The 113992-nt window shown below is 31.9% G+C and overlaps 8 protein-coding genes, 2 long non-coding RNA genes and 1 pseudogene across 15 annotated transcripts; 3 read left to right on the top strand and 8 right to left on the bottom strand.

Annotated features, from left to right (window-relative positions):
* Positions 1-11324: 11324 nt before the first annotated feature.
* On the bottom strand, positions 11325-12503 carry LOC107960380 (uncharacterized). Its single transcript, XM_016896717.2, has one exon. It carries the CDS (start codon positions 12480-12482, stop codon positions 11526-11528), a length of 957 nt encoding a protein of 318 aa, XP_016752206.2. The 5' UTR covers positions 12483-12503; the 3' UTR covers positions 11325-11525.
* Positions 12504-39294: 26791 nt separating this feature from the next.
* On the bottom strand, positions 39295-40268 carry LOC107960382 (uncharacterized). The gene is made up of 2 exons (XR_001701153.2): positions 40138-40268; positions 39295-40052 (listed from the first exon to the last, which is right to left on the bottom strand). It is a non-coding gene; the product is annotated as an uncharacterized lncRNA (long non-coding RNA).
* A 418-nt stretch (positions 40269-40686) lies between these two features.
* Positions 40687-43308, top strand: LOC107960381 (tetratricopeptide repeat protein 33). Of its 2 annotated transcripts, XM_016896718.2 has the most exons (5): positions 40694-41006; positions 41461-41599; positions 41917-41948; positions 42456-42542; positions 42771-43308. In XM_016896718.2, exons 1-5 carry the CDS (start codon positions 40770-40772, stop codon positions 42903-42905), a joined length of 630 nt encoding a protein of 209 aa, XP_016752207.1. In that variant the 5' UTR covers positions 40694-40769; the 3' UTR covers positions 42906-43308. The 2 variants fall into 2 exon arrangements, with proteins under 2 accessions (XP_040970027.1, XP_016752207.1); XM_041114093.1 differs by lacking the exon at positions 42456-42542 and having other exon boundaries at positions 40687-41006.
* Positions 43309-46077: 2769 nt separating this feature from the next.
* On the bottom strand, positions 46078-52343 carry LOC107960383 (PHD finger protein EHD3). 3 transcript variants are annotated; one of them, XM_016896719.2, is made up of 7 exons: positions 52173-52343; positions 51493-51751; positions 50705-50893; positions 50262-50594; positions 48329-48418; positions 48173-48214; positions 46078-47467 (listed from the first exon to the last, which is right to left on the bottom strand). In XM_016896719.2, the coding sequence occupies exons 2-7, from the start codon at positions 51721-51723 to the stop codon at positions 46550-46552; spliced, it is 1803 nt and encodes a 600-aa protein (XP_016752208.1). In that variant the 5' UTR covers positions 51724-51751; positions 52173-52343; the 3' UTR covers positions 46078-46549. The 3 variants fall into 3 exon arrangements, with proteins under 3 accessions (XP_016752208.1, XP_016752210.1, XP_016752209.1); XM_016896721.2 differs by lacking the exon at positions 52173-52343 and adding an exon at positions 51151-51282 and having other exon boundaries at positions 51493-51706; XM_016896720.2 differs by lacking the exon at positions 52173-52343 and having other exon boundaries at positions 51493-52131.
* Positions 52344-54235: 1892 nt separating this feature from the next.
* Positions 54236-61301, bottom strand: LOC107960385 (PHD finger protein EHD3). 3 transcript variants are annotated; one of them, XM_041114090.1, is made up of 8 exons: positions 61163-61301; positions 60447-60705; positions 60192-60236; positions 58542-58730; positions 58098-58430; positions 56126-56215; positions 55959-56000; positions 54236-55617 (listed from the first exon to the last, which is right to left on the bottom strand). In XM_041114090.1, the coding sequence occupies exons 2-8, from the start codon at positions 60675-60677 to the stop codon at positions 54700-54702; spliced, it is 1848 nt and encodes a 615-aa protein (XP_040970024.1). In that variant the 5' UTR covers positions 60678-60705; positions 61163-61301; the 3' UTR covers positions 54236-54699. The 3 variants fall into 3 exon arrangements, with proteins under 3 accessions (XP_040970024.1, XP_016752211.1, XP_040970025.1); XM_016896722.2 differs by lacking the exon at positions 60192-60236; XM_041114091.1 differs by lacking the exon at positions 61163-61301 and having other exon boundaries at positions 60447-61154.
* A 2496-nt stretch (positions 61302-63797) lies between these two features.
* On the bottom strand, positions 63798-68835 carry LOC107961114 (probable methyltransferase PMT10). The gene is made up of 9 exons (XM_041114089.1): positions 68168-68835; positions 66831-66980; positions 66481-66751; positions 66076-66186; positions 65541-65700; positions 64619-64876; positions 64402-64524; positions 64222-64299; positions 63798-64127 (listed from the first exon to the last, which is right to left on the bottom strand). The coding sequence occupies exons 1-9, from the start codon at positions 68804-68806 to the stop codon at positions 63929-63931; spliced, it is 1989 nt and encodes a 662-aa protein (XP_040970023.1). The 5' UTR covers positions 68807-68835; the 3' UTR covers positions 63798-63928.
* A 6268-nt stretch (positions 68836-75103) lies between these two features.
* LOC121229519 (probable calcium-binding protein CML44) lies at positions 75104-75966 on the bottom strand. The gene has a single exon (XM_041114088.1). It carries the CDS (start codon positions 75775-75777, stop codon positions 75280-75282), a length of 498 nt encoding a protein of 165 aa, XP_040970022.1. The 5' UTR covers positions 75778-75966; the 3' UTR covers positions 75104-75279.
* Positions 75967-78118: 2152 nt separating this feature from the next.
* LOC107961115 (uncharacterized) lies at positions 78119-78873 on the top strand. Its single transcript, XM_016897353.2, has 2 exons — positions 78119-78183; positions 78429-78873. The coding sequence occupies exons 1-2, from the start codon at positions 78119-78121 to the stop codon at positions 78871-78873; spliced, it is 510 nt and encodes a 169-aa protein (XP_016752842.1).
* Positions 78874-88527: 9654 nt separating this feature from the next.
* LOC121229517 (uncharacterized) lies at positions 88528-89510 on the bottom strand. Its single transcript, XM_041114087.1, has 2 exons — positions 89065-89510; positions 88528-88938 (listed from the first exon to the last, which is right to left on the bottom strand). Exons 1-2 carry the CDS (start codon positions 89353-89355, stop codon positions 88837-88839), a joined length of 393 nt encoding a protein of 130 aa, XP_040970021.1. The 5' UTR covers positions 89356-89510; the 3' UTR covers positions 88528-88836.
* Positions 89511-89586: 76 nt separating this feature from the next.
* On the top strand, positions 89587-90908 carry LOC121229518 (uncharacterized). The gene is made up of 2 exons (XR_005927293.1): positions 89587-90509; positions 90661-90908. It is a non-coding gene; the product is annotated as an uncharacterized lncRNA (long non-coding RNA).
* Positions 90909-96411: 5503 nt separating this feature from the next.
* Positions 96412-108608, bottom strand: LOC107960387 (UDP-sugar pyrophosphorylase-like; annotated as a pseudogene).
* Between the last annotated feature and the right edge of the window lie 5384 nt (positions 108609-113992).

Raw genomic sequence — 113992 nt, 5'->3', positions numbered from 1 at the left:
GGTAAGTCAATTTGATCCCTTTTCTTGCAATTTTAGTTGTTGATTAAGTTGAATAAATGGAAGAATTAAGTATTAATTTGATGGAAATTCAAGTTAGAAGTGGGAGAAGGATTAAATTGTAAAAGAAAATATAGGTCTTGCAATAATAGGGATTGAATTGAGAAGATGTTATAATTAATATTTTATGTTGTAAATTTAAAAGTTGGAATAGTTTAAAATGATAATTAGATGAAAATATAGGATTTGTTTTGAAGAAAAAGAATGGTTATGGTGGAAGGACTAAATTGGAATTTAAGTAAAAGATACATGGAAATACAAAAGTGTGTTCTTAAATAATATATATTGATAATTTTAAATGTTAAATTTTATGTAGCCAACGTAGCACCGGAAACATCATCGAAAAAGGGAAAGGAAAAAGTGAACGAGGATATCGAGTCATCTCGAGAAATTTAGTTTGTATTTCTATAAACTATGCTTAATGATTTAATACAATGTAATTGCTATTCTTAGTAGTTAGAATGTATAATGAATGATATGATAGAAATTATTGCTGCTTTTGTATTGAAATGTAACGATTTGTACACCCTATTAACAAGTATCGGACTAGTCGGATATAATTGGCATGCCATAGGATTGGAAGTGTTCAGGGATATTCCAATTGTGTGTTGATGAGACACTATATGTGTCGACTACTGTGACTGTTCCGGATTTGTTCCGAAGAGGTACTCTGTACCTGACTATGACTGTTACTGCTACTGTTAGTGTTACCCTATGGTGTATTCTGGTTTCGGCCGATGAAACACTATACATTATCCCCAGTGTGTGGGTTGGATCCGTGTATCCGTCCAGGTCCGAGTTATGTTAATAGGGGTAATTGAAAGTACTAAAGACAAAGACTGACTGCTATTGATTATGTGACTGTGACAGTTATACAAGTATTGAAAACTATTGAATGATATGAAAAGTATAAAAAGAATTGTTTAAACACATTTAAGAGCTATAAGTTAAAGGTAAGTGATGAAGCTAATAAGATTATGAAATAAAAAGTTATTTTACAATGTATATGCATAGCTTATTATTGTTTTAAGTATTAGTTTATAGAAATACCACTGAGTGCATACTCAGCGTACGGTTTGTTTCTGTACGCAGGACAAGGTACAAAAGAAAGTTAAGGACTCAGCATCCAAGCCAATCCCGAACTCAAAGTGGTGAAGTACTTTTCTTCTGGTAAGATAGCATGTACCTAGGCTGAATATGATTTTATTTTGTAATGAGCATGAAAGTTGTTGAAACATGGTATGAAATATGCATATTTTGGAAGTTAAACTTACATGAGTTTGACTAGTATGATAATGTTGTATAATTTTGATATGAATTGTGGTACATAATTCTTAAGAGGTATTGAAGTGAATGAATAAATATTTGCTAAGTTTGAATGGCATAATGAATGATATTTGATTTAAGAACCATTAGTAAATGTTTAGGCATGAAATAGATGTGTTTAGCATGTGAAAATAGCTTTAAAATGGTCAAAAATCATGTTTTGACAAGGCCAAGTCATATGGGCGTGTGCCTAGGCCGTGTGAATAAGTCAGAATCTGCCTATGGCCTAGCCTCATGGCCATGTCCCAGGCCACACGGGCATGTCCCAGACTACACGGGTGTGTGCCCCTATCTTCAAGGAAAAATTTCCATAGTTACCAGTTTAGTCCCGAATCACTTCTAAAACATATATTGGGCCCCGTAGGCCCATATTAGGGACTTTATGATGAAGTTTGATGAATATTGGTCTGGAATGTAAAGTTTATGACTCGGTTTTGTATAAATGTTAGTGTATAAGTCCGATAATACCTCGTAGTCCTATTCCGATGACGGCTTAGGGTTAGGGGGTGTTACAAAGTCTACCACATGCTGGCTGCCTAGACCACATTCAACCTGATACTTGTCCCCACTAGCATGTGATGGAACACACCTAAAAAACAATCAGCATGCTTGTTTAAAACATAATCACTAAAACAACATTGTGAACAACCTCACCAACAATGACACACACACACCCCTAAAAAAACAACCCCACAACATGCATATTATAAAAAAATAGTCACTGCATACATATTAAAAAAATAGGCAACACATCAACAATCACTGCATGCATATTAAAAAATAGGCAACACACCAACAATCACTGCATGCATATTAAAAAATAGTCAACACGCCAACAATCAGTGCATGCATATTAAAAAACATTTACTAAAATAGCATGTGATTAGCAACATGAAGTTAGAATATAGACATCAGAAAGAATATTTACCTTAATGAGCCTTTTATATTTATATCCACATTTTTCTTGATCTTTGGATACAACATTCCTTTCCATTTGTCAACTTCTTCTTTCTTCTTGACAATAAGCAACATAATCTTGGTCCTTATTGTTTCCATCATAGTCAGAATAAGTTTCCTTCTTGCTTCCAGTATCATCTGTTAGTAAACAACATAAATGATTAGTGAATTGCTAATGATTATTAAGAAACATAAAACATAAGGGTTTACCTTGTTAAATGATTCAGAAAGATTATTCATCAACATGTCAGAATGGCTCTTAATTGAGAAGTGAGACATTGACTAGTGAGTAGGGTTTTTTTCCTTCAACCAATCATAAGTATGCTGATTGTTTTTCCTCAGTTCATCCATGGCATCCTCAAACTCCCTTGTAGTGCTTGCTCTGGCAGCTTTCCAAAGAAAATATTTCAATTCCTTTATTTGGAAACCAACCTTTGAAATTGGCATACAGGTACCTAACACAGTGTCTTGTTTCTGCATTAGGAAACAACATACATATTGCTTCACAAGTCCCTACAATTAGAAAAAAAACAGTTTAATTCTTTGAAAAACCTTAATAGAAACAACATAAAAGAATAAATAAATGGAGTTTTACCTTTTGTTTGTCAGACAAGAAAGATATCTGGTACGAGCTCACAATTTCCAAGTCTATTGCAAGCAACTTTAAGAACCAAAGCCATGATGCTTGGTTTTCACTTTTGACAGTATGCAAGATGATAAATGCCATTATTTGCATCTATCCCAATAGCTGTAAGCAAGTAGCCACCATAGTAGCCCTTCAAGAAACATCCATCTAAACCTATTATCCTCCTACAACCAGCCATATAGCCATTTTTGCATGCCTACAGACAGACATACATCCTTTGAAACAACCTGTTATCCAAATAACAAATTGTTGTTGTTCCCTCATTTTGGGTCTTAACCTCCAACAAATACTTATAAATCTTTTCATATTTAGCCTTATGAGCTCCTTCAATTAATTCAAATGCCCTAAGTTTAGCCCTCCTACATTTGGTTAGTGAGATTAAGCAACAAAAATCTCTTTTCACATCTTGTTGTAATGATTTTAGAGAGTAATCAGGATCAATAATGAATTTTTCTTTATAATGTTCACCTATCCAAGCTGAGGTTACATTCCTATTTTTATAGACTTTAGAACAAGTATGGTAGGGTTTGAACTCTTAATTTGCCAAGTTTGACCATAGGGTTATTAAGGTTTAGCCTAGAAACCCATATGAACTAAGAACATTTTTCACTGTAGACTGCCTTTAACCTTTTTAAATCATTTTTGGGAAACTTAATAAAATAACTATTCAACCTACCATACTGTTTGGCAGGTTCTTTTAGACCGTCTTTAGACTTAAATAACATTCCAACCTTAAGTCTAGGATTACTCATGTCATTCTCTAGGTTGAACTCAGGCCAATTTTGGCCATCTGAGTCAAATTCATGTGCACTATCTAACCTCTCAGAATCATCACTATCACACAGTTCATCTACTTCTATACCATCTATGTTTAAACCATCTAAATTAACCCTTTCATATGCATCACTATCACTACTAGACATATCACTACCAGACACATCACTACTAGACATGTTTTCTTCATTCTCATTAAAATTGTCATCAATTAAACCTGCCAAACAAAGTATTCATCAATAAAGGCAAACAATATAGGCAAACACTTTAAGCATTTCTGTCAGACAATAACCAATACAAAATACCCAATAATTTAATACAAACACTTCTGTCATGCACATGACAGACAACAACAAATACAAAAATTAATTTAATCAAACACAACCATTTTTCTCATGCACATGGCAGACAATAATAGGCAATAACCAATACAATAAAGAAGGTAAATAACAATGGGAGTGATAGTGGCAGATATACACAATAAACAATAGGAGCTTGGATACAAACAATGGCAGATATACACAATAAACATCAGTTTGATAATGGCATTCAACAATGGCATATACAAACAATAAACATCATGCACATGGCATACTATACACATTATATGTCATACACTTTAAACACCAAACCCTAATCTGTCATGCACATTAATAACAAATAAAATCGAAATCAAAATAACCCTAAATCGAAATCCAAATCAAAATAAAAAACAAATTCTAATTCTAAATCGAGATCGAAATTGAAATTAAAATCAAAATCTAAATCAGAATTAGTGAGTGTTTCAAAATTGTAATCAAAATCGAAATCAAAATCAAAATCAAAATCAAAATCAAAATTAAAATTGAAACCGAAATAACCTTAATTAACCCTAAATCAAAATAACAGCATTGAAATCTAAAAAAGTTACAACTAAATGCAACAACTTACTTGTTAAAGTGGATGTAACAATACTGGTAGCTTCTCTTCTATTGGCCATTGTTGTTGACAATCAAAAACACTGAATGGTTTCTGGTTCATCTTCTTTTCTCCCCAAACAAAATAGACAATCATACCCTAAACCTTATACCTTTTTAATCGATTATTGAACGAATTTCTAACCCTAAACCCTTCTTAATTGATTCCCAATTCAGTTTAAACCCTAAAAAACCCCAAATCATGATCAAATTTTCCCAAATCAATTTTCCTTTTCCCCCCAAATCTCTTTAATCCTAATCTATTTCTAACTCTAAAACATTAACTCATAACCCTTCAATTTTTTCCCTAAACCCACCCCAAACCAAGCAATTATCTGCCGTTGCCAACGTGGCAAGTTAACTTGCTACATCAACTGGTTAACTTGCCATGTCAGCAATCCCGTTAACACCCTAACGGTAACAGTTAACTTTTTTTATAACATTGGTGACTGTTTTGTAACTTTTTGAAATGAAACCTAGGTGACTATTTTGTCAGCTACCCCAAAGTTGGGTAATTGTTGGTGTAATTTACCCTAAATCATATTCTGAAGATGAAATTGCATCTGTTCGTTGGAAGAGGGTGATGAGTGTCGAGGGCAGGGATTTGATGATGATGTCGACTCAGGGGATAACAAATCTGAGGGGGGTGAACTGAGTATGAGTATGAATATGAAGAGTAAAAAGAAAAGAAGAGAAAGAAAAGTTAAATCTCTCTTTGAGATTGAGGAGAGCTGACTTGCAAGTATGGGCACTAAGAAATTGGAAAAAAAGGGAGAAGAAGAAAGCATAAAAACAAATTCCCAAGATCTAAGTCAGTAGCAAATGTATCTGTATCCGACTCCGATTTACAAAATCGTAAAAGAATTAGAAGGCTTGGGAGCTTGGAAAGAGGTTAGGACTCCGGATTATTGGTAATGAGGATAAAGTAATTCATTGAAGCAAGAAGACTAAATATCGATCTTTAGAAAGTTGGGTTTTTGGTGTTCTTGTTACCAGGTTTTCTCTCATTGACCTGAATGTCGAATTTTTTAGCCTGGGTTCTTGTTTCTTTGCCTTTAGTAATGCTCTTCTTTTATGTGTGCGAGTTTTTGTTAATCGTTGAAATTGAGGTGTCACAAATGGCTGCGTTTTCGTTTTGATGGTAGACTCAAAGTGGCTTGTTTTTAAAGGCTCGTTTTAGGTGCTAGGAAAGGGGCTGCACTGTTGTTCTGTCTGATTGGTTTTAATCTCCTTATTGTTTTTGGATATCATTGTTTTTGAGGGATTCCATCGGAAAGGTCTTTGGGCTTTTCTCTATTAACACGTACGACTATATTACTTCTTTATATATATATATATTATAAAAAATAGTTAGAGAACTTCAATTTCTTACATAAATTAGTTTCTGTTATAATTACTTCAACTAGTTAGTATAATTAATTTTTCTATTAAAATGGTACATTAGAAGGTCTTAAAGAGCGCCACGTTGCGCTTTTTATTTTTTATATTATAAGATATTGGTCAAATTTTAATTTAGTCCTTAAACAATATTGAAACTTGAGATTTTATCTATATACTTTAATTTTTTTTTACATAATTTGGTCTCACTACTTTGTATAATGTTATTAATTGATCTAAATAGTTAAAATTGTTAATTATTTCAATAAGAATATTGACATAACTTTTTCTTAGAAACACTATTTCAACAAAAAAAATTATTTTACCATAAAAAGTAAGAATGTGTGTTTTTCTATTGTCACATTATTACCAAGCGATTTTTTTTTAAATTTTGAAAATGTCACATAAATAAATTTAATAGAAGAATTTTAATAGTGGTGAAAACTAGACTAAAATTATAAATCCAAAAAGCAGAAAGATTAAATTCTTAAAGATAAAGTAGAGAGACTAAATTCAAAATATAAAAAGTGTATAGGACTTAAAACATATTTTAACCTTCAAATTTTTACTTTATGATTTAACACAAACAAATAATCAATTCAAGGTGAAACCTAAAACTATACTAGTAATATATAAATTTTAAGATATATATGTTATGCTCAAAACCAAAATCAATTCATCTTAAAAATTGAAGTATCAAATATATATATATGTTTTAATTGAACTCGAGAGTTAGTTGATTTTGCCTTTCAATTCCACATAGTTGCAATTGATTTTATTAATAGAGTAGAAAAAGGAGATGATTACAGAAGTTTGGTTACAAAATTCTATAATTTTTTTATATTTAAAAGGTCTTGCCTAAAGGGTAATTCATTATCGGTCTATCTGTATAAGATATGATTTAAATTCAATATTACCAAGTTGAAACCTTACTCTTATATATAAGCTAGATCACTCTTTCTACCAAGACTTTCTACTTGAAAGCTTAGTTACAAACTGAACAATGAGGATAATTTATTTACAACAATAATGCATTGAAATAAATTCCTCGCAATAACAATATAAGTGCTCTCAATCTCATACATGAATAATAAGTAAGCCTTCTTTTAAATAGGCATGAATTGGCTTGTCTAAATATTATAATTAATTTGAATCACTCTCTCTTCAAAATTCACTTCAATCAAGTCTTCAATTTGAAAAAAAAAAAGAAAAGTAGAAGAGATCTTCTCAGTGTAGTCTCTTTTAGAAATCAAATCTCTTCAAATAATGAAACTTGATCACATTGAAAGTCTCCATAAAACCCTTAATAATTGACTTGATTTTTTCACATTGTAATTTGATAAAGTGTTGAAAACACCTCAAAGATGTACTTATAAAGAGTCCAAAGTTTTTCGATAAGAAGATATGAACTAAATATGGCAAATTATATAATGTGTCAAATGCAAGCTGAGTTGTAATTGTACAACGTAACGGATATTAACAATCTCTCATTTTAGTAATTTATATATATATATATAGGGAAAATAACATATTCAAGCAAGATAAATACGCCTTTTCAACAAAATACTTCTCTTTATTGATCTATCATAGGATTATGAACTACAATTATGGAATCAATCATTAAAGAAAAGAAAACATACAGTATTAAAAATCAAACACATAGTATGATAGCAGTAACAAGAAGACGCCCAAAAATAAAATGCAAAAACTAAAGTACGCGAATCATCAGCAGATCATCAACTAAACAAATTCAAACAATAAAATCTGTCATGCTCCTCCCCCGAAGGCCTAACTCCCACGACTTATTCTCCCCTGTTTTTGCTAAAAATGCAAAGTCATCAAAAATCCTGAGCAAGCAAATCTGACTTGTAACAGAGAAAGCTAGTCTTTTGCTTGCTGGGGAGCTTCATTTGGCTCTCTAAGTGGTATGGTTATTTGTCAATATAGACCAAGCCATAAGTATGGGTTTATCAGTACTGGGTCGCATATCAAATGATGAACTAGTAGTAATTGAGGTAGCAACTAGTTTAGGATTCCTTCTTTTGTTTAAGCAGAATTTGATAGATGAGAGGAGGGAAAGACAACATATGGCCAGAGTTCTTGGTCTTTGCATTCTTAACAATTTAATTGAAGGTTAGTTAAGCAAGATCCAAAGTGATGAATGAAACTACCTTATACAATGTCATTCTTTTGTTAACCAACAACTTTAAAATATTTATATTAAAAATTATACATTATCCAAAATTCATTTAGTGTTTTCTTTAAGCTAAAAAGCAAATAATAATAATAATAATAATAATAATAATAATAAAATAGAAGATTAGTTAAGCTTTTATAAGAAAAAAAGTGTACCAAATAAACGGTTAGTGATCCAAAAATTTTTTTTTGGCTCTTTCCATTAATGGAATATAATCTTCAACCGATTTGATAGTCAACAATCGCTACATGGTGTATGAAAGTCATAACAAGTTAACAAGCGTTATCACATTAACAAAATTTTTTTAAAAAATTAATAAAATATCCTAATATTTTATTTTAAAAATTACAAAAAAATATACGTCAATGATGATTATGAGACCTATGGATGTCCATGCTCATTTAAATTGAATATTCATTTGTCCAAGTTAATTAAAAATACAAAATAAAAAAATAAAAAAAAATATTATTAGCAATTATTTAAAAATATTAAATATAATATAATAATATTAAATATTTCTAAAAACCATAAAGTTACAAAATTTAATAGAAATTATTAAAATATAAATAATTATTAAAAATTCAAAAAAAATATAAATAAAAAATTTATCTAAAATTATTCAAAAATTATAATTATTAAAAATGTAAGTAATTGAGCATTCAACAAAATGTCTCAAAAAAATATTTAAAAAAATATTTATATTAATTTTCGACATAAAAATAAATTTAGTCCTTAATATTTACTCATTTTAGCCCTCAATTTTTAAAATTTTGTCAAATTGCATGTATTTTTTTTACGAACAACCGCTCCCTTTTTAATGAAATAAGTGATTGAACTATTAAAATTTTAACAGTATTGATGTAAACACTAGTAAGACAGTCCACGTATAATTCATAAAAATTAAAAAATAAATAATTATTTAAAAATCAACAAATTAAAAAAAATCATAAAAAAATTTAAAAAATTTATTCATGTTAACAGTGAGGTATACGTAAAATTTCACGTGAGTTGTTATGTCAATGCAATTAAAATTTGGCTTAATGCTCAATTTGGTCCCTGAATTATGTTTGTTTTCCCACTTTGGTACCTAAATATTTTTTTTTATCTCAAATTAGTACTTAAACTATCATTTCGTTACTCAATTTAACCTTTTTTTTTTGTAATAGTGTTAAAAAAAACTGGTTGCCACAGGAAGTCAATCAAAATGTGCCACGTGGCACTTAGGGTTATTTAAAATAAAAACATTGACCCACCATTGATTGAATGTTGATTGACATTGACCATTATTGACAGAGTGCTAATCGGCATTGATCGACTGTTGACCATTATTGATCATCCATATGGTACTATTAGAACGTGCCATGTCACCTTTCTTTTTAAAAAAATATATATAATATATTATTTTAAAATGTAAAAAAATCATATATAATATATAAATAATTCATTTTTTTAAAAAGTTTAAAAAATTATTAAATTCTAAAATATATAATTATAAATTTAAAAAATAAAATCAAAATATTATATAAAAATTGAAAAATTGAAAAAATATAAATATAAATTTTTAAAAAATCAAAATATTTTGTAAAAATTGAAAATTTGTCATTAACTTTTAGATATTTAGATATATATTTTTTAATTTTTAGAATTTAGAATTTCTTTTTTAAAAAATAAAATTTGACAAATATTTAACTTTTATATAATAATTTTATTCTTTAAAATTTATATTTATATTTTTTAGAATTTTATATTTTATATTTTATATTTTTAAACTCTTTTAATTTTTTTGAATTATTTGTATATTATATATGATTTTTTTTACATTTTTAAACAACATATTATGTGTAATATTTAAAAAAACTGAAGGGTGATGTGGCTCATTCTAATAGTGCCATGTAGATGGTCAACGACTGGTCAACAACAATCAATGTCGGCCAATGGTGGATTAATAGTTTCATTTTAAATAACCCAAATGTCACGTGGCATATTTAGATTGGTTGAAAGGTGCCACATGGCATATTTTGATTGGTGGCATATGGCGATCAAGTTTTTTTCTAACACTGTTACAAAAAAGTTAAACAAGATAACGGAAGGATAGTTTAAAAAAAAAGTTAAACCGGATAACGGAAGGATAGTTTAAGTATAAATTTGAGATAAAAAATAATTTAGGTATAAATGTGAGAAAATAAACATAGAACCAAATTGAGTATTAAACCTTAAAATTTTAATAATTGAATTAATTTTTTCCTTAAAAAAAATAAGTAATTTAACTAAATTTTAAAGATGAGGTAAAATCACAAAATAAATAAAAATGAAGAGGTAAATTTATCTTAATCTTTCATATGAATTATAAGCACAAGGAAATGATTAGTACAGCTGCGATGACATAATTGAAGTAATGAATTGCTTGTGAATTCTTTTGATTTGTGAAATAATTTGTAATGGGTAAAGAATGTTTTTATGCAACAGACTATAAATCAACCTTCCAATTAGACTAATGTCTGATATCATCCAACTGGGGGGAAGAAATGTGTATCATCTTTGCTGCAAATTTGTAGGGTTATACTGTTGCATTATGATTAATTATAAATCAATCAAAATTTGTAGGATGTTTAAGTTTAATTTAAAATTTTAAATGTTTTTAAAAAAGTTGATATTAATCCAATAATAATTTGATTTCGTCACCACTTTCTTGCCTTGTATCCATTATACTATTCTACATTCGCTGCCTGTCCATGCCTTCTTAAAAAATAAAACTAAGTTTATCATTTGTAGTAATTTTATTACAAGACTTCCATATTTGTTGGATTATTGAAAAAAGAAGAATTTAACCAGTTAGCTTTACTATTTTAATTAGGAAAGATTTGAAGAAATATTATAAGTTATTATTTTATCTAATATGGATAAAATAAAATAAAACAAAATACTTTTCCTAATTTCTTATTAGTGGCAGTATAGCTTATTAATTCAATAACATATTAATTTCTGCCACTTCAAATTTAATACAAGACCTTGTGGATATTGGATTTCCAGCAGATAAAAAAAACAATCTTCACGCTTCCATCTTATATAACAAGAAATTTCAACATATCAATTCTAGGTATGATCTTGTTGATCCTTGTTTGTGGAGAAACAAACCGAAAAAGCAATGAACCAACATCAAAACCAAAAAAGAATACGAGTAAATGTATGAATGAACATGAAAGATGTTCTGTATGCATGCATGCCAAATATTTATCTACAGAAAAATGAAGCAATCCAGGGATATAAGAGGATTGTCCATGTCCTCCATGCTAATGGACTCATTTTCTTGCTGCGGTGACGAGAAGGCTGCTCGCAGCGCAGTTTCGTCAATTTTGGAACTAATTCGATGAACAAAAGTCTCCCGATTTCTCAAACAAGACTTCAATGGACTATTTCGATCATAGCTGTTCAGCGTCGGACTCGAAACCCTCAAATTTTCCCTTCTTTGAGAGGGAGACACTGAGTTGAGTGCATTCACCTTGGGACCAACAATTCGCTTTGATGAACACATATCCTTGGACGTACTTGCCAATAATCCTCGATAGTTACTACTATTATTATTATCTCTGTTAAATCTCCTGCTTGGTGATGGCGACCTCAAACCCCTACTTGGTAAATAATTATTATATGGAGAGTTAAGCCTAAGATCAGGGTCCTTTCGAAAGCTCTTTTGTCTCGTTAACGTCGACGGTGAACTTGACCGTCCTCTTTTCTGCGGTGTAGAGCCTTTCTCCCTCGCCGGGATCGCCTGTTTCCCTGGCGCTGGTTTAACCGGGGAGTACTCGGGTATGTGAGAAGGAGATCTAGTTGCAGCTAACGTACGAGAAGCTTCCTTGATTGAATTAATACGAACAATATGAGGGTTTTCCTTAACACATGCCCACAAAAACTCATTGGAAAAAGACCGATCCTTGGAGCTCAACACCGAAGCCGAGCTTGAAACTGAAGAACACGAACTAGTTGCAGTGTTGACGGTGGAACAAGTAAAGGAAGAAATTGAAGAAGAAGATGAAATGGTGGGGGAAAGAGGTAATGGGGAGATTTTCTTTGAGACGGCAGGAATGGGAGTTTTGGGAGGTTGTGATGATGAGATCACAATCTTGTCTTGAACATGACCGAAATCTTCAATGTAACATTTCTTGGGTTTGCATTTGCTAATGCAAGAACCCATTTTAGTTTTGTTGGTTTGTGAGTTCATAGATAACATCAAATAACTTGTTTTTATATACAGTGGAAGGTTGTTGGATTTGGACAAAAGGTAAATTGTGTAGCTTTTGCTTTTGCGCTCACTTTTTTAGATTATGCTGTGGATTTTTTGAATTTTGTTACCGGGTTTGAAATTGAAGTCCGTTGGGTAACGGTCACACATAAAAAGGGAATGAATATGATGAATGTGTGCTTTTTCCACCACTCAAGAATCTTCCATAGTGCTTCAACTTGTAGTGTTTTTACGGTTCCATTTCTCATTTTCTTAATATAACTTATTAATATCATCTTGTTAATTTCATTTGTTTATAATATGAATACAAATTATATATATATATTTAAAATTACATAAAATTAAAAGTGGTTTCAGTGCTGATTGAGTCTTAACTCGATTGGTATTGACATTATTGTTAGTGCAATAGGATGAGGATTCGAATGCGCTGAAATGCATTATCCTCCTATTTAAGCGTTGAGGATAAACTATAAATAGTTCTAAGTATTATATAAAAAAAACAGCTATAATAAATAAAATTTTCTTAATTAAAATCAAATCAACCATACATATTATAATAATGAAAGAATCAATTATCTACCATAGTACATAACCATTACTGTGAGAGATGGACAGAAAAAAAGGCTATGCCCATAATTCTGCTTCTCAAAGTTAATACGTAAATAGTTGTTTTGGAAATAAAAGCATATTTTTTCAAAAATTTAAAACTTAAAATTTCATAATAACAGAAGTCATTCATTAACTTTTTTGACTGATCTTCTACTTATATATACAGCTAATTTATTAATATTCCCTGTCTCATTGTATCAAATTCTGAAGAAGCATTAAACACAATAAATAATTATTCTAATTGAAACCTAATTTCTTTTAATCTTTCAACTGCTTCTTTTCATAAAATTTATTTATATTTGACATAAAAAAGAATCTATGGATACAGCTTCCTCAATGTTAAACATTTATATTGTGATAATACATGAAATTACGTGCTCTATCTTTTTGTTTCATCAAGGACAGCCCAAAACATTTTCGAACAAGCCAGGTCAAGCATCTCAGCTAGCTTCTCTCCTAGCCCATTGGTTAAAACTTTATATGCTTACCCCCAGGGCGAAGCCAGAACAAATTGTTAAGAGAGCCGGATAAAATTTTAATTTTTTATAGTTTATATCTTTATAATTTGTAAATGATTCAATCGAATTTTTATAATTTTAAGAGGGTCAAAGTGTAATTTTACCTTTACTAATTTAAAATTTTTAAAAAAATTTAAGGGCTAAAAGAGTAAATTTACATTTTAGGGGGACCAGGGCCCATGCCAGCCCCCTAGCTTCGCCCCTGCTTACCCCAACTCCAACATATCTCACTTCATAGTTTGTGTTTGATGAAAATTATATATATAAAGGAGGAATGAATTTGTTTTTTTTTGTATTTCTTTCTTTTGTAGGTTAAAAGATAATAATAGAAAAGAGTGAATGAATACAAGATTATTAAAAATATTATATTAGATATGTTTTTTCTTTTGAAAATAGATATGTTCCATCTTGGTTTTAATATCCATGAATAAAAAAAAATTAATTACATAATTGTGGCACCCCAAACCCGGCTAGGAGGGACCGACCGGAATCTTAAATGTCACATTAACCACTTACATGATTCTCCTTACTGACCACCAAAACACGCTATAGAAACCACCATTCACACCACATAGTACATGCATAATATTCAATTAGCTATTAAAAAATATACATACAACCCTAAGTCATGCTTCGTCTACAACAAAATAATAATAGGGGTAAAAACATTATTTTACAATTACCGTGCAAAACAATCATAATTTATCCAATCAAACCTACCTATATTCAAGGCACCTTATTTAAGACTATATTTGAAAATTCAATTCAAAATGATGGGTAAAACTCATTTAATTTTAAAACGAATTTTAAAGGATTAAATTGTAAGATTTGCCAAATATTTGGGTAAGCCATTTTGTAAAATCAAGAATAAAATTATGAAATTTACCATATATGACTTAATCATGCGATTTTCAAGACATTTTAACATGTTTAAGGACACCAATTGCATAGTACAAAAATCAGGACTAAATTGCAAATATAACAAAACATACCCAAGACACATAGCTTGCCACATCGTGACGACACGATTATTCACATCATGACGTCACCTGGAAGGGTCCTTTCGTCCCAACGATGTGATAAACGACATCTCGATGACAATCCCTCGTCGTAACATCGTTTATGGCTCGTCATGGTGTTTATTGCAATTTGTGCCGAAAAATCAAAGCAACTTGCATATGACACTTTGACACCAAACTAGAAAAATAATTCAGTGTTTTCATGTCTATTTCCCTGTTCTAAAATGTCATATAACATACATAGATCATATAAATCATGCTCAATTACACAAGATCATACATTAACAAACTTTGGCATTCAATCCAATTGTTTATACTAGCATGCATTTCTAAAGTCCGAATCAATCTACTCAACATACCAAATTTGCATATAAAGAAATTTTAAGAGCATCATAGGTCCATATCTTGCCTTTTGGTCATTTTGCATTTGTCCAAGCATTCATCCAGTCGTTTAAGCATCTATAACCACAAATCACTAAGGCACATGCATGCAAATAAACATATAACCTAACCATTCATCTAGCATCATTCATGCAAAAATCCAAGCAATAAAAGTCCTTAAATAGTCCATGGAATGTCCATTTACAAACCAAAACAAAAATTAAAGTCTAATCCCACATTGCCATCATTTATTTTTCAATAAACTATCTCACATACACAATCAAGTAGCTTTGCCTTGGGATCACAAGCTTGCTCACTTCACCACTCCACACAAGCAATTTCTCTACAAAAATAAACACAAGAGAGTGTGAGCTTAAACAAGCTCAGTGAGTGCTCAAGATGCTACAATAAACCATTATATCAAGGGTTAAAAGTAAGACTAGAAAGCACATAACACTTATCACCATTAATCATTTAATCAAGTTGATACATTGGCTTCTTGTGATTATGAAATATGTATAGAAATACAACGCATCGGATAATTGGATCTCCATCACACCAATGACTCATAGAGTCTAACATGTCCCAAGTAAGTATAGCATTAAGTTAACACTCTCCAACACATCATACATGTCCCTTAGAATGGAGCTTAGATCATATTCCCTTATCCCTCCAACATGTTTCAATATCAATACACATATATGAGTACTCAAATCTTATGGCATGCCAACTATATTCAATGATTTCAAGAGATCACAAGGCTAATATATTCATATTACACATTCATTTTCTGGTTTATGTACACTTGTACACTTACACTTATCATGTTTATCATGATCAAAAACACTTATCACATGTTCATGTAATGCACTTTCAAGTGCAATCACTTTGCTCATCGAGCCACATACACTTTTATATCAAATGTGTGCATTAAACCAATAGATCAATAGGCATATTCTGACAAATTCACATCCATTTCTTTAACATATCACAAACATATATTATCACAATTCATCATCATTTGCAAAATATTATAGCTTAAGGAAGAAACACTTACTCTTGGAACTTAAGATAGGTGTTTAGGCTACCTAGGCTCTCATTTAACACACTGATTTGTGCATTAATTACAACACACCAGATCACTCACCCTAACCAAACTTTGCTTCAAAACCAAAGCTCAAATAACTTCTGCTTGCCCTTATCCTTACTTGTAGAGGCTTCTGATTGATTTGGCACTTTGTATACACATTAAAGAAATTGGAAAAAATATGATGAACAACCACAAATTCATAAAAATAGCACAAATCTAAGCTTCTCATTCACAATATTGAAAACTAACTAGATTTATCGAAATAAGAGGTTTCATCACTTAATTTTCGTTTCTAAACCTTATATAAGTTTCTAAACATCCTAAATATCATTTAATTATAGATTTAAACCATCAATTTTATCTAGTTACACGGATCTAACTTTTCCAAAAAAGTCAGGTTTATAATAACACATAAAAGGGGAAAACATCCAATTCCTTAAAATTCTTTCAGGATTTGTTAAATTAAGTTTAAAAACCTTTTAATTGCATCAAAATAAGTTGAAAACCACTTTAAAACAACAACTTAGCTTAGTATTACGATATCTACCATTTTCAAGCCAAAGATTGGTTTAAAATCATTAGATTTATTGAAATATTGATTAAATCAATTAAAACTTAAATTTAATTAACAACATACTTAGTTTACTTTAAAAAAGTCAAAATGTTACCTTAATTTGAAGTAATTGATAAGTTTAGGATCAAATTCGACCAAAAACATGTTGAAGAGCAATGGTGATATTGAAGGAGAAAAGATGAATTTCTTTAAGATTGAAGGAGGAATTCGTGTTCGGAAGATTAGAAATTCTAAAAGGATGAATCAATTTTAAGAGAGAAGTTTTCATTTGGTGTTTGGAAAATTTTTGAATGAGATAAAAATGAGAGGGAAGGGACGATGGGATTGTTAAATAGGCCATTAATTTTTAAAAATTAGGCAATTGCCCTTTTAACCACTTCCAATTTCTTCCCTTTTCAAATTAGTCATTTTTTCAATTAAAACTTATTTTCTAAATTATTTTCAAATTTGATCTCGTTTTTAAAGATCGTTTTAAGCAAATTAATTCTTGGGCACCTAATTTAATTTCTTAATCTAATTTTTTAATTCTAATTATTTTAATATTTTATTTTATTTATTCCTATTTGCTTTAACAATCTAACCTAATTTCAATTATCGGTTTACTAAACCTCAATTTACTAATTCAATTTTACTAACCCAATTTTTAGGATGTGAACTATTTTCCCTAATTATTCTTAAAACGACTCAACTTTTTAACTGTTATTTTATTGAATCCACCCAATATTATGAGGCATATTGTTACGTGTACATATTTGGCTGTAAATAGATAGAACAGAAGCATGGAGGTGAAGGGCAATTATTGATGTTAGAGGAAAGGAGAATCCGGCAAGCCATAAACTGGAGTAGTTAAAAATATTGGTTATTTATTTGATTTTGGAGTTTGAAAATGAGGAGTTATTATGGGCAGATTGAAAGAAAGAGTTGTGAACAGCCACAGCCACAGCCACAGCCACAGCCACAGCCACATATCCCTCCACAATCTCTGACTGAAGCCAAAGATTAACATCAATTTTTTCGGAGCTGTCATACGTAGGAAGGCTTATTAATTTGTACGTGCAGCGTTGTGGTCCTTTCTGCGCCACAAAGATTTCGTTATCTTATTCCTCAAATAGATGCTACGTCCCTCTCCTGCATTTACTTTTAATTTTTTTGAGAAAAAAGGAATTTTATATATTAAATTGGTGGCAAGAGAAGAGAAGCTTCCAAATTCCAACACACAAATATTTTAAAATAACACTCTAAATTAACATTATAAACTTTTAATTTCTTTAAATTAGGGACATAAACATCATTCCTCAAGTCTTCTATAATTGTCGTTATATCTCATATCTTACGAAGATCCTCAAGGTCAGCTTTTCATATTACTTTTAATTTCATTGCTTGAAAGTTGAAATATTCCTCCAACCCCACCTTCTATTAACACTCTTGTTCAATTAAATCTAAAATACTTTCATCATCTTATTAAATACGTCTTACTTTATGGTTTTTTTTTCACAACACTTACAAGTTGGATTCATGGTCGTACAAAAATAATCAAATCAACTTCAAAATTAAACTCAACTCTGCGATTCTTCTCCTCAAGTGGAAGGATACAATTGAGATTTTATACTTTTAAGGATTCAACTGTAATATATAATTAAAAACATCAACAGCACTGCAGTTGGCATTAAGGTGACAATGACAGCAACAGCGTACAACATACTTCCCTAGTAAAGACGGATGAGATCAGAAACCAAATTATTTAATTAAAAACAAACTACTATACAACACAAGGACTTGGTGCAAACAATAAAAACAAGATCAAAATTTCCCAAGTGACTTAAACATAACCATACCTTTTATGAACCAAAGCTACCATTTATATTAGTGATGAATATTGCATTGAAGAATCAAGGGTCTGGGGATATTTTCAAAGTAGTGATCTTGTTGCTTTTGGAGGACTTTGATGGAGTAGTGTTAGTAACAATCATGTCGGAGGATGCACCCAGTTTACTGGATAAAGAATTAGAAATGCACTCAGCCATCATTGTCTTGACAAGCTTTTTCTTCACTGGAAACACGCTCCCTTTCTTCTCTTGAAACCGATATGCCCCTTTTTGAACACCCTCTTTTATGGCTGGATCTGCTTCTGCCCGGCCGCCTTCTCCACCTTGGTTTTGCCTAAACTCCATGATTGTTGTGAAGTTTTGAGTATCTTTGGAATTGATTGAAGAGAACTGAGAGAAAGGGTTTAAAGTTAAACGCATGAGCATGAGCATGAGCAAGAGCAAGGGGAGAGAGTAAAAAGTGGGGAAACTTATTGGGTAAGATAAATTTGCTGACACAATAAACCCCAAAAGTTGAGGACCTTACTTTCGTAAATATTTCTCTAATAATAAAGACGATGTTTGCTATTATTACGCCTAGGAAGCAAAACGAATCTTTGTTTGGGGATCTTTCCACCGCCTATTGCTTTCACATTTAATCTCCAATTCCACCTCAAAAATGCATAATTAACATATACATATATATAAATATATATACAACCAAATACATGATTATTAATGAAAGAATGTTCAAATACAATGCCTTGGGACATGGATGTCTGCTTAATTAATACACATCAGGCTAGGCTCAACTTTGGACTTTGTATACTCATCGAAACTACATCTTTTAATTAAGTCTATTTTTACGAAATTTAAACTTTTGTTTTCACCTTTATAGATACGTGGTTGATACCACCTCAACTGATAATTAAAATTATTTTTACGTGCTGCAAATGGTGTTAAATGGTTTGTAGAGGACACAACATTTGCCACATGGATAATTTGGACATCATCAAAAATGGATTAAGTATCCACCATCTGTTTTCGGTCTTTACATTAATTAAATTAACTTGATTTCATCAAATCAACTCATGAGGAACCACTTCAGGTAATTATGGACTTTGCAATTCATGCAAATGGTTATGGGGATTTGGGAGGAATATTGATAGATGGTATTGAACAAGCTGAGTATTGGTTATTTATGATAGGTTATAATTTGTATGGAGCTTCAAATGGAAAAATATTATAGTAGAGACTAATTGTAATACAGTTGTTAAAGATATTTTTGGTGGCCTTAAGAGACATACAAATAGAGATTTGGTCTTAAGAATTTAAAAATTTTGTAAGCGTGACTGGCGTGTGGTCATCATACAGACTTGAAGAAATGAAAATTTTGCACTGCACATATTGACAAACTTGATGAAGGATTTCCCCCATGATCCACGAGTATTTCAAGTCTCCAATTAAAGTTGCTGATCATATTCATTTAGATATAACATTTTTATCTTCAACTTCAAATGTTACTTCTATTAATTTGTAATTGATTCCCTTCTTTTATTACGCAAAAATATATAATAGTAACCCTCCCCTAATTTAGAAGAATCTGTTTTTTTTGTTTTTATTCAGTTTAAACGTGGTTGTGCCCCACAAGTTAATCAGTACATATACGAAGAACCCACCAAGAAAATATATCCAGTCTAGCAAGAAATTATGTGGGCATTAAAGTCTTGAATAAATCCAAAAATTTCTTCCTAGTAATGTTTACTTTAACATTTAAATATGGAATGTTTTGAATATAAATTAAAATTTTACATGATCAATATTATTTAAATATTTATAAAATCTAAAATTACATTGAAATGTGTTTTATTAATTAATTGTTATAAAATAAAGAGAGATGGGGAACATAAAAAACAAAGAAAATATGAAAGTAATAGAGAAGGTACTTTATTGATCAAAATGGGTCATTACAATGCTTCATCAGAGTCTTTATTTATAGGCATAAAAAGTATAAAAGAAGTAGAGATCTAGTTATTAGATTTTAAAGTACATTAAAACTTTATCTTGATCATGACAAAAATTTACTTAATCAGATATTCATAACACTCCCCATTGAATGTCCATTGGTAGATAATGTCCATTGATAGAGACTCAGCGGTGACCGCTCGAGCGTAAATTGATAAAACTTAATTATTTATGGGCTATCTTTGAATTTGGTTTATATTTGAGAGTTCGTAAAATTTTGGGACTCTCTGGACTTTATGGTTTATATACTGCTAAATTGCATGACTAAACAAAATGTTTTCCTCTAAAAATTTCAACTTATGCGCAACAAAGGTTTTTCTAAAAGACGACGGCATTTTTTAAATATAACTGTTTTAAAGCTTCCGCTATAATAAGTTTTAGCAAATGGACTAATTAAACGGTGTTTTCAAGTAAAAATGTGAATGTTCTGACCAGACAAATTTGTTTTCAAAACCCTTATCTCGTGACACCTCCAGATTCGGTTATAACGTTTAGGCCGGGTTAAGGGTGTTACAGAGTGTATTCGACTCCAGTGTCATATGCCAATATTCTTCTTCCATCAGTCTAGAAGCTATAAGTTTTTTGCTGAAGTAAATATTGGGTTTTGGTCATTAAATCTATCATTGCTTGGATCTGATAATAATTGGGATTATTGTAACACTTGTTAATATTTTTTGTCAAGTGTCTTTTCTCTTCTTTAGCTGCTAAAAGGTTGGGATCTCCAATCATTTTTTTAAGAATCCAAATTTGATATGGCTGATAAAATTTTTCTTTTTCAGCTATACCAATAAGACTGTTGATCTCAAGATGAAAATAATAATAATAATCATCTTCATATACCATACATAATAACATAGTTTTGATAAATGCAGAAAAATCTTTTAATAAATAAAAAGAGAAATTTTGAACTGTTATTTCTTTCACAAAATCCCATTCAATACTGCGTATATCAAATGGTTCATGATCAAGTCTAAACTTTATAGTAGGGAATTTTTCATTTAAATCATTAGTGAAAACATAAGCTTGTAGAAAATATTCTGAAAAAACTTTTTGAAATTGAGCTTGCTGGTTGCAAATAGCTCCATTTACTTTTGTAAATATTTCTACAGGTAGAATATTCCTAGCATTATTATATAAACATAACATAAACATTTTATTCATAATCGGATTATTTGTTCACGTATTAATAAAATATTAAAATATATCAAGAAGATTGTTTATCTCCTTAATATCTAAATAACTAATTTCTGGTTCTTCCCAATCTCGATATAAAATGGATTTTAATAATAAATCATGAGCTTCTTGTTCTTTAGTTTTTTTTTAACTAAAAATTGTGAAAGCTTAGTAAGAGCTCTCCTGAAATTAGCTCTTTGCTCAGTAATATGGGTTTTTCATATTTTATTAATAAAATTATATAATTCTAATTGTAAACTTGGATTATAAAAATATTTTATTTCCTGAATTTGTTGTGCTTTCAACAAATTTTCTAATGCACAAAACTTTTCTACTCATTTTTATGATTTCAGCATAACTGGCATGACATGCTGAATTTGGATCCTGAGACTAGGGTAATTGACTTACCAGTTGTGGTGTAAATGATAATTGAGATCCAACTGGTTGTCTTACCATTGGATATGGAATGCGATATCCTTGGTTAGGATAAAAAGATACTTGAGAATGTATTGTCATAAAGCCACCACGTGTCAACTACGGCGTGAAATGTGGCAAAAAAATGATAAAAAATAAAAATCAATAAAAGTTATATTAAATTTTAATAAAAATATAGAAATATTAAATTTTTATTAAAAATTAGAAAAAATTATAAAAATCATAAAAAAATATAAAATATATAGAAATATAGAAAAATTTATAAAATTTTATAAAGTCGTAAGAAAATTATAAAAAATGTAAAGAAATGTAAAATTCATTAAAAAAAGGTATAAAAATTATCGTATCAAAAGAAGCATTTTATAATTTTTTTATAACTTTAGCAGTTAATGGTCAAAGAGTTTTTTTTAGTGGCAGATCTAAAAATACGACTTAAGGGGGTAGGGGCGAAGTCAGAAATATTTTTGGGGGCGAAATCAAATCATATATTTTTATGATAGTAAAAATACAATTTCACCATTTTAATAGTCTATATCCTTATAATTTTTAGAAGATTAAATCAAATTTTTATTATTTTTGAGGAGCAAAGTGTAATTTTACCATTATTAATTTAAAATTTTATAAATTATAAAGTGCCTAAATGGGAATTTTCCATTTTAGGGGGGTCCAACTCCTGCCAACCCCCTAGATCCGCCCTTGGCCTTTTTAATGTATTTTGGCAATTTAAGTACTCAGTTGAATGAAAAAAAAAGGGACTTAATTGTTTTCTTTGAAAAAGTATGAGGGCCTTTTTATGCATTTTGACAATTCAAATACCCAATTAAGTGAAAAAAATTGAGGCTTAATTGTTTTTTTTTAAAAGATTTGAGAGCATTTTTTATGCATTTAAAAGTTGAAGTACCCAATTAAATATAATAAAATAATAATAACTCAATTATTTTTTAAAAAAATTTACACCTTAAACCAAAAAAAGAAAACTTTTCTGACCATCTTCCACCGCCCTTATAACAACAATTAATTCCAATTCCACGCGGTTCTATTGTTAGATGGGGTCAGCCATGATATTTTCTATAGTATGAATATTTATGTACATTTTGCCTTGTGTCTTGTCTATCTTCTATGTCACTAAATTTGGCAATTTTATATTTCTAAATTCTTTTAGCTTTAGCATTGTTTTTAAAATGTATTTTTTATTTATAATAATTTTGAAATATAAGTAATACTAAGCAAGTAATTTTTCAGAGTTAAAAATGCTTTTAAAGTTAAATGATATTTTTAATCTTTATTTATAATTTAATGTATTTTATGCAATATTTATATTAGATATAAAAAAATTTATGAAAATTTATGAAAATGTAAAAATCATATATCTAAATTTGTAATAGTTATATTTAATATTTAAAATATAGTTTATGTATTTCAATTGAATTTTATAAATAATTAATATTAAATATTTAAAAATATTCAAAATTTATATTTCATATATCAAAATATTCATAATGAGTAATGATAAATCATTTTTATATTTTTATCGAAATATCATAATATTAATGAATTTAAATATTATTTAAATAGTTTTTTTACTTTATTACATCATGTCTAAAATAGATATTTTATTTCTTAAAAGTACATTTTTACAGAAATAATAAATACTTAAATTTTAAACCAAACTTTTAAAAAGCATTATCACTTGTGTGTGTATATATATGTATATATATTTATTCCGGATATTTTATTGTGATCAATCATTATAACATTTAGGCTTAAGGTTAAAAAAAGTTAGTGTACTTTCTCAAAAAAATTTATCAAGTTTCTCTGCAAAAAAGCAGACAATTAAGCCCTTAGATGTTGAAAAGCATCAATTAAGTCATATGACTAACAAATTTTTTTCGTTATCTATGACTATGACCATTATCGAATTAGTACCATTTTAGATTGATATATTATATACATAAACAATATATTAATCTAATATGAAAATAAATATACATTCATTTTTTTTTAAATATATACAATTGACTCTACATGATTGATACTTTATTGTTGTCAATGATGGATTAATAGATGCTAACAATAACTCTTCCGTGTATTATTTTTAGAGGCCAGGCAAGCGCTTTTTATGTGTCATGGTGCGTTGGTGAGATAAGACTTTAAGGCAAAAGCTATTCTTTCAGGGAAGTTACAAGGTTGAGCTTGACCATATTTTTCCTGCAAACATAGTTGTTGGATGATTTGATAAGGGTATATCACGATTAAATTTGAATTACGCTCTCAATCCACATGGGAAGTCATGACAATTAGAGGCTGCAAACATAATGACAAAATATGTTTAGCAAACATTTTTAATGTTAAAGCGTAACGAATGGTCCCTTTTTTCGCACCAATAAAAATTTTGGTTTATATCAGTTTTATCAATTTGTTTCTGTCAAAGTCCGATCATTTTAATTGGAACATGGTGCATCGGTTGGTGCATAAATAATATTATAAAACTTGTAATTATTTATTAGTATACAAAAGGTTTAATTGGAATATACTCATCAATTAAAAAAAAAAAACTAAACCGGAGAGTAAAGTTTAACATTTTAAAATTTAAATTTTTTTTTGTTGACATATTTTCGCATTTAAAATATATAAACTAAAATATAACATAAAAAAATCAGCTCACCCATTTATCAAAGGAAAAATCTCTACTTTCCCTTCAATTTCTTTTTTATTGTTAATTTTAAAGTTATTGAATAATAAATTTTTATTTGTGGACTTTATATATAAATATATTATATAATTAATAAATATTTTATATTTGAAATTTATTTAGCATCATTTATATTATATTTGTAAATATTTTATATACATATATACATATATTTTTTTATAAATATTGATAATTTCAAAACAATATACCAAAATAGACTGTTATTGGCAGGTAACAATTTTGGTAAAAAAATGATATGACTACCGATGTAGTATTGACTACCTTAGTTTTACCTATATCATATAATTAAAATAGGTGGATCAATAAAAATCGGTGAAATTAGTTTAAAAAAATTAAAATTTGGTTGAAATTAGTTTAAATTTTTTTATTATAATTTATAAAATAAATGTTTATATTTCAATTGTTATTTAGATCAAGATCCCGTAGAAACTCGTGAAAAAGAAAAAATAGCATAATAGTCTCTAAACTTCTGCAATTGCTACAATTCAACCCAGGTAAGTTCGTACAGTTAAAAAAAATTAATATTTTTGTATAAATTGATGAATGGTATTATTTATTTATTCTATTGTTGGAATTGAATTGTTGTTAGAATTATAATATTGAATTGGATTTCGGTTTGAATGGAACGTGGGATTTGAGTACATTCGTATTTTGGTGTATGATGGTATTGGAAGGAGACAATGACATTTTTCCCAAGTAAGCCGGAGTTTATCATTTGTTGCGAACTCTCGTGTTTTACTTTCTATTAAACTCTTATGAGTTTCTGTTCAGCTCTTATGAGCTTCTGTTCAGTTTTCGAGCTTCTGATTGGCTTATCTGGGAGGCCTAACTCTTATGAGCTTCTGTTGACAATGTACTCTTATCTATAAGTCGTTATTCAAATGGAAAAATTCGTTAAAGTGATTTACTTAATGAATTTGAAAGACATGTTATGTATTTTTGTATTGATTTGAATATGGAGGTATTTATCAATTGAAATTGTGAATGACAGAAAGTTGACATGAATGATTTTATTTACTTGACTTGTTATAGGAGGTTCGGTAAGATTTATATTTAACTCGTCAAACTTATGTGTTGTTTAATGTCTTTATAGATTTTCGGAAGGTTGGATGATCGGATCAACACTCAAGACACACTATCCAGCTTATTCCGGTAGTTTTTAAAACATTCAATATAGTTTATATGACATGTATAGGTTTTTGTACGGTTTAGTCAAGACTTGGCTTGTGAAAATATTATGATAGATATTTTGTTTAAATAACCAACTTACATATTGGTATGAGAATGAGGTATATTCTGATATGAGTATGAGTGTTATATGTATGTACGTAATTGAATTATAGTGAACTTTGGTAACATGGTTGAGTAAATAATTAGGGAAGTTTGGACATTTTTTTTGAAAGTTATCATTTAAGGTATTTAATGGCATATTGGTTGTATGTAATGATAATACATGTTTAAAACATAATTTTAGCTTGTGTTGAATGCCTTGTTATGCCTTGTTGATGTGCAATTTGTTGAGGCTAGGTTGGTGTCAATTTGGGTGAGAAATGTGGCACAAAAAATGGCTTATTTTCGTCCACACGAGTAGAGACACGAGCGTGTGTCTCAGCCGTGTGTGACACATGGCCAAGTGACACGACCTTGTGTCCCTTATATCTTTTAAGAATACAAGTTAGTATGCTCACACTAACACACGAGCATGTGACTTGGTTGTGTGACCCAAGTCAGAGAGTTACACAGGTACGGACATGGGCTGGGCACGGCCGTATGTCCCTATTTTGAATGCCCACACAGCTTGGCCACACGGCCGTGTGACCCCTGCAGTGTTGAAAATTTTAAATAATTCTGAAAAAATTGTCTGAATTTTTGATTTAGTCTCAACTTGTTTCTAATATGTATTTCGGGCCTTGAGAGCTCATTTAAGGGACAATATATAGGATTTTTGATTGGTTTTATTATGAATATTGATATGTAATGAAACGCTTGAAATTTTTGTCTGATTGATTCATAAACTCTGGTAATACTCAATAACCCTGTTCCTGCGACGGATATGAGTAAAGAATGTTACAAATTAAGTCCGACAAAATTTAATTAGCATTTAATTTCACAGAATTAGAATTATTAAGAAAATGAAAAACAAAAGTACTCCTACTAAACATTTACCATAACAAATTTAATTACATTAGATGAATATCAACCTAATTAGATTAGATGAGAAATAATTCGAAATGCTTTCGTAGATTAACCGAACGTGACGATGGCAAAAAATACAGCCTTGCCTTTTGTCTCCCTTTACTTATCTCCCCCTTTTCATATTCATGGAATTCAAACCATAAAACACAAAGGTAACTGTACTTTTGGTAGTTGAAAAGTAATCAAAGAAACTAAGAAAAACTTTTCCTTTCCACGAGGAACTCATAAACATGAAATACTAGGGTTCTTAATTATTGGATTGGTAATGACATCATCATGAAATCAACCTTCCATTTCCGCCTAAAACCCAAAATGAAATAGAGAGAAAATTAATCTTAATTTAGGTGAGAGGATAAGGATAGTTTCGACCTTATTCAACAATTGAGAATTCAATTTTTATTTTAAATATGAGACAGTTTTGAAACCCGGGGCTTATAAAACGTAAAGATTAATCACTGAACTAATAGAATTAATTGAAACACAATTTATCACAATAATGAATAATTTGCAGATTGAAAGAGTGGGCATATCCCTCCTAAATCTCTGACCGAAGACCAAGATTAACTTCAATCTCTTCGGAGCTGTCATACGTAGGAAGGCTTATTAATATATATGTGAAGTGCAGTGGTCCTTTTTTGGCGCATAAAATTTCCCTTATCTTATTCCACACGCAGATGCTACATTCCATCATGCTAGCTGCTGTTGTTCCCTCTCCTTCATTTACTTACTATACCCTTCTTTTCTTAAAAGAAAAAAGAAATTGCTGGCAAGTGAAGAGAATCTTCCAAATTCCAACTCCAACTCTGGGAATAAGACAAATATTTTAAAATAACTCTCTAAATTAATATTACTCCTTTTTTTTTCTTTAAAATACGGCTATAAAGAATATTCCTCAAGCCTTCTATAATTGTCCTTGTATCACCTTTTCATGTTATTTTAATTCCATTGCTTTAAATCGTCCTCCATCCATGTACCATCTACTAACACCAAATCTATTTTGTTCAATTAAATCCAACATATTTCTACTGTTATTAGATTCTCGAAAATGGATACACCATCTAAGTTTATCATGCTTTATGTTTTTTTATTTTCTTTTTGCAGTAATTATTAAGTTTATCATATCGTTTACTTATTAAATAGGCTTCAAAATCAAACTCAAACTCTGCAAGATTTCTCACTCAACTAGAAGTATACGATTTAATTAATATATGAATAAAAACGTGAACATATAGGTGACAGTGACAGCAACATCTTACAACATACTTCCCTTATAAAGACAAACGAAATCAGAAACCAAATTATTCAATTCATACCTACTATACAAGGAATTATGCAAACAATAAAAAACAAGAGGAAATTTCCCCAACTGACTTAAAGATAACCATGGTGTTATGAACCAAGACTACCTTATAAATTATGTGATGAATGTTGTGTTGAACAATCAAGGGTCTGGGGATATGTTCACAGTACTGATCTTGTTGCTTTTGGAGGACTTTGGTGGAGTAGTGTTAGTTACAGTCGTATTGGAGGATCCACCCATTTTACTGGATAAAGAATTAGCAATGCATTCAGCCATCCTTGTCTTGACAAGCTTTTTCTTCACTGGAAACACACACCCTTTCTTCTCTTGGAACCGATATGCCCCTTTTTTATCACCCTCTATTCTGGCTGGATCTGCTTCTGCCCGGCCGCCTTCTCCACCTTGGTTTAGCCTAGACTCCATGATTTTTGTGAAGTATCTTTGGGTTGGAATGTGAGGGTGATTGGGGTCAAGTGAACTGAGAGAAAGGATTTAAAATAGAGAACAAAAAGTGGGGAAACTTGTAGACTAAGAATTGATGTTTAGATTTGGTAATTCACCAAAAACAAATGCTGCTTTGACACTTGTCATAACCTCACTGCACTGTAAGAGAGAGAGAGTGAGAGAATCACTGACAACCAGAAGTAGTCATGTGAGTGTGGGCTTGAATGTGATCCATTCATTCCCCTAATTAATTCGATGTTATTAAGAAGCAAAACAGAATCTTTGTTTGGGTTTTTTCCAGTTCATAGTGGCTTTTCATATGTAATCTTCATTTCCACCACCAAAATGAAAGTAAAATATATATAATGCAAGCAAATAAATGATGTGTGGTTAGTTTAAGTCATTGGTTAAAGTAGAATTGTAAATGAAGGAAAGCTGTAATGCAATGCCTTGGGACATGTTTGACGTTGGAAGCCTTGTTGGTATGCACTAGGCTACCCTCCCAAACCTATAGACATTCTTCCCAAGTCAATTTTGGACTTTGCTAAACCATGATATTTCCTAGAAATTTCAAACTTTTAAGACTTCATATCTTTTAAGCAGGTCCACTCTCACTGTTTCATTACACTACTCATTAATTATAAATTACTTTTACACGCTGAGATTGGTCTTAAATCGCTTCTAGAACACACCACATATATTACTAAATTTGCCACATGGATAGTTAGGACATCATCAAAAGTGGATTAAGTCTTTTCGTCTTTAAATTAATTAAACTGACTTTGATTCATGAGGTCCCCCTTACGGGCGCAATTCATGTTTAAATCAATATGATTAAGTATTAATCCCCCCCGGCCCCCCCCCCCAAAAAAAAATCGTTCTAGAGTCTTTGTTCTTATAAAGCTCAAATGTGATTGTAGAGCTCACCTACCATAAGAAATTCAGTGGGCATTGATTTCCCAAATAAATCAAAGGATTTTCTTCCAAATTATGTTTACGCTTAAATATGGAATTTTTAATATAAATTAAATTTTGGCATGATTATTTTAAATATTTTATAAATTTAAACAATTAAATAGAAATATGTTTCCATTAATTAATGAAAATTCTTGACTCATAAAAGATTACCCTATGATTTGAATTTAGGTAAATAGGAAAAAAATTGTATTTCTAATCCCCATAACATAGTTTTTATTTTTACATTTAAGTACTTACATTATATAATTCGGTCATTTTGGTTATTTCCATTAAAATCACAAATAGCAAGCTGACATGGCAATTAAAAAAATCAATATAATAACAAATTTAGCCCTCAACTTTTACATATATATTATATCAATTTGGTCATTATTTTAAAAAAATTAACCCTCAAAATTTATAAATATTCTCAATTTGATCTTATTTCTAAAAAAACTCAGATAAATTTACAATAAATATAATAATAAATTTAAAAATATATATAAAAAAAATTGTTGGTGAGAAAATTGCTTCTGTTCTTCTTGAAGAGATCAACTCACCAGGTATTACTACTATGTACTCTATTCCATTGGCTCGTCACTTGTCCAATTTCACAAACTGCCTTTGTTTATTGCAGCAACGGAGAGGGTGGGGGAGGGGAATATATATATTTTTTGATAGTTAATTAGTTTACCTTTAAAAGATTTATAATTTAATTGTTTTTATAAAATTTTGAAACTTTGTATTAACTACTCATATAAATTTTTAAAACTTAATACTCTAATTACAAAATTTACTATTTTTGAATCATGAATATCATATACTCTGAATATAACTAAAATTAAGTATGAACATATAAGCATAAGAGGAATATAAAATGGCGCAAAAGTCTATATAAGATGCAGTGAACATGCAAATAATATAACGACTTTGGAATGACGAGAGCAATGAGATCAGATTGCCCTTGTTCATACTATTGATTAGGGGAAGCCAACAATTATTTTAGGGTCAGAATTTAATTTTGAAAGGTTAAACGTATTAACTTATAATTCATCCATTTTGAAGGGATTAAATTAAAAAATTATTTTGAGATTAAAGTACAATTTTACTATATTTTTAATTTTTTAATTATATCAATTATAAAAAAAAAATTCTTCTTTCGAGGTCCAAGGCCTTTGTCTACCCCTTAAATCTAGAGCACTATAATTTGCTAAAACTAATTTGTATAAATTAAATTCAAAAATAAAATTAATTTTTATATACAATACTTAGAATTGTCCATAATCCCCTTCTTACCTATTTAATATGAATATAAACGGATTTCAATACACTTGAAATCACGTCTTTTTGTATTGACAATAATATCGATATCAACTAAATTAAAATTTTTGTAAGTGAAATTAAAATAAATTAAATCAAATTCTAAAATTGGTCATATTAAGGGAAGGTGTTAAGAGTAAAAAAATTGGCTACTCAAAAATCATAGCAACTCTTACTTATAGTAAACATGAAACAACACATGAGAATTATAAAGATGTATGATTAAGTTGTTGTATTTTTGGACGGGGCCGACCATATGTTGTCAATATTAATGTTGTTTTTGCCCTAATCACCTGATCATATTGTACGCAATGTATGTTTTAGATTATATCTTCATCAATTATTATAACATTTACTGTGTCCATAATCATTGAACCAATTTTTTTTTTATCTTTTAGAAATTTTGTAAGGACCCTATTGTACCATAGTAATTTGTCTTAATATGAAACTGAGAAAGGATGTCATAGTAAATTTTACTATGTGGTCTCCAAAAGAGAGATATTTGGGTCTTGGGGCACATCCTTTATGACAAAAAGGACGTCCTTTGGATAAGCCACCAAAATGATAAAAAGGCATGCTTCAATTGTGAACTATAGTAATGTGTTCTTTTTTTTTTTTTCGATGCTCCAAAATTTGTCCTTGGAGTTCTCATCAGTTTATAATATAACAATGCCACTGCCATTGCTATCTTTCTCCTTTATTTGTGGACAGGTTTCATAACCCTAACAAAGTAATGGTTTAATTTAAATTAATATATTTGGCATATAATTTCTTCTAAAATTAATAATTAATAATTATTAATTGTACAAAAGATACAAATAATGAGACGCTGACGCCAATATTCACTAAGGTCAAAAATAATTTTGGAGTAAACTTTTGAGTTGCGTATTTTTATGAAAGTTAAAATGTAATTTTATATTTATGATAACTTATATTTTTATAATTTTTAAAATAGTATATTAAAATTTTATTATTTTGAGAGCAAAATTTAATTTGAGCATGTATTAATTTATAATTTTCTAAAATATAAAAGAGTTAATGTGATATTTTTCTATTATTTATGAGATTTTATATAAAAAATATATTTAGAAAATAAAAAAGGATTAATAGTATAGATTACAAATATTATGAATTTTTTAAAATTTTATATAATGGTTTCTTTTTGTAATCTTATCAAACTGACCAAACAGTTTTGTATCATATTCATCACTAGTAAATTGAAGTCACTTAGATACTTATATCATATCAAGATACCAATTACATCCTGACTGAATTTGCCAAATCTGCACAAAATCTCATGAAAAGGGAAAACTGGAGTTGTTCCCATCGAATTGGTGGGGTGCTGATAACTACTTGGGTGGCCCTAGAAGGGAAACCTTATTTTAATTAAACAACTCTATTCAATTCATTAAAATATAACAACAACAACTCAGAAAAAAAAAATAACAACCTAAACTCATGTTTTGAAACCCAATCTAAAACTACGAATCATTATAATTTTGGAGGAGATCATTTATACAGTTTTAAATTTCTTATGAATTAAAAAAAATAGAATTACTATTCAACTAGTTTAGGGGCGTTGTTAGGGGTTGGCAGGGGTCTCGATCCTCCTTAAAATAATTTTTTTTTATTTAAGCTTTTTAAATTTTTAAAGATAAAATTACACTTTAATTCTCTAAAATAGATAAAAATTTGATTTAACATTTTAAAAATTATAATGATATAAGCTATTAAAATGATAATATTATATTTTTATTATAGTACAAATTATAATTTAAGTTCTACCTCTACAAAATTTTTTCACTTCGGCACTGAGATGGTGTATGAGGACATTGCCATGTTCCTTTCAACATCTGCCACAAACAAAAGAGGAAACCGGAGTTCTTTGTCCTAAAAATCCTCAAATCTCGATTTATTGATTTAATGATTAAACAATAAGTAGTTGAATAAACAAACACACCCAACTAACCCCCAATTCTGCCAAATCCATGCTTCATCTAAACATTTCAATTCTACGCCGTCATGATTACAAAATAGGAAATGCCACAATATTCTTTTATTATTATTATTATTATTTTTAATTTACTGTATAAATGAATCCAAATTTTTTTAAAAATTAAGGATAAATTAATTGAATTAACTAAAAATAGATGATTGGATATATTCATCTCCTGATAGTGGCTTAATTTATTAAACAAAAGTACGGTTACTAAACATTTAGCATAATACATTTAACTAAATCTGAACATGATTAGAAGAGATGAGATAATAACTGGAGATGGTTTAGTAGATTAGCCGAGTATGAACTGTGAACATGGAAAAAATAGTCCCCTGCTTTTTGTCTGTCTTTATTTGTTTGTCTCCTTCCGTATGTATGGGATTCAAAATAAAATAACTGGCCTTAAAACTAGTGGAGAAATAATCAAATACACCAAGAAAAACTTTTCCTTTTGACCAAACATTCATAGAAATTAAATGATTTCCCTATTTGGGGTTCTTCATGAAATGAACCTTCCATTACCAGCTTAAAGCATAAAAGTGTCCTATATTCATTTTTTTAAAGTTGGAAACCATATATTCAGAGACAAGCTTGCAGCGTTTGAATTTCAAGATGCAGAAGAAAACGATTCTCTGTCCCAAATTCTATCTGTTCAAAACCAAAGGAATGAATGAAAGTAAGTAGAACAGAACAGAATAAACAACAGAACAAGTTGTGGTAATTTGAGGTAACATTTGATGAATGATGGGAAACAAAGCTATGGTGTGAGTGGGGATGCTACCAGGGATTTAAATAGCAGTCCGATACCGCTATAGCGGCCGTTATATAGCGGTAGCGGCACCGTCCGAAACTGTTACTGCCGAAACCGCTATTATTGTTTTACAATAAGTTGTGTGAATTTTTAAAAAAATTCACGAGCACGATACCCGCAATGACCGCAATAGCATTCGTTATGTCCACAACCGCAACACACGCAACGCGACCAACAACGCGGCTGCGACCGCAATTTAAATCCCTGTATGCTACTTAAACATTTTGTATGTGGTTATCGTTGGATTGAAAAGGTTTGGATGAAGAAAACAGAGAAATAAAAAACTTGAGCATGGAGTGGAGCATCATCTTCTTCACCAGCTTCCTCTTCTTTGGAAAAACACTTCCATTGGTTGCCTTGATGAACCTTGTCTCAGCTCTTCCTGTTCCTGCCTCTCTGTAAACTTTAACAGGGTGCACTTTCATTTCAACCCCCATTTTTTTTCCTCTCTCAATTTCTCATTTCTGACAGAGAGTGGAGGAGGATTTATACTGCCTTCCTATCTGAAATAATGTTATACCACGTGTCAGAATCTGAGCGGTATGCTGATGTAAGTCACAATATATGCTTCAAATCTTGTTTGCATTAGGTTGAGACTTCATTTTTTCCATTTCAACTTAACTTTAATATATTATATTAATAAATTACATACTTTATAGTATATATAAAAAAACCCACTTATTTCATCCTTGAATTTTATGATTTTATCTCACTTGCATCATTGCATGATTGAAAAGCCTCCCAAATCCACTTTTTTTTTTCCTGTTTTTATTATATATTTAAAGCAATATGAATCTTCTCACTGAAGCACCATGTTGAATATCGCAACCCTAAAGTTCATTTGGTGTCGGACATGGTGATAATATCAATCATTACAAAAATAGTTTAGCCTTCTGGGAAATACATAAATAAGTAGTTCTCAGAGAAGAACAATTTCTTTTTCTCTCTTCATATTTTCTTTATTTGACGCGTCTTGTTTAACATACCCGTTGTGTGTTATAAGTCGACCAAGTTCATTCTTTTCCTTGTCTTTTTTAAATAGTAAATTAGGAAATGATGGTCAGGTCTAGAGGTGATCATGGGCCGGGTCGGGTCGGGTTTGGGCAGGGCCCATACAAATTTTTAGGCCCGTCTACTAGGCCCGGCCAGAAATATGGGCCTAAAATTTTGCCCAAGCCTGACCCGGCCCATATTAAAATTTTTTTTATTTCATTAAATAAAAAAATTTAAAAATATAATAAATCAAATATATTTAAAAACATAAAAACAAATATTAAAACAAATAAAAATAATACTAAAACAATTCTTAAAACAATACACAAATTAAGAATATAATAAAAAATGGTTATATTAAAAATTTAAAATAATTAAAAATAAAATAAATATATATACTAATATATAATTCGGGCCGGGCCCGGATCAAAAAACTCTTACCCGAGACCCGGCCCGTTTTCTAAACGGGCCTCGTTTTTTTACCCAAGCCCATTTTTCGGGCGAGCCTTCGGGCTGAGCCGGACCGCCCAGCCCATGATCAGCTCTTGTGAGGTCCAAGGTTAAATCATTAAGACAAGATTACAGTAATATTGTCTCCTACCATATTCCCAATATTTAAGGGCCAAGAGCTATATGAAATGAAAGGAAGAAGATAATGGATTTTTATTATCTTATTACATAATAGTTTCTGCGGTTAATTCTTGGTAAAATTTGGTTATTTTAAAAATGCTTTTATAGGGACTCAACATAAAGATCATATAAAAGAGTTGGTCAATAAAGATAATTACTAAAATGAGAATGATTGTATTATCATATGGTTGAATGGTCTTAATCAAACATTACAAAGGTCCATTAATTGACTGCCACTTTCGCAAATTAACGTATCTTAGAAAATTCATAATATGAGTGGGGATAAGTTTTTTTTTTTCAAAATGAAGAATTCAAATTCAATTATAAATATTCTTTTTTCCAATCTTAATTCACATCTTCTTATTGAACAAGAAGGTCGGTGTGTTCCTTTTTGGTATTTCCATTTGCAAACTAAGTAAGTAAATAAAAAATGAGTTTAAACTCAAATCCGAAAAAAGGTAACGAGTGCCAAAATTTTCTTGCTGCATTGGATTAGTTGGAAAGCAGAAAACAAGCTGCTGTTGACTTATGTATAATCGTAAAATGGGGATAATGTTGTGTTCCAAGGACAGTTAGGATAATGATCGAATTTGATTATTTGGAATTTGGTACTGATCTGGTGGGGTCTCTAGCTTTGTCAAGACATCATCAAGAATCTCTCAAGTCTCAATTAACTTTTCTTTATGTCACTTCGAGATTATAAAATATTATTCATTTTTAATAATTTAATTAATTTGGAAATTTTTATTTAGATTTTATTTTTAGGATAAAAATATTGAAATTGAAGATGAAAATATTGACGTGGTATTAAACTATTAAAAAAGATATAAATAATATGATGTTACTGTTTCGTACAATTATTTACCGTCCCTTTGGTTGGAAATGTTTGTTGCATTTATATTTTACTTTTATGTTACACAAGCTCCTCAATTTTTATAAATATATTTATGTTTAATATATGAGAATAAAATGATGAAAGCTTAAGTCCTTATTTATTTTTTAATTTATTAAATATAACTTAAAAATATATATTAAAATTTTAATTTTAATTTTAATTATAGGGTTAAAACTTTTCATCAAATAATTATGTTTGAATATAAATATATAAAAAATTGAAAATTCAACACAAGCAATAGTTGAGAGTGAAAAAGGAACCCCAGAATAAAAGCAGCCATTGATTAGGTCCAATTTTCCCCTATCATTCAAACCCTTGACCATGTGTTACATACACGCTCAACTTTTTAGTTTTGATAGTAAAACAAAAATCCTACATTTTTAGACCATGATCTAGGAATATGGATCAAAATTTATACTAAGCTTCCAATGGGACCCAAAATAAAAAGCAAAGTTGTCCTAATCACTAAAACATAACATAGGATCATATAACGTCACTCATTCAAAGTCTAGACTGGAATGATCACAGATTTTTTATTTCAATAAAACAATGCACTGTAAATAGGTTTTTTTTTCAATAGTAAATTATTCATTAAATAATGTTTATAAACATTACTAATTAACCGACCTTTTCTTATTAAAATTTGGACATAATCTATACTGTCAAAGCAGTCAATAATTAAGGTGCATCGACCATCTTCATCAAGTTTCTATCCAAGTTTTACTCAAAAGTGATTTTCTCCAGCTGTGATGCTCTTGAGGGAGAAAAAAAAGGGGGCTTTGTCCTTGTTAATGCCAACTAATCAGAAAGGGAATTAAAGGTATTTTATCCTTAAAGACATCTCTTTGCATTAAAGACAATAATAATAAAAAAGCGAGTGGTCCCTATTGAAATGCAGAAAAATTCAAGTAATAAAGCCAATATATTACTGAATAAATAAGCTGGAAAGTAAAGTCTAGTATAGTTGATTGTTGCCATGGAGAGTAGGTTCTGCTGTTGAAGTTCTCTTCTTCCTGGTCCTAAAATACATGCATGAAAATAGAGCAGAGGTAGGTATGGATTGTGGCTAGACTATATGATTGGTCAGGTAGGTTCACTGTTGGGACAACACAAGTTTTAGATTTTTGCTCGACCCAACACATGTTAAACTCGACCTAATTAAAAAATGGGTTTAAATTTTTGCTCAAGTTTAATTTAAATAAAAAGCTTAAATTTAAGTTAAATTTGTATTAATTTTTTTTATATACATTAAAATAATTACAACTTAATAAACAAATACTTTTAAAATGGTAAAAAATGAATAATAAAAAAAGAGTTATACATTATCTAAATGATAACAATAAAATAATAGCAACATAATAATAAAATGATAGCAAAACAACATCAAAACGGCAACAAACAATAGTGAAAATTTTTTTTAGGCAAATTCGAGTTGAGTCAGACTCAAACCAAATAAATTTTATCTAAGGCCAAGCTTATTTAGAAAACGTACATTATTTTTTGTCTAACTCTAATTTTCGGACCTGTATTTTTATTCAAACACTCTCACATTTCGGATGGGTTTTCAAGTCTGAGTGGGTGGTGGCTAAACCTATTGATTAAACACAAAAAACAGAAAGAGACCAAAAATTAGAAACAAAGAAACAAAGAACTGAATATTCTTCTACATGTCTATATATATACATGTTGCATCTCTTTCAATAGACCCACCAACTTAGACCTATTCATGGGTCGGGCCACTTGACCCAGCCCGAAGGCTCACCCGATATATAGAAGGGTTTGGGCAAAAATATAAGTTCAAAAAATGAGTTTAGACAAAAAACTAAGACCCGTTTAAAAAATAGGCCAGGCCTCAAGTAAGACGTTTTTGGCCCAGCCCAACCCAAATTCACTAAAGGACAAAAAAATATCTGCTTTTTTTTAATGTTATTTTATTGTTGTTCTCTCCCTACTTTGCTATTATTTTACTATTATGTTGTTGTTATTGTTTGGATATTGTATAAAACTTATTTTATTGTTAATTTTCTTATTATTTTAAAGGCATTTGTTAATTTTGTTATTATTTTAAAGGTATTTGTTAATTTTATTATTATTTTAGAGGCATTTGCTTGTTAAGTTGCAACTATCTTAGTGTTATTTAAGTATATATATATTTTAAAATTTATTTTCATTTTTTTGGGAAATATTTATTTTGATGTATTATATATATTTAAAAATAATATAAAAAAATTAATACGGTCCGGCCGAGTCAGGCTTAGGTTTTAAATTTTTATCTAGGTCAGACTTGGGCAAAATTTTAGGCTCATTTTTCGGGCCGAGCCCGGGCCTAGCAAATGGGTCTGAATTTTTAGTTGAGCCCAGCCTGGGCCATGAACACCTCTACACCAACTAGTTTACATTACATTTTTGGAATATAGATTTATTATTGAAATATAACTTTTGCTAAAGATATGTAGGGATGAAGAAAAAGTGTATATTAACTTTTTTTGGGGAGGTAACAACTGAACCCTTCACCTAGACAAGTTCAATCTTACAATCATTTTTCTTCTCAAGAATTCATATTAAATAGTTCAGTAATCCTCAATTTCCAAATTTCCCTAGAAGTTGAATTCAGTTAATTGGTGTTTAAAGATCATTGAATTACCATTTCAAACTATTTTACTATGTCATCTATTTTTTGTTTCACTTTTTTAAGATGTTGGAATTTGATATTTGTATTTTGATGTACACTTGAAAATGAATGTATTAAAAATGATATCTAAATATAAGATTTTTTTTTCAAAAAAAAAAGAGAATAGAATAGAATCGAAAATATTGTAATTTGGACGTTGCTGGCACTAGAATGAACATCATAATTGTAAAATAGAAAAAGTGAAATAGAAACTTAAAACTAATATACTTTCATGACAAGTGAAACTTGATTGATGTACTCAATGAAAAACAGGAAACTATGGTAGAAATTACATTGCAAAAGCTTCAAAACAAGAAGAAAAGACAATGTAGTAATGGATATAGGCAATCTAAGCTAGAAGAAAAAGATTTCCCTTTTAATTAAGATTTGGGTAGCCAGTCAAGTTCTAGACAGTAGCTTCCTGAAAGTAATTTATGCACTTCGGAGTGGCTGTTGTAACCAACCAACTTATTATCTTTTCTGTACTTCAACTCAATGCCCCAAGAGTTGAGCTTAGAGATCGCGGAATTCTTGAGTCTATTATATATATATACGTTGCTTGAATAGTAGAAGTAGAGTGAAAGTGTATTGAGGATAAGAGGAACTAACATTAAAACACCTCTATGTGGTGTCTATGATATGATGGCCTATAGCATATATTTCGCACACATAGTTGGTTGCTATTAATAATATATGGCTAGTGGGGTGATCGTATTTTTGTTGCGAAAATCCTGGTATGCTTGGAACAACAATTCTTAGAGTGAACAACAGGGTGGCAGCAGGCGTGGAAAAGAGAAGAGACAGAGATGAGAAATTTATGGAACATCATCCTTTTCACAGATCTCCTTTTAGGGGGAATAACCCCCCACTTCTTCACTTGGAATTCCCCCGCCAACTTCTTCAACCATCTTCGGTGGAATTTGAAAAGTAATGCAGCATAATGAAGAAAGGCAATAATAAAGGCCTGAGAATCAATTGAGAAGCAGAGTGAAAATCGAGGCGTGTATATAAAGGAAGTCTGATAAAAGAAATAGTGTTTGTTTCAATACCAAGAAAGCACCCAGGTGCTTGCTTCTCCCATTTCAGATTTTGGGGCCCAAACCTCACCGCCCATTTATGAGTAGGTTAGATGTGAAAGCATTGTGAAGTTAAACCACCACCTCAAACTGAACTTTCCCACCTGCACTTATTTTATTTATGCCCACTCTCTCTATCACTATTTTTTTTTTAAAGATTTAAATTTAGGCTAGAAGTGAAATGTAGATTAGCATGTACCATATTTATTTTAATATTTTTCATATACGTATTACTATTCATATTCGATTTCTCCTAATAATATTATCTGCCATTAACTTCTTTTAGTTTTAACTCATAGGTATCTTGAATCAATCCCATTTGACCGATAAAAACAAAACAAAAAAAAGCATACAAATGTTTAGTTTAAAACCAATTTTTTAAAAAAATTAAACTCAAAATCAATTGTAATCATTTACAACAAAAAGAAATGTCATCAATTAGGCCTTGATTAGGATCATGAATATAAACTGGATCAGAATTTGAAACCAAAATGAGCTGACCCGACCCGACCGATCTCTCTATTTGGACAATGAACGACGCTGGATATCGAAGTGTCAAGTAAAAAAAAAAAAAGAAAAGAAAAGAACAAGGAGTAGCAGAAGAGATGAAGCTAACGTGGAACAAGAACAACAACAACAACAACAAGCGGTCCAGGGAAGCTATTGCAAGCTACCCTAATCTTCCCTTTGATCAACAAGATCCCTCGCATGATGATATGCAGTTGCAGAATCAAGAACACGCCCATTCTCAACATCAAGACAAACCCTCTGCTGATGCTTTGGATTCTGACTTTAAACAACTTGCCCAATCCTTCCAAGCCCAAGGCAACAAGCTTGCTGAGGTTTTCCTTTTTTTCTTTTTCCTTCTGCCCTGTTTCCAAATGATTGATTTTCGGTGTTGAAAGGGATACAGTCTTGATTGAATTATCAAATTGGGAATACGGTGAAGATCTTATATTGTCTTTATTTATGTAACTTAATGTGTTGATAATGACGAATTTTATCATTTTGTTGGTTGATCATGAGGTTTTTGGGCCCTTTTCTTTGTGGTATTTCTATTACCTTGAATTTGGCTCAATTATAGTGCTATGAGATGAAATAACCCAAGTTGGATTCATTTTCAGCCGCCGATAGTATTTTAGCCATCTAACGGTGGAAAAGGGGGAGTTCAGCTTTAGATATTGTTAAATGGGCCATTTACTAGTCTTTCCATTTGCATGAAACGGTGTTCCTTTTTTTTTTTTTTTGTCATACTTGATAGGATGTATTTGTTGTGATGGATAATTTCTTTTGAAGGATGGGAAGTACCGGGAAGCACTTGGGAAGTGGGAGACAGCACTTAATTTGATGCCTGAAAATGCAGTTTTGCTTGAACAGAAGGCACAAGTTCTACTCGAACTAGGGGATGCATGGAGTGCATTGAAGGCAGCCACTCGTAAGTTTCACTTTCTTTTTCACTCATGTTTCTGATGCAGTTTTCAGTTACTTGTATTTTGGTGACATTGTTTAACTGCTTATTTTATTTAAAATTCCTCAGACAAGATGACTAGTTATAGAATGCAATGCACGGTATATTCAGCATGTTTATGCCTTCTGATCTGTAATGCACTATGGGTTTATTGCGTTTTTCTTTTTTTCTTTTTTTTCTTTTTTTTTTTTTGGTTTTTGTTGTTGTTGTTGTTGTTGCAATGTGAAATAATGAATATGTAAGTTTAAACTTTTGTCTGCTTATCTGTGGATTCTACTTGGCAGGAGCCACTGAATTGGAACCATCATGGGCTGAGGTATGTCAAACCTGTAACCTGAATGAGATATCAAACGTTAAGCTGTATTATATACCTTGAAAAACATCATACCCCTTTATAATTATGTTCCATAAACATGACGCTCATATTTCTCAAAGTATTTGGAACATTTCTAACTTGCACTCTGGTATATATATGCAAAATTTGAGCTCATTTCCATTGTTTTACCCCGGGTACTTTGTAGTTTATCATCAAATTAATGGCTACCATAATGTTGCACAAATTTAGCCAATGAGGAGGAAAATAGTTTGTATTCTAATCCTTAGAAGTGGTTGACTTTCCACATGGGCAACTAGTTTCCCTAGGTTTCCTGTCCCTGCTATATGTATGGTGGCTGCTAGCTAATGCTGAGAGATTGCAATTTGAAATGTTATTTCTGTCAGCAACTTCATTAGAAAGAATTTTTAGTCAGAAGTACCACTGTTATTGCAGCGTACATTCAATGCCAAAGTGCTTGTGTGTTTATGAGGTTGTATTTTGTTTTAGGCATGGATTACTCTTGGTAGATCACAATTAAACTTCGGAGAGCCCGATAGTGCCATTGAGAGTTTTGGCAGGGCATTAGCTATCAAGGTACATTTTTGGTACTTTTCATTCCGTATTACTTTGCATGGCCTCATACTTTGAGGAAGTGTGCTTCGTCAGATTTCTAAGCTGCTTCTTATAGCTATGAAGTCTAATGTCTCTGGCTAAATTGGTCTCTACTCTCTAGCCTTGTATTCTTGTCCTGGGCAAAGAGGGAAATCCTCGGGCAAAGTAGACTGCAGTAGTCAGGTTTACTAAAGCTGTATTTTTATGCAGCCTGATTCTGTGGAGGCACAAGACGACAGGAAAACTGCATCGCATCTTATAAAGAAAAGAAAGCAGCTTCATTCTTCAGGCCTGAGTACTGATAAAAACCGTTATATGGTAGGTGATAGTACCGAGTCTTCTTGATTTTACATGAAGAGCAGTTGTTACTGACAGGAAGAATGATGGTAGAGTCATCAGCCCTCTGTAATTGAGAATTCAGTCGGTAGATGAAGATATAGCACGGACAACGATTCCTCAACCTAGCATGGAGCATGAACGAAGCTATACAATTGAAAAATTTTGGATTTGCTTAGAATTTGGCATCAAGGAAGAACTTTGTAGGCATAATATCAGACAGTAGTATGGGTTCTAAAAGCTTATGCAAATGGGGTGTGCTGTTTTGAACTTGAAGGACAACCTTTGTTAAACTTAAACCATGAGACCATGTACAGGTAAATTCTCCCAAGTGCATGTATGAATATTAGTCATTGTTAGACAAAATGGTATAAACTATTAAATTATGGCTATTCAAAAGGCAATTCTACTGTATGTGTGTCTTATGGCTTATGTTCTTAAAACAATCCTAGCCTAAAAGCCTTGGCCATTTTCCTCAGCTCAAACTTAATTGAACACCACTGTTTTAGATGCCATATAATGCGGGAGCTTGGCCCGGCAATATTCTATCATCTCTTTCGCTGTTGTCTTTTCGACTTCCTTCAAACTTACGAAAGCTGCCTCCAGATTCAAGCACAAAACAGACTAGACTCCGGCGCTGCTTATATACCCCCCACTACTAATCACATCCTTGAATCGATCCTTCATCTCTAATACCCATGAGGATATGCAACACAAACATCCCCAGTATAAAACCCCACACATCCTCTGGCATGCATGAAGAGGTAGGCGTTGATTCCTTTAGGCAATCTACCATTTTTGGCCCTCTGAAAACTATTGCTCCAAGTGATGAACCATCTTCGCTCACACTAGTTTCTCTCCCAGGATCCACCCCATCCATTACCATTTCCGCAATACGTGGCAGGGACATTTGGTGCCACGACAGACATCACGTGGACTGTCGTGGTTCTCATAGATGACGACTGATGGTTGATTTGCGACCTCGTGTGAACGGATTCAATGGAAGGGCAATCCCCGTAAGCAATTGTGAGCGGGGTTTAATTTGGTGCTCTATTGATTCTGATTCTTTTATCCTTTTGTTCTAGTGTAATTAAGCATTGCTATTTATCAAGTTAAATTACTTGAGGTTACAATTGGATTGATCTGTATTTTGTTCATCGAAACAACAGAACGAAATTAAAGCTAATTAATATTTGTAACATAAAGATTTTCTTCGGAAGCTAGAACAGAGGGTATTCTTCATGTGTTACGGGATTGTTTGACAGCAAAAGAGGTGTGGTTGGAAATCGTTCCAACTGATCAACAGAACAGGTTCTTTTTGTTGGATTTACAGAACTGGTTAACTTTCAATCTTTGTTGTTCCACGAGGCTGTTTGGAGGAGGGACATCTTGGTCGTGTCATTTTGGGATATTAGCTTTGCGCATTTGGAAGAAAGAATAGGAATCTTTTTATTTTTCAAGGCATAACATGGAGTACCCTTGAGGTTGTTAAAGTTTTCTATAGTTGAGCACAACAGTATGAGCTAAGTCATAATGGAGTTAAACTAAATAATCATGCCTCTAGTACTCGAACATTCTTGCCGGTTAATTGGATGCATTTATTCACTAATGGTGCGGTGGATGGAGGGTTTAGAACTGTTTCTGCTGATTGAGTGTCGTAAGATCAGAATAGAGATTGGATATTGAGTTAAAATTATTACCTTGGGAAATGCACGGTCTTTGAGGCTGAACTATGAGGTATTTCGAATGGCATGCTTATTCTACTTAGTAAAGGATTTAATATAATTATAATTCATACTAATAACTTGAAGGTAGCTCGAGCCATACAAGATATTATGTTAGTGGAATTGAGCATTATCGTGCTTAGGAGGGTCCAACGAATCATGAGAATTGAAAGGCAATGGTTGAGTTGCTGACTGTTTGATAAAGTTGAATTTAAGATGGAGGACAAACTTACAAGTTTATAATAAAGTTATGAGTCCCTCATGATGCATTAGAAGTTCTAAATTAAAATAAAACTAAAGGTACTTTCGATCAATTTAATTTGATGTAGACTTTGTTTGTTTTTTTATCATAAAAAAAATATTTTTGGAAGCTAGAAAATGGAGGTACTATGAGATAGAACTCGGTAGTTCCTTTAGGAGTCTAAACCCCAGCTAGCTTAGGGCAATCTTAAATTTTTGTAGAATATATGGATAATTTTCGATGCCAACTTGTTTTATACAATTTAAAGAGGTTTCTCAAAACGAGAGCGTGCATTTTCTAAATTCAAATTTACAGCCCCCATTTTGAGTTCAATATATTCTAATGCCTCTTTGGATTTTTAAAAATCATAACAGAAATATAATTTCTTTATTATACTTTATTTTTTGGGTTTTCAATCAATCTATAAAATGGAACGGGATAGTATGTTGTGGGTACTTTTGAGGGTGCTTTTATTAGAATTTTGTGGTTTTAAGTTAAATAATCGGTCTTGAGATATTTACTAAATGATACCATTAAAATTTTTTGATGTATTTACAATTGATTTAAGAGCAAATCACTGTTAACTCATGCACTATAAATGATGCGATGATAAATAAGATCACAGAGAAGATATAAATAATATTTTTGTAAAATGATAACTTTGTTGTAGTCTAGGTGGTTAGGATGGGTTTAAGATCTGGCAACGTTAAGCATTATTCATAATATAATATCGTATTAGCATTCTAATAGGAATATAAATATATGTTGTTAAATGAGATTGCGATAAAAGATGGCTTCTGTTGACAAAATCAAAATCATATTTCCGGTTATTTAACAATGTTTTCTTCAATTCCCTCCATGACAAAAAAAGGTACTAAAATACTAATACAATAGTTTGTTCATGGTGCTTCCAAGTTAACAGACTCTATCCATCACTAACACTCTTCACTTTCTTTCTTAATGTAGGCTTTCCTTTTCCAACATCAAAACTAAATTAATATATAAGCAAACAACAACATAGAGAGAGTATAAATTACAATTTACAAATCCAGAATCTGCTTCAATTGATTTTTTTTCTTTCCCTATTTAAATTTAATGGAAAAGAGAGATTAGGAAAAACAAGGCCGAAGATTAATGAAATAACAAGGATAAAGCATAGGGCCAACTGACCTACTGGTGAAGCAAAAATGCTATCCGAAAGCATAACAAAAGGTAATCATACAATTAGACTAGACTTTTCATAGCTTACAACAAGCTGTTTGGTCAGAGTTTTCTCCACAATTATACAACATTACTTGGGAACATTCACTTTTGACGCTAAAACTATCTATTCTCAAAGTAAACACTAACATTAGTTCAATCATACCTGTTAGTGGATGATTTTCTGTACCATCAGGATCTAACAGTTTGGCGATCCCATTGATCAAGCAGAGATCATACAACTCCGAATGTGTGCCAAGCAGAAAATATACAACCTTTGGATTTGTATTTTGCTCATAGCTATTCACCCAAATGCTAGAAAAATCTAATGAAGTTAATAACCTACACCTACAACAATCTGCTTCCCAGCCCAAAAAATGAAGTAAAAATAAGTTGTAAATCTGAGTTATCCATAATCGAAAAGGTAAAGGCATTATACCGTGAAAACAGATCATATCATGTTATGTCCTCCCAAGTGCAAGGTCTTTCTAACTCTTCTTGCGAGTTGCATTCAACTTCTCCTCAAAGTGTAGAGTACTGGCAGCAGATAGAAGCATGTCCATTCCACCTCTACTTCTATCAGATTCCTCTTTCTCTCCCTGATTCCGGCTCAATTCCAGATTACCATATGCCATTTTACCTCCTATGCCCTTCATTTTCAGCTTACTTTCATATGCTCTTTTAGCTCTCTGTATTCGCTGGATCCCAGCATCACATTTTCTACAAAACCATTTTCCGCTTGGGATTGAAGTTCTTGGTGGTTTCATGCAATAAATGTGGTATGCAGCATCACAGCCATCACATAAAACAATCTTATCATCATCTTTGTCAGCAAGGCAAGCTCTACACAGACAAGAAGGGCAGTACCAGCGAGAACAATATGTTTTTAACTGCTTCATTGTCAGGCACCTAACATGGTAATATTTATTGGGGCAGTAAGGATGCTCGCAACTCCTTAACTTCTCACCTTTGACAAAATTACCTCCACAAATTTTGCAAACATGCCGGGTTTTGCTCCCCAGTGATAACTGAAGCCTATTACCAACACTACAGTTTGAATTTTCTTCCAATTCAGTAAATGTTTCAAAATGTTCATTATAATTTTCATCAGCAACATTGCTGTTGAGAGTCCGTGGGGCATTCAGTCTGTTACATATCACACAGTTCTCATGTGGAGACCCCATTCCATTACTGGTGCAGCTGGCACAATACCAACTTTTTCGAGGAATCATTTTCACAGCAGGCTCAATACAGGCAACATGGTACATTTCCTCACATGAATCACACACAAAACAATCCTTTCCATCTGCTTTCTCCCCACAATACCTGCAAGTGCAAACTTTAAAGACACCACAAGCTTCAATTTGCTCCGGTTTAGCAAGAGTTTCTGATTCCCGAGTACAGAACTGTTTTTCATTGAACAAAATTCAGAATATTTCTCAGGCATGAACCCAACTTTTAAATCAGATTCCTAACATATAATATAGATTACTTGCATGTAAAGCAATTAAAACTAGAGAACAATTCAGGACAGAGTCCTACTGTGTCGAAATCAATGTTCTATACAAAATGCTGAATTCAAATAGCCCTCAAAGTGCTCTACAAATACTAAATTCAGATAGCAAAGAAGAACAGAATATGACTACAAGATGACAGCAGAAAACATGCCGGGTCCTGTCATACAAACAAGCAGGATAGATAGAAGGCAACCAACTAGCCAGCACGAAGGCTATAAAGGTTTACTTGAATTTCCCACACCATTAGGGTGTTTAAATAAGGAAACCAAAATAAAAGAGGGCCCAGTTGACAATTTTGAAGCACAAAAATAAAGACAAAATTCTATATATGGGAATCCTAACCCACCAGTCCACTGCAGCACTTCCGTTGAAATCAGTCCAAACATAAGAGCAGTGGAAATTCCGAAGTCTAGGCTTACATCAATTTTTATCCAAGCTCTGAAACACCAAATGCACCCCTAAATTATCCAATATGGCTCTTTTTTGACATAAAAGTTAAGAATGCATCTACAACTAAAGTTTGAAAAAACAGTAATGCATTCTGCTGATACAAGCATGCCAATGCACACTATAAGCTAATTCATGAATGCTTACCTCATGTTTCTCCTTTTCAGCACTGCCAACAGAACATCCAACCTGAAAGATTGAAGAAAAAGCATCACATAACTCGCTATCAAAGCAATAGTTTTTTTAAGCAAATTACTAAATTTCAAAAAACAAGAGAAGCACAGTGTATGTTCATTAACTCACTTGTTCACTACAGGAAGCACTTGTAATGTTTGAAAGGCTCTTCGCAAGGGATATAATTTCTGATCCAAGTCCTTGAAGTTTTCTCCATACCTGCACCGGAGGTATTTAGCTTAAGAGTAATATATATACACTACAGGAAGCAGCCATTTTGAGTTCTTCTGGAAACTTTATAAGCATTTCATTTTTCTTTAGAAAATGCATCAAACTTTAGATTAAAGTTGTGTGTATATTAAAACATATTAAACTCCAAGGCTTTTTGTTTCCTTCTAACAACATACAAGCTCATTAATGGAACTAAACGAATCAACAAAGATGATCTGATAACAGCTAATGAACCACAAAGATTGTTTGGAGATGTGCAATTTAAAGAAAAAATTGACATCGGAAGAAAGAATGAATGAACAGTAAGGGTATCAAAAGAGATGTTATTAATTAACTTCTTTGGAAATGTGTAACTTCAGTCTAGTGAAGCAGAAAAGAAAAATAATTTGAAATCTGTATTAATGAAATGAAAGGGTACCACAGGAGACAAAAAAGGACATTATCGTCTCAAATCGTATTGCACTAAATTAGCAGAAAAGGAATAACACCATGTATGCACAAACACGATCAACGAGAAACAAGTTTGAAAAAAGGCTGATAATCAAGGATAAATAATTACTCTTTATGCAGAGAACTAGAATTAAGAACAATTGACTTTCTTTTAGGGAGATAATAAACAATTCTAAGCCTTCTACTTATTACTACCTCCTTTTCTAACTCTAAGCAGTCAACATGACTTGCAATGATAATAAACAATTTTAAGCCTTCTACTTATTACAACCTCCTTTTCTAACTCTAAGCAGTCGACATGACTTGCAATACAGAGGGTTTAATCCTTCAGCCAAGTTCTTGTGACCATCAATCAGCACAGTTAGATGAATGAAACTAAAGGCAGGCATTTAACTGCACAAGAGCAATTGATTCAAGTTGTAGGAACAAATCAGATTTGAACACTTTGTGGAGCAATTAGCGATTGAACCAGCCATTAAGCCATGTTCTAGTGATAAGCAAGGCACCCCAATTCAACAGTAACTCTTCCCTATCATTAATCATCAAACAGACTCCTAAACACTTAAGTCGTATACAGGAAAGAAGAAATCAAATACACCAAAGTCCTAAGAAGCTGAACTGTCGTTTTACTAGTAGGCATACTGGGTTATGTTATACTAGATTAGTTTAGTAGCTGCTTTATACAAAAGAAAACTAGCCCTTTTAAGGTGGAACATTGGCCTTCTCTGTGAAAAAGAAATAGCTTGTGGGTAAACTCTATGGAAAACAACGTTAAAATGCTTCCGATCACTCTAACTTTGCCTGAAGTAAAAAGGAAAGGCTCATTATCAATGCACTTACAATTATAAACAGAGTACCTTCAAGAAATTAAAAGGTCCCTTACATTGAGACTTCAATCTGGACAGAATTAGTAAAAGCCTATATCAGTAAACAACAGATTCTTGAATCATTGCAAATATGCCAAAGATGAAGAGAAGAATTGATTTGAAGTTTCACATCAAACCTCTCTTCATCGAATATTGGCAAAGAATTTATCTGAAGTCTCACAATGACCCTAATTCTCACAACACATAATTAACTATGAGTTAGATGGGAACTTCTTTAAATTCAAGCTGTTGACAAAGAGTAACTCCCCTATTTATAAGTGTTCCTTTGTTCATTCTTGTGACCTTTTAACAATCACTGCCATTGAAAATAAACTAAATTCTGAACTCTTCAATTGTTTTAAAGAACGCAGACACACACACACATATAGCATGAAGCTGTTTCACTTATCAACATCTTGGTTTTTAGGGGTAAAGAAAAAGCCAAACATTTTACCTTTTAACTAAACAACTCCATTCAAGCAATGCATACAAATAAAAATGGTTAAATAGATTACCTCCTGAATATCTGATGTGAAAAGCATAGGTGATTGCTCATACTCTCCCTCTTTCATCCTTGAGTTTATTAGACTTAAGTGAAAAAGATTGTCAAGCTTAATCCCTTGGAAATTCTTTAACAGAAGCTTACACAAAGATGTGAACTTTTCTGAAATTATAACATCAAAGAAAACACGTTGACACCTCTCAGTGGTAGTTTTAGGATTTAATTCCTTATAAGACCCATTAGATATAACACCCTCCAGCTCCTCAGCAGTATGCTGATTTCCATTAGGAATCTGCCCGGCTTGTGGAGAGCAGTTCTGTTTATCTTCATGACAAGTATCAGAATCCTATGAAAGAATCATAAAACAACTTTTCAAATATATTATGAAGGAAACCAACAAGAAAAATACCACTGGAAACGTCATAGACCATATGGAGTTCAGATAACAGCACAAACCTTAACTGTCACATTACAATCATTTTCTTGATGAAATACAAGTGCATCTTGAATGCAACGTCGTATACCACCTTCATCACCACTTAAAAACTGATGCATGTTCTCCAATACAACATTTCTCCACTTCCTTTGTAGACGATAATTGGAATCATTTAAAGAAGCACAATGATCTGTAAAAGGAAGAGTGACCTGCTCACAAAAATTAGAATCGCTTAGCATGTTAAACATATCAAACAAACCAACTGTTCTTAGGACAAAAGAATAACAAAGACCACAACATGTCAGCCCAAATAGAATACTCAGGTACTCATATTAAAAAAAGGAAAGAAAGACAATATTGCATGTTTCACTAGTGCAATCAAATAAATGATATAACTACAAATTTCCCACAAAGAGAAAGAGTAACTAACAGCTATTAATTATATTTCTAGACATCAAAAACTCACATATTTATCTCATATTATGCACACCAGTTTTGGACTTAACACAGTTTCTTGAAATTGTATTTTATGTACCCAACGACCCAGTCACACCTTCTGCTCATACTCATAGGATAGTCTCCAGGCAGAGCTTTCCATCTAATTGCAAACAAGTTAATATTTTTCAATCCATAATCCAAATCTAAAATAAGAAAGCTCTTTAACTAAAGGAAAAACAAATGTTGTAACAAGAATTGGAGAACAGAATCAGAATATGCCTATCTCAACATTTAAATAGTACAAGAAAGAAAAATACTTAGCGTCTATAACTTCTAACATACATATGGAAACACATTAATCGAAATCTACCTGGTCTATAGAAGCTTTCCCACCATCTTGCACTTCAGTATTTGAACTTGACCTTAACTGTCTCCGCCTCTTATATGTTCGTAAACTCTCACTTGCCCCAGAACTCCCATCACCAGAATCATTTGCAAATTCAGAACCAAAACCATTATTCACTGGTTCAATCTTGAAGCACTTAATCTCCTCCCCAATCTCTGCTCCTTCACTGTTGATTGTCCCCTCTTCAACACCCATCTCCACCTTCACAAAACAGAACAAAACCCTAGTTTTCCAAGCATATCACCACAGAGTTAGGATATCTCTGTAATAAACCAACATTATCTTCCAAATTCACATTAAATTATAACATAAGCACTTCAAAAATCATCAGATTAGACGAAAAAACAAGCAAATTCAGTAAAAAAAAAAACTTTAGGCATACAGAAAATAAAGGGAATATCCAAAAAGAAAATTGAAGTCTAAATATATCATCCCCTAGCTTAACCAAAAAACGATAAAAGAAATCATCCAAACTAAGCTAAGTAATTCAAATGAACTTCACTAAGGATCATTTGAAAATTAAAAACAATAAATCAAATTAATATACAACTTCATTATTCTCCGTCTTTTTTCCCTCCTGCATTTCCTTGAGTACCAAACACCAAATAACAAGAAAAAAATAGTAAAGAAGGAGGAAGGTTTACCTGAGTTGAAAATATTAGGCCCGAAATTGAAACCCTAAAAAATTGGAAAATTGTTTTACTATTATTTTCCGTGAGAAACTTCGGCTTTGCTGTGCAGCTTCCCCGTCTTATCCGTGTATTTTTTTTCTCAAGAAAAAAGAAATGAAAATAGTAACTACAGCAGTGTGTAAATTGTGTTTGAGTTTACTTTTGTTTTGGCATTTTTCTTTGTATTCTTTTTAGGGTTTAATTCTATCTGAAGTCCTTGTACTCTCTGTATTTTTAAAATTTAATCTTTCAATTTTTAATTCCAAAAATTTAATCTATGCACTTATCTTATTTAAAAAATTAAAGTTGAAATCAATTGATACCACTATTAATAAAATTTTATTAAATTTGAACATGTGATATTTTAATATTCAAATGCTTGATTTAAAATTTAAAAATCAATTGAATATATATTCAAAGTTAACCAATTTTAATTGATAAATTTATTAACTAGACTTTAATTTTTAAATCAAACAAGTAGAGAAACTAAATTCTAAGAATTACAAGCATAAGTATTCTTTTAAAGAAAAAGTAAACGGATTAAATTTCAGGAATTCAGAAAGTACAGGGACTGGGACAAAGTTAGACCTTTGCTTAGTTGGGTCGGATCTGGAACTGGTTGGTTGAGGTTGCCAGTAAGGAAAAACTGACAGGTGTCGGTTGCTCAAATGACCGAAAACCCGAAAAGAGGTCAACAAACCAAGAAGAAAAGAAAAATCCTATGTAGTCAACTTGTGGGTCGGACCCCAAATGGAGTAGTTATTATTATTTATATATACTATTTATTTCATTTTCTACATAAAGATCACAGAGAATTACCATCCAATATAATTTCCTTTCTGTGACGATATTATTTTTATATATACACATACCCAAGCCTTTATAAATCAATAATAGATGTATCATAAAAAGGTTTTTTATTAATTTTTTCCTAAGGTTAAAAAAAATACAAGTTTAAAAATTGTAAAAAATAAAAATTCTCAATTAAAATATATAAAAATAATAATTATAAAACTTGGAAAAGAGCATTCTTTTAGGGTTAAAAAGCAGCATTTGCCATTAGAATTTAAAAAAAAACAGCATTAGCAAATATCTCAAGACCGATTATTTTACTTAAAACCAAAAATTTAATAATAGAAGCCCCCTCAAAGTACCCATCCAGGATTGAACCCACACAATACCATCCATGTTCTATTTTATAATAGATGGACTGAAAACCCAAAAAAAATATATATAATAAAGATAATATTTCTGTTATGATTTGAAAAATACAAATTAATTACTTAAATTGACATAGCTAAAATGTTCTCTCATCTTTTCTGTTGTCAAAATCAAAATCAAAATCAAAATCAAAATACTAAAATACTAATACTAATACTAATACTAATACTAATACTAATACTAATACATTAGTTATTTAACATTGTTTTCTTTAATTCCCTATAGGCAAAAAAAAGTACTAAAATACTAATACATTAGTTTGTTCAAAATGTAGCAACAACATAATGCTTCCAAGTTAACAGAGTCTATCCACCAATAGCATTCTTCACTTAATGCATCTATGTCGAAATATTCTTATCCAACAAAAAAAAAAACACATATTCAAACATGGGTATAAAATAACATCCAAAGAAGCGCCAGTCACATGAAATATAGTCATAAAAAGATGAAAATGCAACACATTCATGTACCTAATACATACAGGATTCTAAACAACAAGGGCATTATTTTTTAATGAATCTACAAGCTTCAACATTGCAATTTTTTTTTTCTTATGGTCAAAATAGTGTATATGTAGTCTTTCCTTTTCTATATCAAAAGCTAAATTAAAAAATATATAAGCAAACAACAATAGAGAGAGTATACATTACAACTTACAAATTCAGAATCTGCTTCAATTGATTTTTTTTTTCTTTCCCTACTTAAATTTAATGAAAAGGAGAGATTAGGAAAAACAAGGACAAAGATTAATGAAAAAACAAGGATAAAGCATAGAGCCAACTCCCCTGGTGAAGCAAAAATTATATCCAAAAGCATAACAAAAGGTAATCATCCAATTAGACTAAACTTTTCATAGCTTACAACAGGCTGTTTGGTTAGAGTTTTCTCCACAATTCTACAACATTGTTGGGAAACATTCACTTTTGACACTAAAACTATCTATTCTCAAACTACAAACTAACATTAGTTCAATCGTACCTGTTAGTGGATGATTTTCTGTACCAACAGGATCTTACAGGTTGGCAATCCCATTGATCAAGCAGAGATCATACAAATGCTATTAATTTTTTAATTCGTTTTTTGATCATAGCTATTCATCCAAATGCTAGTAAAATCTAATGAAGTTAATAACCTTAACCTACACCAATCTGCTTCCCAGCCCAAAAAATGAAGTGAAAATAAGTTGTCAATCTGAGCTATCCATAATAGAAAAGGTAAAGGCATTATACCGTGAAAAACAAATCATATCATGTTATGTCCTCCCAAGTGCAAGGTCTTTCTAACTCTTCTTGCCATTCGCATTCAACTTCTCCACAAAGTGTAGAGTACTGGCAGCAGATAGAAGCATGTCCATTCCACCTCTACTTTTATCAGATTCCTCTTTCTCTCCCTGATTCGGGCTCAATTCCAGATTACCATATGCCATTTTACCTCCTATGCCCTTCATTTTCAGCTTACTTTCATATGCTCTTTTAGCTCTATGTATTCGCTGGATCCCAGCATCACATTTTCTACAAAACCATTTTCCGCTTGGGATTGAAGTTCGTGGTGGTTTCATGCAATAAATGTGGTATGCAGCATCACAGCCATCACATAAAACAATCTTATCATCATCTTTGTCAGCAAGGCAAGCTCTACACAGACAAGAAGGGCAGTACCAGCGAGAACAATATGTTTTTAACTGCTTCATTGTCAGGCACCTAAAATGGTAATATTTATTGGGGCAGTAAGGATGCTCGCAACTCCTTAACTTCTCACCTTTTACAAAATTACCTCCACAAATTTTGCAAACAAGCCGGGTTTTGCTCCCTGGTGATAACTGAAGCCAACTACCAACACTACAGTTTGAATTTTCTTCCAATTCAGTAAATGTTTCAAAATGTTCATTATAATTTTCATCAGCAACATTGCTGTTGAGAGTCCGTGGGGCATTCAGTCTGTCACATATCACACAGTTCTCATGTGGAGATCCCATTCCATTACTGGTGCATCTGGCACAATACCAACTTTTTGGAGGAATCACTTTCACAGCAGGCTCAATACAGGCAACATGGTACATTTCCTCACATGAATCACATACTAAACAGTCCTTCCCATCTGCTTTCTCCCCACAAAACCTGCAAGTGCAAACTTTAAAGACACCACATGCTTCAATTTGCTCCCGTTTAGCAAGAATTTCTGATTCCCGAGTACAGAACTGTTTCGTAGAACAAAATTCAGAATATTTCTCAGGGATAAACCCAACCTTTAAATCAGATTCTTAACATGTAATACAGACTACATGCATGTAATGCAATAAAAAGCTACAGAACAATTCAGGTCAGAGTCCTACTGTGTTAAAATCAAGATTCTATACAAATGCTGAATTCAAATATCCCTCAAAATGCTCTACAAATGCTAAATTCAGACAGCAACGCAGAACAGAATATGACTACAAGATGCCAGCAGGAAACATGCCTCATCCTGTCATAAAAACAAGCAGGATAGAAGCAAACCAACTAGCCAATGCACACTATAAGCTAATTCATGAATGCTTACCTCATGTTCCTCCTTTTCAGCAATGCCACCAGAACATCCAACCTGAAAGATTGAAGAAAAAGCATCACAATAAAATCCTAACTCATTATCAATGCAACAGTTCTTTTTTAAGCAAATTACTAAAATTAAAATAACAAGAGTAGCACAGTGTATGTTCATTAACTCACTTGTTCACTACAGGAAGCGCTTGTGATGTTTGAAAGGCTCTTCGCAAGGGATATAATTTCTGATCCTAGTACTTGAAGTTTTCTCCATACCTGCACAGGAGGTATTTAGGTTAACAGAAATATATATATAGAATAATAACAAAAAGAACTGAATCTACTACAGGGAGCAGCCATTTTGATTTTTTGTGATTATAAGAATTTCATTTTTCTTTAGAAAATGCATCAAACTTTAGATTAGAGTTGCGTGTGTATATTAAAACATGTTAAACCCCAAAGTTTTTTGTTTCCTTCTAACAACATACAAACTCATTAATGGAACTAAACGAATCAACTAAGATGGTCTGATAACAGCTTAAGAACCACAACGATTGTTTGGAGATGTTCAATTTAAAGAAAAATTTGGCATGGGAAGAAAGAATGAATGAACAGTAAGGGTATCAAAAGAGATGTTATTAATTAGATTCTTTGAAGACGTGTAACTTCAGTCTAGTGAAGCAGAAGAAAAGAAAAATAATTTGAAATCTGTAGTAATGTAAAGAAAGGGTACCACAAGAGACAAATAAGAACATTATCGCCTCAAATTGTATTGCCCTAAACCTAACAGAAAAGGAATAATGCATTTGCACAGGTTTATTGTGTGCAACAAAAAGTTAGGGAAAACCAAGTACCCTATACCTCCCCCCCCCAAACAAAAAAAAAAAGGAGAGAAAGTGCAATAATCAACTAGAAAGAAGATTTAAAAGAATGCTGATAATCAAATATAAATAATTACTCTTTATGCATAGAACTAGAATTAAGAACAGTTTACTTTCTTTTAGAAAGATAATAAACAATTTTAAGCATTCTTCTTATTACGACCTCCTTCTCTAACTATAAGCAGTCAACAAGACTTACAATACATAGGGTTTAATCCTCCAGCCAACCTCTTGTGACCATCATTCAGCACAGTTAGATGAATGAAACTAAAGGCAGGAATTTAACTGCACAAAAGCAATTGATTCAAGTCGTAGGAATGAATCAGATTCAAAAGCTTTGTGGAGCAATTAGCGATTCAATTGGCCATTAAGCCCTGTTCTAATCATAAGCAAGGCACCCCAATTCAACAGTCACTCTTCCCTATTATTAATCTTCAAACAGAACTCCTAAACACTGAAGTCGTAAACAGGCAAGAAGAGACCAAATACACCAAAGTCCTAAGGAGCTGAAGTGTCTTTTTACTAGTAGGCATACTGGGTTTATATTATACTAGAATAGTTTAGTAGCTGCTTTAGACAAAAGAAAGTATCCCTTTTAAGGTGGAACATTGGCCTTCTCTGTAAAAAAGAAATAGCTTGTAGGTAAACTCTATGGAAAACAGTGTCAAAATGCTTCCGATCACTCTAATTTTGCCTGAAGTAAAAAAGGAAAGGCTAATTATCAATGCACTTACAATTATAAACAGAGTACCTTCAAGAAATTAAAAGGTCCCTTACATTGAGACTTCAATCTGGACAGAATTAGTAAAAGCCTATATCAGTAAACAGCAGATTCTTGAATCATTGCAAATATGCCAAAGACGAAGAGAAGAATTAATCTGAAGCCTCACAATAAACCTCTCTTCATCGAATATGGCAAAGAATTTATCAGAAGTCTCACAATGACCCTAATTCTCACAACACATAATTAACTATGAGTTAGATGGGAACTTCTCTAAATTCAAGCTGTTGACAAAGAGTAACTCCCCTATTTATAAGCTCTTCTTTGTTCATTTTTGTGAACTTTTAACAATCATAGCCATTGAAAATAAACTAAATGACGAACTCTTCAATTGTTTTAAAGAACACCAACACACACACACACATAGAGCATGAAGCTGTTTCACTTATCAACATCTTGGTTTTCAGGGGTAATGAAAAAGCCAAACATTATTACCTTTTAACTAAGCAACTCCATTCAGGCAATGCATACAAATAAAAATGGTTAAATAAATTACCTCCTGAATATCTGAAGCAAAAAGCATAGGTGATCTCTCGTACTCTCCGTCTTTCATCCTTGAGTTTATTAGACTTAAGTGAAAAAGATTGTCAAGCTTAATCCCTTGGAAATTCTCTAACAGAAGCTTACACAAAGATGTGAACTTTTCTGAAATTATAACATCAAAAAAAACACGTTGACACCTCTCAGTGGTAGTTTGAGGATTTAATTCCTTATAAGACCCATTAGATATAACACCCTGCAGCTTCTCAGCAGTATGCTGAGTTCCATTAGGAATCTGCCCGGATTGTGGAGAGCAGTTCTGTTTATCTTCATGACAAGTATCAGAATCCTGTGAAAGAATCATAAAACAACTTTTCAAATATATTATAAAGGAAACCAACAAGAAAAATACCACTGGAATACGTCATAGACCACATGGAGTTCAGATAACAGCACAAACCTTAACTGTCACATTACAATCATTTTCTTGATGAAATAAAAGTGCATCTTGAATGCAACGTTGTATACCACCTTCATCACCACTTAAAAACTGATGCATGTTCTCCAAAACAACATTTCTCCACTTCCTTTGTAGACAATAATTGGAATCATTTAAAGAAGCACAATGATCTGTAAAAGGAAGAGTGACCTGCTCAACAAAATTAGAATCCCTTAGCATGTTAAACAAATCAAACAAACCAACTGTTCTTAGGACAAAAGAATAACAAAGACCACAACACGTCAGCCCAAATAGAATACTCAGGTACTCATATTAAAAAAAAAAAAAAGAAAGACAATATCGCATGTATGACTAATGCAATTAAACAAATCATATAACTACAAATTTCCCACAAGGAGAAAGAATAAGTATACCTTTCATTACTGAACCAGAAGAATCGTAGAACTAAATCTATAGGATAACTGAAATACAAATCAATTAACCATACCAGGCCCCTCAACATTGGATGTACAAAAGCACGAGATGAAAAAATTAATCCATAAAAGGTAAAAATAAAATAAAATCTCAAATTCAAACATCTGCCTTGTCTTTTCCTTACAATTAAGACTTCCATTACTAAACCTCCGACTGACCTTAAAGAAGGAAATCCCAGCTTCAAAGTCACAAGATCTAGAAGCCTTACATAAAAGGGTTTTTCTAGAGTGAGTCAGTCAAAAGCCACATTAGAGAAGAAAAAGTTTCAGCTGCCAATCTGATAAAAGTTTAATCATTGCTAATTACTCAAATGTCATGTACCAACCAAAAATTAATAAAATTACATCAAATTTAAATAAAAGAATTCATTGTTTGGTATCAATTGTGTTGCTAAAGAATATATGCAAATCTGCATATTTGTGTACCATATTGTAGTTGCAAAAGAAAACGTGAAATCTTGCTTTAGATATTGAGAAACTTTTCCGGTTTCATCATCCATGGGTTCCATGACAGGGTGGCATATGGGACCATATCTTGCTTCACTAAATTCAAAAGCTTCTGCTTAATCATTATCTATTAGTTACCTGAAGGGGGCTTGAAGTCATAATGCAGGAATTAGATCATGCTGTGTGACTTATTTCTGATGCTGGAATTATATTTTTTCATAAAACATATGGGATTACATAGCAACAAAAACAGGAAACTTGACAAAAGGAGTATTACTTTCCTTGTGATACAGGACTAAAATTTGTGAAATACATCTCTCCTCTTCAGCTGACAAATATTTGTCCATATGAGAAGAATTAAACATATTCGTGTCTGATGCTGAAACTTTCACAGGTTCAAGCTAGATTAAGATACACATATTGATGAGGCATTACAGAACTATACATGAGGCTTTCAGAGGATTTGTAGAATCAATATCTCTTGTAAACATTTTCTAACACTCTCATTGCTCAAAGGGCAAAAAATAAAAGGTTGAAAAAATGACCATTCAACCAACAATGCCATCCTGAAAATCATTTGACTTTCCAAATACCATCATTACATAACAACTATTCATTATATCTCTAGACATCAAAAAATCACATATTTATCTCATATTATGCAAACCAGTTTTAGACTTAACACAGTAGCTTGAAATTGTATTTTATGCACCCAACGACCCAGTCACACCTTCTGCTCATACTCATAGGATAGTCTCCAGGCAGAGCTTTCCATCTGATTGAAAACAAGTTAATATTTTTCAATCCATAATCCAAATCTACAATAAGAAAGCTCTTTAACTAAAGGAAAAACAAATCTTGTAACATGAATTGGTGAACATAATCAGAATAAGCCCATCTCAACATTTGAATAGTACAATAAAGAAAGATACTTAGCACCTATCACTTCAAGCATACATATTGAAAAACATTAATCAAAATCTACCTGGTCTGTAGAAGCTCTCCCACCATCTTGCACTTCGATATTTGAAGTTGACCTTAACTGTCTCCGTCTCTTATATGTTCGCAAACTCTCACTTGCTCCTGAGCTCCCATCACCAGAATCGTTTACAAATAAAGACCCAAACCCATTATTCACTGGTTCACTCTTGAAGCACTTAATCTCCTCCCCAATCTCTGCTCCTTCACCGTTTCTTGTCCCCTCCTCAGCACCCATATCCACCTTCACAAAACAGTACAAAACCCTAGTTTTGCAAGCATTTCACCACATAATTAGGATATCTCTGTAATAAACCGACATTGTCTTGCAAATTCACATTTTCAAAAATCATTAGATTAGACGTAAAAACCAAGCAAATTCAGTAAAAAAACTTTAGGCAGACAGAAAACAAAGGAAATATCTAAAAAGAAAATTGAACTCTAAATAAATCATCCCCTGCTTTAGCCTCACCAAAAAACGATAAAAGAAATACAAACTAAGCTAAGAAATTAAACTGAACTTCACTATTTACTAAGTTAAGAATAATTTGATGATTAAAAACAATAAATCAAATTAATAAACAACACCATTATTCTCTGTCTTTTTTCCCTCCCTGAATTTTCTCGAGTACCGAACACCGAATACCAAGAAGAAATCTAAAGAGAAGAAAAAAATAAAGAAGAAGAAGAAGAAGAAGAAGAAGAAGAAGAAGGAAGGTTAACCTGAGTTGAAAAATTGAGACCTGAAATTGAAACCCTAAAAAATTGGGAAATTGTTTCACTATTATTTGTTAGAAACTTACTTATCCATGTATTTTTTTTTCTCAAGAAAAAAAAAAGAAAATAGGTGACTACTACAGAGTTTGAGTTTAATTTTGTTTTGGTTTGTACATTTTGTATAGGGTTTAATTGTGTCTACAGTCCTTATGCTCTGTATTTTTAAAATTTAATCTTTCTATAAAAATTTTAATTTATTTACTTATCTGATAACATTATTAATAAAATTTCATTAAATTTTTGAATATGCGATATTTAAAATTTGGATGTCACGTTGCCAGTAAGGAAAAACATATATATTTAATATTTCTTTTTTTTTTGTTAGATATGAACCAATTTTTTTCTAGATTACTCTAATTTTACTCTATTTATTCTAATATTTCATCAAAGTTCAAAATTATTTTATATTATCATCACTTGATTCTATTTTAATAAAAAAAATTCCTTCTCCTTTTTTAAAAATAAGTAAGTGGAAGAAATAAAGGGTTGCTTTAGTTTTCAGCATCTTATAAAAAAATGGGATATTATCAGAAATAATCCTTGAAAGCTCGTCCAAATTTTAATGTAGTTCATAAAAGTAAATCATAATATTCATCTTAAAAATTGTATTTCTTTAACATGTAAATCTTAAATTTTCATTTTTATTAATAATTGTATTTCAGTGCTTTAATTTTTTAAGTGTTATAATAATTTTTAATTTAAATAAAAAGTATAGTTTAGTATTTTTAATTCAAACAATTTTTAAATATAATTTTAAATTGAAAGTAACATGTAAAAAATTTATCAATTTTAAGGAATATATTTAGGGGCGTAGCCGGGGGCATGGACCCGGCCCCCATAAAATGTAAAATTGTATTTTAAGCCCTTAAAATTTTTTAAAAATTTTAAATTAGTAAAGGTAAAATTATACTTTGGCCCCTTAAAATTATAAAAATTTGATTTAATCATTTACAAATTATAAAGATATAAACTATAGAAAATTAAAATTTCATCCAGCCCCCCTAAAAAAATTTTCTGGCTTCGCCCCTGAATATATTGAAAATTTTAAGATGTAACTAATAAATTTTTAAATATAATTTTGAAGAGTATGGACTAAATTGAAATTTTAATAAATTTTTAATGATCATTTATGATATTATTCAATTTTTAGACTATGGAGGGGAGGTTGGGTCGGGTCAGGTCGGGTCTTCCAATATCCGACTTCCATTTTTTATCTTAATTAAAAAGGGAATAATAGTGTACATGATCCCTGACAATTCATTAACATTTCAATTTAGTCCATCCACTTCAAATTTATATTTAAATCTTATTAGTTTCATCTTAAATTTTTCAATATTGTCCCTAAAATTTATCAAATTTTTATATGTTCCCTTCAATTTAAAATTATATTTAAAATTTGTTATTTTATAATTAAAAATATTAAAGTATATTTTTATTTAAATTAAAAATTAAAGTATTGAAATAAAATTATTACTAAAATATGAAAAATTGAGATTTACTTGTTAAGGAGGTACAATTTTTAAGATGAATATTATGATTTACTCTTAAACCTGAAAAATGAATGGACTATATTGAAATTTTGACAATCTTTCAAGGATTATTTATGATAATACCCCATCTTTTAATAAGATAAGCAGGCATGAAAACTGAAAAGAAAAAGAAAGTTATGGGAAGGGAAGTCGGCATGTGGAGGTGCCGTCTTCCCTAGTCTTGTATTCCAAAGTCCGCTCCTCCAATTCCCGATTTCTAACTAGTTCAATAAATAATTCATTAACCCCACTAATTTGTTAAATAATTTTTCAAACGAATATATATGGTTAAAAAAAGGCACATTTTGATGTGAAATCAGTGAATAAATCCATCACCACAAGTTTTCATAAAGATAAACGAACAGCAAAGTGCCAAACTCCTGCTTGATGGAGCTTTTTTGGGTTTAATAATATGGAGAAGCTTATTAAGAACTTGCTGAGGAAAGTAGTTTAAGATTGAAAATTTTGATCTATTGGTTGGAGATTTCTGGGTTATTTTATGTGTATATATAAATTATTTATCAAAAGTTATTTTGTATCCTTGCTAAATAGCAACTTTCGTAAATGTACAAATTACAATGGAAAGAATTCTGCTAGTATAAACCTATGCTATTAATGCACGAGGGCTAGGCAATAACCTATAACAATATATCATTCTAAAAATTATACACATTTCTCGTTTTGGGTTCATCAAAAAACAATATACAACAGAGTTTTAATTCAATTAACAATAATAATATTGCAAACTTTTGCAAGTTGTGAGTTCTAGCCGTGCCATCTCCTCTTCAGATAAATATATTAGTTAAAGGGTTGAGGGCTGAAGGTAGAAGTGAAAATACATTATTTCACGTGCAATGAGTTACAGTTTTTTTTCTATGTGAGCTTTTAGTTCATATATCAAAAGGCTGGAAACACATACTCAGGGCGAATTTAGGGGTGACAGGGTAGGCCTCTTTAAAATGTAAAATTATTATTTAAGTCTTAAAATTTTTTTAAAAATTTTAAATTAATAAAGGTAAAATTACATTTTGGCATCTTAAAATTATAAAAATTTAATTAAATCCTTTCAAAATTATAAAAATATAGACTATAAAAAATTAAAATTTTATTTTAATCAACCCTAAAAAATTATTCTAACTTAACCCTAGACTAAAACATGTTCTCATTGATGTTCATAAGTACTTCACATGCGTTTCTCAGACATCAGAACTTTCCAGCTTGCATGTGGACCTTCACCTGTTTCATGTAGTGCAGGCACCCAACCCATTTCTTTTGCGATTTCTTCAAGTTCACCCATTATGGTTACCGAGTCCCGTATATATACACGTCCACCCGGTCTTAATATCCGGTCCATCTCGAGCATGATGGTTGAGATATTACACCTGCAACAAACAAGATATGGGCACAAGAAACTTCACATGAAGAATGTGAATTAACAAAGGGCACAAGCAGGAAAAAGAAGGATGAATAAATTACCTCTTCTTCTCAACGGAGAAAAGACTTGCTGCATGCAATAGGTCATATGTTCTTGGATAAGTATCAAATGGCTCACACCTGTGTAAAAAATTGAGAGTCATGATTATTAAAGCAATAGGAAAATAGAATCAAGTGCATTGTGTTAAAAGAAGAAATTGAATATAAGAGTTGAGTCTATACCAGTCATGCATAACTCCTATAAGGCCACGATCATAAATTACAGGCAAGGTGTTGAACCCACTAACAGGAACAACATTCATAACCCAACAATCAACCTGGAGATCATGTAATGCTGCTGCAAACCTGTCAGAGTCGAGATAAACAAAAATTACAAAATAATAACAATGCATTTTTTAAAAAAAAAGTGTATGCAGTGGCATGATGTATAAGATGTTACCCTCCAAGTCCAGCTCTCATGTCCATCACATTACGTAGTTTCATATCTTTCCAGTGATATGCACGTACATAGTTCTCTATTATTTCGTTCAAGTAATTTGACTCTGCTCTAAAGATTTCCTTTCTGGATATGTGGGCATCCATGTCTATTGTTTGAAGTCGTTCAGGTGGATAGTGAAGACGTTCAGGCCATGCGCTAACATTTGAGCCATAACCATTCCCTGGCAATGGAGTGATGCAGGTCCTCAAATTAGTGTACCTGCAATAGTCATATTTGTAACTTCTTATGAGCAGTTCAACTTTCACTAGTTAAGTGCCATTTTGTTGAAAAGAACACACTACTAACAAGAAAGCACCCAGCTACTGCGTAAGAGAATATTATTGAAGTTTGCCCTAAGCGGTGTGAACTCTCCTAAGCGTTCCGACTCCCTACTCTCTCTAATTTTTAAATGCGAAGTCTTAAACAAGGATTTCTAAATTCTTCTTCTATGCCACTTTGTGACTTTATTTGTTAACTATTTATGTAAAAACGAAAGAGATTGGTCTAACCACTTGGATTAACCATTAGAGTTCATATCTATATGTAAATGGCTACAGAAAAATAATTTCTATCTTTTAATCACTAACTGAAGTTATCTGTGTTTGATAACAATTCGTTGAGAACATTAAGAGTTGGTTTGGTGCACAAAGTAGAATTAAAACAAACCCAAATATTTTTGAACATATGGGTGGTTTCAGAAGTTTAAACCTAAAGCTATTGATGCTTCACTACACCAGAGCCCTGATCAGAAGAGAAATTTTAACAGAATAGTGCAGGATAATTAGTCAAAGTGATTAATCCACTGCCAAATGCATTCATTCTTGTATTTTTTTTCTAGTGTCATTATATTTGGTGAATGTATGTGTATTGAAGAAAAGCATACCAAACATTGTCTGAATTATCATCAGGATCACAAAGGGGAGGTAGCACTTTTGCATCACGATTAAGATAGCAACTATTGTTTAAAGGCTTCCTCCATATGACAATATATCCCTCCTTCTTTACTAGTTCCCAGCAAATGCGGGTGGTAAGATCCTCCATTTCTGTAGAAGATAAGCTAAAAATGATAAGTAGTGATTGCTAGGTCTCAATCATGTTTTTTTAATGCTGCAGTATTATTGAATACTAAAACGATGATAATGGTGGAATGAAGGGCATGGTTGATCAAGTTATATACTACATGCATTTGACGGGGGGAGGGGGGAGGTTCAAACAGAATAACCAGTTCAAAATATTTGAAGCATTTAAAATAGTACCAGGATGTCAAGAACTGTAAAAAACCCGAGTAATAGAGAGAGAAAGAGAATAACCAATTCAAAATATTTGAAGCATCTAAAACTGTCTCTGGATATCAAGCATTGTATAAAAGCTATGAAAAAGAGAGAGAAGGCAGCAAAAAACTTGAAATGGGGAGCTACCTTCCCATTGCTCTTGTAGGTTATCTTCATGTTTATCTACACGCTTTGCAGCCCAGATAAAATATCCTCCAGCCCTAAGCATCCTGTTTGCCTCGAGAAGCAAAATTCCATCTTCACCACAGGCAAAAATACAAAGAAGTGTCAACATCAAAGATCCAAGGTCAATATAAACCATACATGAACTTACAGACAAAATCAATTAATTAAACTTACTCAGCATGCAAACACATACATGTGAAACACGGACACATACAAGTACACATCTGCATACATGCAATCCTAACCAGGTTGCAGTAATCGCATAAAAAAAAGAAGCTTATTGAATTAATGCAAATAGAAGTTCTCAAATATTTCAAGTTGTAGTAGCTGTTCGATACGAGATATGTTAAAGAAAAGAGAGCGTACCATCACGAGTCCAATTAATGCCACAATTTGAACAATGTATCAGGTCAAAAGCCTGACTTGGATACAACAGGCGACGTGTAGCAAATACCGCAACCATGGCAGGCACTCCACGCTCCAGTGCAAATTGAATTTGGCTTCCATGAACATCTTTAGGTGCTATTGTTAAGGTGGTAACATTGCGTTGCAGGAGAAAGGCACCAAAACTGGCAACTCCACCGCCAATATCTAATGCAACACGAATATGGTGGCCAAACGAAATCTCGGAAACCATCTGAATGCAAAGAGATCGTTATGAATGCCATGCAAAAGATTAGTGTTAAAACCAAGCAAAGATTGTGAAATCATAAAACCTGTGAAATCTGATTCAAATATCGATCTGCACCATGAATAAATTGTGTTCCACCTCCTGGGAAAATGACCTTATCTTCTTTTATTGATATCCAATTTTTCCCACCTCTATCTTCAACCAAACCAGCATGCGGCACATTGCTGAACCAAACCTGCAATTATATCTCACAATTAGCCAAAAAAACCTTTGATGAAATGTTTGACAAAGTAAAATAGTTACTTTGAGGTATAGCACCAAAAGGAGATTTTAATATCCAATTTATTCATAATAGAAGTAATGATTCAGTTAAATTGCGTAACCTCTTGCTTATTGAATAAATTTCTTAACAGAAAAAAAAGCACATATGTTAAAAAGGTCTATATAAAATATTTAAAATATTCAGTTAAATTTGAAGTATTTCAATAAAAACAATCACCATATTTAGACACAAGGATTAATACCAAATAACTCATCAACTTTACTAAAAATGGCAAAGGGAATGTATTTCACACATTAGACAACTAAATATTAAATCTGTCTATGTGTTGGGACTTGGGACTTGGGACTTGGGACTGGTTAGAGTTGGAAATTCTTTTTTAAAGTATAATTCAAGTTAGGTTCAGGGGCTAAGTCAAAAAAAATTTTGGGAATGGAAATTATATTATAAGTTTTATGATAGTAAAATTGTAAATTTTATTATTTCAATAATCTATATCTTTATAATTTTTAAAGGATTAAATTAATTTTTTATTATTTTTAAGAGGTTAAATTACAATTTTATTTTTACTAATTTAAATTTTTAAAAATTTTAAATAGTCTAAATAAAAAAATTCATATTAAAGGGTCGGAATCCAATTGTGCTAGAAGTATAAAATTTGTTTTATTAAAAATAATTAAAAATAATAATAATCGGTTTATTATTAATAGTAATAATTTTTATAATTAAATTTAAATAAAAAATTATAATTATTTAAGCTTGAATTATAAATATATATATATGATAAGTCTGATCTTCAAACAGAATTTGATGAATAACACGTAAACAGATATAGGGAGATAGAAGTCATTTTCTATTTGGTTTCTGGTTGCATGAATAGCATATATTTGCTTCATTTAAATTATCTCACGGAAATGTCTGCTGGAATGAAAGGAACAGAGGTGCTAGATTTGACATCTAATAACCCAATCAAAGATAAAACAAATAAATCCCAAAATGCAGTTGCTCGAGAAAAATTTCCTATATTAATCTCCCATCTAAAGCTACAGTTTATTAAAATCATCAAAAATTTTCTTACTACAAAATCTAATTATTATTATTTTTAAATGTAAATGAAAAAGAATTTTCAGGCGAAATCTAACCTCATCACGGCTCTGAGGCCACGGAATAGGAATCCGGTAACCTTCCGGCCTCGGAACTACACAGTCCAACGATTTATCATTTCCAGGACAATGCCTTTCGTATTTCTCCCCTTTTTCACTGTTATTAAACAGCTTAATAGCTTCCTCATTATCCAAACACGGTATATAATCTACTTTACTCCTCTCGCATACCTTATATTTCTCAAACCTCACCTTAACTTCACCACCACTCTTCTTCTTCTTTTCCTTTTCTTCCCCTCCTCCTAACTCGTTGCCGTTGCTGAGCTCTGTAAGAGCACTTATGGATATTGAATCCCACTGTCCGATAAAGAATTCGTCCGACATTGCTCCCGTTTCGTCGATTATTCCCGTCCTTCTCACTGCCGGAAGACGCGGCGGCGGCGAAGGTGGTGAAGTCGGAGGCGACATTTTCCGAGGTAGTGAGTAGTAACTGAAGGAGAAAGGAGAGGAGGAGGAGGAGGAGGAGAAGTGAGTGTCAAGGAAAACGAAGGAAAAAGAGAGGAGAACCATGGCCGAAAATATAACGAACTTCGGAGTTTTAAAGACATCAGTTATTGTCGCCATCGTTGATGCCACGGTTGTTGTTGTAGAACTGGTTATTGGGGCAGTCGGCTTCATTTTGTTTGTATTTGTGAAAAACTTTTGGAGTTTTTATGATTTCTCCCTGGAAATTGATGGAAAACCTGCGAGTAAAAAAAACGACAGATTTTGAGTTCCAGAAAAAATTTGCTTTCAGTTAATTCTGTTTTAACCAAATTAACCTCCTGAAATCAAATTGGTTTTGTTTCACCAAAAAAAAAACTTTTTTCAGTTTGATTATTAGTTTAACATATTTAAAAATAACAATTATAAGTTAAATTAGTTTCGTATTAAAAAAATTAAGAAATAAATATTAAAATTATACATGAATTATAGTTTAATGTGTAATTGTATACAAAAATTTTGATTTTGTGTAATTTTATACATAAAATTTTGATTTAATCCAATTATTATAAATTATTAACACAATTATCAAAATAATATTATTTTATGTTTATATATTGTATACATAAATAATTATATTTATCCCGTATAAAAATAAATTAATCTATTTAATTCTTTAAATGTGTATGATTAAATCAAAATTAAAATTTTAAATATATACGTGTATAATTGTTTAAGATTCATGTATAAATTACCCATTAAATCAAAATTAATGTATGATTTTAAGATTTACCCAACAAAAAATTATTTAAAATATATTAGATTATGTTAAGGGGTGCTGTGAATGAAAAAAAAATATTTTTTTTATATGTACTATGTTTTAAATTTATTTAACAATCATCATTGATGGAATGTTTAAAATTTGTGTTTAAATTTTATTAACATCGATTCAATTATTACATATATTATTATTATTAATAAGTCTTGACTTTAATAATAAATTGTATTACATTAAAAAAACCTAAATTTAATTTTTGAAAATGATATTGTTAAAAAAATGTAAGTCTAAAATGAAATTAGAAAAAATGAGATATATAATTTTATGTTCTTTAATATAAAATTTATATAGAAGCATGAAAAAAAAAAACATATTCATAAGCTGTATAAGAAGTACAGATACAATATGATATAATATTTAAAAATCTTTAAAATGATATAATATTAATTTTTAAATGTTTAAAATTTATTTATTTCTTAAATCACGTGCCCATGTCCATTGACGCGTTTATTTATTTTAATTTAATTAATTATATATTTATTTTACTTAATTAATTTAAATAACTATTTTAAAAAATTATTAGTTTCTCAAATAACGTGCGCACGTATATTGATGTATTTATTTATTTTAATTTAATAACTATATATTTATTTTACTCAATTAATGTAAATAATTATTTTTTAAAAGTTATTAATTTCTTAAATCACGTGCACACTTATATTATCGTGTCTATTTGTTTTAATTTAATAATTATATATTTATTTTACTCAATTAAAGTAAATAATTATTTTAAAATTTTCATTAGTTTCTTAATTCACGCACGTATATTTACGAGTTTAATTATTTTAATTTAATTTATATAAATAATTATTTTTAACTTGTGATATTAATTTGGTCAATAGTTTTATAAATATTAGATTTTATCACACTCAAACTATAAGTAAAAGAAAATATTTTTATTTAAAATGAATATAGATAGAATGGCAATAAACTTGTATTTAAATATTATTGAATGCATATTTGATTCTTGAATTTTTGTAACTTAATTGTTTTAGCTAAATACCAAGTACGTAGATTTTTCAACTTTACATAAATGAAACTAAGCCAATGAATACTTGTATAACTCTTCTTACGAGAACATGCCTACATTTCATACCAATAGATGACTACAATGGATAAATACAATTTGATTTGAGAATAAAGAACCAAAGAGTAGTATTGTAGAAAGGCACACCTTTCTCAGAACCTTCTCACACACAAAAATATATATATCACCCCATACCATTTAGTGGAATTTGACAAGTGTCCTGATATTTCAAAAATTACCTTTCTTAATGGCATATAAAATCCAGAAGAAATATAAATGAGAGTCTTGTTCATATGCTATTAAACCAATCAGTTCAGTTAGCTTATTACCAGATCTAATTACCAAAACTTGTTCTTTACAGTGCTTGAACAAACTAGGAGAACTATGCTTTTGGAAGTAACCTACACAAATCTCACCTTTCTTTTATCCAACTCCTTCTTTCATTGAAGAACACATCCAATACTAAATCATGATATACTTCCATAAACAGATACTCATTTGGCCCAAAACATTAATTCGCCAGAAGCTTACAATTTGGCGAACTAACTACAAAAGTGCGTTAGAACAGTCAACTTCGCGTCTATCCGCCTTCAATTTAGATCAGCCTGATTTGGGGTGTGATAAATAGTGTGAGTTCCGATTTGACTTCCAACCGACTGTAAAATTTCCAATAATCTACAATAATTCAAACAAAGAAAACATAAACAACATAGTGCTTAGTAAGTTCGTAAGAAATTTAAACATAACTTACTGATTTTAGTATAACCTAAGCATTGATCACATTTCTATATACAAATTGGAAACATGGCATTCTTTGTCCTATGCGCATCACAACCCAACAAGGTTAGCATACTTACAGCCATGACATAAATCATAATTCATGCTTTTATACCAAATAATCCACATGCAATCATATTTCATTTCCATCCCCTGGTACTTAAATCAGATGTCATTTTCATTTCACACTTATCCAATTTCCACCCAATTAACTATAATGAAATAACATTGGATACGTAGGATAACAATGCTCATACGAGTTGTGAAAATGGGTCTGCTCACGTGAGTTGTGAAAACGTGCCTGCTCACACAAGCTGTGGGTTGGGATAATAACGTTACACGATGCTGCTCACACGAGTTGTGAATAATCCACAATAAATGTAGAATCTTAGCCATCGGTAAAACATCCAAGAGCAACACCCGAAACAATAATAACGTTAATGACATGTCATTTATATTCTAACTGTTCACTAAGTTCATATGGGCCTCAGTTTATATCCATATCAATTAGACCTTTGAACATTATCATTTAGACAAGAATTCAACTATAGACATTCCATTTTCAATTTCAAACATCAATTATACCAACCTTTACAATTTAGTCCTTCTAACAATAAACATTAATGTGCCATAAATATTTAATAATAAGACATATATAAGTATACTCTTCAAACCAAAAAGATAAATATAAATCAGTTTAATCATTATATGAACTTACCTAAATCGAAATAGTAACAAACAGGTCACCAAGGACTACTCAGCAATTTTCCCATTTCTGCGTTTATCTACAGATTGATTCGTTTTTTGATCTATATAATAATTTAATTCAATTAACCATTCAAAATACTTAAAAATATTTAAATACATGCACATGACTATTTAGTAACAATTTACATTATTTCCCTTAACTTTTACCTTTTATTCAATTTAGTCCATAAAACCGAAATTTACTTATTTTTTTCACAATTCAACCTAAAACCTTAGTGTTGAATTCAATATAACCCCTTAACAGCTCCTAAGTAACTAAATTTTACAAAAATTCCTTGTTAAATTTAATATTTTATCATTTTAGCCCCTAAACTTAAAATTAACAAAAATCACTTTACAAAATAGCCATATTAACAATCAAACTCATAAAGCTATCATTTAACTTCATGAACATCTAAAATCCATTAATGGCAAGTTTCAAAACCTTTAACAATTGTATGAAATAGTCCCTAGGTTTGCTAGATTAAGCTACAACGATCTCAAAAACATAAATTTAACTAAAAACGGAAGCAAAATTCACTTACATGTAAGATGAATGCTTGGCTGAATCTCTTAACGTCTTCTAATGGTGTTTGCAGTTGGGAAAGTTCAAATGGAGAAGATGATAGCTTTGTTTTCTATTTTTTTATAATTTTATTTACTTAATTATTATTTTACCCTTGTAATTTAATTAAAATTTGACCAAAAACATGCATGAACTGTCCACACACTTCAAAATATGACTAGTTGCTATTTAAAGTGATTCAATCATGCTGCTATAGTCATTTAGCACCTTTAAATAAATGACAAATAACTTTTTATATTTTATGATTTAGTCCTTTTTGCCTAATTAACCAACCAAACATCAAAATCACTGAATCAAACTTTAATATGACACTCTAATAGACTCGTAAATATTAAATAAATAATATTTACTAATTCACTGGTCGAAATTGTGGTCCTGAAACCACCAATTCTGACACCACTGAAAAATGAGTTATTATAAAAAAATAAAACGTAAACTCATTTAACTCACTGGTAAATATAATCATGCAAGCAAAAAAAAAAGTGTACTTGGTATTCCTATAAAAAAAACCAAACAATAGTTAAAGCTTTCATATGTAAAGTGTAATTGGAGTTCAAATCTCATCATAAATAAATTTTATTATGTAATAAACTATAAAAAAAACAAAAAAAAGAAAAAAACCCTTATAATAATTTAATTTTATAAAAATGAATTTTTAATGAATTCTCAATTGAGCTGGAATTGGTTGATAAGTAACACTATTATAGAGAAAATATATTTGATATTGATTTATTGGTTGTTACCAAGTTAGCAAATAAACTAATTGTGATAAGGTTTTGGGTACATTGAAACATAGAATAATAGTATGAAATACCAAAATTAACAAATATATATACATTAGGTGAAAGTTGAGGGATAAAATATTACATTAATTAACCATTTTAAAAATAAGGCTGGGGAGTTAGTTTAGTTAAAAAAAATTGTCTTATATGGTTTGATAATACAAAATAATGAAGTTTTTGGATGTTGGTAGAAAGTGGAAGATGATACGAAAGCTACACATATTACTGCTACAAATCTTTATTCCTTTTCAACATAATTAATAGTCGTTGGAGGAATGTTAATTTTAATTTTCCATTTTGGAATTATAATAATCAAACTAGAAATCCATAGATAATTTTCATTGCAATGGGCAGGAAAATAAAGCCACCCAATTTCTGAGTAAAACTATTTAACAATAAAAGATTACATTGCCAAGTCAATATTGCTTTGGAAGGATAATTATAACTAGCTACATGAAAAGGATAATTATATTATTTTAATGATAGATATTTGCAATTATTATAATGTTTTACTTTTGTACGTTTCATATTTTAATCATTTCATTATCGCCTCTGCATTTTTTAATTTCATAGGATTGGAGATTAAATTGAACAAATATTTTTGATATTAACACTAATGTCTAACTTGAATTCAATCTACACCTATTAACACTCCAATCGCTTCACACATCTACCCCTAGCTAAAAGTCTCTCATCATTTTAATCTAAAATTGCCAAAAATAAACGGTTAATTCTCTCTAGATTTATTACTTCAAACACAATATCCTCGCCGAAAATAATAAAAAGGTTTTATCAAAAATTATAAATTTTTCTTTTCCTCTAAAAATATATATTTATTAATGTAAGTAAATTTATATTTTGGTCACTCAATTTTTAAAAGTTATAAAATAGTCACAGAACTATTCGAAAGTTTTTATTTAAGATAGCAGACTATTAAGTTTTTTTTTTAAGATAGTAAACTAATAAGTTTTTTTTTTATTTTAAAAAAGTTCAACTAGCGAGCACCAAACAACAATTCTATAATCGATACTATGGATCATTATCCATCGATGAGTAAAATAACACATCGTAGATCCAAGTTGATCTGACGGCCAATGTTGGAGATTGAAGGCTAAAGTTATTTGGATTTTGATTCATAGATTCATAAAGTTCAAAATTGTTTCATTAAAAAAATTTAAATTATTGAAAAGAATGAGAAAGAGAGTTTTCAATTTATGTGGGTGGTGTCAATAGAGAATATCATACAAAAACAATTTTAATAGTTTAGTCACTTAAATGAAAATTTTCGAATAATTCAATAATTATTTTATAATTTTTTAAAGTTGAGTGACCAAAGCATAAATTTATTAATAATTTAAGAATCTCGGATGAAGATTCACCAAAAATATTTTTCCTCGCCTTCTCCCTTGACTTTAATTGGGGCGTAAATTTTATTTCTTTATTTATTTTAAAGTAGGAATATTAAACACGCTATAGAAAATGGAAATTGACATTAAATCGCGAATTATGTTTTGAAATTCTTAATCCATTTTTATCCGTTACCAAGCCAATTCCAAAGGCAAAAATATAGTCAAATTGGTAATTTCTCAAAAATGATTGAACATTGACATCATTTGAGTTAATGTTGAAGTGGGCGGAATTAGTACTTAAGGTACAACATCGTACACGTTTCCAGCACGTACCAACCCTTCGTACTGCTTGTATCCTAATTAAGTAGACCCTAAACAATAAATGGTGGAAGGAAAATTGGAATAGATTGATATTACAACCATGAACAGAAGTGGAAAACAATAATAGAATACATGAGATTTTGGTTACAAAAACCAAATATAATAATTGGTCTGACCGGCATAAGCTCAAGATGGAAATCGATATCATTGGTAGTTTTCACACACAATATTGAAAACCAAACTAGGAAGATATGTTGTGCAACATCATGGTTTTGAACTCTTGAAAATCAACCATGCCGTCAAAGTTGGTGTCGTAGAAGCAAATCATGCTCCTGCAATCTTTGCCACTGTTTGCATCCCACAACCCAAGCCTTCCCAACACGCTTTCCAGCTCTTCGCATGAAATGAACCCATCCCCGTTCAAGTCGAACACCTCGAAAGCCTTGGCCAGGTCATCTTCATCATCATCATCATTATCATCATCATCTTCTTCTTCTTCTTCTTCAATGATGTCCCCATTAACGCTGTGGTTGGAGATGGAATCGCAGAAGGACAAGAATTCATGCATGTTCAGACATGGCTTTCCCACTAAGGGCTCCAGCTCCTGGGGGCTAAACTGGACACCGATTCCGTCCAGTAGGCAATTGAGTTCTTCCAGGCTAACCAAGCCATCCCCATTCTTGTCCAGCTTCTCGAATATCCGTTGTAGGTCCTTCTTGCTAAGGGCTGTACCTGACATGTTTCTACCGACATTAACTTCTTCAACTGCTGTAGCTTTTGTAATTTAGTGTTTCTGGTTTGGAAAGTATGATACTGCATAATCAAAGATTCTTCCTATATATATATATATGCTAATGGCTGAAGATATTGGTAGTTTATGAGAAATCATTTTAACTTTATGGAGAAAGGAAGCTTGCAAGAAGTTTCCTATATAATTTATATTTATTGATGGAAAATATGTATAATTATTCCTTGAGTTTTAACTAAAAGATGTAGAATTTAATTTCTATTTTTTTTAATTTGGAGGTTTGACTATGTAAGTGAATATTCTAGAATAAAAAAAATTATAATTCGGAAGTTTGATTGTGTAAGTGAAGATTCTAGAACCAAAAATTTGAATCTTCTAAAATTATCTATTGTTTAAGGATTTTATTTAGGGAAAATATTTAGTAAAATCAGTTAAGTTTTTTAACTCTATAAGTAAAGTTAAGAAGTTGATAAGAATTAAAAAAAATATTTTAAAAAAGAGAAACATATGCCAATATTTAAAGTTTATTTGGTAGTAATATTGATGCTGAGCTAAATAACATGCTGATTGTTCTTATTCCCAAAGTTCAAAACCCAGAGGATTCCTCTCAAATTCTTTCCCATAAGCCTTTGCACTGTCCTCTACAAATTGGTGATGAAGGTTAATGCCAACCGTTTCAAGCACATCTTCTCAAAAATTATTGCGCAAGAACAAGCTAGATTTATTGTGGGCAGAAATATCACAGACAACATTGTCATAGCTCAAGAAGTCATCCACTCAATGAAGAGCAGCAAAAGCAGAAAGTGGATAGCTATCAAAATTGATTTAGAGAAAGCATACGACCGGGTGCGATAGGATTTCATTGATGCTTCTCTTCAGGCGGCAAGTATCCCTGATTACCTCAGAAGTGTTATAATATTTGCTATTTCTAACTCTTCTATGTAGGTCTTATGGAATGGTGTCCCGACCTCTAAATTCAAACCCGATAGGGGAAATAGACAGGGATGTCCTCTTTCTCCTTATTTGTTTGTTTTATGCATGGAATGGTTAGGACATTCTATTAATTCGACATTATCTAAAGGAATCTGGAACCTTATACGCCTCTAGCTCGGGACCTTCTCTTTCCCACCTCTTCTTTACAGACGACCTTGTCATCTTCGGCAAAGCTGGTGCAAAACACGGTAGATTACTAAAGGAAATCCTCCATGACTTCTATGAGCTCTTGGGACACAAGGCTAACCCTAGGAAAACTAATATTTTCTTCTCTAAAGGTGTTGAAGAGTTCGCGTCATCTATGATTAGCAATCTTCTTGGGTTTCAAAAGGATCACGATCTTGGGAATTATTTTAGAGTCCCTCTCTTCCACCAAAGAGTTACAACTAGCACCATGCACTTTGTGGTGGAAAAGGTTAGAATGAAGCTACAAAGTTGGGATGCTCGACAACTGTCCATCGCTGGTTGGGCTACCTTAGCGTAGTCGGTCCTCCTTTCTATCTCGGGGTATTTCATGCAGTCCATGATGATTCCTAGGAAAATATATGAAGAAATTGAAAGTTTGGCACGTACGTTCATCTGGGGCACCACTGATGGTAAGAAGAAGATGTCACTTGTAGGTTGGGACTTTGTATGCCAACCTAAGGAATGCTGTGGGTCGGGCATGAGACAGCTACGCGACCAAACATCTCTTTCCTGTTGAAGCTTGGATATAAGGTGGTTTTTGACGAAGAGGCTCTATGGGCTCGAGTTATCAGATCAAAATAAGGGTTTGACGGTTCTCTACCTGACAGCATTGAGAGAGCTCGTAGCTTTTTCTTTAGAAGTCTCTCTCTAAAGTTTGGGTCTTCTTGCGCGAGAACATAATATGGTCAGTCAGTAATGGGAAAAAATCCAATGTTGGAAGGACCATTGGATTCCCAATGTTAGTCCCTTATCAATTATATAACTGCCCACGCCAATATTAGACCTGACAGTCTACTTAGAGAATTGACCACAAATGAGGGCAATTGGAACTTTGAACTCTTGCAGGCTTGGTTACCAAAAGAGATCATTTGTCAGATCAAGGGTATCCCACCTTCTCATCCACTTGAAGAACCTAATAGGCTCTCCTGGCGTCATACTTGAACCAGAGCTTTCACCATCAAAAATTCCTTCAAAATATTGAAGGAGGAGTCTTGGAGTCCCAAATATGAGCTATGAAAGAAAGCGTGGAATTTACCAGGACCACAAAGAGTTCATTTTTTCTTCTGGACTTTCTTTAAGTAGAGACTCCCTACCAATGCAGAACGAGCTAGGCGTGGACTAGCAAAAGACCCTTCTTGCCCATTTTGTGGGCATGCGTATGATGATATCTTGCACACCATTTGAGACCGCACTTTTGCTAAAGAAGTATGGAAACAGGTAATCCCAAGGACTCAACAATTTAACTTTTCTTCTAACACTTTGCACGAATGGTTGTCTCTTAATCTACAGGCCAACCCAAATTCCCATGGTGGGGAAACTAGTTGGATGTGTCTCTTTAGACTTTTGGCTTGGCGACTATGGAAAAATTGAAACATTTTTCTCTTTCAAGGAAAATCGTGGAGCCCGGATGAGATAATTAAAACCTTAGTATCTTGGGCCAAGCACTTCTTCTTGGGAAGCAGAGAAGTTGCAGATACTGAAATTGAATCGACTCGTGGAGGACCATTAGAAGGAGAGTGGACTTATCTTAACACAGATGGTGCCATTCGAGGGACTCAAGGGTTGCAGCTGCTGCAAGACAAAAATGGAGAGTGGATCCTAGGTTACAATAAATATCTAGGTAATTGCTCGATCCTAGATACGATACTTTGGGGTATTTTTGACTGCCTAAAACTCATCCACCGAAGAGGCGAGGTCAATGTTGTAATTCAGTCTGATAGTTTGGAGGCAGTCAAAGCTATTCGCGGAAGTGTCCTAAAGTCTTCACACTCTGCTCTTATCAAAAAGATACAACGCATCCTATCCCAAGAAAGCAATTGGATCTTACGCTACAGTCCTAGGGAGCAAAATCAAAGTGTCGAATTTATAGCCAAATTGGCTTTCGGAGGAATACCTTCAACTAATTGAAACCCCCCAGAAGCAGTCTCAGCACTCATCAAAGTTGATAAAGAGAAGAACTTTTGTATTCCATTTTCCAACCATGTAACATAGTTTTGTAAGTTCCTTTTTTCACCAAAGAAAAAGTACGCACCAGTGTACCAAATATTCACTCTTATATGGACATGATCAAAGACTCTTTCACTTGGGTCAAACAATACACATCTGGTCTTAAGGTAAATGATTCCAACTGCCAAACCCCATTATTAGCTTCGCCTAAGATTGACAATTGGATCTAGTTAAATTCCAATGGAGTTGTAAAAAAGAGTACTGGGATTGCTACAATTGGGGGAATTCTTCGTGATAAATACGAATGTTGGATTATTGGGTGTAACCGGTTGGTAGGCACATGTTCAATTCTTGATGCTGATTTGTGGGGTATTTTTGAAAGTGTGGCGATTGCTATTTATAAGGGATTTGACAGAATTCTTATAACATCAGACAATCAAGAGGCGATACAAGCGATTCAAGGAAGTGTTACCAAGATGTCGAATTCCGCATTGGTTAGAAGAATCATCTTACTTTTGGCTAAAATGAATTTTTGGTCAATTCAACACGTTTCCAGAGATTATAATAAAGAGGTTGATAGCCTAACCAAAATGATAGTTAGTAATAATGGTTGTATCCAATTTTTTGAAATGCCTCCTTGAAGACATGGATGTATCACTAAATAATTTTCTGCAATAATTTTTACTCAAAAAAATCACTCTTATATTTAAATATACTATCTATTTTAATTTTACATTGTAAGTGAATTCTCCCCAAACAAATATATATTAAACCTATTTTAAAACCTACAAAACTTTTATAATTTTAATTCACATATGTATAAACAATATATTCTCCTTTTATTTTGTTAAGACCGTAAATTCATTATTCTTGCCTAGAAAAGAAAAGAAAAGAATACGAATATAATGTGTACCAAATGATAATGCTAAATTGAATAGGAACATACAGTTTAAGAAAAAAAAGTAGTAAACATCAATTGTAGATAGTAAAAAACAAACTTCATCAGCATAACAAATGTTTCATCCTCAGCGTCAATAGAACATTATAGCACGTTGATAATTTTAGCTTTGTCATAACTCAAGCATGACCATCTACCAAATTAAAGAGAATGACGACAAAACTATCCTAAAATCACTTGCAAAAGCAAGATTACATGCATTAGCAATACTAAAAAATGTGCTACAAGAGTAGACAAAATGAATACTTATTAAACAATGAAAAACAAAATATATATATATATAAAATTAAAGATAACATGAGTCCAAACCGACTGATGAAATCATTTATTATTTTGAAATAGTTTCAAAATAGAATCAAATTAAGAAGTCGATAAAAAACTATCCACTTTCCAATAAAAATTGCTTGTATCTGATATCTTAAATTACAAATTGTTATGAATATCTTATTAAGTGAATGTCCATCATAATCAAGATAAAGTTTTAATATACTTTAATTTCTAATATATAGTTATTAGAATTAGATCTCTACTTCTTTTATACTTTTTATGCCTATAAATAATAGAGACTCTGATGAAATATTGTAATCACTTCTTTTGATCAATAAAATACATTCTCTATTACTTTCATATTTTTTTTGTTATTTATTCTCCCATCTCTCTTTATTTTATAACACAAATTAAATATATATAAAACTTTACTTGATTAAGTAGATTGTAATCTAGAAGTTGAAGTGTTCGTAAAGCCACTTTAAACCACCCTTCTCTATTTGGAAGGGCCAACCGCCAAACACAAAATAGGAATTACATGGAAAAAATGTAAAATAAACAAATTTTAATAAAAAAATCATACAATTATTATTTGATATTCAAATCCCAACCCTTTTGTCTTTTTCCAAAGAAAAGAAAAATTATCATAAAATAATTTTATTCTGTACCCAAACTACTTGTGTTGGGGCAATCGAAAAAAAATATCTTGATATGTTTATTACCTTAATTTTCATATTATGTTGCTATCAAGGTTATTGGGTCGTATTGAAGTGTCCAAAATGACTTAAAATTTTGATTTGATTGTAGCTTGCGTATCAACCTCAATCGTACATATTCATTGCTGCACACAAGTTATATATAGCCCTAACGTTCAAGGAAGCCAATAATGGAGCGGCCGGTAGTTTCAGCGTTTCAACAACTTACAAACAATAATCATCAGCCATATAAAGTTGTTTTATATCTTTTCCTTCTTAGACTTGTAGTTGAAGCTTATATCTAAAAGATCCATCTTGGTACGTACAGTCACAGACCACAAGTGTAGTCGGGGACCCTTCCACATCAACAGGGGCCTCTAACCGACATATGTTGTGTCTCATAACATTATTTGCTTTCTCTATATAAATATTATTTGATAAATTGACAAAAGAGTTTTTAAATTTTAAAATTGTATGTTTTATTTAGTTCGTTTTTAAAACATCAATTAAAAATACATATCAATTATTTATTCTCGCTTTTAGAATTAATGAAACTTACCATCAACTAATTATTCTGTGATAGGACGAGTACCAACTGCAGTGGTAGTTGCGGTCGTCTGATCTCTTGCAGCAACGGCAATTCTTCTAAATTGGATTTCAGTGAGAATATTGGATTAGGGGTATAGGAACTTGTACGAAAATTTGTATATATTAAATTAAGTTGTATTTATGATTAGACTTAATTATAGATTAGGTTGGGTTGATGTAAAAGTTTAGTCTCGTTTTTTAGGTTCGGCTTAAAAAATAAATTTAAAATTTTACCTAAGCTCAGTCCAAATTAAAAATGTTAAATTCGAGCTTGACTTGGCTCACCCGTATTAATTTTTTATATAAAAATAAATTTAAAAAATATAATACATCAAATACACTAAAAATATTAAAATACATATTTTCCAACAAATTGAAAATCCATAAAAATAATCTTTATACTTAAATAACACTAAAATAGTTGTCTATTGAGTCTTAGCTTGACTGGCATGGGCATTGTTGCCAATGCAATAGGACATGGGTTCGAATGCGTTAAAACGCATTATTCTCCTATTAATGGGTTGGTTGAGAAGGGACTATAGATAGTTCTAGAAATTGTGTCAAAAGGAGTAGATATAATCAAGTATAGGCTAATCTAGGGTTAAAAGCTGATTGAGCAAGGGGGACTGAAATTAAATCGTGATTTTTACGATAGTAAAAATACAATTTTTAAAGGATTAAATCAAAATTTTATCATTCTAGGGAGTTAAAGTGCAATTTTACGTTTACTAATTTAAAATTAGCCAAAATAGAAAATTTTCTATTTTAGGAAGGGGCTGGGCCCCTGCCAGCCCCCTAGATTCTCCCCTGTGATTGAATCTTAGTTTGATTGGCATCAACATATTATTAGTGTAAAAGGACGTGGATTCAAGTGTGCTGAAATAAGTTTATTCTCGTATTTAAAAATTGGGGAGGGATACGGGTAATTTTAGGCTTGATTGATATGTATTATGCATGTGATATTATCTAACCATATAACATGATAAGTTAATTTAATAACTTTTATTTAAAATATTCTTTAGCATTACCATAAAATTTTAAATTTAAATTCAAAATAAAAAATAATTACAAAAAAAATTAAAGCTTAATATCAACAAAATAATTACATATATAATATTGCTCTATTTTAATTTTTTTAATTTTTATTTACACATAAATTATTTAAAATATGAATAATATAATGTTTTATAATAAAATTTAATTATTAATTTAATATAATAATTTTAAAAACATATAATTGATAGCTTAATTGCAAGTAAATTTCTTAAAATTATAAATTCTAATATGAATATATATTTTCAATTAGTTATTATAAAGATACTGATATTTATAAAAATGTACCTTTTTAATTAATAAATAGATTATATAGCTTTGTACGATTGCAATTACAAGATTTATTATTGCCTTTTACCATCAATTATTTACTTTTATGTTATATATTATTTTACTATTATTTTATTCATAATTTTTTCCTTGTATATTGTAAACTATTTATTACTACAGTTACTTTTATATATTAATTCACTACAAAATATTATTATTTACTTATGCATCATATACTATTAATTTATAATTGTTTATTTTTAAAATTATAAAATTTACCAATATGTTATCAATCAATTATTAAATACAAAATATTTTGGGTAAATTACACCAATAGTCACCCAACTTTGGAGTAGCTGACAAAACAGTCACTTAGGTTTCATTTTAGTCACTCAACTTTCGAAAAATTACAAAACAGTCACTAACGTTATAAAAAAGGTCGGGGTTCGGCAAATTAGCTGGCTTTCCCCTTTCCATTTCAAAGACAGAATATTCACTTAGTTCCAGCATTGGCCGCTGCTATTTCTTCCAAAGGATTTTCCTATCCTAGAAGACACAAAATAGTCACTGATTAACAGTTACCGTTAGGGTGTTAACGGGACCGCTGATGTGGCAAGTTAACCAGCTGATGTGGCAAGTTAACTTGCCACGTTGGTGAAGCGGCTGATAGGTGTTGGGTTAGGGCGGGTTTAGGGAAAAAAATTGAAGGGTTAAGGACTAAATATTTTAGGGTTAGAAATATGTTAGGTTTAAGGGGATTTGGGGGAGGGGGAAGAAAATCTATTTGGGGAAATTTTGATTGTGATTTGGGGTTTTTTTAGGGTTGAAACTGATTTGGGAATCAATTAAGAAGGGTTTAGGGTTAAAAATTGATTCAATAATCGATTAACAGGGTATAAGGGTTTAGGGTACGATTGGTCTATTGTTTTTGGGGAGAAAAAAAGATGAAACCATAAATTATTCAGTGTTTTTGATTCTTAGCGACAATGGGCAATAGAAAAGAAGTTGCCAGTGTTGTTACATCCACTTTAACGGGTAAGTTGTTGCATTTAGTTTTAATTTTTTTGGATTTCAATGTTGTTATTTTGATTTAGGTTTATTTAGGGTTATTTCGATTTTAATTTTGATTTTGATTTCGATTTTGATTTCAATTTTGAAACACTCACTGATTCTGATTCTGATTCTGATTTTGATTTTGATTTTGATTTTAATTTCGATCTCGATTTAAATTTAGATTTAGATTTAGATTTTGATTTCTATTTAGGGTTATTTCAATTTGTATGACATATAATGTGTATTGTATGCCATGTGCATGATGTTTATTGTTTGTATCTGTCATTGTATGGATGCCATTATCAAACTGATGTTTATTGTGTATATCTACCATTGTTTGTATCCAAGCTGCTATATTGTATGTGGCAAAATGAAAATTTGCTATTTACCTTCTTTATTGTACTGGTTATTATCTGTTATTGTTTGTCATGTGCATGACAAAAATGGTTGTGTTTGTATTAAATTATTTTTGTATTGGCTGTTGTCTGCCATGTGCATGACAAAAATGGCTGTGTTTAAATTAAATTATAAAGTATTTTGTATTGGTTATTGTCTGACAGAAATGGTTAAAGCGTTTGCATATGTTGTCTGCCTTTATTTATGAGTACTTTGTTTGGCAGGTTTAATTGAGGACAATTTTAATGAGAATGAAGAAGATATGTCTAGTATTGATGTGTCTGGCAGTGATGTATCTGAAAGTGATGTGTCTAATAGGATAGGAGTTAATTTATATGGTTTAAACTTGGATGGTATAGAAGTAGATGAACTATGTAATAGTGATGATTCTGGGAGGTTAGATAGTGCACATGAATCTGACTCAGATGGCCAAAACTGGCCTGAGTTCAACTTAGAGAATGACATGAGTAATCCTAGACTTAAGGTTGAAATGTTATTTAAGTCTAAAGACAGTCTAAAAGAAGCTGCCAAGCAGTATAGTAGGTTGAATAGTTATTTTATTAAGTTTCCCTAAAATAATTTAAAAATGTTAAAGGCAGTCTGCAGTGAAAAATGTTCTTGGTTCATATGGGCTTCTAGACTAAACCCTAATGACCTTGCTGACCAGACTTGGCAAATTAGGAGTTCAAACCCTAACCACACTTGTTCTAAAGTATATAAAATAAGAATGTAACCTCAGCTTGGATAGGAGAACATTATAAAGAAAAATTCATTGCTGATCCCGATTATTCTTTGAAATCATTACAACATGTCAAAAGAGATTTGTGTTGCATAGTCTCACTAACCAAATGTAGGTGGGCTAAACTTAGGGCATTAGAATTAATTGAATGAGCTCATAAGGCTCAATATGAGAAGATTTATGAGTATTTGTTAGAGGTTAGTACTCAAAATGAGGGAACAACAACAATCTGTTATCTGGATAACAGGTTGTTTCAAAGGATATATGTCTGTCTACAGGCATGCAAAAATGGCTATAGGGCTGGTTGTAGGAGGATAGTAGGTTTAGATGGATGTTTCTTGAAGGGATACTATGGTGCTACTTGCATGCAATTGTTGGGATAGATGCAAATAATGACATCTATCATTTTGCATATGCTGCTGTCGAAAGTGAAAACCAAGCATCATGGCTTTAGTTCTTGGAGTTGCTTGCAATAGACTTGGAAATTGTGAGCTCATACCAGATATCTTTCATGTCTGGCAAACAAAAGATAAAACTTTATTTATTTATTTTTTTATGTTGTTTCTATTTAGGGTTTATCAAAGAATTAAACTATTTTTTTCTAATTACAAGGACTCTTAGAAGTAATATGCATGTTGTTTCCTAATGCAGGAACAAGATACTGTGTTAGACACCTACATGCCAATTTCAATAAGGCTGGTTTTCGAACAAAGGAATTGAAAGATTTTCTTTGGAAAGTTGCCAGAACAAACATTACAAGGGATTTTGAGGATGCCATGAATGAACTAAGGAAAACCAATCAGGATGCTTATGATTGGTTGAAGGAAAAGAACCCTACTCACTGGTCAATGTCTCACTTCTCAATTAGGAGCCATTCTGACATGTTGGTGAATAATCTTTCTGAATCATTTAACAAGGTAAACCCCTATATTTTATGTTTCTTACTAACCATTAGCAATTCAATAATCATTTATGTTGTTTACTGACAGATGATATTGGAAGCAAGAGGGAAACCTATTCTGACCATGATGGAAACCATAAGGACCAAGATTATGTTACTTATTATCAAGAAGAAAGAAGAAGCTGACAAATAGAAAGGAATGTTGTGTCCAAAGATCAAGAAAAAGATGGATGTAAATATAAATGATTCATTGAAGTAAAGTTACCATTTTTAATCTTTCTGATGCCTTTTTTCTAACTTCATGTTACTGGTCACATGCTATTTTAATGAATGTTCTTTAATATGCATGCACTGATTGTTGGTATGTTGACTATTTTTTAATATACATGCAGTGATTGTTGGTGTGTTACCTATTTTTTAATATGCATGCAGTGGGTATTTTTTTTATAATATGCATGTAGTGACTTTTTTTTAGGAAGGTGTGTGTGTATCATTGTTGGTAGGGCTGTTCACAATGTTATTTTAGTGACTATGTTTTAACTAAGCATGCCGAGTATTTTTTAGGTGTGTTCCATCACATGCTGGTGGGGATAAGTATCAGGTTGAATATGGTCCAGGCAGCCAGTATGTGGTGGACTTAGTTGAGAATTCCTGCTCCTACAGGAATTCAGATCTCACTGGCATCCCTTGCATCCATGCATTGGCTATCATTTATCTAAAAGATGAGTTCCCAAAGACCTATGTACAAACCTGATACACCAAGCAAACCCAGTTTCAAATTTACTCCAACTTGATAAGTCCAGTAAGGGGTTCTAAACAATGAGCCACTTTGTCAAACATGCCGCCAATACTGCCTCCACACTAAGAAGGCCACTTGGCAGACCAACTAAGGTGAGAAGGAAAGAACCTAATGAACCACAAACAATAGAAAGGTTGAACAAGAGAGGAGTGGACATGAGGTGCAGTAAATGCAAAAGAATATGCCACAATAAGAGGAGTTGCAAAGGAGAAGTTGGCCAAAACATTCCAGTAAGTCATTTGCCTTAAGTCAAGTTATAGTATACTTCTGTTTATAAATTTGTTTTTCAGATGTCTCTTGTTCCTGTAGGTCAAAAGACATAAAGTTGGTGCCCCAACTTAATAACAAGCTACCCCAAATCAGCAATAGGGTACCCCAACTCAACAGGCTGCCCCAACTCAGTTACCTACTGCCCAACTCATCAACAAGTTGCCCTAAGAGAAAAGCTCCCATTCAAGAGAAAACCAACTATTGTTAGATAGATGCCTCCTACTCAAGAGTCATTTATGACAGACCATTGATGATGATGTGAATAGACCGACCTTCTTTTGTTAACTTTTTGAAAATGTGCAATTTTGCCTGCTACTGGTTTATTAACTTAGGCAGATAATTTTTTTGTAAATTTGCTTATGATTGTTACTGTTGACAAACTTAGGCATATAATCACTGAATTTTTTTGTAAATTTCCTTACAATTCACATCTGTTCAGTTGTGTTGAATTGTAGGAAAATTTGGCAATATTTTGCCCCTTATTCCTTTTGTAAACAGTTTGGCAGTTTGGCTTTAATATATAAGCATTGCTCCATGCTATTTGTGTCATCTCTTCTCTTCTAACATATGAGTATTGAAAAAACAAATGTGTGAGAATTGAGAAGTACATATGTTTTTTTTCCATCTGTTATCTTTTTCTAATATATGAGTATTGAAAAATACAAATGAAATGAAGATTAAACATTCTTTCTAACTGTTGTAAGCAACAAAAATATTACAAAAATAATTTGTAATCAACAAAAATATCCCATTTCAAGTCTTTCAAGTGTTTGTAAACAACAACATGAGCTGGTTAGCCATTTATACCAGCAACCATGTATAACATATGTTAAGCAACAATATACTAGCAGCCATGTATACCAACATAAGCAACAATATACTAGCAACAATATTACAAAACATAAGCTGGTTTTCAATGCTAACAACAACAACATAAGCTGATTTTTAAGGTTTGAAAAACAACAAAACAGTTACAAATACAAGCACCAAAAACCAGGTTCTTCTCTCCTTCCTCCTTGCATCATCCAATGTCCTCACTTTTTTCAAAAGACCTAACAGCACAATTCGTGAACAGGGTGTCAATAGTGGATCAAATCAGCTGAAAAACTGACATGGTTTTTGAAATCCACTGCCAAATTTCTTACACCCAAAAAACCTCCTACCTGGGTTGTCATTGGTCCAAGACGTGTTTAATTTGGCTAGGTTTCCACAATAGCACACTGGAATCACTTCAGGCATCTCCATTTTTCCTCTTCTCCTCCTTTTTTCTTCTTCTTTTTCTTTTTCTCTAACCCTGGTGCTGGTAGGCTGTTGAAGTAAGAGTAACCGGCCAGCTGGACTATTTTTTGACACCAAGGACACCGTCACCTGCCATGTCACTTTGCAGTGACGGAAAACAGAAAAAAAAGAATGTTTTGTAACTTTTCGAAAGTTGAGTGACTGAAATGAAACCTAGGTGACTGTTTTGTCAGCTACCCCAAAGTTGGATAGCTGTTGGTGTAATTTACCCAAATATTTTTTGTGGCAAAAATTTCGAACATTTTTACCAAATATTTTTTAATAAAAATTTCAATATTTAGAAGCACATAAGTTGAATTTTTTTTGAAGGAATACTGGGTTGTGTTTATTTATGCATAATTAAAAACATTATGATCTAAGAACCAAACACAGGCCATGCTCCAAACTAGGGTTAGGGCCTTCTAGTAAACAAAGTTTAAAAGAACAACGTTACCTAAAGTAAAACTGAAAAATATTGCCTAACATAAGAAAAAAAGAAAAACCCAGCCTTATGAGCTGTCAACTTCTAGATAGTTCTTTGAAAAATATCTGCATCCCAATCGACTAGCTCTTGGAGAAACAAACAGTCATAGAGATCTAAAAATTTTTCTCCTACTTTCTCATTTGCTCGAGATGGTGTTGGCTCAGTGATGGCCTTCATCTCCATCCCCTATCAATTTCTGAATCGGTGAGAACTTGAGTAACAGACTCATGAACAGAGTATGCATTCACCCTCGTTTTCAGCCCTTCAGATGCCAGGTTATGTGCTGCTCTTTTTGCATGCTGGAATTTGCATCCATAAAAATTCGCATTATGCTCTTGAATATCATCAATATAAGGGCCGATTACCGATTTATCTTTTTTTTTTGTGTTCACTTTTTTTATAACCGTCAGAGAGTCGCCTTCGAAAATAACATATTTTATCTCTAGTTCTTTTCCCACCATAACTACCTGCAAACATGCTAAGGCTTCTGCTGCAAATCCTGAAGAAATATTGTCATGGATGACCGATTTTGAAACGAATACATCACCTTTAAAGTTCTTGACTATTACCCCTGAACAAGATATATTTTTCCCCTTATCAAAAGCAGCATCGAAATTGATTTTGAGGAACCCGCTTTCCAACGCCTTCCATGAATTTAAAGCTGAGTATTTGGCATGGTGTTTTCTTTCCATCTCTTGTAATTCTTGTAAATACTGTAGATACAAACTAATGTATTAATAAAAATTTTAATCGACAAACATGTCACTCGATGTATTAATCTATTAATTATTATATTATAAAGCTTAAAGTATAATTACATTTTGTATTATAAAATTTATGGTACATAATGAATAATTCTTATGCTATCAATAATGTACTATGATATGATATTTACAATAACTTTATAGTTACTATAAATCATTCACTGCTAATTATCAATATTTTATTTTATTATGTTGTTTATCATATATTATTATTTTATAATTATTTATTTTTTAAGTATGCAATTTATCATATGATATGAAAAAATTACGAGAAAATCATTTAATTATTTAAAATGTTATCAAAGATATAATTTTTTTTTTACTATCTAACCGTTAAAAGATAATGATTAAATGACATGACGATGTAATGACACATATTAAATAATACATATTTGTAACATATAACATAGCCTTGCTTACATGAACATAAAAAAAAATGCTCACGTACTATTACAATTTTGAAATCAAAAGAATATGAATTATACCTTTTACCACTTAAATTTTCAAAAAGTTTTATTTCTGTTATCAAATTTTAGCAACTTATATTTTGGATACTAATTTTTTTGTTTATATTAGCATTTGTTCTCCATAAGTATTTTCTATGTCAAATTTAGTATAAACTATCTGATTTTATTATTTATATTAAAATATATTGAGATAACACTTAAAGCAAACATTTTAATTTTTTTTGGCATAAAAAAACCTTGACTAGACTAATTTCCTAAAATAATCACTCATTATTCCTAATAATCCTATAATTCCCTAAAATACTTTCATTCTCTAAGTTATTCTTGCTACTTTGACCCCAGCTTTTTGCTAAGTTATACTTTGTTGCCCAACATATTAAAATCTTAATAGTTTCCAAAATATTTCAAAAAAGGCCTTGAAAGACAAAAATTCTTATTCTTTCACATACGCCGTACTAGCAACTCGAAGAGGGTTAACCATGAGATCACCTAATTCCTCAAACTCCAGCTGGAGCTCTCCATGTTCGCCTTGATCCATTCCGAAAGATTTCTTGAGAAGAACTATGTTTGATGGGCACTTAGTATCAAGAAATTCCAAATTTCTCTAAAGACTAGGTAAAGACATGCAAAATATCTTCTGTTTCATGATGACAAATTGGGCATGACAAATCTTGTCCCATATCCCTTCGTACGCATTCTAGTTTAGTAAGCATTCTAATTTTATATAATTAATAAATGACTTTTCAATGTTTTTTTTTAATACAAGGGCAAAAACATGAACAAGCATTAGTGCCATGGAATATCAGAACCAGATGTTGACAATTGCGATACTGCTCTCTAAATGAAGTGATCCGGTGGATTGTATCCATCTTGTGTCCTATGATGTACTTGTTGTAGTAGAGAACGAAATCATCCCATAATGGTTCTAATTTCCAAGGCACACAGGAGCGTCTAGAAAGTTCCGATTTCCATTTGTTGTCATTAGTAATAATAAATCGACAATCAATTTAAATATTTACCAGTTTACGGAGAAGGTAAGGGAAAGAGCCATCATTTTGTCGAAAGGCATGCACTCATAATAAGTCGGTCTGGTGATTCCAATCGCCCCTACTATTCGATCCGTAGTAGCGTGGTTGACTAAAACGCAGACCATGGTACAGTTGGCGTTGCTGCTGTGAAATGGTTTGATGTCGAAAGGCCTTACTATTGTACTAGTAGCCAACATACCCCAAGTTGAGGTGTGCTGGTGTGCTTGAGTTTGGGAGGCATCATTGTGGAAGGCCGAATACACTAATATCCACAAACCATTTATGCATTCTAAAACTTGATAGGGATCCGGCTTATTGCCAGAAAAACAAACACCGTTCCAGTGTTTCCCGTATCTGCCAAATTGTGAGTACTCCTTTTGTCCATGATCCATTGTTGGCCATCTTGAGTAGCTATCAATGTTTTTAACAAAATTAACATTGCGTTTTAACTTTTATTTTATTATAATTTTATTCTTTAAATTTAAAATTAAGATAAATAAATTTAATTATCAAAATTATTAAAATTCATTAGTTAAAGGTTAATAAAAAATAAATCACTACTTGAAATATTTTATATCCTTTTCATCCAAATAAATTTAAGTACCGATGATAAACTACATGAATTAAAAAAATTCTAATTGAAATATGAAATTTTAGTTATGTTAAAATAAAACATTTATCATTTATAAATTTTAGTTAGTAAATCTTTTGATTTAAATAGAAATGGACATATAGCATGTAAATGTTGTGACAATGTTACATATATATGATAAATAATTTTAGATATCCATGACACTGTGACTAATAATTAGGTTACCAAAAATCTTAATTTTGGAGTTCAATTATCAAACCTGGATCATATGTGTAATTTAAAGTATAATATCCATAAAAATAAATAAATATTTTTAATTTGTTTTTTATGTACATTTACATGTGAATTTTTAAAATATACTTTTATTTAAAGTATAATATTAATAAAAATAATTATATATTTTTAATTTGTTTTTTATGTACATTTACATGTGAATTTTTAAAATACACTTTTATTAGTTGAAGCGATGTTTGATAAATTAGAAAAATTAAGTGCTAAAAAAAGTTAAAATTTAAACTTTTAACACTAATTTATCTTGTTAAACTGTTGGTATATTAGTAAAAAAAGTATTGAATATAAATTTTGTAATTTTAATATTATAAATGTAATATTTTATATTATTTTGAATAGTTTTAGATATAAATTGGGTGCCTTTTAAAAAATTATAAAATATAATACAATAAAATAAAACATATACTAGTAATTTCATTAAAATAATACGTTTTATGACATTAAACGAATAAGATATTTTCTAACAAAACTAAAAAAAAATCATTCAATCTACTCCTATGTCATCAATTATAAAAACACAAGAGATCATAAAAAAATAACTTTTACGAGATGCAAAATCATTAATGATAACATTAATATCAATGTTTTCCAAAAAAATCCTTCTTGATTGATAAAATTGCCAGACCAGTTAACCATTGGCATTGACAATCTCAATTAGGTTTTGATTAACTTCAGCTTTGAAAAACTTCTTGATGCCATGGTCACAGGGACTGTTAGAAAAATTCTATAAGCGATTAAAATATTCGGATAGCAATCTGCAAATTTGGCAAACTCAAGATTTTCAGTGACTGACATTAATTCATTCGGTAAAGTAAATTGCAACACTTTCAATTCAGAGAAAAAATCATTTAAATCAACATCTAATGAATCACCATGAGAAAATGTAGACTGAAAAGTAGCACAACATTCTCTCAATTCCTTTTCATCCAATTACTTCAACTTGTTTGAATCAAACAAAAACCTAAAAATACTTCCAAATGTTTTTTGTTGGTCAAATATCTTCTTCAAAGAAGTAATTGTCATATTTACAATAACTAAAACATAATCAACTCTAAATAATTCATCAGCCGACTAAATTTTTTCATCCTTTTGGTTATTCTCATCAAATTGTTTTTTTTCTAATAAAACGACGCTTTGTTGGAAGGGTAGGCTCTACATTCATACCAAGTGCAATACTTTTAGCAATACTTATGTTAGAAGTAAAGCCTTCATCTCTATACTTTTCAAAATATGACAATTCACCTTTTAATTGTTTTATAATGGTGTTTAATGCACATAGACTTAGATTGTAATTTCTTGCTCACCATATTTATAGCAAATAAAATTTTATACCAAATTACCGTATCAAACAAAAACTCAAAACTCCAAAGTGCATTGATCAAACTCTTTTCACTATTTGACTTTGCTTTATCACAAGATTTATATAATTTTGACAAAACCAATCTTATTTCGGGAATTTGAAATCTAATTGCTTTTAACACTTTTAATTCGACTCTCCCAACGAGTATTAGATAAAAATTTATAGTTAATTCAGGGACATTGTCAACCAATATTTTCCATCTTTTTGTAGAACCCAAAAATAATGAATATATGCGTTGAACAATTTCAAAAAATGAAAAAGCTCTAATGCAAGAATGTGTCATATCACTAAGAGTAAGATTCAGACTATGACAAGCACAATGCATATATAATGCTCTAGGGTTTATTTCAAGAAATCGCTTTTGAACACTTTGGTGCTTCCTTTTCATATTGGAACCATTATCATAACCTTGACCCATTACATCGTCAACATTAAGATCAAGAGACTTCAAAACATCTTGTAATTCATTAAAATGTTTCCATCTAGATGTGTCATCCACCTTCAAAAACTCTAAAAAGTACTCGTCAATTTTTATTTTATTAGTTGACATATTCACATATCATACTATTAGAGTAATTTGTTTTTGATGACCAATATCAGGGATACAATCAAGAATTATAGAAAAATATTTCGCCTCTTTGATGATATTAATTATAGAACTTTTAACACTACCAGCCAAAAGAGAAATTAACTCATTTTGAATTTTATGTCTAAGATAATGCTAATGAATTTCACGGTTTTGAATGCATCTAACATGATCTTGTATTATCACATCGAATTTTGCAATCATTTCAATTATCCCAGGAAATTACCATTGCTATTCTGGTAGAGGTTTTCATTGGATCCTCGAAAAGTCAAATTATGAGTAGCAAGACATTTCACAGTTGAAAATATTCTAAGTAAAACTTGTCTCCATAGCTCTTTCTCTTTCATAATATGTTCTTGTAAGTTTTTATCAATTGTTTTATTTTTATCCAAATCTTACTCTCATTTCGTTCCAAGTATTCATATTAGTCATATTCTCAGCATTGTTTTCTTATTGTTTGAACCTCTCACTAATATGCCTTCAATCACTTAAACTCTTATTTGCTAACAAACTTTTGTTACTAATAGATTTGAACAACTTACAACAAAAATAAAATACTTTGTCAACATGTTGGCAATAAACCAAATATTTTCTATTGCTAATCTCACTATTACTCAACGTCTTAGAAAAATAAGCATATGAAAAATGTCTATTATTATTATAGAGAGGAAAATCAAGATTCATTTTCTTATAGACCCTTTTTCAACTAAAATGTCCGTTGTTTTGTTATCAAGATTAGCTCAATTTCTAGGATCATAAATATCCAAAGAAGGAATTGTTTTTTCTTCATCAATGCCAATATTAGGAGTTGTTTGCTCTTCATTAAGACCAAGATTTTCGATAATGGATACATTTGGCACATCATTAGGCTTATTTGGATCATTAATTTCATCATTCTCATAATTATGCAAACTTTCATTTGATTTATCCAAATTTTCATTAAAAAATCTTTTTTTTTAAAAAAATTTATCAATAGAACCTTGTTGTGATTTTTTTAACTCTTTAGCACGATTTCTCTTTTTCCTTTTTTTTTAAATTTTAGATAAATGCTTTTTAGGAATCATTATATATAAAAGATAAATTAGATTATTAAGTAACACAAGAAAATAAAACAATAGCATCTGATAGAAGAATTTCAAATTGGATATTTACTTTGACATTTGCTAATTCCCAAAGTCAAATCGAGTCAATGAAATTCTATAAATATAATTATAATAATCAATTACAAATAGACACTGTAATTAACAATATCCAATTACTTGTGAGGGAAATGCAACAAAAAAATTAAATGAATAACAAATATAATTAAAATTTCAATCGCATAAAGTCATAAAGAAAGTGTACATAGTAGTATACTGTACTATGGTTCATCAAAAAAGGAATTAGGGGGATAGGCTAAATATAAGGCTGACATAATGGCTTTATTAATTAAAACCCAAAGATGTCATCAAATTAAGAATGAAAAGATTACAAAAAAGAGAATGAGTGAGAATTATAGCTGCAACAATGGTAGATGCGGCAGACCGCAAATGGGAGGCTCTCAATCTCTCAGATATAAAATAAAAATTAATAACTTCAATTGATTGATGCTGATGACTGGTGAATGGTCTATTATTCAAATGAAATTTGACCTTGTTTAACTTGGAGAAACTTTCTCCCATTGCCATGGTTATGGAAAAATAGAAAAGGTTGAATGCTAGTAACCGTTGATTTTTTTTTAGAGAAAATTGAAATTCTCCATTAACTTTAATAGTAAAAGTTGAAATTTGAGAACTAGAGGAGGTTTGGAGAAGTCAAAGAGTTAGAGATGAAGCATTTATGGAGAAAAATTGAAAGCATATTTTCTTTTCTTTTCCTGCCTGTAATAAAGCATAGATCAAATTTTTTTTTCTCAAATTAAAAGATGAGGAAATAATATTTTTGAATCCTTTCTAACTTTTAACCTTAAGCGACTACACCCCCAACCAACTCCAAGACTAAGCCTGATGGGTGGTGAATTGGCCCAAAACTAAGCTTGAGCTTGAAAAGTTTTTTAAAATCAAACCTTGTGCTGGACCATAGATAAATATAATCAAAAGTGCAATTTATTTTTTAAAGCATTTAAAAAATTCATAATGTCATGTTAAATATTGTAGTAATTCCGATTAACATTTAATAGATGTTGTATTCTCATGTCATTCAATCATGGTGATCAAAATTTTTTATACTTAAATTAATTACTTTGATATATGAATTTAAAAAAAAGTGATCAAAAGTGTAATTCAAAATTCATAACATGTTAAATATTATAAGAGAGTCATCTAATATTTGATAAAAGTTGCTGCATTATTATTTCTTCCAATTATCAGCAACTAACAACCAAGTTATCAAAAATTTCAATGTCCTTAACTAACTTTGATGCTTAAATGGATAGTTTGATTGCTAAATTAAACTTTTGAGTGATTTTATGTGTAATTTTTTTATTAATATCATTTATTATGCTTTTTTTTAACAATTTTATTAAACTTTGTTTTCATATATTTAGTTCATTTGAATTTTAATAAAATTATAATTTTAAATTATATAATTACTTTTAATGTGAATTTATATGATGTAAACTCTATTTTAAATATTTATTAATTTAAGTTTAATTAATATATATGATATGATGATATTAAAAATTGAAGATTTATCTTAACTATATAGGTACAAAATAGGTAGTATCAACATAATTTTTGTTTGAACCCCAGCAGTGAGAGAAGTAAAAGATGGAAGAGTCTAGTAGGAGAAAGAGGAAGGTTTGGGGTCATTACACAAAATTTCAGCACTCCTCTAACCTCATTATTGCTAAACCTTCGATAGAAATACAAGCTACTGAAGGAAAGACATCAAATTCCTCCTTTATTGACTTTTATCTTTAACCTTAAAGAAGAAACGACTTGATGTTATCTCTGAATATTATGTTCAAATTCATGGCTAAAAGTTGAACTCGCCAGCTTCACTATAAGTTTTCTCCAACTGCTCTATTTTGTTTATTCTGAACCCTCTGGTCCTCAGTTCCTCCGGGATACCACTATCTTTGTGGTCTATGCTCTCAAGACTCCAGCCCTTGTTCCGTATCAATCCTCCCACTTTTACCTATTTCCAAAACCATGTTATTACCAAATTCTTCAACTGAATTAAGCTCAAAACCCAGACTAAAGTTACTTCAAATATTCGAAAAATCAACTTCCAGATTTACAGGCACAGAGAGGTCACATATTCGAAAAGTTATTGAACATATGCTAATATGATGGTAACGGGTGAAGCCAACAGATCATCTCTTATGAGTGATGATATTTCAAAATATGGCACTAGACTAAGAAATGTATCAACAAATTGGCATTTATAGACGATGCTTAAAATATCAAATTTTAAAACAAATCAATTCAATTTGTTCCAAAGACCGCAAGGAAGAAAACCAATTAAAAGGGAATAACAGCTTTACAGAATGTAATGAATCTACCATTAGTTTATTGTGGCATACCTTGGCACCATCAATGGAGTTGATGGCAAGAGCTCCATCCAAGGATAGATCTTCTAGAAATATATTGCGACCCTTAAGAGCCATGGTAGACCTTTGAGAAATGGAGCAACTTCCCCTAAGTTTGCTTTTGATCTCAGAAAACGTCAGCCTCCATATAGGTTTCCATGTAACACGTGGCCACACTTCCACCTCTTGTCCATTGAATACCTGTGGAACTGGATCCTCCAGTTTGACACCAGCCTGGAAAACAGATTAAAATTGGAAACCAAAGGATTTGTCAATAAAATGAAGGTTATAAAGAGATTAATAATAAAGATGCTACAGAATGAGATAGAGATCTAGCAATTGAATTTAACAAAGTATAACATGAGCACCTTTTGAAGGATGCGACTGTTCGCACGATATATAGCCATTTCTCCAGAAGTTGCACTGTGGTAATGATTCCCTTTTGATACCTTTAATTAAAGGTTAATTTAACGTTAATAAATCAAATCAAACTGACAAAGATACCGAGAACATACCCTGAATCAGCAAGGGCAACAAACAACGATACTACAGATATCCAAACAGAAGCCTTGGTCCAGAGGTAGAGAGACAATACATTGCCCACTGGCTACTTGCTCAAAGATTAACCAAGAAGTTTAAGGGAGACAAAAAGTGAAGAGGCAGATGCTTAGCATGATAGAATGACGAGCACCATCTAAATGAACTATAGAGTATCACTATAAACAACTCTACATTGGTCAGGTGTGAGCACTATATTTAAGATGATGAGCACCATCTAAATGAACTGTAGAATTTCACTATAAACAACTCTACAGCGGTCAAGTGTGAACATTGTATTTAAGACAGGTAATGAATGTAAAAGGAACTAATTTACTTGACAAAATTCACCTTGAAGCAGCAGCAGAATACTAACAGGATGATTAGCATATTTTAACATGTATGATGTAAGGGTACAAAAGAAAATTAATTTTCAAGAATTGTTCACCCTCTGAAATAGAGTCCTAAAAGAATTGAGCAACATAATCCAGATATCTCAGCTTTTCTATCTTTAGATCTGTTAAAAACAGGCTATTTCAATTATATTTTTCACAAGAAATTACATAAATATTTATAGACATAGTGAGCCTAACTTAGGAAACTTTACACTAGGAAACATACTAATTCTAGGGATGCTGTACCTAAAAACAGCCTTAAAGTTAGGGATAAAATATTTACAGAATCCTATTTGATACACTCAAATATTCCTTAATTAGGAAACTGAAATCTGACACTCCCCCTCAAGCTGGGAAGTGGATATCATCCATTCTCAGCTTGCTTACTAATTTCTGAAACTTCCCAGACAATCCTTTGGTAAGTATATCTGCTAGTTGACCATCAGTGGACACAAATGGAGTGCAAATTAAGCCACTGTCCAGTTTTTCCTTTATAAAATGTCTATCAACCTCAACATGCTTCGTTCGATCATGTTGAACTGGATTATGTGCATAATTGATAGCAAACTTATTATCACAATACAACTTCATTGGACCTTCCCACTCGATCTTCAAATCTTCCAAAATAATTTTTAGCCATAACAACTCACAAACTCCAAGAGCCATCGCCCTAAATTCAGCTTCTGCACTAGATCTAGCCACAACATTTTGTTTTTTACTCCTCCAAGTCACAAGTTTGCCTTCTAGGAAAGTACGATAGCCCGAGGTTGATCTTCTATCAACCATAGATCCTGCATAATCTGCATCAGTATAGGCTTCAAGGGTTAAATTCTGCCCCTTTTAAAATAGGATTCCTTTGCCTGGTGTGCCCTTTAAGTACTGTAGAATCTGATATACGGCTCTAAGATGTGATTCTTTAGGATTGTGCATAAACTGACTTACAACACCTACTGCATAGGCAATATCTGGACTGGTATGAGACAAGTAAATGAGCTTCCCCATAAGTCTTTGATATGACCTTTTATCAACTGCTGCATCTTCTAGTGCATTTCCAAGTCTGTAGTTCACCTCTATGGGCGTCTCTGCTGGTTTACAGCCCAACTTACCCATCTCTGTCAACAAATCAACTATGTATTTTTGCTGAGATATGAATATTTCTTCCCGAGAGTGTGCCACTTCAATACCAAGGAAATATTTTAACTTACCGAGCTCTTTGACTTCAAATTCTTTTACTAGGCATTTCTTTAAATTCTCCGTTCCTTCTAGATCATCACCAGTCACTATAGTGTCATCAACATAAACTAATATAGCAGTCACTCCCCCTGAAGATGAGTGTTTTACAAATAGAGTGTAATCTCCTTGACTCTGTTTATACCCCAACTTGAGCATTACTTTGGTAAATCTTCCAAACCAAGCCCTCAGGGACTGTTTTAGCCCATACAAAGCCTTTTTTAGTCTGCAAACTACCTGTCCTGTATTTGGACCGAATCCTGAAGGAACATCCATATAGACTTCCTTCTCAAGATCACCATGTAAAAAGGCATTTTTGATGTCAAATTGTTGTAATTTCCAGCCTCGGTTAGCAGCTAGTGACAACAACACTCTTACAGTGTTCATCTTTGCTACAGGGGCAAATGTCTCAAGGTAGTCTATTCCATACATTTGAGTGTACCCTTTAGCAACCAATCTTACTTTGTACCTCTCCAAAGAACCATCTGACTTATATTTCACTGTGTACACCCAGCGACATCCCACTGGTTTCTTTCCTCTCGGTAATTGCACTAAGTCTCATGTCTTATTTTTTTCAAGAGCGTCCATTTCAACTTTCATGGCATTTTTCCAATTCTCATCTTCTAATGCCTCGAATACAGTTTTGGTTATGGAGATAGAATTTAGGCTGGTAAGGAAGGTTTTGTGGTTATGGGACAAGTTTTTGTAAGACATGAATAGGTACAAGGGATGTTTTGTACAGGTTCTAGTCCCCTTTCTAATAGCAACGGGAAAATCATCTAAATTTACAATATTAGAATTCAAAGTAGGTTCAACAATTACCTCAGGTCGTATAAGAGAAGAAGATGATTGAACTTGCACCGGTGCTTTCTTCCTTGAGTAAACTAGTAAAGGACGAGTAGTGTCTTGAATTCCTCTTGGTGATTTGGGTGTATTAGGCTCTGTTTCAGGTTGTATAGGGGCCATTGTTTCAAGTCGGGCATGTTGGTTAGTAGGCAAGGACTAAGTGGGAGTGTTTGGTTGCTGGACAGGAGCTGGAATGTGGGTGTTTTGTTGCTGGACAGGAGCTGGAATGTCAAGAAGAAAGAATTCTTTGTCCTTATCTTCTGTGAATAAGATCTCCCCCTGAAGATAAGGACGAGTAAAGAAATTCTCTTGTTCTGCAAAAGTAACATCTGCTGTTACAAAAAAAAATTTTTGTGGCTAGATGATAGCATTTGTACCCCTTTTGAGTGGAAGAATAACCAAGAAAGACACTTGATAGCTCATGGATCAAATTTTCCTCTATTTTGAGAATAAACATGTACAAAAGCAACACAGCCAAATATTTTGGGAGTAAGGTTACTTGAAGTATTGAAATCAGGAAAGAATTTTGCTAGAACTTGCATAGGACTTTGAGATTCAAGGACTTTTGTAGGCAATCTATTTATCAAATGAGTAGCAATTAAAACAGTCTCCCCCCAATATTTTTTAGGGACATTTTTTTGGAACAAAAGGGCTCTTGTAATAGCTAAAATGTGACCATTCTTTCTTTCGGCAACACCATTTTGTTGAGGTGTACTAACACAAGATGACTCATGTATAATGCCTCTTTCCTGGAAATATGTTGAGAGAAATTGATTGAAATAATCCTTGGCATTGTCTGAATTGTGTTTTGATCATGTTGTAAAAGGTTGGAAAGACAGACCTTACATCAGATTTTTGTTTTAAAAGAAATATCCAAGACACACGAGTACAATCGTCAATAAAGGATATAAACCACCGAGCCCCAAAAATATTTGAAATAGTGGATGGCCCCCAAACATCACTATGAATAAGAGTAAAAGGAGTGAAAGTTCTTTTATTGCTTACTGGAAAAGAGGTACGTTTATGTTTTGCAAGTTCACAGATATCACAATGAAATTTTTCAACAATCAATCCTTTGAACAATGAAGGAAACATAATCTTAAGGACTCTAAACGATGGATGACCAAGGCGAAGGTAATAGAGCCAAATTTGGTCTTTATTGGTTTTGATAGATTCGGATATGAAAGATGAAGGTGAGGAATTCAGAGCACTAACTTCTCCACTGGATTCTTCAAGATAGTATAGGCCATTTACTTCCTTAGCATGTCCAATCATCCTCCTCGTATTCTGTTCCTGAAAAAGACATCGATTGTGATAGAAAACCACTTTACAGTTAGAGTCTTTGGTAATTCTTTGAATGGATAAAAGATTGGTAAATAGTTTTGGAACATGAAGGACATTTTTAAGAGTAAGGGTTTTGTTTATAACAATATCACCCTGACCAGCCACTGTGATCACAGAACCATCGACTACTGTTATTTTTCTACTACTAGGGTAAGGTGTATATGAAACAAATTTTTGAGAGGAGTGGGTCATGTGGTCCGTAGCTCCTGAGTCAATGACCCAAGAACTTTTGGTGACTGTATCTGAGACTTTAGAATCTTGAGAATAGGATATACCTGAAAAAGCTAAACTACAAGTACCTGTTGAAGAATTTTTTTCCAATGATCCCAGCAAATTTTTTAACTTCTCAATTTCTTCTTTATTGAATTCAACAGGTGATTCCTGAGAATTATTTTTTCCATCCAGCTATCTTGCTATATATGCTCGTCCTTGTCCCTTGGGTTGTCCACCTTTTTCTGAAAAATTTTTATTTGTTGTTTGTGGCTTCCCATGGAGTTTCCAGCATCTTTCTTTAGTGTGACGGGCCTTTTTACAGTAGGTGCACCATACGAAATCCCTGTTAATAGGCTTTGTACGTTCTGTATGTCTATTATCTTCACTATTTGGCTGCTCCAGGCCAAATCTCCTCTCACTTACAGCTTTTGTAACCAAGGCTGAACTATCCACTTGACTGTTCTCAACCATAACTCCTCTTCTTCCTTCCTCAGCACGAACAATTGCAATTGTCTCATTTAGTGATAGTAGTTCCTCTTTTTCAAGTACTTGAACTCTTACTGCATCAAACTCAATATTTAGTCCAGCAAGAAAATCATAAATTCGATCCTTTTCAACGAACCTTTTTAAGAGTGTTGCATCTTCACTGCACTTCATTTGAATGCACTGGTAATGATCCATCTCTTGCCATAAACTTTGTAATAGATTGGAATACTCCGTGATTGATCGACTTCCTTGCTTGGTAAATGAAATCTTAGTCTTGATTTCATAGATTTGAGCAGCATCTCGAACTTTAGAATAAGTCTGTTTCACAGTTTCCCATATTTCTTTGGATGTGTTAAGAAACATGCATGTATCACTGATTTCTGGCATCATAGAGTTCCATAACCAAGACATTACCATAGAGTCTTGTTCATCCCAAGCATCAAACTTAGGATCTCCTTCTTTAGGTCCAGTTCCGAGTAAGTGACTCAGTTTTCCTCTTCCCTTCAAGAACGTACGAACCAGTTGAGACCACTTCAGGTAATTTTTCCCATTTAGCCTGTAGGCTACTTGGATGTTCTGAAACTCACTTGTTGGGTTTGAGTTGTTCACAAAAACTTCTGAGACATCCCCAGTGTTACTGATCTAGACAGTTTCAGTCATGTTTCGTTTGAACAAATTTTACAGGCTTGAGGGCTGGTTGGAATCAGGAAAAAAATCGCCAGACAAAGAAAAAAAAATCCCAAAAATCGGGCTAAAAAAGCTCTGATACCATGTTAAAAACAGGCTATTTCAATTATATTTTTCACAAGAAATTACATAAATATTTATAGACATAGTAAGCCTAACTTAAGAAACTTTACACTAGGAAACGTACTAATTCTAGGGATGCTGTACCTAAAAACAGCCTTAAAGTTAGGGATAAAATATTTATAGAATCCTATTTGATACACTCAAATATTCCTTAATTAGGAAACTGAAATCAGACAAGATCTTGACAGAAGTACCTAATTACACTGTCATGTCATTTTGTATATACCAACCAACACCTGAAATCCTGGATTTGCTATACATTGACGTGCCAGATTGTTATAATTGCAAAAGGGCCATATAAACAGAAAGAGGTGGACTTCAGAACTTATTAAAATATAATTTCACCTTAGCAGCATCCTCAGGGTTGTTCTTCACCGGTGCATAAGCAAGCCATGTACCGATCAGCTACACAATTGCATTAAATCAGGAATACTGATCATAGAACCACAGTGAGAAGAAGGTACTATCTGACGGCTAATATTACATAAGCTCTAACATGACCAAAAGCTTAACTGCAATAACGGTAAATGATTGAAACCACCAATTACCGTAAATCCAACTTTTGCTGATGGAGGCAATGTTTTAGGATAGTCTTGCATCATACACTCAAGCCGAGTTGAGGACTTAAATGTTTTGCTAGCATCTTTATACCTGCGGTAACAAAACAGATGAAATGGTCTAGATTAGCTTTCTTATTTTACAAGGAACCAAGTATACAAAGTTAAAAATAAAAGATCTTGGGACATCAACATTTCAATAAAATCAGATCAAGCTGTAGAAATTCTCCACCATGATCTGGAATCACGAATGTGACTTTTACTAGCTAGGACCTGATGTTTGACTATCATAACAACTTCAAGGACAAGAAGGCATTTCCTACAGCACGAAAAATCTAGGAACAAATTACATTTCTTAAAATGTTTTCTATAACTGGACATGACACCTACGTTGCCTGACTTCAAATTTTTCTTTAAGTACCCATGTTCGACACCTGTGTCTAACACATATGTGGACATAGGCATGGGGTTATGATCCTGCAAAGATTCTCTAAATATATGAAAATCTTGGAAAAAATTTAACATACCCTTATCAAACGCATACCTAGCTGCGTCCGACACTCACACCCAAGTTTGAATAAAAGATGATGCTGGTAAGATTACCATTTACATAAAATTCTGTTATGCTACATCTTTCCTGGAAATTCAGTTTAATTCCAACCCTCATGTCAATTAAAGGCATATGTGCTTCAAGGTCTAGAAAAGACTTGAGAATAAAGAATGAAGTACAATTTTTTATTCCAAAATATTGTTATATGCAGAAATAAGCAATAAAATCATCCACAAAGCAGAGCACTGAAAAATTCCAATAATAATTAGTGAAAAATAAAAGAATAATTACTTGGGGTTAACAAATTCCTCAATAGCACCTCCTGTTTTTTTCAGCTCCTCAATGTATGGACCAAGCTCCAAAATCAGCTGTTACATAGAACAAATACATAAGAGGACAGGGAGAGCAAGTAGATAAAATATGGAAAAGTTAATATATGTGGCTGATATTTACACTAGAAAAGAATCAGATCAAATTTTATAAATGTCATAATGATGACAAGGACAATTCATCATGTAAAGAACTTTATAGCTTTTAATACCTTGACTGGTGCTTACATAAGTAAATAACCCACATTATAGTCCAAACGTGAAAATTTTGATTGAATTTCTAAAGGCTCAAGTACTTTATTCATCAGATTATCATCAAGAATTAAATTTCTAAACGATGATTTTGAGCTAGAAAAATTACTTGGTTTATATTTCCAGGGAAAGGAGAATAACCAGTCTCACAATTAACATCTCCATCAGGATGTGCATTGGCTCTAAGCAGAGGATCAAGTTGATTGTATTCCACATTGATCACCATCAATCTCCCTGACGTCAATTTCATGTCCTGTTACTGGTACTGGTGAAGCACAGGAATTTGATGCCTAAAACACCTTTTATAGCATAGATGCATCATACATGCATATAAACCAACAACAGAAATGGACAGAGGGGGCGGAGAAGAAAGAGGCAATTATGCACCATCCTATCATCTCAAAAAAACTTTAGCATGAACAAGCACAAAACAAAAGAAACACTCAAGAAATCAGAAATTAGTGAAGTATAAACCTTCTTTTAGACAACTATGAACATCTCTAGAGAAATAGGTCTACAAACAAACATTGACACGCCATTGGCAGTTCTAGTTTCCAATAATTAGAGGAGTTTCATATATAAATACCATCACTGTGAGTGAGTCTGGTAATTCCTCCAATGGCTTCTTTTGCTTTTCGTTGAACAGCAAACAATTGACATGGTATTGTTTAGTAGCACTGACTCCTAGTGCAGCTGGAATGGCCTACATTGAAATGGTAAAAATTTTATTCAGAATAAAAAAAATAACCATGAAATGATGGAAATTCTAGCGGTTAACCTTGAATAGAAGTCCATTTGTGTCTTGGAAAAAGAGAACCCATCTCAAACCAGCATCATGCCTAGAAAAAAGTATGACATTAAATATAAGAAATTATGCATTGAATAAATTTCCAAAAAGGGCCAGTTGGCATTTTATGCAATGTGACTGATGCAGAGCAGATAAATGTCAAGACAATTAAGATCAAGGAGAGTTAGAAAATAGATATAAGTGTATGGCAGCTAAATTACTATCATATTTGCGTGGATATTGTCATCTTCTTTCATTGTTATAGCTTAAGGGACTAGAAAACAAATTTTTTATTAGCACCTGTTAATGAGAGGCAAGGGCAAGGACAGACACGAATATCATCATATAAGGAGTTCCCATGCCACAAAGACATAAAATAATGGCAGCTGGTAATATATAAACATAAAAAATCCAGAATCCAGATTTTAGAAGCAATATAAGCATATGAGACGTACCAGATTTTCAGAAGGCCGCTTGAATATAAAAGTGAGTGCACATCACCATGGCCATGAGGTTTTGTCTGACAAGACAAAACCAGAAAACACTTAAGGAAAAGGACCTCTCAGTTTTATGTTGCTTTTATATACTGCATTATGATGATTACCTGAATTTTGTATTTGTCATGAGGGTCCAAAGCAAGCCTAGCATCATTATCATCTAAGCAAGCAACTTTCTCCTGATGATATGACACTTCATGTAAAAGAACTAAACAAAAGCTCTCAAAAAGAACACATAAGAAGTGATTACATACCTGCTTAAGAAGTTTAACTTGAGTAGGTTTCATCCCAAAATAAGAATTTGATTCTAAAAGGTTCATAGTACGGCTGTATGAGTCATCCGAAGTCATGATAACAAAAGGAATCTCCTTTTGACATGTGCCTAAAAATTGAGAGAAGAGGGAAAGAGAAACAAACTTAAGAGATAAAGAGAACTAACAAGCTGTACGATGCAATAAACAGTGGAATATTTTTCTAAATGGTCGGAGGTTGGACTATTTTTTTTCGTAGGAAAATGTGATGTCTATGACGCAACACTACTTTCTAGACCAGAGAGGTTGTTTACAAAGTATTTATTAGGCTCAGGTGACTTAGACAATTGCACCTAGCTCATTACATAAACTATAACTTTAAACAGATATCTGTTGTGCCTTTCTTATCCCTAGGAACTATTGTAAGAGGTTGATTCTATGGAACCTCATTATAGTGTACTTTTGGAGCTCTTTTCGACTTGTTCATTCTATTAAACATTTCCCATGTAAAGAATGGCCTATTTAACGCTCAGTAATCTCCCATCGCTTCTTCCATTCATAACACAGAAGAACAATACCTCTTGGCCCTTCTTCATCACGTGGAGGAGCAAATTTTATAAAATGGATATTGGAAGTGTAATGCCTCCTAAAATAATGAGAAGCCACACAAACCTTGTGAAAGCCTACTGCTAGCTTCCTGAAGAGCCAGAATAGACTCAATGTAGAGTTGTAAGAAACATGTTCCTGTTGTGGTCTCTGCTGGAAGTGCTACCTACAAGGTGTACAAGGTATCTAGTCAAATATTTAGCTCCTTGACGTTTGAACAGGTACATAAAATATGATAACCATCCTTAAAAAATGGAAAGAAGCATCAATCCAATATCTCTCTAACGCAAAAAAGCATGATCCATGGGAACCAATACTTAACACAAAAGTATCTATCAAACATATTTTAACTTTTTAGACTTGTGTAGCTCTTATGAAACCAAATAATTGAAATTAACAGGATAAAAATATCAACTGCAAGTCTATAGGTTATCTACCTTAATTCCATTATATCCAAGACGTTCACCAAGGCCACCTGCAACAAGAACAAATGCTGCATCTTGGGCTTCTTTGATACCAGCCTCCTCAAATCTGATGAAATTATCATCACCAAAAGAAAGAACTTTATCTCCGGTTGGAACCTGCAAAATAAATTCACTGTATTTAAGACAAAGTTGCAGAGAAAACTGGAAAGAATGTGACTCAGGGTACAGAAAACTTAATTCCAATTCAATTTACATTAATATGAATCATGTAACTTAGTACAATTTAAAAATGTGAATAATAAATTAAAGTTATAAAGTGAAAGACCAAATTCCTTACCGAAGGTGTAAAGCCATCATATGGGTTCTTCCCTTCTTTTGAGTCCGCTAAGAGCTCCTTAGCATTTTTAACATAGGATGCCAAACCCCCAGGATAGCATGAATTGAGCTTAGCAACCTAAACGAAAAAAGGTTCAATACTAAGCTCTATGATATATAGTATTAAAATCACTGAAACACAATCAACCATATCCTATCAAAAACAACAGAGGAAATGGATTTTTCTCTTTAAAAAAACACTCCTTTCATGCCCTTAAGTTTTCTTTTCATCCATAATTTAACTGAATTTAGCAAAGATAAATAAATCTCCAACTTCGCTATTTTCTTTTTTAAAAAGGTTGATCACATTAGAACACTGTAGAGTTCCATGGTTTTAAAATAATAAACAGAGACCTGAGCGAAAAAGGCTTTCTTTCGTTTATCCTCGACGCCAGGCTCCGGCCAATGCTGAAACAAATGGCTCTGCCTCAAAACTAACAACATCTTCGCCAACTCTATCTGCCAAAAAAACAAAACACAGTATACTTACACTAGTGCGTATATATATACATACTAATAATTTTTTACAAAAAAAAAAAACTTGAATCTAGGTAATGCTAAACCTGATCCGGATGAAGGAGGTGAAGATTCTTGACGAGATTAGGAGGCCAATCTCCGGCGTTGACGTTGAGGTCGGAGAGAATCTTCGCCGAAGAATCGGCCGTCGCGGAAGCCATTGTAGCCGGAATTGTAGTTTTCGAATAAAATATGAAGATTAAAGAAAGGGAGAGAAGAATTTTACGTAAAAACTGTCCAAAAGGGACGTAATATGCTAATATGAGAGTGTAATGTTTGATCACAGTAAATATTGTTATGAGTAGTGGATATTTGTTAAGATGAATATAAGTTTTCATATATTTTAAATTCTAATAGTAATTAGAAAGTAAGTTTTATTTTATTTATAATTAGAATATGGAGAAGCAACTAAAAGCTAAATATATTATTTTGAATTTATTTTTAAATATATTTTTTAAAAAAATTAATTTACATTTTCAACTAAGTAGCCGGTCTGGATTCTTAACTTATGACCATATGGTGTTTACTTTTGTAAGGAAATATTTGAAGAAGAAAGTATTCTCAGATTGAAGAAAATAAATTGATATTTGATCATTTGTTATTTAGAGAATTTTTAGTATTTTTTTTTTGCAATTAATTTTAATTTGTTTTAACTATTTAAAAAAAATTAAGGTGTAAATTCATTAATAAATATCAGATTACTGTCTGCTACCCTAGCACGTTGTCCGTCTGCCGCCTCTAGTAGAAGTCTTTAGGTTTTGGGTTCTTTATTGTTTTTTGTCTTGTTCTACCCAGCGATCTCAGTGCGACGTCAATCTACAAAACGCTGAGGGTTTATTCTTATGATTAGGCTTCGTGTCCTGCAGAGATGGAGAATGAATTAGCGATTCTTTCTCTTAATGAAGAGGAAGATGGAATTTTGCAGATACCAACAGATCAATAACTGGGAATGAAGAGTTCCAACTGGTAGGTTATTTTTTAATAGCTAGCTTAATTCATTTTCCAGCCATGAAGAGTACGATGGCTAATCTGTGGCACCCAGTACAGGGAGTTCAAATTAGGGATTTGGGAGAAAAAAGGTATTTATTTCAGTTTTTACACATAATGGATTTGGAGAGAGTTTTAAAAGAGTCACCCTGGACTTTTAATAATCACTTGCTGATTTTATATCATCTACAAAAAAGGGAGGATCCATTAAGAGTTCCATTAATAAATTCCCCATTTTGGATTCAAATTCACGATGTCCCGATTGGATTATTCTCTGAAAACTTGGCAGTTCAGATGGGAAATTTTCTAGAAAACTTCGTAGAATATGATGCATCAGGTATAGGGAAAGAAAAACGTAATCACATGAGAATTAACGTCCGCTAAAGAGGAAAAAAAAGGTCATGTATAATGGAAGCTGCTCCTATGTTAGGTTCAAATATGAACGACTATCCCTTTTCTGTTTTTATTGTGGACAGTTGGGACATAATAATTCTTTTTGCGACGCTAAAATGTTATGGGAGTGGAGGTTGCTGAGTTCGGTTGGGATTATCACTGAGAGCCCAATCTCGCAGAGCATTATCAATGACCAGCATATGGCTAAGGGAGGAAGGCGAAGGGAAAAATGAGGATCAATGGAATGGAAATCAAGCTTTGAGGAACCGAATATGGACAGAGGAATCTGCTGAAGGACGTGGGTCAAACATTGATCCAACTCTGGGCTTTAACTTAAAAGGGAAGATATCATCGTTTGGTAAATCTAAGAGGAATATGGAGGTGAATCACTCGCAAACTGCCATGGAGCATGACCTAGAGGAGGGGGTTATCTTTGGTGAATAAGGAAAAAAGAGAACTAGAGGTACGGTAGAAGAATCATCTAGCAAGGAAGGGTATGCTACTCTACCACCAAGGACCAAAAAAGGGATGGGTTCTGACAATGGATTATTGGCGGCTGCCATGAGGTAAGTCGATCGGTTACAATAAAAATTTTGAGCTGGAATGTTCGTGGTTTGGGGAGGCCATGAACGATTCGACGACTTCGGCACACGCTGAAGTTACATATTCCCCAATTAGTCTTATTTATGGAGACGAAACTCTGTGGAAAACAAATGGAACGAGTAAGACGAAGTTATGGTTTTCAAAATGGTGTTGAGGTCGATGCTGAAGGTACTAGAGGAGGTTTATGTTTGGCTTGGAAAATAGGCGTTAACATTACACTTAGAACGTTTTCTAAGCGGCACATTGATGTGTTTGTCAAGGACTGTGATACTAAGGAGAAATGGAGATTTACGGGGTTTTATGGGTCTCCCTATACACAAGATAGGAATGAAGCTTAGGGGGAGTTGAAAAGATTGGTTACTAGTGAGGATATTCCTTGGTTTGTATGTGGGGATTTTAATGAGATTATGTATGGTTTTGAAAAGAAGAGAGGCTTACCAAGAGACGAGGTAAGAATGGAGTCATTTAGACATCTTTTGGAAGTTTGCCAATTGATTGACATCGGGTATTTTGGTAATTGGTTTACGTGGGAAACAGTCAATTTGCCAGAAACAAATATTCAAGAAAGGTTGGATAGAGGAGTTGCTACGGCTAGTTGGATTTCCATGTTCCCAGAGGTTAGGGTCCAACATTTGGTACATACTTTCTCTGATCATTGTCTTCTTTTGATTAATACGAAGAAATATGATGAACAAAAAAGGAACAATTCTTTCAAATTTGAAGCTTGGTGGGTATTGGAAGATACTTTCCTTGCAGAAGTCAAACATTTATGAGAGTTCCCTACCGAAATGCTGCTTTTGAAGTTAGAGAATCTGAAGAGGGGGTTGTGTCGCTGGGCAGGGATTATTCGAGTGAATCAAAGGAGAGAGAGACATATTCTTACTGATAAGATGGTTGACTTACTGCGAAACGATAGAGATGAAGAAAACATGGCGGAATGACAATTCAACTGAATTTTGAAATCAAGAAAGGCGAACGTTATTGGGAGCAGATAGCTAGACTTAATTGGCTGAAATTCGGAGATAGGAATACAGCTTTCTTTCACAATTCAGCATCACAACGACAACGGAATAATAGGATTCATAAGTTACAGAATTACGTCGGTGGAGAGGTTGAGAATTGGCATGAATTACAGGCTGTTGCTAGATCTTATTTCATTGATTTATTTCGGGCTAGAGGTAGCGGTAATTGTGATCATGTGTTGTCAGCTATTGACTGTTGTGTGTCTTAAGAGGATAATGAGAGACTTACAGCAGTATATACCAGTGAAGAAATTCAAGCAGTGGTATTCGCGATGGGGGCAAAAAAAGCACCAGGGGAAGATTTTCCAGTTTTGTTTTATCAAAAATGCTAGCACATTGTTGGAGAAGAAGTCACCACCTTTTGCTTACAAATACTAAACGGTGATATGGAGGTTAGTTCGTTGAATTCAACCAATATAGTGCTTATTCCAAAAATCTCTAATCCCATTAATATGTCGCATTTTCGTCCAATAAGTTTATGCAATGTTTTATACAAAATATTGGCGAAGGTGATCGTGAACCGATTTCGGAAGGTGATTGGAAAATGTGTTGATGAAGCACAGAGTGCCTTTGTACCAGGAAGATTGATATAAGACAATGTGTTGATTGCTTAAGAAATCCTTAATACGCTTAAGAATAAAAGACAAGGAAAAAAAGGGTTAATGGTAGTGAAACTAAATATGAGTAAAACATATGATCGGGTTGAATAGAGTTTTTTAAAGAAAGTGATGTTACGAATGGGGTTTGCTCCTAAATGGGTTGAAAGGATTATGAATTGTATTTCTTCTATTTCCTATTCAGTCGCCATTAATGGCTCCATTGAGGAGAGATTTCGTCCGTCTAGAGGTTTGAGGTTTAAGACAAGAGACCCTTTAAGTCCATTCTTATTTCTTTTATATGGTAAGGGTCTTTCAAGTTTGATGAGACTAGCGATGCAAGAAAGGCGACTAAAAGGGGTGAAGGCTAGTAGAAGTGGGCCAACAATTTTGCACTTGTTATTTGCGAATGATTGCATTTTATTTGGGGAGGCTAACAATTTAGGGTGCAAATGTATTTAAGGCAATTTTAAGTGAATACAGAGCTTGTACGGGTCAGAAGGTTAATTTTGATAAATCCACTGTTTTCTTCAGTAAAAATACTCCACTAGTGGATAAACAATTGGTCGATAGCCTACTGGCAGTTCGATGCTCGGAGGAAGCAGAACAATATCTAGGATTGCCGCATATGCTGGGTAAGAGTAAGGCGTCCTTTCAAAACTTGAAAGATCGTATCAAAATGCGTATAGATAGCTGGAGTACTAAATATCTTTCACAGGGGGGGAAAGAAGTTTTTATAAAAGCTATTTTACAAACAATCCCAACCTACTCGATGGCTTGCTTCCTATTACCGAGATCTCTATGTGATGATGATGAAAATATTATTACGAAATTTTGGTGGCAAAAGAGCAGAGGCCAGAAGGGTATTCATTGGTGTAAATGGCAATATCTTTGCAGTTTGAAGGAAATTGGGGGTTTAGGGTTTCGAAAGTTTAGCCAATTTAATATAGCGTTGTTAGCTAAACAAGGTTGGAGATTGATAAATTGTCCTAATTCATTACTAGCGAAGGTTTTGAAGGCAAAATATTATCCGCAGTCAAGTTTTATGGAGGCGAGGTTAGGAAATATACCTTCACTCACCTAGAGGAGCATCTGGGCTTCGAAGGGACTTCTTCCAAATGGGCTATGCTGGAGAGTAAGAACCGGTAGAGAGATATCAATTTGGAATGATTGTTGGGCACCTGGAATGGACACAATTGATAGACAGAGATGCACAGTAAATGAGGAATTGGAGTTAGTCTCGGCTCTTATTGAAAGTTCGAGTCGAAAATGGAAAGCAAAGTCTCGGCTCTTATTGAAAGTTCCAGAAGAGATTGCTCAAAGAATTTTGCAGATTCCTCTTGCAGAAACAAGCCATGCTGATTCTCAAGTCTGGAAGGGAGAACAATCGGGAGAATTCTCCGTACGGAGTGCCTATAAACTATTACAGGATTCTTCACTAGATCCTAGTAGTATTTTATTACAGACCGAATCTAAAAAATTTTACAGCAAATTATGGAGCCTACAACTTCCTACAAAAATCGCAATTACAGTTTGGCGTGCTTCCTGGAATTATTTGCCCACACTTATAAACCTCAGAAGTAAAAGGGTGATCACGAATGTTTGCTGCATACGATGTGGTTTGGGAGATGAAGACTGCTCTCACACTTTCAGACATTGCCCTACAAGTTTAGAAGTTTGGCAAATTTTAGATCTAGCATGGGTTACCAATAACTCAATATCTGAGTTTTGGTAATGGCTTACCTGGGTATTCCAGCAGGGAACAGAGGAGCAGAGTCGACTTTTTTGTTATGTCTTATGGCTAATATGGTACTCAAGAAACCAGCTAGTTCACGAACGGATATTCATCTCAGGAAGAAAACTTGCACAAAAGATTCTAAGTTACAAGGCTGAACAAGATGGGATAAGAATAAAGCTGGATTCACCAGATTTGACTCGAAGACACAGATGTACAGACAGCTTACCAATAGTAAAGATACACTTCGACGAAGCGTACGACAAGAGAAATTTCAGATCTGCCTCTGGGGTGGTGGTTTGGGGTTGTAGGAATGAAAAACTGGCAACGAAGACAGTCCTCCACAATTATGTTCCATCTCCGTTCGCGGCAGAAGCATATGCAGGAT

Source organism: Gossypium hirsutum, chromosome A05, assembly GCF_007990345.1.
Source record: "Gossypium hirsutum isolate 1008001.06 chromosome A05, Gossypium_hirsutum_v2.1, whole genome shotgun sequence".
NCBI lineage: Eukaryota > Viridiplantae > Streptophyta > Magnoliopsida > Malvales > Malvaceae > Gossypium > Gossypium hirsutum.
Note: the sequence above shows the minus strand (reverse complement) of the source record. Positions and strands in the feature narration are given on the sequence as shown.

What these genes read in the sequence shown, in the direction of transcription:
- LOC107961115 (XM_016897353.2), top strand. Translation starts at nt 78,119, where the DNA reads ATGCGTATGATGATATCTTGCACACCATTTGAGACCGCACTTTTGCTA. An exon ending in CTAAAGAAGTATGGAAACAG is followed by an intron (nt 78,184 to 78,428) that starts GTAATCCCAAGG and finishes CTTGGGAAGCAG; the next exon opens with AGAAGTTGCAGATACTGAAA.
- LOC107960383 (XM_016896719.2), bottom strand. Translation starts at nt 51,723, where the DNA reads ATGGGTGTTGAAGAGGGGACAATCAACAGTGAAGGAGCAGAGATTGGG. An exon ending in ATTGTAATGTGACAGTTAAG is followed by an intron (nt 50,595 to 50,704) that starts GTTTGTGCTGTT and finishes ATTCTTTCATAG; the next exon opens with GATTCTGATACTTGTCATGA. An exon ending in TCACATCAGATATTCAGGAG is followed by an intron (nt 48,419 to 50,261) that starts GTAATCTATTTA and finishes CCTCCGGTGCAG; the next exon opens with GTATGGAGAAAACTTCAAGG.
- LOC107961114 (XM_041114089.1), bottom strand. Translation starts at nt 68,806, where the DNA reads ATGAAGCCGACTGCCCCAATAACCAGTTCTACAACAACAACCGTGGCA. An exon ending in ATTTGAATCAGATTTCACAG is followed by an intron (nt 66,752 to 66,830) that starts GTTTTATGATTT and finishes CTTTGCATTCAG; the next exon opens with ATGGTTTCCGAGATTTCGTT. An exon ending in ATGAGAGCTGGACTTGGAGG is followed by an intron (nt 64,525 to 64,618) that starts GTAACATCTTAT and finishes CGACTCTGACAG; the next exon opens with GTTTGCAGCAGCATTACATG.
- LOC121229519 (XM_041114088.1), bottom strand. Translation starts at nt 75,777, where the DNA reads ATGTCAGGTACAGCCCTTAGCAAGAAGGACCTACAACGGATATTCGAG.
- LOC107960381 (XM_016896718.2), top strand. Translation starts at nt 40,770, where the DNA reads ATGAAGCTAACGTGGAACAAGAACAACAACAACAACAACAAGCGGTCC. An exon ending in AAGGCAACAAGCTTGCTGAG is followed by an intron (nt 41,007 to 41,460) that starts GTTTTCCTTTTT and finishes TTTCTTTTGAAG; the next exon opens with GATGGGAAGTACCGGGAAGC. An exon ending in GCAGGGCATTAGCTATCAAG is followed by an intron (nt 42,543 to 42,770) that starts GTACATTTTTGG and finishes ATTTTTATGCAG; the next exon opens with CCTGATTCTGTGGAGGCACA.
- LOC107960385 (XM_041114090.1), bottom strand. Translation starts at nt 60,677, where the DNA reads ATGGGTGCTGAGGAGGGGACAAGAAACGGTGAAGGAGCAGAGATTGGG. An exon ending in GCGCTTCCTGTAGTGAACAA is followed by an intron (nt 56,001 to 56,125) that starts GTGAGTTAATGA and finishes TCAATCTTTCAG; the next exon opens with GTTGGATGTTCTGGTGGCAT. An exon ending in CTGAAAAGGAGGAACATGAG is followed by an intron (nt 55,618 to 55,958) that starts GTAAGCATTCAT and finishes TCTACGAAACAG; the next exon opens with TTCTGTACTCGGGAATCAGA.
- LOC107960380 (XM_016896717.2), bottom strand. Translation starts at nt 12,482, where the DNA reads ATGGGTTCTTGCATTAGCAAATGCAAACCCAAGAAATGTTACATTGAA.
- LOC121229517 (XM_041114087.1), bottom strand. Translation starts at nt 89,355, where the DNA reads ATGGAAAGAAAACACCATGCCAAATACTCAGCTTTAAATTCATGGAAG. An exon ending in AAGGCGACTCTCTGACGGTT is followed by an intron (nt 88,939 to 89,064) that starts ATAAAAAAAGTG and finishes GCAGCACATAAC; the next exon opens with CTGGCATCTGAAGGGCTGAA.